General features: G+C 43.3%; 2 protein-coding genes across 2 annotated transcripts; both read left to right on the top strand.

Moving 5' to 3' along the window:
• The first annotated feature begins 19,396 nt into the window (after window positions 1–19,396).
• On the top strand, window positions 19,397–43,899 carry PSMD9 (proteasome 26S subunit, non-ATPase 9). The gene is made up of 6 exons (XM_072802409.1): window positions 19,397–19,633; window positions 23,102–23,204; window positions 27,597–27,808; window positions 30,013–30,114; window positions 41,791–41,879; window positions 42,233–43,899. Exons 1-6 carry the CDS (start codon window positions 19,496–19,498, stop codon window positions 42,258–42,260), a joined length of 672 nt encoding a protein of 223 aa, XP_072658510.1. The 5' UTR covers window positions 19,397–19,495; the 3' UTR covers window positions 42,261–43,899.
• A 632-nt stretch (window positions 43,900–44,531) lies between these two features.
• On the top strand, window positions 44,532–111,473 carry CFAP251 (cilia and flagella associated protein 251). The gene is made up of 23 exons (XM_072802410.1): window positions 44,532–44,682; window positions 45,619–45,831; window positions 46,252–46,449; window positions 47,081–47,452; window positions 52,585–52,725; window positions 55,115–55,224; window positions 61,621–61,732; window positions 62,003–62,083; window positions 67,906–67,983; window positions 69,380–69,430; window positions 71,547–71,761; window positions 73,842–74,036; window positions 74,771–75,021; window positions 75,377–75,528; window positions 76,634–76,807; window positions 78,043–78,227; window positions 83,703–83,817; window positions 84,655–84,818; window positions 89,206–89,296; window positions 89,506–89,649; window positions 108,882–109,110; window positions 110,025–110,126; window positions 111,208–111,473. The coding sequence occupies exons 2-23, from the start codon at window positions 45,637–45,639 to the stop codon at window positions 111,342–111,344; spliced, it is 3,492 nt and encodes a 1,163-aa protein (XP_072658511.1). The 5' UTR covers window positions 44,532–44,682; window positions 45,619–45,636; the 3' UTR covers window positions 111,345–111,473.
• The last annotated feature ends 1,150 nt before the right edge of the window (window positions 111,474–112,623 follow it).

Below are 112,623 nucleotides of genomic sequence, written 5' to 3'. Positions count from 1 at the left end.
GGATACACAGCTAAAAAGTGACAGAACTGAGAATTGAATCCAGGCCTGATTCTCTCCAAAGTCTATATGCTAGCTAATTCCAGCCATGTTGTCATTGCTCAGATATTTTGGGAAATGCTGTAGGAATGACCTCAGAGCCCACCAGCCTCCTGCTTTAACTCTTTAAGGCCCTGGAGAAATTCCTCTTCATTTGGCCTGTGGCTAAGTGGGAAGGTCAGACTTGGCAGGGGCCAGCATGGGCCAAGGAAGGAAGTAGGAGCCCTGCAGGCTGGCACAGGGGCTCTGTGGACAGGCTAGAGAGGAGGAAAAGCCTTTGTGCAGGCGGAGGTGGGTGCTCCATCACCGACTAGCTGAGAATCTTGGGTAAGTCCCTTCTCCTGAGCCCCAGTTTCTGTGGGGCACCCCATTTGGGTGGGTGCCAGCAGCATAGGCTGTGAAAGAACTGGCCCAAGGCAGAACAAAGGAGATAGAAGTTTACTGAATACACTGCAAGGGAACAGTGGGCAGGACAGTAGAGGAGAGACGTTCTACCATGAGTAGTGGTAAGGGGCTACAGTTCTAGGGTGGGGTGAGGACATATGGGAATACATAGGCTTGTCCCTTTTTTGGTAACTGTGCCTGGTTGTGAGTAGGCTGGTGGTTATTAAGTCCTATGGCTGGGGCACCTGGGTGGCTCAGTGGTTGAGCACCTGCCTTCGGCTCAGGGCATGATCCCGGGGTCCTGGGATGGAGTCCCACATCAAGTTCCCAGGAAGGAGCCTGCTTCTCCCTCTGCCTATATCTCTGCCTCTCTCTGTGTGTCTCTCATGAATAAATAAATAGAAGCTTTAAGGAAAAAAAAAAAAGTTGACCCAAATCCAGGAATTTAACCAGTCTGAGTATTCATGTCTTCTAGAAGAACCCTATCATATTTTGTGGTAATCTGAAGTATATGCATAACATTCTCTTTTTAGTAAAGCAGAGGATCCTCCTTGACTTGCACTCAGGATATCAAGGGCCATTTGGTTTTGGAGCACCACTTTGTTTTGTTTTGTTTTTGTTTTTGTTTTTGTTTTTAAGGATTTTGTTTATTTATTCATGAGAGACACACACAGAGAGGCAGAGACACAGGCAGAGAGAGAAGCAGGCTCCTCGCAGGGAGCCCAATGTGGGGCTCAAACCTGGACCCCAGGATCATGCCCTGAGCCAAAGGCAGACACTCAAATGCTGAGCCACCCATGTATCCCTGGAGTACCACTTTTTGAATTTGTGGGTGAGTATATGTTGGGCTGGATTAAAGGTGGTCACTGTATGATGCTTGGGTCACACTTCAACCTGCAGTTTTACCTCAACAGAGGCAGCTCCTGAGAGAAATATGGCTATGGGATAAAACCATCAAGAAGCCCTCTTTGTTTGGTGTCTAGCCTTAACAATATTCTAATTATAAAGAATTGCTGACAAGTGGGAGAAAACTTGTCTGGGGGATATGAGCATCCCCAAGTGAGTCCTCTATCTAATGCTAAGGAAAGTGGGGCCATCCATTATCTCTATAAGTCCACAGTTAACCCTATGGAGTGCAGTACGCTCTGGCTTTTTAGGAGTGACTTTGTCATCCCAGCCACACAGAATTGGTCAAGGTGATAGTTGAGTTATACAATTGTTAGGGGAGTCCATCCAGTTTTCCAAATAATCATATGCCCATGGGGTCCTGTTATTATCTCTGCAGAGTAACAAGCACAAAGATTGTCTCTACATGAGCTATTGTGGCAATTTCTCTGAAGTTCCCTTCAAGTTGTCTAACGAGGCAAACAACAAACATTCAAAGACAATCAGAACTAGAATTTGACATTCACAAAGTGGTGTTATTGGAACATAATTTTCTTTAAATTCACCCTTATTTCCAGAGATAGCCAAATCAAGACTAATTGGTTTGGAAAACAAGTCCAGTTTTTAAGATTTTTTAAAAATTCATTTGAGAGAGAGAGAGAAAAAGTGAGCAAGAGTGAGAACATAATTGAGAGCATGAGCAGGAGAGAGGGCCAGAGGGAGAAGGAGACAGGGAGAAGTAGGCTCCCTGCTGAGGAGGGAGCCAGAGATGAGGCTCCATCCCAGGACCCTAGGATCATGACCTGAGTGAAGACACTTCAGTGACTGAGCCTCCCAGGCCCCTCCAGCAAGCAGATTTAAAAATTTATTATTATTATTATTATTATTTTTATTTATGACAGTCACAGAGAGAGAAAGGGAGAGAGGCAGAGACACAGGCAGAGGGAGAGGCAGGCTCCATGCACCGGGAGCCTGACGTGGGATTCGATCCCGGGTCTCCAGGATCGCGCCCTGGGCCAAAGGCAGGCGCCAAACCGCTGCGCCACCCAGGGATCCCCAGCAAGCAGATTTTAAAGGATCTATATGATCAGAGATGCCTGGGTGACTCAGTCCGTTTAGCTCTCAGGGTCATGAGATTGAGCTGCACCTTTGGCTGTACAATTGGACATGGAGCCTGCTTGGGCTTCACTCTCTCCCTCTCTGCTCCTCTACCCTTACCCCTACTCTCTCTCTCAAAAAAATTAAAAAAAAAAAAAGATCTATATCATCAATCGCTATTCTTGCTGAGCTTAGGTAAATGATTAGGCCACATTTGTTAAAACCAGACTTGTTTTCGGGGTGCCTGGGTGGCTCATCAGGCTCTGTGCTCAGTTGAGAGTCAGTTTCTCCCTCTTCTTCTTCCCCTCTGCCTTTCCCCCTGCTTGTGCTCCCTTTCTCTCTTCTCTCAAACAAATACAATTAAAAAAAAAAAAAAAACTGCTTTGCTGGAACTTTTCATAAGGAATGTGTAGATTGCACTGTTTTTTTTATTTTTTTAGATTGAACTTTTATTTTTTTTTAAAGATTTTATTTATTTATTTATTCATGAGAGAGAGAGAGAGAGGCAGAGACACAGGCAGAGGGAGAAGCAGGCTCCATGAAGGGAGCCAGACATGGGACTCCATCCCAGGACCCCAGGATCATACCTTGGGCCGAAGGCAGTGCTAAACCACTGAGCCACCCGGGCTGCTCTAGATCGAACTTTTAATAGCCTCTTGAGGCCAAATACCTGCCATCAGACATGTCTGCAATATCTGTAGATTTGGACAAACTCCTCTAGGTCCCCAAAATGTCCTGAGGTTCCTGCACCTGCCAGGAAGTGATGTTCTTTACTCATCTGGTAAGGCTACTGGGAACTCTATAAACAAGGAATCAGACCAACATTTCCCATAGGTTCCATTGGCTCCATAAAGTCAACCTTAGTTCCTTAGAGCTATCTGATCATATCTGAGTCAATGCCTATCTGTCTCAAATATGACATTCCAGTCAAAGCCTTGGTAATATAATCAATATTTCCAATGGTGTCCTGTTACAAGAACAGATTCTTACTGAATCTGCAAATAATTATAATTGCCATGGAAAAAAGAATACTCACTGAGAGTTTCTGAATTTTAAGGGTTCAGGTAGAGAGAAAAGTGAAATGTTTCAATTTGTTCATGAAGGAGTATTTTATTTTACTATGGATATCTTAAGAGAAAGTTTCCTTAATCTGGAAGAGCAAACATTAGAGAACCAGCAATGTTTCAAACAAGAGTCATAAAAACTATAATCATCTTCTTTAATTCAGTCCTACATTATTCATTTTTGTCCTGTTTGAATGCAGCTTTCCCATTAGTTCTGGAAATTCTATTAGTCAAAAAAAAAAAAAAAAAAAGTCCTGTTCATGAATTCCTTGAAGACAAAACTCATTTTGCAAAAGCATCAGAACAATAACTATAAATGACCAAAAAACTCAGAAATGGACATGGTTAAAGATCTAATATGAGAGCTCATTATAACATAATGCAAATCCAGTTATTTCTGTGACACCTCGCATTTTATTTTATTTAAGATTTTGTTTATTCATTCATGAGAGACAGAGGCAGAGACACAGGCAGAGGGAGAAGTAGGTTCCATGCAGGAAGCCTGATTTGGGACTCAATCCCTGGTCTCCAGGATCATGCCCTGGGCCAAAGGCAGGCACTAAACCACTGAGCCACCCAGGGATCCCAACACCTCTCATTTTAATGATCAGAATGTCAAGTGATGATCTTATACCAGAACATATTAAAACCTTAGGGGTTTTATGTGATTTTTTAAAAAATATTTTATTTATTTATTTGAAAGAGGATGCATGGGGGAGAGAGACAGCACAAGGAAGGGGAGGAGGAGGGGCAGAAAGAGAAGCAGATTTCCTGAGGAGCAGGGAGGTGGATGCAGGGTTCAATCCCAGTATCCCAGGATCATGACCTGAGCTGAAGGCAGGCACTTAACCAACTGAGCCACCCAGGTGCCCCATGTAATTTCTGAAACAATTATAGCATTTTCCCAAACAATACAATTTAAGGTGTATTATTTGTTTGACAAGTAGTTTAACATACCAAATAAGCAAGCCTAATCAGTCAAAAAGACTTCATTTACAATTCAAAATCTCAGAAAATTTTGTCAGAAACCTTAGAAAGTTTTAAAGTATGTATCTAAATAAGATTACAGATCATTATAAAATTTGAGAAGTTCTAACTTTAATCAAAGACCCGATAAAGACAAAACCTAGAAACTTTTGTTTTCTGGGCAGATAAAGAAAAGAAAAAACATTTGTTTACACTTTCTTATCAAGAGCAGACCCATAATCCCAAAATTTTATCTTTTTAAGAGTAAAGTAGAACTTCAGTCTTATATCAGTATACCTTTAAAATCTTTTCATTTCAATCTTAAACTATCCTGACAGCAATAAAATTCTTTTCTAAAGCTTTTCCTTCACAAACCTTCTCCAACTTTCTTTTGCCTTCAGATTTTGTCCTAAGCCATTTCTGTCTAACCAGTCCCACTTTAGGACAAAATTATTTTATTTTTCCCTCAACAAAATGTATGCTCATTTTTTATACCTTTTTTTCCTTGTACCTTTCTTACACATCTCCTACTTTCCTACATACAGAATTGCTTCCTTATTATTTCCACAAGTCTTTTTCTCCTAATTTATTTTTAATTCTTATTTTTTATTTATTTATTTTAATTTTTTAAAATTTATTTATGATAGTCACAGAGAGAGAGAGAGAGGCAGAGACATAGGCAGAGGGAGAAGCAGGCTTCATGCACCGGGAGCCCGACGTGGGATTCGATCCCGGGTCTCCAGGATCGCGCCCTGGGCCAAAGGCAGGCGCTAAACCGCTGAGCCACCCAGGGATCCCCCAATTCTTATTTTTTAGAAGATTTTTATTTATTTGAGAGAAAGAGATAGTGAGAGCATCAGGGTGGGGAGAGGCGGCGGGGGGGGGGGGGGGGGAGAAGCGGAGCCCCCTACTGAGCAGGAGCCCAATGTGGGGCTTGACTCCAGGATCCTGAGATCATGACCTGAGCTGAAGTCAGACGCTTAATCGACTGAGCCATCTAGGCACCCCATTTCCACCCGTTTTAATTACATTCAGCAGAATTTTAACTCTTAGAAACCTTAGTCTCCAGTGAAAATGAAGTAGTAACCAATTGTGAACTATTACAGCAGGATTCTGTAGATCGGCAAATTTATGAATACAGTTCATAAGTTTTAGGAACATGCATTTTCCTAGTAAAATGTCTCAAGAAGGCACAAAGCATGTTTTCCAACAGACCCAAGTATCTTTAGTTTCTCTGCAATAAGAAGCCAAAAGCAGGACGCTCAGGTGGCTCAGCTGAGTCCCACATCAGGTTCCCTGCAGGGAGCCTGCTTCCCCCTCTGCCTATGTCTCTGCTTCTCTCCTTGTGTCTCTCATGAATAAATAAAGTAAAATCTCATGAAAGGGTTCCATGGAGGGGGCCATACCTCTTGAGTTGAGAGTTTGTACCAAGGCCAGGAAACATTACATACAACGATGGGATGTATTTCCTTAGGCCTTGAAGATCAAATTTGTCCTAGTTTTAAAAACACAGCCCCAGGGTGAATCCGAAGGAATAGAGGGGATTTGTAAAGACCAGCTGCGATTACCCAAAGGGGCATCCCATCAGGGGGAATAGAGTTTCCACAAGTGGTCCTGATTTCAGGCAGGGCGTCCCACTCAATGGAAGAAAACGAATTTTACTGTGACTCGTATTCTCCAGGAAGGATTCCTGAGGTCTACGAATCATAACACTCCTGTAACTCTGTCAAGAACTTCCTTGAATGCTTTACCACCATAGCTTTGTGTTTTTTGGTATAACTTTCCTCTCGTAACTGTAACCCCCTCCCCACCCCCGCACTTGACATAAGGTAGCAATCACCTTTCAAACACACTGGCTGCTGATACACATTTAAGGGTCTCGTGACTAATGTTTTACTAAACCATGAATGCAACCTTATCTTAACAAGAGCTACCCCTCCAAGGTCCTGGAGACCTTGCTTTTAACATGCACAAATTCCTTAGAGACTTAGGCTATCCCTAACCCTCACTAACTAAAGTCTATCATGGGTCACTCCTCACAATCCCAGTGAGGCTCTTTCTGCCCACGGGGCCTGTCCCTGGATGTTATATAATAAAAGCACCTTTTGGCAACAAAAAACATCTCAAGAATTCTTTCTTGACCATTTGTTCCTCCTGGCCCCACATCACCCCTGTCCTGAGAAAGAACCAGACATTATATAGGACAACTGGCTCTCCCGGGGTGTCCCACCAAGGAGAGGGGCCTGCCAAATGGCAATAGCAATCCTGCAGGGTCCCCGCAGGGAGCCTGATGTGGGACTTGATCCCAGGACCCTGGGATCACGACCTAAGTCAAAGGCAGACGCTCAACTACTGAGCCACTCAGGCATCCCACAGTAGACCCTTTCCTAATGCTGGCTGACCCTCAGCTGCCTTGCTTCTTTTAGCCACCCTTCCCCCTTTCCCTTTATTCTCAAGGATCCAGCCACCATCTTGATCTACTGGCAAAACACGTTCCTTTGAGTCTAGGTGGTGAGTCCCCTTCCTTCTTTTTCTGACCTGGTGTCCAGCTTTCCCTGTTGCAGGCAACTCTTGTATGAGCCATCAAATGTGGGGCATCCTGGTTGGGTGGGAGCCAGTGACTCAGGAGGTGAAAGAATTCACTCAAGGCAGAACAAAGGAGATAGAAGTTTATTGAATACACTGCAAGGGAGCAGTGGGCAGGACAGCAGAGGAGAGACACGCTGCCACGTGGCAGTGGTGAGCGGCCATAGTTCTAGGGTGGGGTGAGGATGTATGGGAATACATGGGATTGTCCCTTTTTTGGTAACTCTATCTGGTTGTGAGTAGCCCGGTGGTTATGAAGTCCGAGGACTGTTTCAAGGTGAGTTGCTTAGTGAGCTGCTTGCATTCAGCCTGGTGGTGTAGTTACTGTAGGTCCTTTTACCTTGCTCATGTTTCCATTGCTCAAGCCTGTTGCCTACACGTAAGTGGCTTCTCCAGGTCCTTTCTCTATAAAATAGGAATTATAATAGTACCTCCTTCATATTGTTGTTAGGAGGATCATCTGATCTGATGTACATAGAGTGCTTTGCTTGATACCTGGCCTGTAGTAAGACTTAGTTAATGGTTACTGATTATGCTGATGATTATTAGGAATGTGGGAGGATCTCAAATGTCAAGTTAGAGTATTTGGGTTTTATCTCTGAGGTAGTGGGGGGCTTTTGAGAGTTTTATAGTTACAACATTATCAGGACTTTAAAGGTTTCTCCTCTCTTCAAGGTCAATGTAGAGAAGAAAGCTGAGCAGAAAACTCAGCTGTTCATAGCTGCTGTGCTTGGACTAGATTGGCCCAGTGGCCTATTTATGATTCTTTATTATATTTAGAGAACATAAATAAACCAAAAGGCTTTAGTTACATTTTAAAATTGGACCTAAAAACAGCAAACAGTTCTGTGCTCTGCTTGCTAGAATCTACAGCTACAGTGCCCCTCCAAAGAAGGGAATGAGGATTCAAAGGCACATGGATGGAACTTCCCCATTCTGCACCAGGGCCTCACAGTCCTGCCAACAAAAGCAGACAGCAGTTTGGGAGCAGGTAGGGGCTGGCCAGGGGGCTTGGCTGTTATCAGGGTAGTGCAGTGGGGCAGTGTCAGCTGGGTGTGGCCAGTCTTTATCTCTAGGGGCACAGAGTCCATGTGCCTGAGTGCTTTGGGGGGACAGGCAGCTGTTTCACCAGGCATCAGCAATGGCCTGGAGGGCCAAGAGAGTTACTGGCAAGGGATACAGGATCCTTGGGCTCTGGAGACCAGGAGCTTGGGCTACTCCCAGCTCCTCTATGAGTCTCAGCGTTCCAAGCAGTGAAAGCGATGTTGGATGAGGGTTGTCTTCTGGGCTTGGCTCTGGAAGCACTGAGGAATGTCCTGGATATTTGCTGTCAGCATCCATTCCTACCCTGTCATTGCGGCATCTCACTTTTCATTTTCTTCTTTTCAAGATTTTATTTATTTATTTGGCAGAGAGAGAGAGAGAGAGAGAGAGAGAGAGAGAAAGAGAGAGCACAAGCAGGGGTAGCTGCAGGCAGAGGGAGAAACAGGTTCCGTGCTGAGCAGGGAGTCTGTATCATGACCTGAGACGAAGGCAGATGCTTAACTGACTGAGCCACCCAGGCACCCCTACAGCATCTCACTTTTCCTTTGGAGAACCATCCCTTCCCCTTCCTGTCCATGTGATTTGGGGGGCAGGTGAGCCAGGACTAGCCAGTGAGAAGCACTGTAATTGCTTGAGGGTTGGGAGCCTGACTAGAGCTGGCCAATGTGGATTTGCTCTGGGACTTTTGCTTGAGAAAGAACCTCTCTCTGAGCTCTGTATTTGTTAAGCTTATTGAACGGTGCCTTGGGGGCCACCTGCCTCCACAGAGGGAAGAAGTGCCTGTGTATAAAGTCAGCACAGGGAAAGTAGGGATGGGAAAGAAATAGGCAGACTCCTAACATCTGAGCATCTTGTTCTAGACTTGCTTCTGGGTGGGCCAGAATCTTCCCTCCTTTGCTTCAGCTAGTTTGAGTTGGGTTTCTGGTCTTTACAACCAGGAATCCTGACAAACACTGGGAGAACAGTCATAATACTGTCTAGAACACTAAGAGCATTTATCCAGCATCATGTACCAAGGTGGGGGGAGTGGGAGCTGTCCACTCCAGCAAGTGGAGTGGCGCAAGAAACAGCAAGTTTCTGGCGCAAAATGGTACAATAAAGTTGACAGGCCTTAGCAGTTTTTATTATTTTATTTTATTTTATTTATTTATTTATTTATTTATTTATTTATTTATTTATTTATTTATTTTGCGGTTTTTATTATTTTAAAAAAGTTCTCTATGGACAGTGTACCCTGCAGTAGGCAGAAAGATATGCTGTTCCATCTCCTTTTGAGGAAGTAATTGCTGCCCAGGTGCAAGGAGACTGGCTGGCCAGAAGCTCCCAAAGGACCTGCTGCAGCTGCAGAGACTTTTCCCAAAGCGGTGACTGAGCACAGGAGGGTTGGAAGGTTGGGCAATTTCAGCCCAATGGGGAAAACTGACTGGCAAACTCTCCAGGACTTCTGATGGGGCTGGCCAAGACCTTGTGGTCTTCCACCACCTTCTTCCCAATCTGTTTTTCCCCCTTCCATCACTGAAGTGGATCCCTAAGAACTTCTTGAACCCCGGCTCTGTTTTGAGTGTCTGCTTCTGGAGAACCCGTCCCATGATAACATCCTCATGACACTATGTCTTCCCCACGTGATGTACCACTGCCAAGCATTGGGCCTATTTTGTCCTCTTAACTTAATATTATGTCTTTTGGAGGCACCTGGGTGGCTCAGGGGTTGAGTGTCTACCTTTGGCTCAGGTCGTGATCCTGGGGTCCTGGGATCGAGTCTCACATCAGGCTCTCCACAGCAAGCCTGCTTCTCCCTCTGCTATGTCTCTGCCTCTCTCTGTGTGTCTCTCATGAATAAATAAATAAAATATTTTAAAAATACATAATGTCTTCTGTTTTACCAATAAAGAAACTGAGACTCAAGAGACTTGCCCAAATAATTTATCTGTTTTAGTCATAAAAATGCCAAGCCAGTGGGCACCTGGCTGGCTCTGTCGGTAGAGCATGCAACTCTCAAGCTCAGGGTCATGAGTTCAAGCCCACATTGGTCATGGAATCTACTTAAAAAAAAAAAGTAAAAAAAAAAAAAAAAAGTAAAAACAAAGGTAATAAATGCTCAGCTTTCACCACTTCCTTTTTTTTTTTTTTTTAAGATTTTATTTATTTATTCAAGACAGACACAGAGAGAGGCAGAGGCACAGGCAGAGGGAGAAGCAGGCTCCATGCAGGGAGCCCAGTGTGGGACTTGATCCTGGGTCTCCAGGATCACAACCTGGGCTGAAGGTGGTGCTAAACCACTGAGCCACCCGAGGTGCCCACCACTTCCTGATTCTTTTACATTTTTCATTTCGCCTGTGCTTTTGAGGCAAATTCTCTTACATCTGTGTGATATGTTGGCTCACTCACTGTTCTCAGCTCCAAGTTTCAGGGAGTGACCTCACATTGGTAGCCTGAAATTGGCCATAGGGAGGATTTACACCACAGAATTCAGCAAATGCTACAAAACAAGGTTTGATGTATTGTTTTATTGTCAGGGCAGAAGTGGACAATCTACAGCCCCCGGTCCAAATTTGGACCATGGTCTATTTTTTCCCTCACTGCCTATTTCTGCAATAAAGTTTTATTGGCACACAGTGATATCAATCCTTTTACAAACTGTGGCTGCTTTCATGGTACAATAGCAGAGGTAAATAGCTACAGATATTTTTTTTGTTTTTTAATAGAGTTGAAGTTGTAGGTTTATATTATTTAAATTTTTGCAGTTTTAAGATTTAATTTTTAGTATAATTTAATTTTAGGTCATGCTGGTATTAAAAAGAAAAATGGCTTACACATTTCCTGAAGAATCCATAATGGGCTTTCCTGGGCCTGTAGGAGCTGTTCCACCCTTTAGTTGCCTGAGGTTAGGGAGTGGGAGGCCCTCATGACCAGGAGTGGGCAGAGGAGAGCAGTGGCCTGGAGGCTGAACAACTGCTCTGGCAGGAGGCCCAGGGCACATCAAAGGGGTTTTCTCTTTCCTCTCAGGTGAAACCACTATCACGTCAGTAGCTCCATCATTGCATAAGCCAAGGGCGAGGCTGCTCAAGGTCAACCACTGATGCCTTCCAGGCTGAACCTGTGTCCCCATCATCCAAAGTCCCCAAGCTTTCAAACATCACCCCCACCCTTCGGTTCAGACTACTGACTTTCATTCTTCAAGGGCAATAAAGAAGTTAGCTTTGGCCTATGAGTTGCTGAGCTGCTGCCAATACACTGCTTAATCTCTTTAAACCCTCTTTTCCCATTTCTGAATATTAGGCAGAGCTTTATGAGTCTCTAATACCTGCAGATATAGGAGTGACTTTGTGTCTAATGCTATGCATTTAACATAACAGCCCTCTAAGATAGGTATTATTATTATTACACCCATTTTACAGTTCAGGAAACTGAGGCTCAGAGAAGCTAAATGGTTCATACTAGCAAGTGGTAGAGTTGAGATTCATTCCCTTTATTCTCAGTCTTATTTTCTCATTTTTCCTGGTGTGTCCCACTGTTTCTGAAGAACCTTAGTATTTTTACATATGAAAAGGTCTGAGAGGCCATTTATCTAGAGATGTTCAGAGAGTGTCATGAAAGAGAGAAATGTTGCTTGGGGTTGTGGAATTGCATACTCATGTTTTGTCCATTAGGTGATGACTACTTAGCTTTAGCAGTTGTTGCCTGTGGGGATGTGGGCCAAGTTTGGCCAGATTTTGTTCACATGAAACCAGAAATTTGAATTTGTATATGAAATCCATTGATTTAAAATTTGTATATATTTTTAAAGATTTTATTTATTTGAAAGAGAAAAGAGAGAGAGAGTGCATGCATGCATGTGCACACACAAGAATAGAGGGCAGAGGGAGAGAGAGAAGCTGGCTCCCCACCGAGCAGGGAGCCCAATGCAGGGCTCAATCCCAGGACCCTGGGATCATGACCTGAGCCGAAGGCAGGTGCTTAACCAACTAAACCACCAAGCACCCCGAAAAGTAGTATTTTTATTAAAGATTCATATACATGGAAAAGTGTAAAAAGTATACACCCTCTGAATTTTCACAAACTGAACACACCCATTTAACCAGCTCAGATATGTGTTTTGTTGTATTCTTTATCAATATTAATGCAAGTTAATTTAGGGGGAAAAAGAGAAGATCCACCTAACTTAAAGTTAAAAAAAAAAAAGGGGGGGGGGGAGAAAATACAGAAGACAAACCCCCCAAGTATACTTCATCCATAGACTATAAACAATCACCAAGACTGATTTGGGCATAACCATCGAGATATACATAGATAACATAGATGTGGATATGGGTATAGATATACTTTTCTGTAACAACTATTTAAACACATGCTTTGTAAACACTTTTCATGGTAATAAACACCTATGTTCATTGTGTATGTGTGTGTTTCACTGAAAGGCTATATCATAATTACTTTAATCAACCTCTAGAAGCAAAATCTTGTCATTAGAAACATCATCTACAGTGATCTATCTTGCTTGGAAGTGCAGTTTCTTTAATAATTATTTTCTTTATTAAATTACCCTGAATTCAAATGAATAAATATCCTATTTTTTCTTTTTTCTTTTTTTCTATTTTTTCAATTGTCTTCTCTCCTGCTCCACATTCTGCCCGGGTACTAAATATTAACAATCTTACATGTCTAATCCCCTGCCTTTCTCCCTTCTCATGCAATCAATTTTATATATATGTACTGCCAATATGAGCACAAAGATCTTTTTTTCTTTTAAGTAATCTCTACACCCCAACACAGGGCTCAAACTCATGACCCTGAGATCGAGAGTTGCGTGCTCTACCAGCTGAGCCAGCCAGGCGCCCCTCACTCTTCCATGCAGTCATATACAAGCATTTGTATATATATATATGGAGAATATGGAGAATATATATATATGGGAGAATTGACTTTGTTGTATAAAAATAGGATCATATATTCTGTGGGGCTCTGCATCTTAATTTCCCAAGTGTTTAAATATTGGCAACGCTTCTAGATATTCCTTTGTCCCTCCAAGTCTCTTCCCTCCCTGCCCTACTCTGTATCCCAAACCCCTTTGCCCTCAGCTTATCAGAGGCTCTGGCAGGAGTAGAGAGGAGGAATATGAGGGGAATTTACTCCAGATGTTTTAGCAGCAGCTGTGTTCCGCTGAACACCACACTCCTGCTGGTCCTAAAACTGTTTTCTCCCCTTGCCCCTTTAGGTCTGGCAGGTAACTGACCTCCACGGTTGCCAGTCATACAGTTTCATTATTCCTGATTTCTCCCTTAAGTTTGCCCATGACTCTGTAAACAGACCTTTCATCAAATACCCCTTAAATATCCTATTGAGTGTGTCAGCTATATCAGTAACTAATTTAAAATTCTTTAAAACTCTTAGTGAACCAGGTTGCTTGGCTGGCTCCGTCAGAAGAGCATGTGACTCTCGATCTCAGGATTGTGAGTTCAAGCCCCATGTTGGGTGTGAAGCCTACTTTATTTTTATTTTTTTAAAAAAGATTTATTTATGTATTTGAGAGAGGGAGGGAGGGGCAGAGGGAGAGAGGGAGAGAGAGAGAGAATCTCGAACACACTCCCTGCTGAGTGCACAGCCTGAGTCAGACTCCAATCCTATGAGCCCGAGATCATGCCTAAGCCAAAATCAGGAGTCAGATGCCCAACACACTGAGCGACGTAGGCGCCCCTGGAGTCTACTTTAAAAAAGAAATGAGGGATCCCTGGGTGGCGCAGAGGTTTAGCGCCTGCGTTTGGCCCAGGGCGCGATCCTGGAGACCTGGGATCGAATCCCACGTCGGGCTCCCGGTGCATGGAGCCTGCTTCTCCCTCTGCCTGTGTCTCTGCCTCTCTCTCTCTCTCTCTCTCTGTGTGTGACTATCATAAATAAATAAAAATTTAAAAAAAATAAAAAATAAAAAATAAAAAAGAAATGAACAAACAACTCTCAGTGAACCAACTCATACAAACACAATTCACACAATTCGTACCCTGAAGTCCAGTCCTATGGTTTACAGCTGCAGGACTGAAGGCAATTGACTTGCCAGCTTGTCTGACTCCCTAGAGGCAGGAAGGGAAATAAGGAAAATTTGCTGAGTCCCGAAGGCAGGCCATATGAAGGATGACCAACTATGTCTTCCTGGGGTAGCTCTAGCTTCCGGGCTCTATTTCCCAATTCCTTATCTCTTGGCTCCTTGTTCTGGAATAAAAATGAGTACAATGTGGATGTTTGGAAGAGACAAACAATTTAGATTCTCCTAGATTGTGGCAGCTTTCTAGAACAAAGGCTTTGTGGGCTGTCCGTGGCCAGTGTAGATAAGATGAACCAGAACAAGAAGGAGCAGATTGTCCTCTCAGCCTGGTCCCTTTGCATCCTCTATTAAACACTCACTCAGACATTTGAAGGTAAACAAGCTTCGGCCCACACACTCTCAGAGTCCTTAGTGCATGGGGTACACAGGTAAACACACATTTACAATACTAGCTGCGAAGTGCAGTAAGCAATGCCCCTAGCCTTGGGGTGGGCCAAAGAATGATTTCCAGGGGATGTAATGTTTGAGCTGGATCTTTGAAAGAGGAGCTGGAATCAGCCTGGCCTGAGATGGTGTTCTTTGTTTTTATTTTAGGGTGATTTATTTATCTAATTTTATTTTTTAAAAGACATTTTATTTATTTACTTACTTGAGAGAGAGATCATGCACAAGTGAGGGGATGAGAAGAGGGAGAGGGATAAGGAGACTCCATGCTGAGGGCATAGCCCAACTTGGGACTCAATCCCAGGACCCTGAGATCATGACCTGAGCCAAAGTCAAGAGTCAGGCACTTAGCCAGCTGACCCCACCAAGCGCCTCCTGAGATAGTGTTCTAGAGGAGGCATGAGCAGGTGCTAAGACCCAGTGCTGAGAGAGACTGAGCAGTTAATGTGCCAGAAACTGCTAGAAGTTCAGTGTGACTGGAAAATAAGTTGTGTATGTGGCTGGTGTGTGTGTGTGTGTGTGTGTGTGTGTGTCCAAAGGCAAGCAGGAATTAGAAGGGTCATGAAAGCCAAGAGAAGCACAATGGAAAGCCATTGAAAGCTTTTAAGCAGCGGAGTGACAATGCTACTCTTTGGGGAGGTTATTCTAGCTATTACATGGAGAATGGATGGGGTGACTTAGAAGCTAAGACCATGTCAGATGCTCCTGCAATCTGGAAAAAGATTGGGATGTTGGGATGAGAGTGGAGGAGGGGGTAATGGATGGCTTTGAGAGCTATGAAGGCAGTAGAAGGCACTGGATCTAGGTTTATAATAATGACAATATTGACAATAACATCATATAGTGACTTAAACAATAGCTCTGGTTTCAGATAAGTGGAAAACTTCCCACATATACAGCACACGAGGCATGGGTAGGAATCTTCACTCTGCACTTTTTATTTGGAAAAATTTTAAACCTCAAGAATTGCAAGATAGTTTCATAAACTTTCGTATATTCTTCACTCACTTGTTACATTTTGCCTTTCCCTCAATCTATTTCTGTCTGTCTGTCTTTCTCTCTCTCTCTCATCTTATTCTCCCCCACCTTTATATTTAGGTGTGTGTATGTACAGCTTTTTTCCTGAACCACTTGCAAGTTAGTTGCAGAAATTAGGACACTACATCTCTAAATACTTCAGCATTCATTTCTTTGAATAAGGAGATTCTCTTATATAATTACAATATCATTAACTTACTGAAGAATTTACCATAGATACAATACTATAATATAAAGTTCATATTAAACATTTCAACAATTGTCTCAATAATGTGTTTTTTTTTTAAGATTTTATTTATTTATCCATGAGATACACACAGAGAGAGGCAGAGACACAGGTAGAGGGAGAAGCAGGCTCCCTGCAGGGAGCCTGATGCAGGACTTGATCCCAGGACTCCAGGATCACAACCCGAGCAGAAGGCAGATGCTCAACTACTGAGCCACCTAGGCACTCCCTAATAATTCTTTTAAAGCTGATGTTTTTATTTTAATTTAATTTAATCTTCTTCTTCTTTCTTCTTTCTCCTCCTCTTCCTCCTCCTCCTCCTCCTCCTCCTCCTCCTCCTCCTCCTTCTTCTTTTTTGTAATCTCTGCGCCCAATGTGGGACTGGAACTCACACCCTGAGATCAGGAGTCATATGAGTCTCCAACTGAGCCAGCCAGGCATCCCTGCTGCTTTTATTTTTTATTTTTTTAGAGATTTTATTTATTAATTTGAGAGAGAGTGTGCACCAGTAGGGGATTGGAGTGGAAGAGGAGGGGGCAGACTTCCCACTGAGCAGGGAGCCTGAGGCGGGGCTCCATCCCAGGACCCTGAGATCATGACCTGAGCCAAAGGCAGACGCTTAACCAACTAAGCCACCTAGGCACCCTGCAATTATCTTTTTAAAATAAACTAACGTTTCTAACATTGACACCCCCCCCCCAAAAAAAAAAAAGAAAAGGGAGAGACATAACTAAATACTTGCACAATCCCTAATTGGATATTAGATTATTTAAAAAAACAAAAAGCAGGGGTGTGTAGGTGGCTCAGTTGGTTAAATGTCTGCTTTTGGCCCAGGTCTTGATCTCAGGGTCCTGGGATAGAGCCCCGCCTCAGGCCCCCTGCTCAGTGGGGAGTCTGCTTCTCCCTCTCCCTCTCCTCCTTCTCCTTCTCCCTCTCCTCCTCCTGCTTGTGCTCTCTCTCTCTCAAATAAATAAAATCTTAAGAAAAAAGAAAAAGGATAACTGAACAAAATATAGGAGGCTGAATGTAATTAATTATACTTTTTTTCTGTATAAGGATTACTTTTGTAACTTTTTATTTTAAAAGAATTTCAACCTCCAGAAAAGTAGCAAAGATAGTAAGAATGTTTGTATATGTTTTACTCAGAATCACTATTTACACATTATCACATTTACCTTACCATTCTCTTGTCCACAAATATATATTTGTTCTTTTTTCCTGAACCATTTGTGTTTTTTTAAAGATTTTTTAAAAAGATGTTATGTATTTATTCATGAGAGACACACACAGAGAGAGAGAGAGAGAGAGAGAGAGAGAGGGAGAGAGGCAGAGACACAGGCAGGGGGAGAAGCAGGCTCCATGCCAGGAGCCCGACGTGGGACTTGATCCCAGGTCTCCAGGATCAGGCCCTGGGCTGAAGGTGGGGCCAAACCGCTGAGCCACTGGCGCTGCCCTTTTTAAAGATTTTTAAAATTTATTTTTTCGCAAGAGACACAGAGAGAGAGAGAGAGAGAGAGTCAGAGGGAGAAGCAGGCCCCAAGCAGGGAGCCCAACTTGGACTTGATCTTGGGTCTCCAGGATTAGGCCCTGGGCTGAAGGGGGCGCTAAACCGCTAAGCCACCCGGGCTGCCCTTCCTGAACCATTTGAAAGTAAGTTGCCTCTCTTGTCCCTAGTCTTTAAGCTAGGCAATTGCCTAGCTTGTATATATGTATTTCACAACACTGACCTTTTTTGAAGAGTTCAAGGCAGTTGTTTTGAAGAGTGTTCTTTAATTTGAATTTATTTACCATGATTAGATTCAGGACAAACATTTTTGAATAATACACCAGTGTGGTGTATCCTTTTAGTGCAATATATTAGGGGGCACATGTTTAAATGTTGTTTCATTATTTGGTTAGGCTAGGTTGAAAATTTGGAAGCTTATTCTGCTGTTTGGGCAAGTTGGTTATTTATTTATTTATTTTTTATTTATTTATTATTTATTTATGATAGTCACACAGAGAGAGAGAGAGAGAGAGGCAGAGACATAGGCAGAGGGAGAAGCAGGCTCCGTGCACCGGGAGCCCGACGTGGGATTCGATCCCGGGTCTCCAGGATCGCGCCCTGGGCCAAAGGCAGGCGCTAAACCACTGCGCCACCCAGGGATCCCGGCAAGTTGGTTATTGAAAGGGTTTTCTCAGTTGTCACATGAGAACAGTACTAACCCTGATTTCACAAGGCTGTTTTTTTTTTAAATATTTTATTTATTTATCTGACAGAGAAAGAGAGCAAGCACAAGCTGGGGGAGCAGCAGAGGGAGAGGGAGAAGCAGACTCACCATTGATCAGGGAGCCTGATGTGGGGCTCCATCCCAGAATTCTGGGATCATGACCAGAGCAGAAGGGAGATACTTACTTAACCAAATGAGCCACCCAGACGCCCCCAGAGGGCTGTTGAATTGATACACATACGGCATTTAGAACAGTGTCTGGCACATTGTATGAATTTGGTAAGTTATTATCATCACTATTTTTGCCAAAATTTAAAGAGGTCTTAGTACGTAAGAGACATTGAGTAGTAACTCAGTTCTTTATCTTTCCAGCTCCTGGGACAGTGTATGACATATAGGAGACATTCAATAAATAGCTGTTAGCAAAATCACAGCCCTGAGATATCTATCAATATCCAATGATTTTATAGATGAGGAAATAGGCTCAGGGCAGTGAAGGAATTTACCAAGGTCATGTAGGTTGCATTAAGTGGCCAGAACCAGACTTGAACCTGAGCTTGTAGGGTCTGTAAAATGGGGAATAAGGGGAGCATCCGGCTGGCTCAGCCAGTGAAGCATGCAACTCTGGATCTCTGGGGTTGTGTGTTCCAGCCCCATGTTGGGTTTGGAGGTTACTTAAAAATAATAAAATCTTAGGGGGCACCTGGATGGTTCAGTGGTTGAGCGTCTGCCTTTGGCTCAGGGTGTGACCCTGGGGTCATGGGCTCTCCGCAGAGAGCCTACGTCTCCCTCTGCCTGTGTCTCTGCCTCTCTCTGTGTGTCTCTCATGAATAAATAAAACCGGGCAGCCCCGGTGGTGCAGCGGTTTAGCGCCGCCTGCAGCCCAGGGCCTGATCCTGGAGACCCTGGGTCGAGTCCCACATCGGGCTCCCTGCATGGAGCCCACTTCTCCCTCTGCCTGTGTCTCTGCCTCTCTGTGTCTCTATGAATAAATAAATAAAATCTTAAAAAAATAAATAAAATCTTTAAAAAATAAAAAAATAAAATATTTTAAAAATGGGGGATAAGGAATCTGAATGTGTTTCGTTATCTCTCAAGGGCTGGGTAGATTTGAGGAGCTGAACTGGAGCGCCTCGCACAGCGCTTTGGCACAAACATATGGTAGGCGCTCAGTACATGTCTACTGAATGAATGGAAAGCAAATGAGTCACCGAGGGAGAGATCATCCTGTTCTGGCTGGTGACAGACCTGGAACCCATTCCTCCCCAGACTGGTCTTCCCTAGTCCCCAGAACACTTGTCCCGGCGGGGTGTGGCTTCCGGGCGCCCCGCCCCCAGCAGGCCCCTCCCCCAGGTCAGGCTCGCTGACGCTCGAGGAAGTTTGGCCCGCGGGCGGAGCCGTAGCCACAGTCTCTTCCGGCGGCCGCATCCCGGAAGCCGGGGAGCCTGGTGTCCCGCATCCCGCGCCGAGGTCCAGGATGTCGGAGGGGGAAGCCAGGCAGGGCGAAGGCTCCCCGCAGGCCGGCGCGGTGACTGTCAGTGACATCCAGGAGCTCATACGGCGCAAGGAGGAGATCGAGGCGCAGATCAAAGCCAATTATGACGTACTGGAGAGTGTGAGTGGGGGCTCGGGGCTCCTGAGCGGGCGTGGGGGGCAGCCTGGGAGAATGGGGAGGCCGGGGCGGCCTGGGTTTGAGCGCTCAGCGGTGGAGCTCTCGCTCCCTGGGAGGCCCAAAGCGCGGCAACTGCGGCCTCTGTCGGCAGTAGGCGGTAAGCAACTAACGATAGCCCCTGAGAACGACTGGCCTAGTATAGCAAGCGTTCGTGGAGCTCTTACCCGGTGTTGGGCGCTTGGGGGCTGTTTTAATTGCGTTACGTGGTTAGCTCCTTTAACCCTCGCAGCAACTTTTTGAAGTGAGTTCTACTATTCCCCCCATTTTAGGGATGAGGAAACAGAGGCGTTACTTCAACCTGCCTCAGGCCACAGAGCTAATAAATTGTGATAATCACCACCATCGTTGGTGCTTGTTGAATGTGTACCAGAAGATCTGTGCTTTGCTAACTCACTTTACGTCAGAACTTCGTAAACTTTCATTATGTTTGGCAAGCACCTGGAGATCTTGTTAAAGTTCAGTTTCTGATGAGGACGGGGCGCGGAGGTGCAGATCTATTTCTAGCAAATTCCCAGCGATGCTGATGCTACTACTCTAAAGACCGAGCTTTGAGTGACAAGTAAGGGAACTGAGGCCCAGGGTGAGGCAAACCCTTGTCTAGGGTCATGTAACCAGAAGTGGCTGTGGTGGGGCTATTCCCAGGTCTGTCTAGCCCCCAAACTGGTAGTTTTTCTTATGCCAATTAGTGTAGAACCACAAATCAATTTGCAGAGGAAGAATAAATTAAATACATCCTATATAGGGTGAATGGATGCAATGCATTTTAGGTGATGAGAGTAAAATCCAAGCATCAAAAGACTAGGGTATCATGTTGCAGGGTGCTGATTATTATGCCTGAAGGGTGCTGGTTTGTGTGTATGTTATATCATGAAATCCACAACCACCTTGTGAAGTTTGTATGTTACCCAGCTCAGAAAAGAGAAGTCACTTGCTTAGAGTCACAAAATGAGATTCAGATCTCAGGCCCGTTTAATCCAGAACTTGTGTTTTCAAGCATTATGCTAACAATTTTCCAAACTTTACTTTTTACCTCAAGCGGGATGCTATATCCATAATATCTCCTGTACTACTATTCCCTTGGTATTTTTCTTTATATTGATTCACTTTTTTACTTAAATATGTTTGTCTTAAGTGAAAATTTTGTAACTTTACAGCATATGAGAAAGGGATTTTTTCCCCTCCCTTTAGCATAAGGTAAAAATGCATACCAAGGTGATATGTTTGTTCCTTTTTACTAGCTACAGTTATAGGCTGAAAGCTTTTAAGCCTGAAGCCCTCCTCTGTGATTGTTTTTTTAAAAAGGAGGGAGGAGCTAAAACCATAAATCTTATAGAATAAAGCATAGGAGTAAATTTTTGTGATCTTGGGTCAGGTAAAACCTCCTTAGATGTGATGCCAAAATCACAAGCAATGAAAGAAAAAGTAGATAAAATTTATCAGAATTTAAAACGTGTATCTCAAAAGACATATGTCATATGTCATCAGAGAAATGCCAATTAAAACAGCCATGAGGTACTACTACACATGTGTCTAAGTGGCCAGTATTCATCACAGTTCAACTCCGGATGCTGTTGAGGATGTGGGGGAACTCTTGATTCAGAGCTGCAAGTTTCTTGCAAAGCTAAACATTCTCTTACCATACCATCCAGCAGTTGTGCTCCATGGTATTTACCCAAAGGAGTTTAAAACATGTCTACGCAAAAATCCTCATGATGTTTCCAGCAGCTTATTTCGTAATTGCCAAGACTTGAAGCAACCAAGATGTCTTTAACTAGGTGGATAGGTAAATAAAATGAACCTCTAAACAGTAGACTATATTACTCACTGCTAAAAATAAATGGGCTAGTGAGCAATGAAAAGACCTGGAGGAACCCCAAATGCTTATAAGTAACTGAAAGAAGCCAGTCTGAGAAGACTGCATCTGTAGGGTTTCAACCAGAATCTGGAAGGGGCAAAACTGTGGAGACATTAAAAAGATCAGTGGTTGCAGGGATCCAAAGTGATGGAAGGGATGAATAGATGGAGCACAGAGGATTTGTAGGGCAGTGTAGGTATCCCATATAGGATTGTAATGATGGGTACATGTCATTATACATTTGTTCAAACCTGTAGAATATAAAACTAAGAGTGAAGTCTAAGGTAAACTATGGGCTTCAATAGGAAATGGTAGGTATAACCCAGTGGCTTCCAGAAAGAAAGGGAGAGAAGTGAATGGAATCCCTCATCCCAGTACATATATTCCCTGGGCAGCTTTCCTCTATGCTGACTAATAATTCAGCCATGATTTATTACTTTTACATGTATTAATTTCCTGGAGCCCCCATAACAAATTACTACAAACTGGGTGACCAGAGTGATGGAAATTCATTCTCTCACAGTTGTGAAGGCCACAAGTCTGAAATCTAAGCTGTCGGCAGGGTTGGTTTCTCCTGGGGGATCTGAGGGAGAATCTGTTCAGTGCCTCTGTCTTATTTTCTGGTGGTCACTGGCCATCCCTGGCTTTGGTGGTCTAACTCCTCTGCCCCTGGTCACATGATCTTCTCTGTGTCATGGATCTCCCTCAGGAGAGGGGAGATCTCAACCAAGGGCACCCGGATTGTACACGGCACGACTGAGATTCAAATCAAAGTCTAACTGACTGGAAACCCTCTGCCCTCCATCACAGGACGAGTTTCATTGCCATTGTGCACCATCCTCTGACTTAATGTAGGAAAAGACTTTAAAATGTTAAATGTGTCATTTTATTTTATTTTATTTTATTTTATTTTATTTTATTTTATTTTATTTATTTTAAATGTGTCATTTTAGATAGGGAATACGTGTGCATGATCAAAATTCAAAAAGACTACAAAAAAATAGAAAATGAAGTCCCTCTGCCTTCCTTGTCCCCTAGCCACCCAATTCCTTCTCCCAATGGCAGTTGATAACAGTATGCCCTTCGAGGGATGAAAACCTCTTTGAAATCCCTTTTAGATCCCTTTTTACTTTCAGGAAGAACCAAAGTCCTGCCACAGCTGGATGCTCTTTGGGGCTTTCACTCCCCTCTGGGTTTGAAGGCCACCAGCCAGGTGTCAGCTGCTTTTGGAAGGAGGGTTTGGAGGAGCCCAAGAGGCTGGCCTTGGGGATGAAGCTCAAAAGAGTCTTTAGTTTTATCTGCACTGTCTGACTTAAAAAGAGGAGCACAGATTGATGTTACTTGTGTTATTAAAAGTCAGTAAAAAGAAAAATAGTGTGTCGTCCCCCTGACCACAGAGGGTGGTTGTGGGAGCATTTGGGGAAAGTACGTGGCCTGTACTGTGTGATCAGTATGTGGCAGCTTTCATTCCTGTCGCCTTTATGATGGCTGCAAGGGAAAAAAATGTCTTGAGGACTTCATACCTGTGAAATCTTAACCATGTTTCTTCCCTCTAGCAAAAGGGCGTGGGGATGAATGAGCCACTGGTGGACTGCGAGGGCTACCCTCGGTCAGACGTGGACCTGTACCAAGTCCGAACTGCCAGGCACAACATCGTCTGTGAGTGGTGTGCGTGCAGCCAATCCCCAGCCTTCCAGCAAGGGAGGCTGAAGGCACATAAGCATGATCTTACTATTCCATATTCTCTGCTTCCTTCTCTTCTCCCCTGATGGGATTAGCTCACTGTCCGCATCCAGGGACTGAGTGAGGGAATGGGTTGGCCTCTAGGCTTCTAAAATTTATGGTTTCATTTTTCATTTTGTTCTTAAAGACTTGACTTCACTGTGGAAACTTTTTCAAAGTGATGATAGAAACCGGAGTCAAAAATTTGGAACTCCTGGGTGGCTCAGTGGTTGAGTGTCTGCCTTTGGCTCAGGGCGTGATCCTGGGATCGAGTCCCACATCGGACTCCCTGTGAGGAGCCTGCTTCTCCCTCTGCTTATGTCTCTGCCTCTCTTTCTGTGTCTCTCATGAGTATATAAATAAAATCTTTAAAAAAAATTGCTTGCAATCCTGATCAAACTAGTTATGTGTTAGGAAATGCATCTAGCTGGTAAGGATAGTGCCCTGACTGCGGTCACTCACACAGGAGCCTTCAGTGCCTCAGTATAGACATTTGGAGGGAAGCAGAGCAGGGCTGGCTGTCAGATCCCAGGCTGTGCCATCCTTTGGACATGTTTTCCAACTTTAGGGTCACCATGTCCATGCACCAAGCAGGAAGGAAGGGAAGGACGAAGGTGGGAAGGGGAGAAGGTCCTTTGCTGCCCAGGACTCTCCCTTTAAGAAACTCTCCTGTAGATCCCAGCCCCGCCTTGTTGCACTGCTTTCTGCTTTCACTTCCTAGGCCTCTCTGCCTGCAAGACATGTTGGGGTATGTACTCCATGGTGGTCATATCACTATCCTAAATAAAATCATTTATTTGTTTATAGTTGAGGAATAAGTTGTACGTAGCAGTTGGGTAGTATATTAGTTTTCTGGTCCTATTGTAACAAATACCCTAGACTAGTGGTTTCAAGTGTCACAAATTTATTGCCTTATAATAATCAGAGATCCAAATGGGTATCACTGGACTAAGATCAAAGTGTTGGCAGGGCTGTGTCCCTCTGGAGGCTCTGATAAAGAGCCCATTTCTTTATCTTTCCCTGCTTCTGGAGGTGCCTGTGTCCCATGGCTCGTAGTTCCTCCCATTTCCAAAGCCAGCAGCTGTACCTCCCAACCTCTGGTCCCACCATCTCACCTCTTTCTCTCACTGTCTCACTCCTGCTTTCACTTACAAAGACCCTTGTGATGGCATTTGGCCCCCTGCCTGGGTAATCCAGGATGATCTCCCCAATCAGTGCCCTGGACTTAACCACATCTGTAAAGCCCCCTTTGCCATGGAAAGTAACATTGACAGGTTCTGGTGGCTACCACAAGAACATGTTTGGGGGCTTTATTCACCTCTGCCATGGGTGGGCAGCTGGCAGCCTCTACCACAAAGTCTTATTAGAGGGGAATTTATCATGCACATTTTCCCCTCATTGACCTCTGTTTTATGTGTTTGAATCTTGATTCCATCTGCAGCATGTTTTGATTATAAGGCCGAGCTTCCTTCTGGAGGCATAAGTAGTTACCATAGGAGTGAGATACCTCTTGAGGTGCCAAATGTTCCGCAAAGCTGCAATATAATCATAGAACAACATCTTAGAGCATCACTTTTCCTTGAAGATTTTGGGAAAGGAAGCATACCATTTTTGTATTGAAACAAGTGGAAGATACAGAGTAGGGAAGAACCATGTCAAGACTGGAGGGAGGGGATCCCTGGGTGGCGCAGCGGTTTGGCGCCTGCCTTTGGCCCTGGGCGCGATCCTGGAGACCCAGGATCAAATCCCACGTCGGGCTCCCGGTGCATGGAGCCTGCTTCTCCCTCTGCCTGTGTCTCTGCCTCTCTCTCTCTCTTTCTGTGTGTGTGACTATCATAAATAAATAAATAAATAAAAATTAAAAAAAAAAAAAGACTGGAGGGAAATTTGGGGGCTTTTGGTTTAACCCTCAGACTCCCCAGGGATGTGGCCTGCTTTCTTTGTGATTTAGGATTCTGGGGGAAATTTGAGAAGCAGAGCCTAATGTGTGAGAGAGAGCACTGGCTTATTTTCTTCCAGATGTTTACCCTGATGTTCCAACACCATTTATTAAGTAGCCTATTTTTTCTCCATTAATTTGAAATGCTAGCAGTATTACATAGGAAATTTTCAGACATATTTAGGTCTCTTAGTTTTTTGCATTGTTCTGTTGATACATCTCCTTGCTAATCACACTTTTTTTTTTTTTTTTAAGTTTATTTAGTAATCTATACACCCAACATGGGGCTCGAACTCACAAGCCTGAGATCAAGTCTCATGCTCTTCCAACTAAGCCAGCCAGGTGCCCCAATATCACATTATCTTAATGACTTTATTATATTTAAGAACCTGGTTGATCAATTCTTATTGATCTTCTTTTTGTTTTTTTTAAGTGAACTCATGAGCCCGAGATCAAGAGTTGCACACTCTGCTGACTGAGCCAACCAGGCACCTCTCTTGTATTTTTAAAAATGGATTCTATTTTTTAGAACAGTTTTAGGTTTACAGAAAAATTGGAAAAATAATACAGAGAGGTCCCACATAGTCTGGACTCAGCTTTTCCTTATTATTAATATCTTACATTAGTAGACTGCATTTGTTACAGTTGCAAGTTCGTTTTTTGAAATAGGCTTTGGAAACATTTTGTTTAGGAAAATAAATTTTTAAAAAAAATTTTCGTTAGAATTGCAGTATATTGAAAGTAAAGTCATTCATCCTATCACTGGCAGCTGTGTGTTGGGTGCTTCCTGTGTGCCAGGCATTATGGAAGGTTCTGAGGGTTCTCATGGAGCTTACTATCCAGAGGAACTTTTCTAGTCAAAGAGTGACTATATATTACACATCGACACCATTTTAAGTGTTCCTGCCCAGTCAGATGTCTCTACCTATTCAAGTTTGGGAGTTTTGTTTGTTTGTTTGTTTAAAGTAATCTCTATATACAAAGTGGGACCTGAACTTAACAACCTCGAGATCAGGAGTCAGCGTGCTCTGCCAACCATGGGCCCAGAACCATGGGCCCAGATCTGGGTTCTTTTCTTGTATCTATCTGCTCCTGTGGGTTGAGTACCAGAGTCCCATTATATCTGAGGGCTTCACCTTTGCTCCAAGATGATAGGGGCAGAGGAACCAGGTCAGGTAGCTGTGCATGCCCACAGTCAGGGCATCTGGAAAGTCCAAAAGTCTGTGCCCCACAAACATTGGACATGGATTGGCAGGTAGTGTCAGTCGACAGCTCTGGCCTCTGAAACTCATCAAAAATGTAGCTTGTGAGTGACCTAGCTTGAATAGAGGTGTGGGATCCACAGCACTAAAGAAAATTGTTTTTAGGTTTAGAAAGTTGTCAAAATGTCAGCCACTGTGCTAGACTGGCCTGCAGCAATAACTTACTGGACTGGTGTGATTCTCGACCTTTTTTTTTTTTTTTAATTTATTTTTAGTAATCCCTACACCCATCATGGGGCTTGAACTCACAATCCCAGAGATTAAGTCTCGCATGCTCTTCCTACTGAGCCAGCCAGGGGCCCCAGTTTGCTACATTTTGAATTAGCTATCAGAACTGAAACAAAGTCAGAGAATTTTACCTCCAAATTCCTAATTACCAGCTCTTCTCCTGTTCTTCCAGACCAAACATCACCTGCCATGTGTTAGTGGACTTAGGCATCATTTTTCCTTGTGGGGCTGTTAGGAGAAAAGTGAAGTCCTTCTTACACCCAGCTCACTTCACTGATTTGCATGGCCACCACACTTGCCCCTTGTATGCATCTGAGGTGGTGGCTGTGGATTCACCACAGCAATTTCTTGCTTCCGTTTACCTTTTCCTTCCTCCCTCCCTCCCTCCCCTCCCTCCCTCCCTCCCTCCCTTCCTCCCCTCCCTCCCTCCCTTATTTCTTTCAAGATTTTATTTATTCCTGAGAGACACACAGAGAGAGGCAGAGGGAGAAGCAGGCTCCCTATGGGGAGCCTGATGCAGGACTTGATCCCAGAATCCTGGGATCACCACCCCAGCTGAAGGCAGACACTCAACCACTGAACCACCCAGGTGGCCTTCTGCTCACCTTTTCAAGTCTCAGTTGAAACAGTGTTGCCTTTGGGAAGTCTTTCCTGATCTCCTAGACTAGCAAGGTCCTGTCCTGGCTGTCTAGCCCTCGGCAACAGTAATCAGATGTTAGTAATTACTTGTTCCTGACCTCTTTCCCTAACTAGACTTTGAGCTTCGTGACGGTGGCCCCCGTCTCGGCCACAGGTTTGTCCTCAGCCTCTAGTCCAGTGCGATCGAATGTGGGAGTCCTGAATTTGGGAGTCCTGTGTCTTCAGCTGGCTTCCTTGTTCCCTAATGTGGCATTCTCCCAGGCTTACAGAATGATCACAAGGCAGTCATGAAGCAGGTGGAAGAGGCCCTACACCAGCTGCATGCTCGAGACAAGGAGAAGCAGGCTCGGGACATGGCCGAGGCCCATGAAGAGGCCATGAGCCGCAACTTGGGCCAGAGTGAGGACCGCAGGCCCCCTCAGGCCTTTGCCAAAGTGAACAGCATCAGTCCTGGCTCCCCTGCCAGTATTGCGGTAAGCCAGAACTCCACCACCTAAATCCACACCTGGAGGGTATTATGGGTCTGGTAGCCTTGGGGTGGGGTGGGTGGGGCAGGACCGTGGATAGACAGACCCAGTGTCTGTCCATGCTGCAGCTTGACTTTACCCACTTATTTAGCAAATACTGACTGAGCCCTGGGCTTCCCAGCCCTGTGCTGGGGCCAGGTTTTAGAGAGGAGTCAGCCCCTGCTGCCCACTAACCTGGTCAGGGAGAGGCCTGAGACCCAAGGGAGAAGGTGATAAATATCCGACAGGGGGAAAGGATCTCTTTTTGACTTATTTTAGCCAGGCACTGAGTACTAGACAGGAGAAGGACAACTGTAGCTGCCATTTACTGCGTCTTTGCTTTGCACTGGCTGTATTGCCAAATGAATTCTAGACCTTACCTGGCATGTTTTTAAGTTCTAAACAGCTTTATTGAGATACAGTTCACACACTATAAAATTTACCCATTTGAAGCATACAATTCCATGGTTTTTAGTGTCTTCACAGAGCTGTGCATCACTATAAGCAATTTTAGAACATTTTCATTATTCTTTTTTTTTTTTTTTTTTTAAAGATTTTATTTATTTATTCATGAGAGACCTGGAGGGGGGGGGCAGAGACACAGGAAGAGGGAAAAGGCTCCATGCAAAGAACCTGACGTGGGACTCGATCCTGGGTCTCTAGGATCACACCCTGCGCTGAAGGCGGCGCTAAACTGCTGAGCCACCTGGGCTACCCCTTTTTCTTTTTTTAAAGATTTTATTTATATATTTATTCATGAGAGACACACAAAGAGGCAGAGACACAGGCTGAGGGAGAGCAGGCTTCCTGCAAGGAGCCTGACACGGGACTCAATCCCAGATCCCAGAATCACACCCTGGGCCAAAGGCATACGCTCAACTGCTGAGCCCTCCAGGCGTCCCCATTTTCATTATTCTAAAAAGAAACTTTACTGATTAGCCATCACTCCCTCCCCAACCCATCTCCCCCAGCCCCTTGCAACCACCAGTCTGCTTTCTGCTTCATATAAATAGAATCCTATATGACCCTTATGACTGGCTTTTTCCACTTAGTATCATGTATAACAGAACATGTATCTCTATTTCTTTTTTATGGCCAAGTAATATTCCATTGTGTGGATATATCACATTGTTTTTTTATTTTTTATTTATTTTTTTATTTATTCATGAGAGACCCGAGAGAGAGAGAGAGGCAGAGACACAGGCAGAGGGAGAAGCAGGCTCCATGCAGAGAACCCAACGTGGGACTCGATCCCAGGTCTCCAGGATCATACCCTGGGCTAAAGGCAGGCACCAAACTGCTGAGCCACCCAGAGATCCCCTATCACATTGTTTTTATCCATTCATCACTTAATGAACATTTGGTTTCTGTCTTTTGGCCATTATGAATAATGCTACTCTGAACATCATGATCAAGTTTTTATTTGAATATGTAGTTGATATTTAATCCTACAGCCACCTTCTAGGGTAGGCACTAATCTTAACACCTTTTATCCACTAATAAAGCTTCTAAGACCTGAAGTAACTGGTGCCAGGACACATAGCTCCTCATCTATGGAACTGGGTCCTGAATCCAGGTCCTGCCAACTGACTTTAATGATTACAGGATGGTTCTATATGAGCTTTGTTTTACTTCTCTATCCACAGCTCTAGCACAGAGCTGTAATAGGCCCATGACAAATATTAGTTGAAGGAATGAATGAATTGTGATCTGTGTTCTTAGGATGAAAGGGTCACACTATTCCTGGGTCAGCCTGGTGTCTGTGCATGTGGGGACTTGTAGAGCAAAATTGCCTAAATTCTGACCCCTGAACAAAATAGGCCCAGATTAGCCTGTCTCTTTTCGCCCCTGACCCCAGAAGATAGCATTTGGCTTTTCCCCACATTCTTTAAGGCCTGTACAACTGCCAGCTTTTATCAGACATCAGATAGAACTGGCCCCCTTTTACTAGATCGTCCTAGAAGGAATCCCCGGGAGCAGGTGACCCAATTATCTACCACCTCCTCCTGTGTGAGGTAGCCAAATCCCTGACCTCTTTGCTTTGTGCCTACCACTCTTCCCAGTAGAAAACAAGCTGTTGGCCTGGACATTAAATTGGATATGAAAGGGTAAAGAACACCAGAAGCACATTTAACCTCTACCCTGATTTTCTGTTTTTCTTCTCTCTTTAGGGTCTGCAAGTGGATGATGAGATTGTGGAGTTTGGCTCTGTGAACACCCAAAACTTCCAGTCTCTGCATAACATTAGCAATGTGGTGCAGCACAGTGAGGGGGTGAGTTGGAGGTCACATCTGGTCAGTAACCCTAGAATTGCCAATGCCAGGATTGTCTCTGGGGTCTTTCTTTGCGGCCTTCAGAGAGCTGTTGCTCAGGCACAGGGCCTTTGCACTTGCTGTTCTCTCTGTCTGGAATGCTTTTTCTCCCTTATGTGTATCCCTCATCTTGTACAAATGACACCTGGGCTAGGCCTTTGCAGCCACCCTATATAAATACCCTTTTCCTACTTCCTATCCCTTCTTTCATTCAACAGTGTTTCTCAGGGAATCTTTTCACTTTCACATGCCTTGATCTTTTGTCCTGCTGCATGGCACTCCGTTGTAGGAATGTACTCCAGTTTGTCCGTCCCCTGCCTTATCAATGGACATTTTGGTTATTTATGGTTTTATTCTAGCATGAACAGTCATATATCCTTGTTCACAGATGACTTTTTTTTTTTTTTAATTTATGATAGTCACAGAGAGAGAGAGAGAGAGAGGCAGAGACACAGGCAGAGGGAGAAGCAGGCTCCATGCACCAGGAGCCCGACGTGGGATTCGATCCCGGGTCTCCAGGATCGCGCCCTGGGCCAAAGGCAGGCGCCAAACCGCTGCGCCACCCAGGGATCCCAACTTTTTTTTTTTTTTTTTTTTTTTAAGATTTTATTCATTTATTCATGAGAGACAGAGAGAGAGAGGCAGAGACATAGGCAGAGGGAGAAACTCATGAGAGACACAGAAAGAGAGGCAGAGACATAAGCAGAGGGAGAAGCAGGCTCCTCACAGGGAGTCCGATGTGGGACTCGATCCCAGGATCACGCCCTGAGCGAAAGGCAGACGCTCAACCACTGAGCCACCCAGATGTCTCTACGGGCAACTTCTTGATATAAATACCAGAAAGTAAAACAAACAAACAAACACCCCAGAAAGTAGAATTATAGGCTCTCAGTGTATTATGCACACTTATAATAGGTAGTTCAAAAAAGTTTTGCTAATTTGTGTCCTGACCAACATTATGAGTGTACCATATCATCAGTAGTACTCTGTATTACTGATCTTTTAACATTTTTGCTAAAATGACATCTTGCATTAATTTGTATTTTTCTGATTACCAGTGAGGTTGAGTATCTTTATTTTATATTTGGATTAATGTTCATATTTTTGTTTCTGTGGATTGTCTGTTTATATTTTTTCCATTTTTTTAATTGGGCTATTTGTCCTTTTAAAAAAATTGATTTGTTGGAATTTTTAAAAAAGGATTTTTTTTTTATTTATTTGAGAGAGAAGGGGAGAGAGAGAGCTTGAGTACAGAGGGAGAGGGAGAAGCAGACTCCCCACTGGGCAGGGAGCCGGCAGTGGGGCTCTATCACAGGACCCTGAGATCATGACCTGAGTTGAAGGCAAATGCTTAATCGACTGAGCCACCCAGGCACCCAAATTTATAGGAATTTTTTTAACATACTCCAGATACTAAACCTTGGCCTGTTTTCATGATATATATGTTTCTCCTGATTATCTCTTTGTCTTTTAACTTATTTTATGGTGACTTAGAAAGTTTGGTTTTTTTTTTTAAGTTAGTTAACCATTTTGTTACATTTGTTAATATAACAAGGTCTTCCCAGCCAAAACCATACCTGAGAATTTAAAGAAAGAAGGGACAGTGCACAGTAGCAAAGCACTATTCACACAGTAGTACCTTAGAACATGATTCATGTGCAGTTTGACAATTTCAATCCTTGGAAATATAATAAGGGTTGGGATTCAAAATTGGCTGCAATCCACCAGTTTCTGGAATAGTATGCCTTTAAATAGCATTTCTACCTGATCACCTCAGCTCATGGCTCAGGAATGTAACTTTCACAAAAGTTATCTTGGCAAAAAGATCCACACTTTGCAGGAGAAACAGGGACTCAGAGTCCATAGAAATTATCTACAAAAGTTTTTCATTCCCAAATGAAGTATTCAGTTTGACAGTAATTCTTGGTTTGTCTTGCGCCTGCTCAGCTGTTTGGCTGCGTTGCTCATCCATGTGTAACTCTTTGGAAGGCAGGCATTAGGCTGAAACATAGCTGGCTGGTACCTGTGCCCCAGCCAGTTGTCAGGCCTTCATTCTCACACTGACACCTTCACCAAGTCTGCACTTGCATGGAGGAGGTTCAGGAGTTTGATTTTGCCAGATTCATCAGTTTTTTGCTTTATGGTTTTTGCATTTTGTGTCTGCTTAAAGAACTTCTCACGCTTTTATGGATTTGTTTTTAGTTTTTCTTTAATCCATGTGGAATTGATCTATTTATTTTTATTTTTTTAGTGAAGGGAAGAGAGAGAGGCAGGGAGAAGGGCAGAAGGAGAGAGAATCTTAGGCAGGCTCCATTCCCAGCATGGAGCCCAACACAGGGCTTGATTCACAACCCTGAGATCATGACTAGAACCAAAATCAAGAGTCAGCCGCTTAACCACCTGAGACAGCCAGGTGCCCCAGTCTTTGATTATTTCTTATACAACAGTTTTGAGGTATAATTCACATACCATACAGTTTCCCCATTTGGAGTGTCTAGCTCAGGGCACTGGGCTGGCTCAGTCTGTGGAGCATGTGACTCTTGAGGAGTGAGTTTGAGCCCCATGTTGGGTGTAGAGATTACTTAGAAAAATAAAATCTTAAAGAAAACCCTGCATAGCTCCATCGTTTTTAGTATATTCATAGAGTTGTACATCTATTACCACAATTAATTTTAGAAACATTTTCATGACTTCAGAAAGCAGCTCCATGCCCATTAGTGATCACTGCCCCTTCCCCCTACCCACCAACCCCTTAAGCACTAAACTACTCTTGGTCTGTATGGATCTGCTTATTCTGGACTTTCATATAAATGGAATCACATAATACATGATATTTTGTGATTAACTTCCTTTGCTCAGCATCATGTTTTCAGGGTTTGTCTATGTTGTAGCAGGTGTCAGTACCTCATTCCTTTTTATGGCTGGGTCATATCATATTGTATGAATATACATTTTACTTATCCATTCATCAGTTGGTGGATATTTGGTTTGGTTCCACTTTTTGGCTATTGTGAATACTTTTGTGAACATTTATATACAAGATACTATGTAGACATTTGTTGTATATACAACAACTTAGTATATACCTCATCTGGAATTAATTTTGTGAATGGTATCAGGTAGGGTACCCCCCCCCAAAATGGATAGTAGTTGTCCAGATACTATTTAGTGAATAGTTAATACTTTACCCACTTATTTATATCTCCACCTCTATTATCTCTCAGATTCCTATAAGTGGAAGTCTTTATTCTGTTTCATTGGTCTGTTTTGTACTAAACCTTCCTGGGGTTCTCTGGAACAAATCCATTTGTTCTTTGTCAGCTTCTTTTTATTTTTTATTTTTATTTATTTTTATTTTTTATTTATTTATTTATGATAGTCACAGAGAGAGAGAGAGGGGCAGAGACACAGGCAGAGGGAGAAGCAGGCTCCATGCACTGGGAGCCTGATGTGGGATTCGATCCCGGGTCTCCAGGATCGCGCCCTGGGCCAAAGGCAGGCGCCAAACCGCTGCGCCACCCAGGGATCCCTGTCAGCTTCTTTTTAACCTGTTGCCATAAAGGGTGTATTAGTTATTTATTGGTAAGTAAAAAAATAAACTTACTGTAAACTTAGCAGCTTAAATTTATTATGTCTCACGGTTTCTGAGGCTTGGACATCCAGGAGTGGGTTTTAGCTGGGTGGTTCTGGCTCATGGTCTCAATGAGGGTGTAGTCAAGGTGTTGGAAGCGGCTGCCATTATCTGAGAGCCTGACTGAGGTTAGAAAATCTGTTTCCGAGATGCCTCACTCACATGGCTGTTGGTGCATCAATTCCTCATGGCTCGGGCCCCTCTGTACTGCTGCTGGAGTGCGCTTGCAGCATGGCGGCCACTTCCCCCAGAGCGAGCAGTCCAAGCGAGAGCACAGAGGAGGCAGTGGTGTCTTCTTTGACCAGGTCTCTGAAGACATGCATTATCACTTCTACTTCATTCTGTTCATTAGAGGCGACTCACCAAGTCCAGCCCACGTTCAAAAGCAAGGGAATCATTAGCCTTTACATCTTGAAGGAATATCAAAGAATTTATGGGCATTTTCTAGAACCACTAAACAGGGTGTCTATTTTCTCTACTTGCTCAGTTACCACTTGTCCACTTTCTGTTGGCTTTTTATTTTGGTGCCCTCTTTCATCTTTGCAGTCTCCTGCCATGTTATTTATTCGTCCTGTGGTGGTGGTCTTTTGTTTCCCCTTGGCTGTCCTGTCATCATGTTAGTGAGATTTGTAGAAGCAGGTTGGTTCTGTTATGTTTACCCAGAGTCTCGATTTTTCACTCCTTTTCCCTGGACTTCCTAGTGTAGTGGTTTGCTTGTGTGTCTTGTGTACTGTGGTGCACATACTTTTAAACTTGGCAGTTGTCTGGGCTCATTGTTACGGATTTGTTTTGTAAATATGTCTCTGGTTTTTTTGGGAGAGGTAATACACAGACACGTTTAAGACAGAACCAAAGAACATGTAATGAAAAGTCTCATGTCCTTCTGGGGTCAGTCTGTTCATATACCAGCATATAGAGCTATTGGCTATTAAAGTGTGATTTACCTATAGCAAAATTCACCCTTTTCAGTGTACAGTATTGTGAATTTTGACACATGTACATAGTCTGAGAACTGCCACTGTAATGAAGATATGGAGCAATTCTGTCATTCTCCCCCAAATGGCCTCATATCTTTTCATGGTTAACCCCTCCCCCAGCCTCCACCCCACCCAACCACCAATCTGTGCTCCATCCCTACAGTTTTATCTTTTCAAGAATGTCCTATAAATGGAACCGCACAATATGTATGGCCTTTTATTTTTTTAAAGATTTTATTTATTTATTTATTCATGAAAGACCCAGAGAGAGGGAGAGAGAGAGGCAGAGACACAGGCAGAGGGAGAAGCAGGCTCCACTCAGGGAGCCCGATGCAGGACCTGATCCTGGGACTCCAGGATCACGCCCTGGGCCAAAGGCAGGTGCTAAACTGCTGAGCCACTAGGGATCTCTGTATGGCCGTTTAAATCTGGCTTCTTTCACTTGGCATCTTACATCTGAGATTCTTCCACATTGTTGTGTGTATCTGTAGTTCACTCCTTTTTACTGCTCTGTAGTGATCCACTGTGTAGATAAATGTCAGATTGTTTACCCATTTACCAGTGAGGGACATTTAGGTTTTTTCCAGTTTTTGGTGATTAGTGATAACAGCTACTGGTTTTTAGTCTGTCTTGTCTTTTTTTTAAAGATTTTATTTATTTATTTGAGAGAGAGAGAGGAGGGGCAGAGGGAGAAGCAGATTCCCTATCAAGGAGGGAGCCCTATGTGGGGCTCGATCCCAGGATTCCAGGATTCCAGGATTCCAGGATCATGACCTCACAGACGCTCAACCAACTGAGCCACGCCAGTGCTGCTAGTCTGTCTTTTCCTTTTTTTAAAGATTTTATTTATTTATTCTTGACAGACAGACACACACACACACACACACACACACACACACACACACAGGCAGAGGGAGAAGCAGGCTCCATGCAGGGAGCTGGATGTGGGACTCCCATCCTGGGAGGGACTCCAGGATCATGCCCTGGGCTGAAGGTGGCACTAAACCGCTGGGACACTGGGGCTACCCCTAGTCTGTCTTTTCTAGTTAAATAGGTTATTAAGCTCTTCAGAGATCATGAATCCTTCTTTTTTTTTTTTTATTGAGGTATAATTGACATGTAACATTATATTAGTTATGGGCGTACAGCATAATGATTCATTATCTATATACGTTATAAAATTATACTCTCAGTAAGTCTAGTTAATATCCATCACCATAGTTACAGTTTTTTCTTCTTGTAATGAGAACTTTTAAGATTTACTGTTAGCAACTTTCAAATAGGCAATACAACATTATTATGAACTCTCATGTACAGCATGGTGACTGTAGTTAATAACATTATGAATCCTTCTTCACAAAAGTAGTTATTGAACGTTTAAGCAACAGCACCTTTCCTTCCAATGGAATTTCTTGGGGAATTCCAATGTATCAAACAGATAAAACTTGAGCTGCTGAGGTGGGGAGACCTTACCCCCTCAGGGCCTTGGATCCTCCCAGAAACAGAGTCCGACTTGAGAATCAAGGGTCCACTTTGTGACTTGAGAAAAATGGTAAAAAACAAAACAAAACAAAAAAATCCCCACCATGTTCTGTTGTTAGACGTTTAGGTAGTTTCCAATTTTATGGAAACCTGGAAATTAGTACTCTGGTAGATGAATCTCTTGTTTCTTTTGGTAACTTCCTAAAGCTGGGTTTCTATATCAAATGCATGTATTTTCAAAGGAAAAAAAAATCTTCAATTAAAAAAAGTCTTCTTTATTATAAACAACGTATATTTTATGGAGCTGTAGAAAGGAATGAAGTGCTGACATGCTATAGCATGGATGAACCTAGAAAGAATTTGTGCTATGTGAAAGAAGCCAGATACAAAGGACTGCGTATTTTACAATTCCATTTATGTGAAAGTGTCCAAAACAGGCAGATCCACGGAGATAGGAAGCAGGTGGGTGGTCATCAGCAGCTGAGTGAAGGAAGGAATGGGGAGCTACTACTAAGGAGTGCAAGGATCCTTTTAGGGGATGACAGATTCTTCATTCAGGTAGTGGTAATGTTTGTATGAATCTCAGAATACACTAAAACCCACTGCATTGTATATTTTATTTTATTTTTAAAGATTTTATTTATTTATGAGAGACACAGATTGGCAGAGACACAGGCAGAGGGAGAAGCAGGTACCCTGATGCGGGACTTGATCCTGGGACTCCAGGATCACACCCCGAACCAAAGGCAGATGCTCAATCACTGAGCCACCCAGGTGTCCCTATTGTATACTTTACAATTGATTTTACTGTATTTGAATTATATCTCATAAATAAAAATAATGCATTTTTAGGGTCAAACATTATACAGGGCAAAAGTTTTTGAAGAAAAGAACAGAAGTCCTAGGTCTCTTCCTCCTATGTACCTTCCCTGCTCTGTTTAAGTGCTGGGCAAGGTGCAGGCACTAGGGCGGCAATAGCACAGATAAACAGAAGGCCCTTGCCTCGCAAACACTTCAGCAAGGGAGACAAGAACTAATCAAACGTAATTATACACCCCCATGAGTATTATGAAGGAAAAGTTTGAGGAGGCTAGGAAGGCAATGACTGTGGTTAGGATAACATTCCCGAGGATGTGACCTGTGAGTGTTAGAAGTTGATCAAGGCCTGGGGTTGCCTGGCTGGCTCCATCAATGGAGCATGCAACTCTTGATCTCAGGGTTGTGAGTGAGCCCTGAGTTGGGTGTGGAGATTACTTAAAAAGATAAAATCTTAAAAAAAAAAAAAGTTGATCAAGCCTAGAGACTGGTAGCAAGATAAGGAGAGGAACCTTCCAGCAGGGTTGTGTCCCTGAGGGGAGAGGGCCAGAGAAGATGGTTGGAGCCCAGAGTAAGGAGGGAAGGGGTAGGTGGGGAGGAGGTAGATCTGGGAAGTTGGCAGGGAACACACCGTGTGAGGCCTTGTGGTACTGTCAAGATTTCATTCTTTTTTTACTGAGGAGCAGTAGAGAGCCATGCACACTTCCAAACTGAGGGTAACAGATGTAAGCAGCCTTGTGTCTTGGAAAGATTTCTCCAGATGCTAGGTAGAAAGCTGACTGGAGGGCTGACAGTTTTAGCACCCTGGTCAAGGGGTGATGGTGGCTTTGGTGAGTGGGCAGCAGGAAGTGGGTAAATTAGAGAGACCTTTAGGATATTAGTATATGGGCTTTAATATGGCACCCAGCCCATGTCAAGGATGACCTCTGGGTTTCTAGCTTGTCTAGGGGTATCATTTCTAAAACCAGAATCACATCAGTGTATCTCTCACATATTTCTTTCTTTCTTTCTTTCTTTTTTTAAGATTTTATTTATTTATTCATGAGAGAGAGAGAGGCAGAGACACAGGCAGAGGGAGAAGCAGGCTCCATGCAGGGAGCCTGATGTGGGACTCCATCCCGGGTCTCCAGGATCATGCCCTGCCCCAAAGGCAGGCACTAAACTGCTGAGCCACCCAGGGATCCCCCTCTCACATATTTCTTAAGTGTGGATGAATATGTCTGTAGTGATTGCTTTTTGAAAAAGAAGACAAACAAGACCTACTTTACATAGCATTCTGGATTCCGTCCCCCTTGAGGGGATTTCCAGGTGGGGTACCTTCTTCATTGTATTCCATTTTGCTTGGTATGCCATCTTTTATGTAACTAGCCCTCCATACCAGACATTGAGGTTTTATTTAATTAATTAATTAATTAATTTTAAACTAAGCGATTTTCTCTTTCTCTTTCTTTTCTTTTCTTTTCTTTTCTTTTCTTTCTTTCTTTCTTTCTTTCTTCTTTCTTTCTTTCTTTCTTTTCTTTCTTTCTTTCTTCTTTCTTTCTTTCTTTCTTTCTTTCTTTCTTTCTTTCTTCTTTCTTTCTTTCTTTCTTTCCTTTCTTTCCTTTCTTTCTTTTCTTTTCTTTCTTTCTTTCTTTCTTTCAGATTTTTTATTTTTTTGTTTTTTATTTTTTTCTTTTAAAGATTTTTAAATTTATTTATTCATGAGAGACACACACACACAGATCTTTCTTTCAGATTTTTTATTTTTTTGTTTATTTTTTATTTTTTTCTTTTAAAGATTTTTTTAATTTATTTATTCATGAGACACACACACACAGAGAGAGAGAGAGAGAGAGAGAGAGAGGCAGAGACACAGGCAGAGGGAGAAGCAGGCTCCATGCAGCTAGTCTGACATAGGACTCTATCCTGGGTCTCCAGGATCAGGCCCGGGGCTGAAGGCAGTGCTAAACCGCTGAGCCACCTGGGCTGCCCATTTTTTAAAAGATTTTATTTATTTATTCATGAGAGACAGAAGCAGAGGCACAGACAGAGGGAGAAGCAGCCTCCCTACAGGGAGCTCAATGTGGGACTCAATCCCTGGATCCAGAATCATACCCTGAGCAGAAGGCAGATGCTCAACTGCTGAGCCACCCAGGCATCCCAACATTGAGGTTTTACCCTATGTTTGGTCATCACCAACAATGGAGTAGTGAATATTCTTGTCTTACATGAGGGTTTCTGTCAGAGAGATTTCTGGAGGTGGAATTACTGGGTCAAATGCAATGCACATTTACAGATTTGATAGATGTTGTCAGGGTGCCCTCCAAAAAGTTTGGATTAGTTCACATTTTCTCGAGCAGTGTATACGAGGGCTTGTTTCTTGACTCCTCTTGCCCATGCTCTTGGCAGTCTTATTCTTTGACCATCTAGGTGAAAAGTGGCATCTTTTTGTTTTTTTCTTACTGCTTTACTTTGTCAGATTTAGAGATTACATTGATAGATCTGCCATAATTTTTAAAAATTGTGATAAGATATATATAACATAAAATTTAACACTTGAACCATTTCTGTATGCAGTTCTCTGGCATTAAGTACATTCATATTGTTCTGCAGCCCCCTCCTCCATCCCCCAGCAGAACTTTTTCAACTTTCCAAACTGGAACTCTATACCTATTAAACACCAACTTCCCATTCTCCTCTCCCCAAGCCTCTGGTGATCACTAATCTGCTTTCTGCCTCCTTGAATTCACTTTCAGTAAAATCAGATGATATTTCTCCATTTGTGGCTGATGGATTTCACTTAGCATAATGTCTTCATGGTCTATCCATTTTGTGTGTGTCAGAATTTCCTTCTTCCTAAGGCTGAATAATACTCCATTTTGTTTATTCGTTCATCCGTTGATGAACACTTGCTTGGCTTCCATCTTTTGGCTATTATAAATAATGAACAGAGGTGTACAAATATCTGTTTGAGTCCCCACTTTTAATTCTTGGGGTGTATACCAAGAGGTTTAATTGCAGGATTATGTGGGGACACCTGGGTGGCACAGTTGTTTAGACATCTGACTCTTGGTTTTGGCTCACATTGTGATCTTGGGGTCATGACATCAGGCCTGCTTGGGGCTCCACACTTAGTGTGGAGTCTGCTTAGGACTCCCTTTGCCCCTCCCCTGCATGCTCTCTTTCTCTCCCTCAAATAAATCTGTGAAAAAAAAATAATTGCAGGATTATGTGATATTTCTGTTAGCAGTTTTTTGAGGAATAGCTATCCTGTTTTCCACAGTGATTACACCATTTTTCATTCCCCGTAGCAGTGCACAATATTCCAGTTTCTCCATATTCTTGCCAACTCTTGTCATTTCCTGTTTTTGGATAGTAGCCTTCCTAATGGATGTGCAGTGATACCTCATTGTGGTTTCTGATTTGCATTTCTTTAATGATTAGTGATGTGGAGCATCTTTTCATGTGCTTTTGGCCATTTGTTTATCTTTTTTGGAGAAATGTCTACTCTAGAATTTTTTGCTTATTTTTTAATTGGATTGTTTGCTGTTGTGAGTTGTAGGAGTTCTTTATATATTCTGGATATTAATCCCTTATCAGACACATAATTTGCCAATATTTTCTCCCATTCTCTGAGTTTTCACTCTGTTGATAGTATCCTGTGATGGACAAAAGTTCTAAATTTTAATGCACCTTATTTTTAAGTTTCCTTGGTATATATTCTATTTTAATTTTTTACATTAAAGTAATACATACACATGGTACAAAATATATATATATAAATATAAAAATATAAAAATATAAAATATAAAGTAATACATACACATGATACAAAGAAATATAAAAATATAAAGCCTGGGTGGCTCAGTTGGTTAAGTGTCTGCCTTCAGCTCAGGTCATGATCTCAGAGTCCTGGGATGGGACCCCATGTTGGGCGCCCCGCTCAGTGGAGAAGCCTGCTTCTCGCTCTACCTCTGCCCCTGCCCCCTGTTTGTGCTCCCTTGCTCTCTCAAATAAATACATAAAGTCTTAAAAAAAAAGATATAAAAATAAATGTCATCTTTTTTTTTTCATTCCAAACTCCTGGTGCTTCTCTCTGAAAGTAACCATTGTTAACAGTTTTTTTGGATATCTTCCAGAAAGCTTTGTATACATGAAGCAACAAATATGCCCTTTTAGTAGGTATATTCAGGAGTGCCTGGCTGGCTTAGTTGGTAGCATGCAACTCTTGATCTCAGGGTGGAGAGTTCAAGCCTCACATTGGGCATGGAGCCTACTTAAAAAAAAGAGCATAAAAAAATAAATGAATAAAATTAAACAAAAAATGTATATTCAGATGGGTTCATACTTTGCTCGTTTTGTTTTTACTAAAACGGCTTCATTCACTATCCTATATTTGACTAATACCTTATCAAGGGATGTTTTGGGTGTTTTCAGTTTTTGAATTTATAAACAGTCCCAGAAGTAACACTTTGTTCATATATTATCTTGTACTTTTGTAAAATGTATCTTAGGCGCCTTTTAAAAAAAATTTTTTGGAGAGATGTGTTTGTCCATGAGGATAGTACCAATTCACAACCCCATTGGGGGGGTGTCATGTCCCCCACACTCTTGACAACTGCAGGATTACGCTTATTAATATAAGCATACTTACCACTCTGACATGCAAAAATCAGTATCTCGGCATTTTAGTTTGAATCTCTTTTGAATACTAAACAGGTTGACTATAAAATGAGCTTATTTTCCTTTCAGAAACCCCTCAATGTGACAGTGATCCGCAGAGGGGAGAAACATCAGCTTAGACTTGTCCCGACCCGCTGGGCAGGAAAAGGACTGCTGGGGTAAAGTATCATTTCTGCTCACTTACACGATGCCCTGTCAGTTTTCACTTGAGTGTTTGTCAGCCATAAAGCTCTGGGGAGGAGGTAGGGTGGCTACTGGGAAATGATGGTATTCCCCAGATTGCCTGTAGAAACTCCTGATAAGTACTTGAAGCACAAATGAGATTGCAGGTGTGGGGGTAGAAGGAGCCCTGGTCACTCATTCTTTCACTAACTGGGCATTCGATTTAAAAGACAGAGAATGCAGGTGAATCACTCAGAGGGCTCACTTTTTGGTCTTCTGATTGGAGCCACCAAACTTATGTCATTTCTTTTCTTTTCTTTTCTTTTTCTTTTTTTTTTTTTTCTTTCAGCTGCAACATTATTCCTTTGCAAAGATGATTGTTCCCAGGGAACAGTAATAGGAAACCATCTTCCCTTGCCCTGGATGTGGGTCTGGTGGGAATTTCTTCCTTCTCTTCTCTCCCGGAAGCTTAAGGATTTGGAGGAGGCTGGAAGCCTGGACTTTTGGGTGATGGAAACGCTGTGGCCTTCCAGTGTAACCTCTTGGGATTAAGGCATTGTTAACTTGATTTGTGCTTGGCATCTTTTGCGAATTAGGCGATGGCCCTAAATGGGAGTTTTCTGGATTGTGGGGAAGTGGGTGGGAGTTATTCTGGCAGGTGTTGATAGGACGTTATTCTTTAGATTTTTCCTCCTGAATAAACACAGGTTTCAGTGCTGATATGAAGATGTTATCACCCCAACCGAATTCCCTTTTAAAAATTTTTTTATGTAAATTAAATTTAGTTAACATACGGTGCCAAATGAATTTCTTGTGAACCTCCAAACCAAAGCTCTGACAGGAGTTAGAACATTCTTATAGAGAGTTGGACAGGGACACCTAACTGGCTCAGTCAGTGGAACATGTGACTTTTGATTTTGGAGTTGTAAGTTCAAGCCCCATGTTGGGTGTAGAGATTACTTAAATCAAATCTTGAAAAAAAGAAAAAGTTATACAGAACAGGGGCACCTGGCTGGCTCAGTGGGTAGAACATGCAACTCCTGATCTTGGGGTTCTGAGTTCAAGACCATCCAGGGTGTAGAGCTTACTTTAAAAAAAAATTTGGACAGAACAAACCAACAGTGGTTCTGAAGTCAGGATTTGACCAACACTTCAAGAACATCATCCGTTAGTGAATGGGGTTTGCAGCATCTGCATTTGCATTATGGCACTGCTGCTCTGGATACAGAAATTACATCCTCAGCAGCTCTACCTCCCGGGCACATCGCTCCCTTGAAGAATAGGGAAAGCCAGGAGGCTCCCCAGGTAGCCCCCCTGAGGTGTCAGCTTCCTCCTCTATAACTCACAGGAGAGCAGCAAGCTCCCTTTGCTTCTGGAATAAAAAACATTGCAAATTATCTTCTAATTTGACCTTTTTAGTTGAACCTCCTGGTCATCCCCTCAAATCAACAGTAGTTTGTAAACTGCCAAGGTGTGCTTGATTGCTGACGGGACCAGCAGTGTGTGCATACCTGACTCCTTAAACTTGCTGATTCCTTCTTCCTTCCTTTTATTTTCTCTCTTTCACAGGGCCACATGGGTTTCAGTGATTCTTAGTGACCCTGTGTTTTACTTTCTCCCTTCACCGTATCACTATTTTTTCCCACATATCTTGCACATCACTTTCTATTTCAGAGGAAGGATGGCCCATTCTGCTGAGGCATGCCAGTGTTCCTTGGGAATGGATTTGCTTAGGTTGAATACAGAAACTAGGTTGCCTTGACAGGAATCAATACTTGGGCTCTTGCTTCCAGCCATGGATTCTCATGCTTAACTGGAAAGCCTTCATGTTGAGTATCTTCCCCAAAACTCTACCCTAGCAGTGCATCCACATGCATTCCCCCCTTACAGACACAGACATGCCATGCGTACCACTCTTTGCTGTTTAAATTGTGTGTGTGCGTGTTCTGATTCCAAGTATTTTCAAGTCTCTTTTTATAAGCCCCAGATTATAATAAACACAGCTTGCATCATCCAGTTTGATCCTTTTTTTTTTTTTTTTTTAAGATGTATGCTTATTAATCTACCAGCACTGGGGCTTGGGGGTGGAGGGCAGGGAGAATCATTGACATTCTCCTAAATGAGAGCACCAGAGTTTTCTGCATCAGTGCCTTTGGCTGCTTTCCTGCAGGTTTAAAGAAGCCTCAGGATGGCGGCGTGTGCCGTCTTCTGTGAGATTGTAGCTGAGAGTCACTTTGAAATGATGCTAATAGGCTGAACCAAGCTGGTTTTGCAGAAGCATTTTGTGATGAGAACAGCAAGATAATGTAACCTAAATAGTGTGTAATCCCAGCTAGCGAAAATACTGCACACAGCATGTAGCGCCCGTTGGGAAAGCGTGGAGGGCCGATCTGTGTGCCGCGTCTGAGACCGGGAAATAAAGTGTGCTTTCGGCAAAGAGACTTTTACCAAACAGCTCATACTTCATCTCGTCAAGCCTTCGGAGAGTCAGAACTGCCAAGTATGCACCACTTGGCATACTTGGCACTTGGAGAGGGGGGGGTGGTTGAAGAAAGAGTCGCCTGGCAAGGAAGGCTAATTTCGTCCGGGGGCGGGGCAGTGGCGCGCGTCCCTCTGGGACCGCCAGGGGGCGTGAGCCTTGGGCACGTGGCACCGTCCAGCCCTTCAGCTCTACCGCGGGGAGCTTGGGGACGGAGCTTGGGTGGCAACCGTAGCTAAGCAGCGCGTGGAGGAGAAAACCGTGGCCTCTGGAGGCTGGGGAGGTGACAGAGGGGTCCAGGCGGCGGGAGGGCGCGCTCTGTGAGTCGGGGCCGGGGTCCTGCTGTGGGAGGGCCTGGTGCCCCGCGGGGGTGGGGGGCGCTCGCCCCATCTGGCGGTGGGGGGGGGGGGCAGGGGGGCGCAGCCCCAGAGCTGGAGGAGAGAGCCCGCCTGGGCCTGGGCGTTGTGCACCCCCGCCACTGATCTCCTATACCGTCCGCCCCTACCCCTGGACCCCAGTATTAAGATCTGCCGGCAAAGTTTGCAGTCAGAGCAGGCCCCGTGCTGGAGGGCGGGGGAGGGGGGGGAGAGGGGGGGGGCTTGGTGTCCTAGCAATGCTTTTTTCAGAGGGAGGAACCAAGCGTCAGAGTCTGCCTCTTTCTAGCGTTGTGACCTGAATAAGTCACTTCAACCCTCAGAGCCTCAAACTCAAGTTTGTCAGAAGGAATAAATGAGAGACCATGTTAGACGGCTGCTAAACTTTATAAATGATTGCTGCCTTTCAAGCACTCTGCAGCAGCTGCGTTGAGCATTTTACATCTGTCATCTCAACCCCAGAATTTAGGGTTCTCACTTTTATTCTGCCTGTGAGCAAATTTGGACTCTGAGAGGTACAGTGACTCGCCCAAGGTCACAGAGCTAGTGAGTGGTAGAACTGGGATTCAGTGCCAGGAGAGGCTGACTGTAAAGCTCAGGATTTTAATCACTAAGCCACTGCTTCTGCCCTTGTTTACATTATTAGGATTGTTGTTAATGCCTGGGTTATCACTTTGCTGCCTGTGGGAATATGAATATATATAAAGTGAGTTAGAGGGCTCTAAAGTTATTCCTAGAAAGATGAGAGGCCCTGACATCAATATGTTTAAAATTTGGGACAGGCTTTAGTATTGCACACTTCATCAATAGGTTAGTGCACCAGGAAATTAAAATGGGAAACAAAGGGAACTGCTGATTGTTATGGTCAAAATTTCTCTAAAGGAAAGTCCACAAAAAATAATGTCGGATGCAGGAGAACATCCACTAGAAGAAACAGAAGAAGATGGGGAAACAGAGATGGAAGAAGATTATAATTATAGAGGGATGGAAAGTATGCAACAGGAATTAAAAGATGACATATTAGTATGGAGAGAGCCTCAGCAGGAGGGGGAGCAGGAGGAGGAAGGAGAGGAGGAAGGGGAAGAGAAGGAAGGAGTGGAAGAAGAAGGGGAAGAGGGAGAGGAATGGGAAAAGGAGAGGGGGGAGGAAGAAGGGGAGGAAGAAGGGGAGGAAGGGGAAGAAGGAGAGGAAGAAGGGGAAGAGGCGGAGGAATGGGAAAAGGAGAAGGGGGAGGTAGAAGGGAAGGAGGTGGAGGAAGGGGAAAATGAGGGAGAGGTAGGGGAGGAGGGGGAGGAATGGGAAAAGAGGGGAAAGGAGGAAGTGGAGGAGGAAGGGGAAGAGGAAGAAGAGGAACAAGGGGAAGAGGGAGAGGAGGAAGAGGAGAAATGGGAAAAGGAGGGGAAAAAGGAAGGGGAAGAATGGGAAAAGGAGGGGGAGGAGGAGGAAGGGGGAAAGGAGGAGGAGGAGGGGGAAGGGCAGGAGGAAGAAGGAGAGGAGGCAGGGGAACAGGGAGAGGAGGAAGAGGGAGAGGAAAGGGAAGAAGAAGAAGAGAAGGAGGAGGAAGAAGAGGGGAAAGAATATGGGAAGGAGGAGGAGGCTGCAGGAGTACAGGAAGAAACCACGGTGAAGCTCCGAGAAATCACCAAGTCCATGGTCAATTTGGAGAGACTTACATCAACTCGCTCCCAGTCAATCATGTCTGGAACTTTCCTAGTAAGTAGTAATTTTAAGTCATTCATTCATTGTCATTAACTGAATACTTACCATCTGCCGGGCTGTGGGGAAAATACAAATAAGATACAATCCATTCTCTTAAGGAGCTCTTAAGGTGTGTAGGGAGGCCGATTGATACCTGAACACTGTAGAACAGTATGCTAAGTGCAGTGCTTGAGAGATGCAAGGACACTTAACCCAGCTAGGAGGGTGGTCAGGGAGAGCTTCCTGGAGGAAGTGTGCAGCAGAACTGATGTAAAGAGCTGGTTGGGGTTCACTGGAGTGTGTTTGTCTTAAAGCAAAGTCTGTGTTATAACAGTAATGTAGGCTTTCCACAGACTCTCCCTGACGCAGAGCTCACTGTGGTCCAAGAAGTGACTCCGTGACTCGTCCATCCTTGGAGACGATCTGTGCCTCTTAGAAGAATGGTTTTGCTGTGTGGTTCTGCTAGTAGGCCAAGAACAAACCTGGCACACCCATGATTCATGTTGTTTAAGTACAAAATGTCCCAGGCTCCTTTTATAAAACACTCCATGGCTCCAGTGTGAGGCAAACACCAAGGCTGGCTGATCAGGAGCTTAAAGGAGAGTGAAGGAGACAACAAACCACACACACTATATTTGGAATACAGAAAACCCTTAGTGAGTCAAAGCATTCAATAGGATCAAAGCATTCAGAAACAAGTGAGCTTTTAAGGGACTGGAGCTCAAAACTAAGATTTCTTGATTTGGATCAAACCAGTTCTGAGCAACAACAGATTCATTTCCCTGAAACACAGCCCTCAAGCGAGCCTACAGAGAAAATTGACCAGATGCCCCAAGACGAACTGGGACAAGAAAGGAGAGACTTGGAACCGGGAAAGGAAGAAGAAAGATTATCATCCCTAAGTGAGGAAGAAGAAAAAGAATTCCAGCCCAAAGCAGAGATCCCGGAGAGTTCACTGGTCTCCACCAGTGAGGACATTTTGTTCCAAAAGGATTACAGTGCCAATGTTTACCCTTTGGTAAGTGTAACATCCTTTTTAATTTCCTCCAGTGCTTTGAGAGCATGGTGAAATAAGATAATTTTATGCATTGGGGAAAAAATATCACCAGAAAGGTCCCTTTTGAACTAATAATAAACCTATATGTTTTTTTATTTTTATTTTTATCTTTTTAAAGATTTTATTTATTTATTCATGAGAGACAGAGAGAGAGAGAGAGAGAGAGAGAGGCAGAGACGCAGGCAGAGGGAGGAGCAGGCTCCATGCAGAGATCCCTGGCCTCTAGGACCACTCCCTGGGCTGAAGGCGGGGCTAAACTGGGCCACTGGGGCTGCCCAAACCCATATGTTTTAAAATTCAGTTCAGGGCTCTGGCTGGACATGTGTGACAGGATACAGACAAGAACACTGCATTTGAGTCCAGTAGTGTTGCTCTGCAGGCAGGAAATTCCTGGACGTGGTGTGTCTGTTGCACAGGGTGCTGTTCCTTGTGGGAATCTCAAGCTGCAACTCTCCTCCTCCTCTTCCTCCTCCTCCTTTTCCTCTTCTATTCCTTTCCCCTTTCCCTCCTCTTTTCACCTCTTCTGCCTTAATTTGCTTAATACCTTTACAAATTCCTAAAATCATTACGGGCTCCTAAAATTATCCATTCTAAGATAGGCCGGAAAGTGAAAGGTATGGAAAAAGTGAAAGCTGCTGAGAAAAGTACCAGGTGGTCCAAAGGAATCTGCTTTTGCTGCCATGACAATATTCCAGAGCACCACCATCTTTGAGAAGTATAAATATTATCACGTACCAAGAGGAGGAAGAGGAGAGTGTTTTCCCTTCTTTCTCCATCTGCTACTGAAAATGCTTTCTAGGATTCATCTCTGGTTTTTCCCCTGTAGATTCTGCTTTTGAAAGATTTGTAAATGATTGAGCATAAAACATTTAATGTAGTTCCTGACACAGAGTGAGCACTTGACGAGTGTTAACATCTAGAGATGATGATGATGGTCGTGGTGGTAAGGATGGTAATGATGGTGAGGATGATGGAAAATGCCTAGTGGGAGATGCAGACAACCAATAGCCTCCTTTCTGTAGACTGGGCTTACTCCGAGCAGTGGAGTTCAAGATCAAAACTTGTGCTTGCTCAGTCTGAAAGGAAGAATAAGTTTTAGAGCCCATGAAGACTTTTGTCTTGTTTAGCCAGCTAACAAGACATCAGGTAATGTCACTAATGAGAGCAAGTGACCTTTGTGCCAGGGTTTGGGTCCCCTGTTAGCCTTGGGCTCACTGCAGAACCTAACTATTCTAGACCACCTCCCTCTGCAAATTTGTTTAGCTCTTTGAGTACACTTCTTTTCTTTTCCTGTTCCTCCATTGTTTTTTCTTTCTGCTAAAATTAATAGATGCTCTTTAAAAAAAATTTTTTTTAAGCAGGGGCACCTGGGTGGCTCACTCGGTTAACCATCTGAGCCTTGATGTTGGCTCAGGTCATGATCTCGGGTTCATGAGATCCAGCCAGCCCTGCTGAGTGTGGAGCCTACTTGGGATTCTCTCTGCTCCTCCCCCTGTCTAAAAGTAAATAAAAATAAAAAATAAAAAAAATTCAAGCAGATTCCTCTTTTTACACAGGCCATGTCAAATCCATTTCCCTAAAGTGACTACTGTTACAGTTTAGCATGACCGTATATCTTTCCAGACCTTTTCCTGAGCATCTACAGATTTGGTATCTGTGCGCATGCACACACACCACGACACACATTAGTTTTTGTTTTCTCCACCAGTAAGATCTTTTGCCTTACTGCAAAATATTTTTCCACTTAATATGTCTTGGAGGATTTTCTGTATTGGTCCTTGTAGATCCACTTCCTTATTTTACATTCAACCATTTCCCTGTTATTGATGGCCATTTATGTTGCTTCTGATTTGTCCTCACCAGAGGGGCTTCAGCAAGTGTGCTTCTGCATCTCTCTCCTTTCTCTTTGGGGTCCCCTGCCTTATCCCAAATGTCTCCAGCCAAGAAAACAAGGTATCATGCATTTGTGAGAAGGAATATTAAGATTGTCAAGTATAGTGAAGTCTGGTTTTGACATAACGTTTTGTGTTCATGCTTTAGAAGATTGCTGAAAGAGATGGCTGCCACCATGATCATTCACCACGAATGGTAAAACTGGTGCAAAATGCAATTACTACTTCTGTGGTTTCAATTAATGTGAGTGCTGCTTGAGCAAGGATATTCTGTTAGTACTGAGTGAATTACTTACCAAAAAATCTCTAATCACTTAGCTGTCACTTTAGCCACTACCACAAGCGATTAATTCACCATAGCTAATTTTCTGAACAGACTGTTTTTTTGTTTTTAAGTAATCTCTTACACCCAGTGTGGGGCTACAACACTTGGAGATCAGGAGTCATAGGCTTTACTGACTGAGCCAGACACACACTGCTAAATGGACTTTTTTTTTTTTTTTTGAGCAGTTTAGATTTATAGCAAACTGAACAAAAGTACAGAGTTCCCATATACTCCCTTGTGCCCACCCCTAGATATCCCGTCTATTAATATCTTGCATTAGTGCGGGGCATTTGTTACAGTTGAAGGGCCAATATTGATCATTACTATTAACTAAAGTCCGTCATTTACCTTAGGGGTCACTCCTGATGGTGTAATGTTCTCTGAGCTCTAAGGTATAATGAGATGTGTCCACCATTGCAATGCCCTACAGAGTAGCATCACTGCCTTCAAATCCCTCATGCCCCACTATCCATTCTTCTCTTCACTCCCTCTCTCTCTGGCAAGAATTGTGATATGTTTGTTTGTTTGTTTGTTTTACTGTCTCCATAATTTTGTCTTTTCCAGAATGTCATGTGGTTGGAATCATACAGTGTGAAGTCTTTTCAGGTTGGCTCCTTTCACTTAGCAAAATGCATTTAAGATTTCTCCATGTCTTTTCCTGGCTTGCTAGTTCATTTTCTTTTTATTGCTGAATAATACTCCCTTGTATGAATGTACCATGGTTTGCTTATCCGTGATTTTTTTTTTAATTTTTTTAATTTATTTATGATAGTCACACACACACAGAGAGAGAGAGAGGCAGAGACATAGGCAGAGGGAGAAGCAGGCTCCATGCACCGGGAGCCCGACGTGGGATTCAATCCCGGATCTCCAGGATCATGCCCTGGGCCAAAGGCAGGCGCCAAACCGCTGCGCCACCCAGGGATCCCTGCTTATCCGTGATTTTTATAAAAAACTTGGAACCCAAAATATGCATAAGTAAACTGCTATTGGATTCAAAGCAGTAGAGAGATTTATAGTACCTCTAATTTTTCATTTCAGAAAATTTTTATTTTGGATTTATTCCTGGCAGTATGGAATCTTTAATCATACTGAGGGAATTTTGTCTCTTTATGCTTTATTCTTCCAGGGAAAATGGTGTATGAGGTCCACATATTCCTGGCTCAATAACTGCCTTTCTTATGAAGTTCCTTAGTGACTGTACTACAACTTGTCCATTCCACATATTTTCATGAAGCAAATTGAATTTCACAATATCATTGCTCACTATGTGTCAGGTACTGAGCAGCTTAGGTCCTAGGGACTAGAAGGATAGGATGTTCTTTCTGTTTACTGTTGTCTTTCTTTTATTTTTTTAAAGATTTTATTTATCTATTCATGAGAGATACAGAGATAGGCAGAGGGAGAAGCAGGCTCCCTGTGGGGAGCCTGATATGGGATTCGATCATCAGACCCCGGGATCATGACCTAAACCAAAGGTAGACCACTGAGCCACCCAGGTGTCCCTCTTTTCTCTTTTAAGCAAGGTATTATTCACATAGCATTAAATTCACCCTCCTAAAATATAAAATTGTGATAAAATACACATAAAGTAAAATTTACCATTTTTAGAAAGATTTATTTATTTATTTGAGAAAGAGTATGAGTATGCATACAGTGGCTGATGGGGAGGGGCAGAGAAAGTCTTTAAGCAGACTATGTGTGGAGCCTGCCATGGGGCTGGATTCCACAACCCTGAGAACACAACCTGAGCCAAAACCAGAGTCAGTCGCTTATCCAACTGTGCCACCCAGGTGCCCCTAAAATTTACCATCTTAACCATTTTTAGGTGTACAATGTGTAGTAGTAAGTACATTTGCATTGTGGTGCAACCAAAGCCTGAAACTCCCTACCTACTGAGTAGTTCCTCATTCCCCAGCCCAGCCCCTGGCACCCACCACTCTACTTTGTGTGTCTACGGCTCTGAGTCCTCTCGGGACCTCATATAAGTGGAGTCACATAGTATTTGTCTTGTTGTGACTGGTGAATTTCACTTGTTGTGACTGGTGGATTTCACATGTTGTCCTCAAGGCTCATCCATGTGGTTGAATGGCTGGATGTCCTTTTTGAAGACTGAATAATCCTCACATTTTGTTTATCCATTCATCTGTTGAGGGACACTTGGGTTTCTTCTACCTTTTGACTTTGTGAAATATGCTGCTACAAACATGGGTGTACGAGTGTCTCTTTGAGACCCTGATTTCAGTTCTTTTAGGTGTATACTTGGAAGTATAATTTCTGCATTATATAGTAATTCTGTTTTCAATTTTTTGAGAAATCTCCATGTCGTTTCTCACTACAGCAGCGCCATTTCATGTTCCCACCAAGAGTGCACAGGGGTTCCGATTTCTCCACATCCTTGTAAAATTTACCCTTTTAAAGTATATGATTCATTAGTTTTTAGCATGTTTGCAAGGTTGGGCAACCATTACCACTGATTCCAGAACATTTTCATCCCCTACAAAAGAAATCTATATCCCTTAGCAGTCATTTCCTACCCATCCCCCTGATCTCCCCAACCCCCCCGAGCCCCCCAACCCTCCCCCTGCAGCCACTTATCTACTTTCTGCCTTTATGGATTTGACTCTTCTGGGCACTTCATAGAGATGGAATCATGTACTGTGTAGTCCTCCATGTCTCGCCTCTTTCACTCAGCATCATGGTTTCAAGGGTCATCCACATGCTAGCATGCTGTTGAGGACCTTCTTGAAGTGATTTCTCTTCTTTGGATCGATGATGTGAATCCTCCTCCTCCAGAGACTGTGCCGGGGTGCCTGGCATCACAGCCCTGGGCTTGGCACAATTAGTATCTCACTGGATTTGTCTTTGTCTTCCAGACCATGACTTGGTCTTTCGGATGGAACAGTTCTCTTCCGGTTTACTATATTCGAGACGAAAACCAGAGAGTTCTTCTTTATGTCTGTGCTCACACTGCAGTCATCTACAATGTTTTCAAGAATACTCAGCATCATCTTCAGGTACGCAAGTTTTTGTTTTGTTTTGTTTTGTTTTGTTTTTCATAACAAAAGAGGCTGTCTTTCACTGGAATGTAGCATTTTCTTTTTTTATTCTAAGAACTGACTTCATTATGTCACTATCGTGTTTTCCTACCTCTCTTCTGGACTATAGTAAGTCTTGTCTTTAGAAACACATTTTTTAAAATTTTTATTTATTTATGATAGTCACAGAGAGAGAGAGAGAGAGAGAGGCAGAGACACAGGCAGAGGGAGAAGCAGGCTCCATGCACCGGGAGCCCGATGTGGGATTCGATCCCATGTCTCCGGGATCACGCCCTGGGCCAAAGGCAGGCGCCAAACCGCTGCGCCACCCAGGGATCCCTAGAAACACATTTTTAAAAAAGATTTACCTACATATTGTTAGAGAAACAGCGAGAGAGTAAGGGAGTGGAGCAGAGGCAGAGGAAGAGGGAGAAAAAGAGGGAGAGAAGCAGACTCCACACTGAGCACAGAGCCTGAAGTGGGGCTCAATCCCACAACCCTGAGATCGTGACCTGAGCTGAAATTAAGTCAGACACTGATCTGACTGAGCCACACAGGTGCCCCAGAAACACACTGTATTGTTCGTTGTCTCTAATTCTAATCAGAATCAATTTACAAACCACAGCAATTGATGTTTATTTTACAGCAACAGGAATTTAAAGCATTTGTAATTTTTTTTTTACATTTCCATAAAGATGTGGTCAGGATATATCATGTTGCCGCCACAGAACCATGGGGAACATAAAAGGCTTTAGCATGGATTCCAGACCTAATTAATATTTAGGGGAGGGCTTTGCAGGTGCAAAAGGGCTTTGATCCTCATAATTGTGCTGAGAGGTGGGTGGTAATACCCCCATTTTACTAGAAGAAAAAACTGAGGCTCAGAGAGGTTTAGCTGACTTACCCAAGATTGCACTGGTACATGGTGAAGCCAGGTCTTTCTTGAATGTAGGTCCCCTGACATCAAAGTGTTGAGTAGGTTGGTTGTCATCCTATGCCTTCCTCTCCCGTGTCCTCTGTGTTTGCCCTCCCTACACCACTCTGCTTCCTTTATTCCTGATCATTTACCTGACCCACTGTCCTCTTTTCTTGGTGTCTGACTTTTCACTAGTTAACCTAGTAAATAAACGTTCCAGATTACCCTTTGCAATGGGCATATATTTTAATAAGGATCTTCCTCAGTCAATGCCTACGTCAGAAACATCACAAAGGGTTTTTCAAGGAATCCACACCGTGTGGGTGCAGCTGGAGGTATTTGCTCTCTAGGAGTCCAGAAACATACACAAAAGCAGCACGCAGCCCTTCTTGGAACTTAGTTGAATGTGCAGCACTGAACACAGGGGTAACAACAGAGGGAGATGGGAGCATTTGTGTCTGCAGAGTCGGGAAAGGGTAGGAGTGGGCAGAGGGGCTGAGAAATAGGGACTATGCCAGGCAGGTGTCCAGCCTCCCTCATAGTCACATGGCTGGGAATAGCCTTGACCATTCACCATTCACCATTCATTCATTCATTCATTCATTCCTTTATTCCACAGATATTTGTCATCACTTCTTTGTTTAGAGTCTGTGTCTGTAGTGGTGAACAAAACAGGTCTGGTCCCCCCGCCCCTTTGTATAGCTTACAATCTCATAAATACATAATTACAAATGGTAACAAGCACTCCAAAGGAAACGTGGGCTGCTGTAGGAGAGAGACCAAGAGTGAGAGATGGACCTCTGACTGGTGGGCTGGCAATGCAGATGTGCCCTTTATGGGGAGATCTGATGGACTGAGGAGAATGAACCAACCAGGGGCAGTTTGGGGAGGAGCATTCTAGCCCAGAGAGTTCCGGGTTTGCAGGCCTGTGCATCGGGCCCAGTATGGCTGGCATTGAGTGAGCAACAGGAGATGAAGAAGGGAGGAAACGGTCTGTTTTCTGGCAGGGAGCAGTGCCATCTTGTTTGTGTTTCCAGGAGATTCCTGAGTTACTGGGAAAGGATTATAGGGGGATGGGAATGAAAGCAGAGACAAGTGAGGAGGCTCTTGCCCCAGAATTGCTCAGTGACCTGATGTGGACACATTTTTAGGGAGATGAAGGGGCTGGGGGCTGGGCAGAAGCCCAACATTTATTCTCAACCTGGGTTCAGAGTTGGGTACATGACTCGACCTGTAGGGAGACCCTGTCCCTGTGAGTGTGGCTTATCCTTCAGGTATGTTGAGGGAGAGAAAATCTGAAAACCACTGGCTATGGAGAAATGCCAGGGAAGGCCCATTGGAGTGGAATTTTCAGCCAGATGGACCTGGAAGGAGAGCTTTGTTCTCTCTTTGGGGCTCCAGCCTCTCCTACTGTTCTTGATGTTTCAAAGCATTTTCTCTGCATTTCTGCAGGGCCACCTTAATGTGATCTCCTGCCTTTGCATCAGTGAAGATAGGCGGTGGATTGCCACGGCTGACAAAGGGCCCAACTGTCTAATAATTATATGGGATTCCTTCACAGGGTAAGCTTTGTGCAGTCATGTTTTTTCCTACTTCATACAGTGGATCTGCTACTGTGACCAGCAACAAATGAGTAATGCTGGTGTGGACGTTACAGAAACTAGTGATGGGATACAGGATGAGGGGTGAAGTGGCCTGGGAGGCTGGCCATCTTGTTGCCTTGAGGCCTGATTGAGTGACATTACCTTGGTGAATTTCCCATTTATAATACTTGGCTCTTTAGACCCAGAGACTTGGTTTGGCAGTGTCCCCGAGTAGATGGGGCTGAGGGAGGTTAACCCACCCTGACCCAGCTTGGAGGCCCAGGGAAGTGCAGTGACTTTCCTCACCTGCAAAAAAAAAAAAAAAAAAAAAAAAAAAAAAAGGAGGGCTAATCATACCTACTGTTTTGGTTTCCTTGGGCTGCTCTAAGAAATTACCACACACCAAGGGGCTTAAAAAATAGATAGTTGGAAAAATAAAAAATAAAAAAATAAATAGATAGTTGGGCAGCCCAGGTGGCTCAGCAGTTTAGCGCCGCCTTCAGTCCAGGGCATGATCCTGGAGACACGGGATTGAGTCCCACGTCGGGCTCCCTGCATGAGCCTGCTTCTCCCTCTGCCTCTCTCTCTGTGTCTCTCATGAATAAATAAATAAAATCTTAAAAAAAACAAACAAACAAAAAGAAACAGAAAGTTATGTCACAGTTCACGAGGCTGGAAGTCTGAAATCAGGATGCCCAAAGGGGTGGTTCCTTCTGGGGCTGTGAGGGAACCTGTTCCAGGCCTCTCTCCCAGCTGCTGGTGGTGGCTGGCAGCCTTTGGCATTCCTTAGCTGGTAGACTAATCACTCTAGTCTCTGCCTCTGTCTTCAGGTGGCATTGTCCCCTGTGTGTCTCTTTTTTTTTTTTTTTTTTTTTAATTTTTATTTTATTTATGATAGTCGCACAGAGAGAGAGAGAGAAGCAGAGACATAGGCAGAGGGAGAAGCAGGCTCCATGCACCGGGAGCCTGACGTGGGATTCGATCCCGGGTCTCCAGGATCGCGCCCCGGGCCAAAGGCAGGCGCCAAACCGCTGCGCCACCCAGGGATCCCCCCCTGTGTGTCTCTTTGTGTCTTCTCTTCTGTGAGTTCAGTAGTCATTGGATTTAGGATCCATCCTAATCCAGCATGACCTCTTCTGAACTAAGTACATCTGCAAAGACCCTATTCCCGTATAACACTCACATTCTGAGGCTCTGGGTGGACATGACTTTTGAGAAGGCCCTCAATTCACTACACTTACTTCATAGGACTATCATGAAGACCAGTAAAGCACAGTACACGGCCCATGATAGATGCTCATATGTGAGTTTTCTTTCTCAATTCCTGGTCCTAGAGGCAGAGTGCAGTGCTAGGTTAATTGATAAGATTGTAAGGCCCCGGTTCAGTTGCAGGGGGGCACTGACATGGGGGGTGGATGAGTCCAGTAGGACACAATTAGGAAGAAGTTGTGTTTAATGCTCAGGTATTCTGGAAAGTTATGTTGGATATTCTAAGATACAGGTCCTCCAGGTGACTGGTGATCTCCATAGGGCCATGTTTCCTAATCTTGGTCCTTATCTTACTGGACATCTCAGTAGCATTTGACACCTTTCATTTCCTTGGCTTCTCTGATACCACATCCCCTTGGTTTTCATCTGACTTCTGAGACTCTGCTTCCTGTGGCCTGAGCTGGTGAGGACCTGGTTGGTACTATTCTCCAACCAGGAGGGAGCAGAACTGGGGTTTTAAGCCACATCTCAGTAATCACCTCGTATTTCATCTTTTCACAAACGAGGAAGCTGCTGGAGAATATTCTACCTGGATGCCCCATGTGTATCTCCTGCTAAAATGTCTCAAAGCCCTGTTGCATTTCCTCCCAGATGCCTTCTGAACCCACCCCTGGTGCCCCTGCCCATCCTCTCTCACCTGGGCCCTCACCTGACAGGGCTCCTCCTCTGCAGCTTCACTCTGCCACCCAACCCCCAGGATGTTGATTTTGTTTTATTATAGTGAAATATACATCACAAAATTGACCATCTTCACAATTTTTAAGAAGATTTATTTATTTATTTGAGAGAGCGAGTTAGAGAGCATGAGTGGGAGGATGAGCAGAGGGAGAGAGAATCCTCCAGCAGACTCCTTGCTGAGCACAGAGCCCAAGGTAGGGCTCAATCCCAGGACCCTGAAATCATGACCTGAGCTGAAACCAAGAGCCAGCCACTTTTCTGACTGAGCCACCCAGGCGCCCCATCTCCATGATCTTTTTTTATTTTATTTTATTTTAATTTTTTTATTTATGATAGTCACAGAGAGAGAGAGAGAGAGAGAGAGAGAGAGGCAGAGACACAGGCAGAGGGAGAAGCAGGCTCCATGCACCGGGAGCCCGACATGGGATTCGATCCCGGGTCTCCAGGATCGCGCCCGGGGCCAAAGGCAGGCGCCAAACTGCTGCGCCACCCAGGGATCCCCATCTCCACCATCTTTAAGCATATAATTCAGTGGCATTAATTACATTCATGATGTTGTACAACCATCGACACTATTTCCAGAACATTTTTATCACCCCCAAACAGAAACTCTGTGCCAGTAAGCTCCCTGTTCTCCCTCCCCTGGGCCCCTTCTCTAATTTCTGTCTTTGTAGATGCCTATTGTTTTTTGTGTGTGGAGTTGTATGTGACTTTTTGTGCCTGGCTCTTCTCTCAGCATGGTGTTTTCAGAGTACTCCCGTGTTGTGGCATGAAACAGTGCTCCTTTCTTTTCAAGATTCCATTGCACGGATAGACCAACTTTGTTTATCCATCTGTTGATATTTAAAAATCTTTTAACTGAAAGCTAATATCTCCTCTGGCTACCACCACCAATCTTCGTCTTCTTCCTAGTGGTAGTTCATTTGGTATGTTTCCTTCCAGAACATTTGCTGTTGTCTTAAACACAGGTACGTGGACATCATCATGTACAACCACATAGTTTTTCTCCATGGCATTTTGAGTGTGATCTTCTCCCAAACCCAAAATCTGATTATGTTGCTTCCCTGCTTAACACCCTTCAGAGGCTGCCTGTCACCAACCCAGTCTGTGTTAGAGGGAGTACACATCTTGCATCATAGCCGCGGGAACATGTCCCCCAGAAAGTGAGACACACACACATACACACATACCATACTGCCTAGCTGCAGCTGTGGCTGTCTTATGCTTTCAGCTGCAAGACTTACCCATGAGGGAAAGTTAATATATCCTGTGACAGGAAGTCTGTAAGCAGGAAGAGTGGGCCCCTCACGTGTGTTCCTTCTCTGACACTGTTGCTTATATCTCTCCTTCTCCAGGCACAGGTGGCCCCCATATAAAGTGTTTATTCTTTGCTTCTTTCTTGCTTGTGAAGCTGTCTCCCCTACCAGACTGGGGATGACACTGTCAGTGATTTTTCTTTTTTTAATTTCAAATTACAGTGCATCTGTGGTTAACAATTCAACATGTTGATATGAGTTTTATGATACAGCAAATGATGACTTTGGGATCCAGAAAAGATTATTTGGTTTTAGAATTAACATTCACTTTCAAGTTGTAAACTAACAAGGATAGTTTTTCCTTAAGCTTTTCATTCAACTTAAAAATCTTACTTCTTTTATAAATCTAGCATATTTTTGCAATTGCCTTTAAGGGGGTTTTGAATAATGTTTGGCCCCACTTACAAATTTGATTATTAATTCATTTAAAACATTTTTAAACTTCACTTAGAAATTGAATATATTTGGTTTTATCTTTAAGTTCTTGAGTAGTCTGATTAAAAAATAAACCCTTCACCCATACTTAAGTAATTCTTGTAAATCTAATAAATTAGACATAACTATGGCAAAAATTAAGTTCTCATAAGTATTTTAATATTGTTTATAAACCAATGCAATTTGAAATTAAAATTACAAGTCTAAAAAAAATTACAAGTCTAAATTAAGTACAGGCTTTAAATTAGAATCACAAATTGAATCTATCAGAGGCTCTGATATGTTAAATTCTCTTAAACATCACCCATTCCTAAACAAAATAAACAAATTCTCTTTCCACCAATACGTTTACAGTACAAGCCCAACTGACATCATCATCTTTATATTTAATTCTGAATAGCCACAGGGTTAAGATGCTTTTCCCAGGACACCTGGGTAGTTCAGCAGTTAAGCATCTGCCTTCAGCTCAGGGCATGATTCTGGAGTCCTGGGATTGAATCCCACATTGGGCTCCTTGCATGGAGCCTGCTTTTCCCTATACCTATGTCTCTGCCTCTGTCTCTCTCTGTGTTTCTCTCTGGGCCCAGCCAGGTATGGCCCAGAAGTGACATGTTTGCTATAACAAGGGCTCCATAATGAAAAACAGTGTTCCTGGATTATGTTCCTGGATTATTACTACCTGCTCTTTATCTCCAGTGTAGGTCAGGGACTCCCCCCTCCCCATGCTACTGTTCACTCACTTCCTTGCTTCTGCCATCTCCTGAATTTCTTTAGCTCTCTTAGATATTTAAATATCTAATTTAGGGGCAGCTGGGTGGCTTAGTGGTTGAGTGTCTGCCTTTGGTGCAGGTCGTGATCCTGGAGTCCTGGGATCAAGTCCTGCATCGGGCTTTCCGCAGGAGCCTGTTTCTCCCTCTGCCTGTGTCTCTGTGTCTCTCATGAATAAATTAATAAAATCTTTTAGAAAATTAATTCTGCATGTGACAAGGCTTTGCCTGCTTCTTACAGTTCGAGTCTTGCCAGTAACAAGTACAGAAGTAATGAAGAGAGGGGCTGAGTGGTTCAGTCAGTTAAGCATCTGCCTGCCTTTGGCTCAGATCATGATCCTGAGGTCCTGGGATTGAGCCCCATACTAGCTCCCCGCTCAGTGGGAGTCTACTTCTCCCTCTGCCCCTCACTTCACTCTTGCTCTCGCTCTCTCTCAAATAAATAAATAAAAATCTTAAAAAAAAAAAAAAAAGTGCATGAGGACAAAAAAGTGAAAGTCCCTTTCCACCCAAACACATCTCCACAGTCACCTTAGCTTACTTTGGAGTCCATTCCTCTAGCCTCTTCTCTGCACAGAAATGTGTGCACTTTCTTTCCTTCATCCAGGATGATGCTACATACACTCTTTTGTAATTTGCTTTTTTCACAAAATTTTGGTCACCTTCCAATATCTTCCTCATTTTTTTTGAAAGTAGCATAGTTTTTCATTATATGGTTATGTTCTAATATTTTTTAACATCTCTCACATCCATGGATATTTTGTTGTTTCCAGATTTTTTTGCCATTAAAGCAGTTCTACAAAAACATGAACTAATATTTATCTGTTTATTTTTGCTATTATTTTTCTGGGAACAAGTTGTAGAAGAGGAATTGTTGGGTCATAGGGTATATACATTTACAATTTTGATTGATGTAGCTAAGTTGCTGTCTAGAAAGCTTGTGCTTATTTACATTCCCACTTAGGTAGGAGGGTGCTCGTTTTCCTAAGAGCTTGGGTATTGTCCTAGGAGTCTTTTTTCATATTTCCGTCCTTTGTGCCTGGCACCGAATCAGCGCTCAATAATGAGTGACACTAGACTTCACGAAGACAACAAATAGCCCATTTGCATGATGCCAAGTTAATTTTGTTTTTTTAAATTGAGGTAAAATTTACATAACATACAATTCACCATTATAAAGTGTGCATTCAATGGCATTTAGCACAGTAACAGTGTTATGTGATCCCCACCTATAGCTAGTTCCAAAATACTTTTTCTTTAAAAGATTTTAAGTAATCTCTACACTCAACATCGGGCCTGAACTCACAACCCTGAGATCAGAAGTCACATACTCCACTGACTGATCCAGCTAGGCACTCCTACTTCCAAAATATTTTCAACTCCCCAAAAGGAAAATCTGAAACCATCAGCCATCATTCTCTTTCCCTCCTCCCCCATCCCCTAGCAGCCTCCAATCTGCTTTCTATCCCTGCGAATTTTCTAATTATGGACACTTCATTAAAAAAATATTTTATTTGTTTATTTGAGAGAAAGAGAGAAGGACCAGGGGTGGGGGCAGAGGGAGAAGCAGACTCCCTGCTGAGCAGGGAGCCTGATGTGGGGATCCATCCTGAGACTCCATCCTGAGCCAAAGGCAAATGCTTCACCAACTAAGCCACCCAGCCACCTCAAACTCTGGACATTTCATACCAATGGATTCATACAGCAGGCTCCTTTCACTTCATGTGGTGTTTTCAGGGTTCGCCCATGGCAGAGTAGCTTTCACTGCCTATTCCTTTCTATGGCTGAATCATAGTCCATCATATGGATGAACCACATTTGGTTCCTCCATAACTGATGCTTTTGAAGTGAGTCCCTCTGGGAAGCAAGGAGACCTCAGCAAACAGTTGTTCCCCTGGCCTGTTTTGCAGCATTCCTGTGCACACAATATTTGACAGCTGTCCAGAAGGCAATGGCATTGGGTCCATAGCCATCACCCGGGACGCCAAGTATCTGGCAACCATCTCAGATGCTGAAATCCAGGTACAGGGCCCTTGGAATTGGCCTCAGCGGGCTGGCCAGCCTGTCAGGTGTGTCCCAGTGAGCAGCTCTGCTCTGGCCACATGGCATCTGTGATGCTCTCAGGGAATGACCATATCCCTTAGCACATTGGTGGGAGTTCTCTGCCTGGAGCTTTGCTTACAGTGCTCTGCTCCATTAGCCGAAGTTACAGGGTTACCACAAGAGGTGTAGGGGACTTAGCTGCCTTCAGAAACCTTCTTCTTATCCTCCTCTGTCTGCTGGCACTCACAGAAAGTTTGCATCTGGAGGTGGACCTTAGCAGTGGAAACGCCAGCGTGTACTCTTGACCTTCCCAAAGAGTATGGCTTTCAGGTGAGCTCAATTTGAGTCTGTAAAGTGATGGTGTACAGTTATACTGAGCCCAGGTCAAAACCTACTTTTGGCTTTACTGGAGTTTTGTTATGGTGCTCTAGCACTTGTTAAAAAACATTTTCATATCCATGATTTCATTTTTATTTTTTATGATGGTTAGCAATTTTTTGAGCATTTATTATGTGCCAGATTCTGCTAAGTTCTTTATATACAGTATCTCACACAATCCATGCAAACATGTTGGGAAGGAGTTATTTAGTAACATCTATGGAATGCTATTAATTACAGATAATTTAAAAAAATTTTAAAAAAATTACAGATAATTTGTCTGAAGTCAGAGGCCAGCAGCCTTTCTTATTCTGGAAGTATGCACTTAACTGCTCCTAATATCTGGAAGTTATTAGTCCCAGTTTGCTTGAAGTTACTTGCCAAGGACACCCACAAAGTTTACTCTGCTGTTCTGCATCGTCTTATTCATTCTTGCGTCCTCATTCATCATTAGCTTGCTGAGTACCTACTCATGTGCTAAGACACTATGGAAAGTACATACCTGGATGCCGGACCTAGAACCCAGTCAGAGGGTCTGGGTGATTGGGCTCAGCCAATCATAAAGCTCTACAGCTTTATGTCCATGTCTCTTCTGGCCCCCAGCATTTCTCTAGGTCTCTGAAAAAAATTTCCTTACGGCTTTGTAAGCTGAGCTGATAGAATAGCCACCAGCCATAGTAGGTTTTTCTATTGCTGCCAAAAGCTCCTCTGGGATTTTGATAGAGATTGCATTGAATCTACGATCACTTGGGATAGCTGTCCTCTTAACAATCCATGGGCACAGGATGTCTTTCCATATACTTATGTCTTCTTGAATTTCCTTCAGCAGTGTTTTATAGTTTGCAGTGTACAACTTTCACCCAAGATTTTATTCCTAGGTATTTTTATGCTATTGTAAGTAGATTCGTGTTCTTAATTTCCTTCTCAGATTGTTTATTGCTAATATATAGAAACTCAACTGATTTTTGTGTGATTTTGCACCATGAAACTTTGCTGAATACATGTGGCTACTTAGATTTGAATAGATTGAAATAAGATAAAACTACAAATTCATTTCCTCAGCATCTCTACATTTCAGGTACTCACTAGCCACCTGTGACTGACTGCGGCCATGTTTGACAGCACAGATGAGTGAACATCTCCATCATAACAGAAAGTGCTGTTAGCACTGCATATGCCCCACATCTGGAAGGACTCTGCCATTAGTGTGCTCTGTGCTCCTGCCCACCCAACTGAGCAGGTTTCTTTGATCTGGCATGGAGTCACAAATGACAACTGAGCTTTCAGCATTGACTGGCTTTAGTGCTAGTAGGTTGTCTGTTTTGCTTCTAGAGACACTTATCTCACACCTTCTCCTCATACCTCCCCAGTCCTTCCTCTTACTCTCAGCAGATGACCTCTCATTTTGCATTGGGGGAATGGAGGCCATCAGATACACTGGCCTGTTCTCATTCCCAGGCCTACAGCTTGCTTTCAACCTCCCCACCTTCTCTTTCCCCTCTAATTATGAGAGAACCAGTGCACTAGATCCCATCCCTCTCACACACTCAAGGCCCTCTCCTGCAGTGACCAGCCTATTCCTCTAATGGATGATTATCCCCTCAGCAAGTACACATGCTTTAGCTTCACCTATCTTTAGAGATCGCCATTGATGGGCCATCGTCCAGATCTTGCCCCTGTGCCTCTTCACAGTAATATGTCTCTGAAGAGCCATCTGCATTTGCTTTCTTACTTTGTCATCTTTCTTTTACTTTTTTGTGCACAAGATATTTGATCTCTTTATGTTGTCATTGCTAAATAAGGCATACATGCAAAATGTGTACATTTTAAGGAAGGAAACAAAATGTACCTGTGTACTTACTGCTGGGTCAAGAAAGAACATCACCCTTTGTTCCCCTTCCCCAATCTCATCCTTAGCCTTGCTTCCTAAAATTAACTAGTGTCCCGGATTTTGTGTTACACATTCCCTTGCTTTCCTTTATATTTTTTTTCCAGCAATGCATGTATCCCTCAGTATTCTCCTTTTTTTTTTTTTTTAAGACTTTATTTATTTATTCATAGACACAGGGAGAGAGAGAGGCAGAGACACAGGCAGAAGGAGAAGCAGGTTCCATGCAGGGAGCCTTACGTGGGACTCAATCCTGGGTCTGCAGGATCACACCCCAGGCTGCAGGTGGCGCCAAACCGCTGCGCCACCGGGGCTGCCCTTTTTTTTTTTTTTTTTTTTTTTTTTTTAAGAAAGAGAGTATATGTGCACCAGTGGGAGAGGCCGAGGGAGAGGGAGAGAGACTCTCAAGCAGACTCCATGCTGAGTGCAAAGCCCGATATAGGGCTTGATCTCACAACCCTGATATCATGACCTGAGCCAAAATCAGGAGTTGGATGCTTAACCAACTGAGCTACCCAGGTGCCACTCCTTCAGTACTATCCTATTTTGTTTTAACTGTTTTGTTTGATACATATTTGGAATCATAACTGCTTCATCTTCTCTACCTTGTTTTTGAGATACATCCACGTTGATTATTGAGCTAGAATTCATTAATTTTCATGCTATATAGTCTCTCCTTGTTTGAGGACAATACAGCTCATTTATCTATCCTACTGATGATGAACATTTTGATTCTTTTGCTCTGCCTTCTACCCGCCCCCCCCCCCCCACCATGGCTTTACCAAATCTGTGCTTATCACAGTCACTGGTGTTTCCAAGTCAAATGAACACTATTAAATCAGTAGCACCTCTCCCAATTGGAGGTTCAAGACACCTTTTCTGCTGGCTCATTGATCTTTCCTGGGCTCCTTTTGTGAGCTCTTCCTCTTTCATTGCACACCTTTTAAATATGGGCAGTCCTCAGGGTTTAGTTATAGGAGCTCCTCTTCCTGCTATACCTTCTTCCTGGGTATTCTTATCCATTCCTGTGACTTTTAAGTGTACTCCCAAGAAGCATCCTGAAATCCTACTTCCTCTCTCTGTTTTCACTGCCACCACATCTGCCTGTGTGACATCCTCCCAGCTGATGTGTTCACTCTTGTCACAATGGACCTTCCTGCTGTAGTTAGAGCAATAATTCTCAAACAAGCAAAACAGATTATATCACTCTCTTGAAGTCTTTCAATGAATTTACATTATAATGGGAGTAAACCTAAACTCCCCCTCTGCCCATGTCCCAACATTTACCCTCCTGTTTATTGTTTATTAGTTTGCATACTCCAGAATTTTACAGAAATTGACTCCTTTTGTGGAGGGCTCTGGCTGCTTTCACTCAATTTAATTTTGAGATTCATCCATGTTGTTGCATGTATCAATTGCTTATTCCCTTATATTATTCTTTATGTTTCCTTTATAAAGTTAATGCTGAATAGTCGTACATTGAGTGGATATGTCACAATTTGTTTATTCACTATTAAAAAGACATTGGTACTGTTCCCTGTTTGTGGCTGTTGAAAACAAAGGTGCATGAACTTTCATGCACCAATCTTTGTAAAGATATATGTTCTCATTTCTCTTGGTAATTATCTTTGCTTTTGAAGGCTGTTTTCCCAAACTATAGGACTGTAGGTTGGTAGTTATCTTCTTTCGTACTTTGAACATATTCCATTGTCTTCAGACTTTACACCATTTCTGTTCAGATGTCAACTATCAATCTTACTGTTTCCTCTTTTGAAACTTATGTATTTTTTCCCTCCCACCCCATTCTGACTACTTTTAAGATTTTCTGTTGGTTTTTAGCAGTTTTTGTTGGTGTGTCTGTATGTATATGGGTATACTGTTGATTTTTAAAAAACCCAAAACTGGGTACCTGGCTGACTCAATCAGTGGAGCACATGACTCTTGATCTTGGGTCTTGCATTTGAGCCCCACATTGGGTATAGAGATTACTTACGAAAAAGGGTAAATAAGTAAAAATTAAAAGTTTTTAAAAAACCGAAACATGTATTTTGGGGTTTTTTGAACTTGGGATGTCATGTCTTTCCTCAGTTTTGGAAAATCCTCCACCACTACCTTTCAAACATTACTTCTACCATATTTATTTCTTTCCTCTCTGTACTACAATTATGCATACATTAGATCCTTCTTGTCCTAAATGTCTTATATTGTCTTTTTTTTTTAAGATTTTATTTATTCATAGACAGAGAGGGGGGGGGGGAGAAGCAGGCTCCACACAGGGAGCCTGACTGGGACTGGATCCTAGTCTCCAGGATCACACCCCAGTCTGCAGGTGGCGCCAAACCGCTGCGCCACCAGGGCTGCCCTCTTAAATTGTCTTGTCCATAGTTTCTGTTCTTTTTGTCTTTATCCTTCAGTTTGGATATTTTCTCCTATAGTTTATCTTCCTTCTCTACTGACTAATCATTTCTTCGGCTATATTAAATTTTCTGTTAAATCCTATTCTGAGGGTTTTTTAAAATCAATTTTTTCAGATCTAGAATTTCCATTTGATTCTTTTTAAAAATAGAATGATCTGCTGAGATTACTTGTCTTGCCCTCTACTTTCTTGCACATACTGACCATAGATAGTTATTGTCATGTCTGGGTGTGTCGATGTTACAACCACATCTCCCGATGTCTCTTTCTGCTAATTGCTTTCCCCCTCTGTTGTCCATCATTTGGATATGTCTCTTTCATGTGCCTGGTTATATTTTATTGAATGCCCAACATTGTGCTTTTAAAAGTATAGAAATAGGGATCCCTGGGTGGCGCAGCGGTTTGGCGCCTGCCTTTGGCCCGGGGCGCGATCCTGGAGACCCGGGATTGAATCCCACATCGGGCTCCCTGCATGGAGCCTGCTCCTCCCTCTGCCTGTGTCTCTGCCTCTCTGTCTCTCTCTGTGTGACTATCATGAATAAATAAATAAAATCTATAAAATAAAATAAAAGTATAGAAATAATTTGAGGCTCAGGATGATAACTTCCTCCAAGGAAGACTTACTATTGCTTCTTATCAAATCACGGGTTGTGGTGATTTGAGGTTGGTTTCCAGCCTTTGTGAGAGCTTGTCCACGCACTTGCTTTCATCACTTTTTCATCACCCCTCCCTGCCCCACAGGCCTTTGAGCTGCCCTGGAATTACTTCTCAAACATTGGCATTGGTCCTTTACATTCCTGGAGTAGGCAAGGACGAGGCAATGGGGTGGAAGTGGCAGGAATGGAACTTTAGACATCTTTCTGGAACCTGTCTTCCAGGGCTGCCTTCCAAAGCCCCTCCCATCCACACACCATGGCAGGGCACAGGTGAAGCCTCCCCAGGGATCTCCACTGTGTTGTTGCTGTTGTTTACCTTCTGTATTTTGTGGTTTCCTCACTTCCATAGGGTTGATTTTTGGGAAGGGAGCCAGGCAGCCCATGCTATTCACCATCTTGGAAGGAATCAGAAACTCTTTCCAGTATTTGGCATTCATTCCAAGTTCCCTTGTGGCCTTGTCAAATTTAGAAATGTTTATGCAGCAGTTTTTGTCCAAAAGGACACAGAGTAAAGGTTATTAGTGAATTTTGTGCTACTTTTGCTTGTTCCAATTTATAGATGAAAAATTGTAATAAATAAGACTAAATAAGAAAGGGAACACATTTGAAACCATTAATTTAACACTCGGTGTTTATATTCCTTTTTTTAGTGTTTATATTCCTAATGCTTATAAAATGCTATGTCTTTTCTGTTTTATATTTCTACTCAGCTATTTATTATAGTAAAAATATTATTTATTTTTAACATTTAGCTTAGCCAGAGAGAAACAGAAAATGTATTGTAATGTAATATATTTCCATACTTTATATTTCAGAACTACCTTACTTTTAATCCAACAAATAATAAAGAATTGGTGAGCAATAGTAAAACACAGGCAATTTATTATGTGTGGGTAAGTAGAAATATTTTGATTTGTCTTAAATGTAGGGACAAGTATATGTTCATTCCCTGAGTACAGATGTTTTGGCAATGTAGTAATATAGCATCTACTTAGGAAGCAATAAAAATGTATTAAAATGTTTTGATTTAATTATAGCATTTATTTTAGTCTCATTGGAAATTAGTATATTAAATCAGAAGCAGATAATTTAAATTCCATTTAATTTTTTTAAGTAACGAGGCTAATATTTATTTGAATGTATTTAATGTATTTAACAGGTCTAAAATACAGGGTTTTACAAGACCCGGCTTTATCCCCTTTTAGAAAGGGATTAGCAAACAGATCAGCAATATATATACTGACACAGGGCAGAAATCAGGAGATTAAAAAAACATCAAAAGTCAAACATAAAATTACCATATGACCCAGCAATTCGTAAATCCAAAAGAATTTAAAACAGACATTCAAATACTTACATACAAATGTTCATAGCAGCAGCATTATTTGTAATAACCAAAAGGTAGAAGCAAGCCAAATACCCATCAACTAATGAATGAATAAACAAAATGTGGTGCCTCCATGCAATGGAATATGACTCAACCATAAAAAGAATGAGGCACCGACACCTGCTACATGGATGAGCCTCATAAACATCATGGTCAATGAAAGAAGCCAGACACAATAAGCCACGTGCTCCATGATTCCATTGATATGAAACCCAGGCAGCAAAGTACAGATTGGTGATTGTCTAGGGCTAGGGGAGGGGCACGAATGATGGCTTAATGGAGAGGGTCTTCCTTTTGGGGTAATGAAAATGTCCTGGAACTAGACAGAAGTGATGGTTGCACAACATTATTAATGTATGAAATGTCACTGAATTGTACACTCTAAAATGATTAATGGTTGGGGGTACCTGGCTGACTCAGCTGGTGGAGCATGTGGCTCTTGGTCTCCGAGTGTGAGTTCAAGCCCCACCCAAGTTGGGTGTAGAGATTACTTAAAAATAAAATCTTTAAAAAGAAAATAAAATGATTAATAGTTAATTTTATGTTATGTGAATTTTACCTAAATGAAAAATGCAAAGCAAGAACAAAAACACTGATCCAATCACTAATTTTCAGGGTAGTCCTTATTTCTGGTACTGTAGCTTTTAATGCCTTATAAATGTAGCAATCAGATTTGCATTAACTACCATTTAAAGTCACAATCATTTGTGGCATTTTTTTTATGTACTTGCTTTTCTTTCGAATGTTTTCAGATGTTCCTGGAGGCAGTGGGTTCTCTTACCTATAGAAATTGCAAAGCTCTGACCCTGTTTAGATTAATTTGTTTTGATTTTGCGGTTATGTTCTACTTTTGGAAAACCAGGTCTTTTTTTAGTAGTAACTATTTTTTCTGTACTTATCAGTATGAAGAGAGAGATATACTTGCTCACAGTGCCCCACGTTTAACAGAAAAAGTGAGTATGCCTATTGCATTTTTGTGTGTCAGATTTTGTGGAGAGTAAATATGTATGTGTAAGCTTACTCACTTTGAGCTACTCTGTATATTTTGATATTAAACCATTGGGAAATCATTTGGCATTTTTACTTGGGTCCTTTACCATATTGAATTGTCAGCTGAAAATAATAGAACCATTGTTCAAAATAAAATATTATGGAAAAGGAAGTTGACTACCCTGAGAAAATATTCAAAAAGTGATGGCTTTACTAATGTATGTGTACATATAACAAAGAATGAAAATTAGTTTGGAGTGATGTAGTAAATAGTTGAACACAAGTGGATCTTTTTAGGCTACCCAATTTTCAAAGTAATAACATGATTTTGGGTATTTAGACGTTTTAGAGCTAGTTGAAAGACAGTGAGGCAGGTGTTGGAGGCAAGAGTTTATCTTGCCTGGTTGCCTGGAGCTGTCACATCTGATGTGGATCTCGGGTCCCGTCTCCTGCAGCATTTTCTGCATTTGACACTCATGTAGTCTGCCCTCAGTGGTGGTTTCTTCTGCTTCCTTCCTTCACTCTTGGTATGATTTATAGAAATTTCTTTTTAAGAGGATATGCCAAAAAAAAAAAAAAAAAAGATGAGAGAGATGAATATAAAAAGATTATTTCTATCTGCAAACTCTTTTTCATAAATCAAAGTTATCAAAAAAATAAAGTCAATTCTCATTATTTGTGGTAGTTATTTTTCATAAAATCCCCACAGACCTCAGTTAGTGAATACAAAATCATTGTTCCTAGGAGAATCCTTGTTCCTAGGATTAGGTTCCTATCAGCCTCTGGTCATAACAGTTTCACTAGGAGATAGATATATAACCTTGATTTCTGTATGTTTTTGTTTGAAGACATCATATTTAATACATAATATTGATTCATTAACATTAATGCACAGCCAACAGCTCTGGTACACATGTCTGAATGAAGTTTATCTAACTCAGGTATATTCTCTGGAAGATACATCATGGCCTTCTCATGCTTAGGAATGCTAGACAGCATTTCAGTACTGTGTTTGAGGCACCAACAAAAAGCACCTCAAAGAAGTGAACAACATGGCACTAAGACCCTGAAAAGGACAGGTGTTTACACTTTGAGAGCTGAAGTAAGAAGGTAGAGCATGTCCTTGATTGACCTCAGCTAGGAACGTGCACACAGGGAGAGCCAAATTTTTGCCACTCCGCACATCTACATGTCTGCAAACAATCATGGAAGTGCCACAAGGATTGATTTCAGGGTTATAAATAAATTTTAGTGAGTAGGTGAGTTTGCAAATACAGAATCCACAAATTAGAATTGACTGCAGTTTGAAATGATGAAAATGCCTTGCATGGAAACAGAGCAGCTCTTAAACCCTGATGCCCTTACTTGACCAATCATTGTTTTACTGACTCTCTTGTGTTCAAGGCAGAAGAGGTAAACCTTAGGGTCTTCTCTGTGTAGTTAGAGAACCGGGCAGCAAACTTGCTGTATCACAAGACAAATGGAGGAGTTTCTTTGATTTATTCATTCACTAAACATTCACTGAGGGGCTCCCGTAACCACTCTGGGTTCTTTCTACACTTTGTCTCCAAGACTGCCTAAGAAAGATGGCCCTAGTTCCTTATTGTATGTAGCAGAAATTTCATGAGGAGTCAGGGACATGTCTATGTACAGTGCTTAATTTCTACTGATGGGAAAATTGTTTATGGGAAAAGTTTATAAGACTGGGATAATTATTTTGTGATATCTTACAACTGGAGCATGCTTTTGCTTGCAACAGACATTAGTTTCTTTATCAGTTTCTGAAACCTCAGAGAAGTTGAACAGGTATCAACAAGTGATTAACCATTTTTCATTTGCTTTAAGCAAACAGTTTAATTAAGCCAGTACATAACCCTTCACTTTCTCCTAGCAAACCTGCAGAGGTTTAGAACTGCCTGCACCACGGCAATCCACGAGGGAGAGATTTCTTAGTGATTTAAAACATTTTAAAAATCTTTTTCCTACTGTATATCACTGTAATATATATGCTGCATTGATAAATGCTTTGTTTTATATTTATTACCAATGGTAACTTATAACCTGTCTTTTGAAATGCAGACATTCAACAAGCTTGTGGGAAAATTTAGCCAGACAGTCTTTCACTTGAATTTAACACAAATACTCTCAGCAACAATGGAAGGGAAGCTGGTTGTCTGGGACATACACCGCCCGTCATCATCTGCCTCCACCTCTGTGGGCTTTCCTCAAATCAAACCTTGTAAATTGGTTCATTTGCAGAAAGAGGGCATCACTGTTCTTACTACAGTTGATAGGTAATTAACTTAATTAAAAAGAAGTGGTCGATGATTACAAAAGTATATTAAAACCCTTTTGGATGTATACATGTATTTTGTAAATCCATAGAATATTTCTGGGGAAATTCATTATTAACTGGGAATGTTTGTTGCCTCTGGGAAGAGAACAGAGAATTAGGATCATGGGTGGGGGTAGATTCACCTCTTCTTATAGTCTCATTTGTACTAATTGGCTTGCTGCTGCTTTTTTTTTAATCATGGGCATGTATTACTTTTTAAAATCCCTTTGTGTTGGTGAAACAAAAAATAACTTGTTTTTTCCTTCCATACTAATTAGACTTATTTTGCATCCTGAATTTTACATACTTTAATTTAAAGAAAATAACGTGTATAGCTATATTATTTTTTCTGTTTACAAAATAACACCCATTATGAAAAGATGAAATACAGCAAAACTTTATAAAGTTCACTGACTTGAGAGGCTGTGGGGGCTCAGAGAGGATCTTTTAAAAGCCTTTGTCTCAGACAGAAAAGGATTCACATTCCGGATGCATTCCTTCCTTGCTGAGTGACTGGGGGAAAGAGACTTAACTTTTCTGACTCAATTTTTCCATCTGCAAAATGGGCATGACATCTCTCTCTCAGAGTGATTTCATGAGGATTTTGTAAGACAAGCCATGTAAAACTCACAGCACCTTTTCTGGCACAGGGGAGCTCTAGATGAAATAATCATTATTTGTATGTTAGAGAAGGTCCCAACAATGATGGAGGAAATTGCCTAATGACAAAGACCATGCCCATGTGGTTGGAGTCACTGTGCCATCTGTTTTCTAGGAACACTGCTTTCCTTTTCATTGATTTTAATCCAGGGAGCAGTGAAGTCCTGTCATGGCTTTACAAAGAGAAATGCAAATTGTCCTTACTCAGGGGTATGGAAAAGACAGTAGAGAATTGCAGTTGATGATGAATCAACAGTTGAGGGTTAGGGCCCATTGAAGACCGGGCCTGAGTTCCCCTCTCTCCATGTTAAATAAAACCCAGCCAGGACCAGGGAGCCCATGAAGGAGCTTGAAACTACTTGGCCTGTTTTGCTGCTTCTGTCCAGCAGAGGGCAGTGAAAGATGTTCCAGCCAATTACTCTGCCCACCTGCCTTCGTTTATTAATCAGAAACTACATTTAATCACTTTGCATATATAAGAGGAAATTCATCCCCCTACTTCTCCCCCCCTCCCCGCCCCGTGATTAGACTTATGTCAGAGGCTTTAAAAAAAAAAAGCCCACTTGGGATGGATCTGAAGACTGGAAAGAAAAGCCATTTTGTCACGCAGCACTGTCTTTGGCTGTGATGACTGGACAGGGTTTTACCACGGTTCTGACAGCAGTGTCTTCCAGTAAAGCGGCTTGTGTGCTATTGCCAAGCTGTGTGATTTCGGAGGGCTAGTAGATGGTCTCTGTTGTCATCTGTGGTCTCATGGCAGAGGCTGTAAATCACAGCCCACTGGCACTACACGTGGCTGCTCTGGGAAGGAAGGGATAGGAGAGCCAGTATGTACTTTGCATTAGGTACACCTGGATCCCTGCATCATGTAGCCACAGGGCCTGATAGGGTTGCCATGGATAAGTGTGTCCCCTGCGATATTTGGGACATACTTTTTTTTTTTTTAAGATTTTTTATTTATTCTTAGAGACACAGAGAGTGAGAGAGAGGCAGAGACACAGGCAGAGGGAGAAGCAGGCTCCATGCAGGGAACCTGACGTGGGACTCGATCCCGGGTCTCCAGGATCACACCCGGGCTGCAGGCAGCTCTAAACCGCTGCACCACTGGGGCTGTTGGTACATACTTCTACAAAAAGATTACTCATTGTTTTTTAAAGATTTTATTTATTTGAGAGAGAGAGGGTATGAGTGAAGTGAGGGGCAGAGGGAGAAGCAGACTCCTTGCTGAGCAGGGAGCCCAACGTGGGGCAAAATCAGCCTCGTAGGACAGTATTAGACAGTATTAGGCGACGTTTTTACAACACCTGGAGCCCAGAGCCTGAGGCATTAGATGGTACTTACTACTGTTAGTTAACAAACGGGTGTTTTCTCCATTTCAGCTACATTGTCACAGGTGATATTAGAGGTAACATTAAGTTCTATGATCACAACCTGTCCATTGTTAACTGGTACAGCCACTTCAAACTCAGCTCCATAAGGACTCTGTCCTTTTCAAAGACTCCAGCGGCTCCACCCACCGAAAAATCAAACTATCCTCCAGACTGCACTCTAAAAGGTGACTTTTTTATTGTGAGGTAAGTTGTTAATAGATCTAGTCATTTGAATGGCTGAAAAATGATTGATGTCTTCTGTTAGTGGGCATGCAGTGGGATGTTCACCTTGTTCACTTGTTCTGTCCAAGATAGAACTGAATTTCCTCATCAGTCCTTGCAGATGAATCTCCACTTGCTGATTATAATCACTAGTCAGTCATTTTTTTTAATGAAGCATATTTTCATATTAAGAATCTTTAGCGACTGGAAGCTGGAAAGGGCTTATCTCTGAGCTCTAATCTCTGCTGTGTTTGGCGTCCTTTGCCGTAGCTTGGTGTCTGTCTTTCCTTGAAGCTGAGTTTGTCCTAGCGCTGCGGTTAAAGGCATTTGATAATTAATAGCCATAACATTTCAAGACTGAATTATCTGTGAGTCTGCTTAATTACCCTTGCAGTATTTGCAGGCACATCTGTATGTGTGCACCAAACTCCATATTTGCATACACAAATGAATATTTGCATGTGCAGATTAGCTAATTGTACAACTGACTGTCCATCTGCATACTTAATGACTCAATTTACATGTAGAAATGTGGGCTTTTTCACTTGCAAATGGAGGCTGTTGGGTATTGGTAGTATATTTTTGGAGATGTTGGGTTAATAATGTCACTAAATTACAGACGACAGAGGCGTTTCATGTGCAATTAGAAGCAGAATAGCTGGCATGCCCCATTCCCTGCAAACACTGATACTGTTTGGTCTCTCCTTGGCAAACAGGAATTTTATCATTGGAACATCTGATGCAACAGTGTACCACTTAACGACAGATGGGACCAAACTTGAGAAGTTATTCGTGGAACCCAAGGATGCCATTTGTGCCATCTCCTGCCACCCATATCAACCCCTCATCGCTATTGGGAGTTTCTGTGGGATGATCAAAGTGTGGGATTATGAAAAGAAAAAATACCTTTTCAGCAGGGTCTTCGAGAAGGGGCTTGGTGTCCAGAGTCTAACCTACAATCCTGAAGGTATTTTCATTTTATCAGCCTGTCTTAGGCTCCAAATTGAAAACAGACCCAAATGACTGTGCCATTGGCTGCAACAACTCCAAGAGGTTTCCCTTGACAGCACTCCCCCCCCCAGCAGACTAGATGAGACAGCTTGTCTCTCTGGGCCTTGCAGCTCTCCATGCCTAGTAGCATCTGAGCACTCATCCCAGAGCCTCATGCTTTTCAGCTTGTTTCTCCTGCCAGGGTTCTTGTCTGTCCTGTTCATTGTTCATTGCTGTCTCCTCAGCGCCTAGAACACGGCCTGGCCTAGAGTCGATATTTTTTGAATGAATAAAGTCCTTTTCTAGCATTGTTCTCTGGATTATGATTTCAGGAGTCCTTCTTGGAGCTGGCTTCACTGAGGGGACAGTTTATATTCTTGATGCAATGTCCTTAGAAAACCAAATCCCAGAGCCTTTCAAATATTCCAGAACAAATGTGACTCACATCAGCTTCTCCCATGACTCCCAGTACATGGCAACCGCTGTAAGTGTTTCCACTGAGTGCTGTCCAGTGATCTGAGCAACCTTGTTTATGACCAAAAGGGAGAGAGGGCTGGAGAGGGGGTGGCAGGGATGGGAAGTGACTGCTAATGGATTCGGGGTTCTTTTTGGGGTTGTGAAAATGCTCTAAAATTGTGGTGGAGAGCCAGAGCTCTGTGAATATACTAAAAAAGCATGGTATTGTACACTTTCAAGGTGTGAATTGTGTGCAGTGTGAACTGTGTCCCCACAAAGCCACTATAGAGAGAGGAGGGACTCTCACTCGAAATGAGACCAGGCCTCAGGACTTGCAGACTGGGCTTCTGCCCTCCTGACAGCTCATTTCAGTGTGTTGGTTTCTGGACCCCTTTCTTGGTATCCATTCTTTCATCTTTCCCTTTGATTTTTAACAAGATGATATTCTCATTTATCTCAAAGCACAGTCTTCCCCTGGTATTTTGGATTCTGTTCCTTACCTCCGTGACTAGGGCTCTTAAGCTCAGCAAAGATTTTCTGAGACCTTTAACCTCTCCTTTCCAGCCAGCTTTCCTGGTCTGCAGTGTGCTCATCTTGCCTTGGTGTTCGGTGAGGGGGAAGATCCACTGCTTCCCCATCCCTTCTGCTCCCCCACCCCTGTCTGGTCCCTCCCCTCCTGCCCTGGTCTGTATGCTCCAAACCTCCACGCCCCTGCAACTGCTGACTCAGGTGTCGCCTTCCCTTCAGGCTGATCTTACACACTCTTCTACCCGGTTCACTCTCAGCCATGATGCTCTTTAGAACTCATACCTTTTTCATTTTGTGTCAAGGACAAAGGTCAAAGAGTCAGGGTTTCAGTTTTCCACACAGAATGAAGTAGGGACAAGAAAGAAAAGTAAGGCCACCAGTGTCAGGTAGAGGCTTTCTACCCACTCACTATTACCTTTGTGGATTATCTACTTTTAACTAATTTTCTCATCTGTAAAATTAGTGTTATTATTTGCTTGGATAGACTAAAATTTCTTTCTGGATAAAATATTCTAAAAGCAACATTAATATGAAAAACTATGGTGATGATTTTTAAGTTACAAAACTTAAAAAGAAATAACTTCTGCTCTTTTGCTCTGATTTAGGATGTGCATTTCACTGTGGCCGTTTACAAGGTGATAGTAAAAAATGGACACCGGGTCTGGGAATACCTGGCAAGGCTTCGATCTCATCGCAAAAGCATCCGCAGTCTCCTGTTTGGGGTTCAACTGGACAGCAATGAGCCGAGACTGTTAAGCCTTGGGAAAGATAGGCTCTTGGTGAGCTGTTCAGTGTCCATTTACTTTGTCACTGGGGCTGCGTGTGTTTCATTCTTGTGTCCCTGGTGTCTGGCATAGAACTGGGCCCATGGTCTGTGTGCTTGTTGACATAAACAAATGTACAATGAGGTAGCATAAACCTCCTTGCATTGACACTTGGTCTCAAGGATGTGCAAACGTAATATTCCTTTCAGTAGAAACTGTTCTTGGAATTTTGAATTTGGGTCTTGTCCCTGGCTCGTGATCTGTGGTCCCTTCCTTTCCCATGATGCTGGGCAGCAGTCACAGCTCCTTGTTAGCCACACAACCATGAGGGTCGATCACCAGTACACTGCCACCTACACCCACACGACCATTCTGTTTGTCATTTTCAGTCCAGAGTTCAATAAATTACACAGCATAGTCAGCATTTTGTTATAAAATAGGCTTCGTGGTAGATGATTTTGTCCAACTGTAGGCTCATGTCAGTATTCTGAGCATATTTAGTGTGGGCCAGTTAGGCTATAGTGTTCCATGGGTTAGGTGTATTAAATACATTTTTGACTTAATGATATTTTAAACTTAAAACGGGTTTATTGGAATGTAACCCCATCATGAAGCAAAGAAGATCTGTATCTATCCATCTTAACTTCCTTTCTTGCTCCCTCCCTTTCTTCCATCCGCTTCTCTCCTTTACAATGGCCGGCCATCCATCCATTCATTATGGTCTGGCTGCCAAACATACACATGGGTGAAATTCAGCAAGCTGCTAATTTATGACTGTCAAGTGCTGAGATTTATATATGAATTAGTTCATATCCTCAAAGAGTTCCCAAGATAATGGTAAGGGAAAGAGTATAATATAACTGAAAGTTCAGGTTTTGGACTCAGTTGGACCTTAATTTGAATTCTCACCCTACTACTTCTTAGCTCTGTGGCCTTGGGCAAGCCACTGAACCTCTCTGAACATCTGTTTTCTAATGTGTAAATTAGAAACCTCTCTGAACATCTGGTTTCTAATCTGTCATACAACAGTATGACTTGGCAGGGCAGGCATGAGTATTAAGCGGCATCATGTTTTTAGAGCACTTAGCTCATTGTCTTTGCTCAGAAGGAATGCGCCATAATGGCAGCTTATTAGGAGTGAGGGTCTAAGCAAGTCTTAGGAGGACCAATGCTGTCTCTCCCAGAATAGGACTATTGACTGACTTCATTTGGCTCAGTCCTCATGTGTGTCTATCTGGGCTCCTCTGCAGATTGAGTATAATCTTCTTAGGAGCCGCAAAGACAACCTGGAAGTCTTGGACATTCACCGAACCGACCAGGGCAACTATCCCACCTGTATGGTCTGGTACCCACCACTCACCAAGGAACTCTTCCTGCTCGTTTGCAACAGTGGCTACAAAGTGAAACTTTTTAATTCTATCACAAAAATGTGCAGGTAAGCAAGAGGAGCTTCCTGCTGATGTGATGCATAAATCACTTTCTCCACCCCTTGTTTATTTTAAGTTCCAACTTACAGACCTGCGAGCAGCTTGGCTACCTTTGCTATCACTCACTATGCAGAGGAGGAAACCAAGGCACAGAAAAGTTGAGTAATTCTCCCCCAGGGTCACATGGCTGGGAAGTTGCCAGAGGCAGGATACAAATCCAGAGCCCTTGCTTCTGAGCCCAACATTGCATGGAGATGAGGAACCCAGAGCTTAGTGCCTAAGGCTCAGTGAAGGAACCTGGAAAGTTACTGACACTTTATAAACTCTCCTGTCTTTCCCTATGGATAAAAAAATATATTTTCTTTCTTTTTTAAAAAATATTTTATTTATTCATGAGAGACATACAGAGAGAGGCAGAAACATAAACAGAGGGAGAGGGAGGCTCCCCTGTGGGGAGCCTGATGTGGGACGATCCCAGGACCCCAGATCATGACCTGAGCCAAAGGCAGACACTCACCACTGAGCAACCTAGGTGCGCCAAAAATATATTTTCACTTGAAGACTACCAATCATGCAGTTTTTTAAAAAAGGATTATTTTTTAAAGTAATCTCCATACCCATTGTGGGGCTCAAACTCAACCGCCAACCAGGTGCCCCTACTTGTGCAATTTTCCTTATTTTTGGTTCCTAAAGGAGTTTTAAGTTTACCTGATGGCATTCATGTGTTCACTCACTAAGTATTTACCCAGCCCCTACCTGAGCCAGGTTCTGTCCGAGGTGCTGAAGGTAGGGATGAAAACAGCAATGTTCCTGATGCCATGAATTTGCATCTTGGTAGAGGAGTAGAGTTCGCGGGAGAGGCTGGGCTGGAGGTCCACATTTGAGGCCAGGAGCACACGGTGTTTTAAAGCCATGAGAGAGGAGCACTTAGGTGGCTCAGTGGTTGAGCATCTGCCTGGGCTCAGGGTGTGATCCCAGGGTCCTGGGATCGAGCCCTGCATTGGGCTCCCTGTGGGGAGCCTGCTTCTCCCTCTACCTATGTCTCTGCTTCTCTCTGTGTGTCTCCTGTGTCTCTCATGAACAAATAAATAAAATCTAAAAAAAAGAATAATAAAGCTATGAGAGAAGAGAAAATTCTAGAGGGGAAAAGCGTGTAGAGGTGCACCAAAGGACCAAGCCCAGGGCACCCAAAGCTCAGCATCTCAGAGCAGCAGCTCCTCCATCCTGAAATAGGTCTGTGTCTATGGTTGGCCCTTGTGCTGCTAGGCCTGGGGCCCCCAGGGTTTGCTCCCCATGATAGATACAGATTAGGGTGCACCATTCCTGCACCAGGGCTCTGCATTCATCTTCAACAACCCCACCCCCACCCCCAAGTAGTGTCCCACTGAGGCTCAGAGAGGTGACAGAACTTGCTGCTCAGGATAAGGTGGCACTTAACCCTTGAGCCTAGTCCTGACTCTGTCCTCCACATGACACCGCTGGACCCTGGTGCAGCCCTGGCTATGGGGTCAGTCAGCCCTAGAGCGCATCCCCATTCTGCCTGTGGTTTGGCTGCCTTGAAGGTACTGAGGCTAGAGAAACAGAGGTGAGAATGCATTAGTGACCTCACCTGAGAGAAGGAAATAAGAAGCCAATGGCAGCTGGCCCCATGCTTGAGAATGATCAGCGTTTGGAAATGTCTCTCAGGAAGATAGATCCTCGGAGGCCAGGATCACCCAAGATGGTCATCATCTTCTTCTTTTTAAAAACATTTGTTCCCAGAAGGGTACAAGGAAAAATGACTATGAAATGCCATGTCATGTGTCAGGAACAGGAGAGAAATCCAGCACAATTTTTAAAAAAAATATTAAGACAGGGCAGCCCCGGTGGCTCAGCGGTTTAGCGCTGCCTGCAGCCCAGGGTGTGATCCTGGAGACCCGGGATCGAGTCCCACATCGGGCTCCTTGCATGGAACCTGCTTCTCCCTCTGCCTGTGTCTCTGCCTCTCTCTGTGTGTCTCTCATGAATAAATAAATAAAATGTTAAAAAAAAATAAAAATAAAAATAAAAAATATTAAGACACTGGGAAGGAGGCATTTGAAAGAAATGGGTAGAAAAGAAATTTTAGGAAGATCTCAGAATCTTCGTACATCATCTTTAATGGGCACAAACTTTTTGGACATGGTATATTCCATATCCAAGTCCTGAATAAATCTGAGTTCACCATATGCAAGTCCTGAGTAAATCTGAGTTCATCCTACATTGGGGATGGAGGGCCCACCCAGGCTCTAAATTCCTGCTGACAGTTACTAAGCAGGGACTTCGAGCCACACAGTTTAGAGCTTCTGCCACTGACAATTGGAAATTAGCATAAGGCATCTTTTTATTTTCATTAAAAGTTTTTTTTTCATAAAGTGTCTTTAAAAAAATAATTTATCGGGGCAGCCCGGGTGGCTCAGCGGTTTAACACCACCTTCGGCCCGGGGTGTGATCCTGGAGACCCGGGATCGAGTTCCCATATCGGGCTCCCTGCACGAAGCCTGCTTCTCCCTCTGCCTGTGTTTGTGCCCCTCTCTCTCTCTGTGTCTCTCATGAATAAATAAATAAAATCTTAAAAAATAATTTATCAAAGTGAAATTTGATAACATAAAAACTAATCATTTTAGAAGAACCTGGGTGGTTCTGTTGGTTAGGTATCTGACTCTTGATTTTGAGATTGTGGGATCGAGTCATGCAAGGGGCTCTCTGCACTCAGTAAGGAGGCTGCTTGAGATTTTCTTTCTCCCTGTCCCTCTGCCTCTCCACCCATGCACTCTCTCTCTCTCAAATAAATAACTAAAATCTTTTTAAAAAACACTAATCATTTTAAAGTCAACAGATCAGTGGCATTTAATGCATTAACAATGTTAAGCAATCAACACCTGTATCTAGTTCCAGAACATCTCCATCATTCCCAAGTAAAGCTCCTTTGCATAAAGCATCTTTTAAGTTGTAGGAATAACAAAGCCTCATAACTGTAGCTTAGCTGGGAAGGAATTGCATTTTCATGATAAATCCAAAACAATTTTAAAATGCACTTAAAATATTTAGAACTTGAAAAGATAGCTCACAGGAAAAAGCCAATAAACCTATGAGCAGATGTTCACTAGTGTATCAGAGATGCAAATGAAAACAAGACATCGTCTTTCACGAGTCAGATTAGCAAAATAAAAATGATTGACATGGCACAGTGCTGGCAAAGGTATAAGTGGGCAGGTACTCTCACTGGCTGCTAGGAGGACATGGAAACTGGGGAGTCCCTTTTGGGAGAGCAATTTGCTCCTCCCTGCTAAATTGGATCATGTCCTCTGACGTCTAGGAATGTAGCCCACAGACGTCCTCACACAGTATGCCAAGACGTAAGTAAAAGGATGTCTTGCTCGAAAATATTTTCAAAAATGGAAACAAGCCAGATGTCCATTAATAGGGGATTAGTTAAATGATGGCTTAGTACTACACTGAAACATGATGCTGCTTTTAGAAAAGAAAAAGTAAGCTCCTGTGTGTAATGTGGGAATATCTCTAGGACATAATATATTTTCATATAAAATTACATTTCTATAATTTATCTAATTTTTAAAAGATTTTGTTTATTTGAGAGAGAGAACGAGAGAGTGAGCAGGATCGGAAGAGGGGCAGAGGGAGAGAGAGAAGCAGACTCCCTGCTGAGCAGGGAATCCAATGTAGGACTGGATCCCAGGATTCCAGGATCATGACCTGAGCCAAAGAAAGGCAGACACTTAACTGACTGAGCCACCAGGTGCCCTAATTTATCTAATTTTCACCTAAAACTATAATTATCTAGGTTAGAATATACAAAAGAAATTCTCGAGTCCTAGACACCAAACTGTTACCCACAATTATCTGGGGATAAAGGGTGCAGCAATGTGGGGATCTAGGTAGGTTATCTATCTTATGCATGTCTACATGTGTGAAATTGTTCACAATGAATATGTACTACTTGTTCAATGAGAAACAAAAGATAATAGCTTTATGAAATTGTTGGATACATGTTTAACAATGCTATGTGACAGTTACATGGCTCCTACTATGTGCCAGAAGTGGTTCTGTGTGCTGTTTATTAGCCTACCTAATGTTTCCCACGGTCTCCTGAGGTAGGCAGACTATTTTGACTTTTTTTTGGGGGGGTGGGTTTTTCTGTTTTATAATGTAAATTAAGATATAATTTACATATCATAAATTTACCACATTCCCATGGCTTTTACTATATTCATCAAGTTGTGCAACCATCACCACTACCTGATTCAAGAATATTTCCATCACCTCAAACAACCCCCCCAAACCCATTGGCAGTCACTCCCCTTCCCCCCACTCCTGCCCCACTCTTGGCAACCACCCAGCTCTGTTCTATCTCTGTGGATTTGTCTATTCTGGATATTTCATGTAAGTGGAATCATAGGATATGTGACTTTTTGTGTCTGGCTTCTTTCACTCAGCAGGATGTCTTCAGAGTTAGTCCCTAGGTCTAGTGTGTGTCAGTTTTTCATTCCTTTTTTATGGCCAGGTCATAGTCCATTGTAGAGACATACCCTCTTTATCCATTCACCCGTTGTCAGACATTTCTGGCATCTCTGTTTGGGGCTGTTGTGAACATCTGTGTGTAGGTTTCTGTGCAGAGACCTCATCATGGAATAGCCACGTCACACAGTAACTCTGTTTAACCATTTGAGAAGCCGCCAGACTATTTCCCAAAGCAGTGCCACAGGCTCACGTTGCCACCAGCAGTGTGTGGCAGTTCCACATTCACTGCAGCCTTGCCCCTCTTTAAGGGTCCAAGCTGGGTTTCAAACCAGAGTCTGCCCCTAGCCATGTCTCCCTGCCTTCTGTCCTGAAGCTCCTGTTTTGCTAGCTTTAGGGAAGGTATTGCTCTGGGCTTAGGGTAATGTCCCATAACCTCACCTTGGATCAGATTAAAGAAGTCTGACTATTGCTGGGGTATGATTCACGACCATTTGCTTCCTGGACAGGACAGTGTTTTGAAAGTCTGTGTGTTGCACTTGGACCTGAATGTCAGGTGTCTGGAGCCATGGATGGCACCTCATTCCGCTCTCTTGACCTGCTGCCGGGAAAGGGGTGTTTTCCTACGTCCTGCCAATGCATGTCACTTCCTCACCACGTTTTTTTGTCCCTTGTTCCTGTACACATTCTTGAGGCATAATGTTCTCTTTACTCAGCTGTCGAGGAGGAAAGTCAAAGCCTCCACCACGAAAAGCATTCTTCACAATCAGACTTTCCCTGGAGCATTTACTGTTTGGAGCTGTTGCCCCTTATTTATGGCAGCTGTTAGCAGAGGTTGAGAGAGAGGTTCCTACCTGAGTGACAGGACAGGAAATTGGGAATGCAACATGTGCATGGTATTATGAAAGGTAGCTAGTCATGAAACCTACTTCAGATTTGTGGAATAATAATAATAAAAAAAAGTGTTTCTTTTTTTCCTCCTGCAGAAAGACACTTCTTGGGCCAGTGTTTGGTTCTCCCATTGAGCAGATACAAATCCTTCCAGTGAAAACCACTTTGGAACTGCAGAAACGCTACATGGTGTTTATTAACAGAGACAAGGTATCAGCCTTTGCTCTCTGCCTCTGTGAGATGACTCTGTGTGTTTTGAGTAGCAGTCAGCTCCAAGTAGGATAAGACTCAAGGATGCTGGGTGTCATAGCCAAGCCTAGCTACTTCTGTCCCCGTGAATAGTGATACTGAAAATTGCCATAAATAAGTGAAAATTGGGTCTTAGGAAGCATTTCGGAGTAGAGTTACTGAATTTTTTTGTACTCCCATGAAGACAGCAAAGGATTTTTTTCCTTCTGATTTATTTATATGGAAAAATCTTTTTTAAAAAATTTTATTTATTTGAAAGAGAGAGAGAGAGCATGTGAGCAGGATGAGGGGCAGAGGGAGAAGCAGATTCCCCGCTGAGCAGAGACACCCCCCCCCGCAACTCCATGTGGGGCTCAATCCCAGGACCCTGGGCCTGAGCCAAAGGCAAATGCTTAACTCACTGAGCCACCCCAGCACCCCTACATGGAAAAATCTTATAAAGACATGCAACTAGTTACACTTCATTCTACAGTTAATAATCTTTCAATAATAATATTGAAAAGCATAAAATCATAGGATTCCAAATTATTCTGGAAAACCTTGGATGTAAAGACAGGTGAAAGCTTACTTCCTGTGTCTCTACCAGAACCTGGCATCTCTCTCTTCGGGACCCACCCCACAGGGGTCAGTGTCTGTGAAGCCCAGGCCATGTGAAATGGATCTCTCACACACACAGGTAGTTCCAGATGCACAGGTGTTTCCAGGAAACAGCACTGGAACTGACATGTAAACATGCCAGGCCCTAACCTGGGGCCCAGTTTTCTGACTCTGAATTTCCAATTACATGTTCCCCTCCAGGTTGGACTTCAGATCTTACCAGTTGATGGCAATCCACATAAAACATCTGCTATCGTATGCCACCCAAGTGGGGTGGCAGGAATGGCCCTTTCCTACGACGGCTGCTATGCCTTCACGGCTGGAGGACAGGATCGGTCGGTGGTGCAGTGGGAAGTCAATGTAAGGTATGTGATGAGTGAGAAGCTCAGCCCTGCACAGAAGGTCAAGTGCAGACCCTCTTTTTTTAACCAACAACAGCAGGCCTGGCCTTCAGGTTGCTCCCTGTGACATGTCTATGTTCATGTGCGGATGAAAGGTTATTTTTTTTTAAGATTATTTATTTATTCATGAGAGACAGAGAGAGAGAGGCAGAGACATAGGCAGAGGGAGAAGCAGGCTTTCCGCCAGAAGCCTGATGCAGGACTTTATCCAGGACCCCAGGATTACGCCCTGAGCCGAAGGCAGATGCTCAACCACTGAGCCACCCAGGCGTCCCCGGACGAAAGGTTATTATTCTGCTTCAGGGACTGATGGAATTTGCAGTGAAGGCAGTGTGATTCCACCTCATTCTCGTGAGGCCCCTGAAATACTTCCTGCTCTGTCATCTGCAAATTCACACCAGCTAGAAAGAGCTTGCCCAAATCTCTGAAGCATGGGTAACAGCAAGCATAAGAGTATTATATGAAACATGGTTTCCAGTCTGCTTTTCTGACCCACCAGCCCTGAGCTGTGAGACCCTCTGCTTTGGGTGAGGCTGGAGAGGTCCAGGGTCGAGCGTTGGGAAATCCTCAGACTTTGAGGTCAAAGAGGCATGGGTTTGACTGTGGGGCCTACTTTCTGCTGACTGTGAGTCCTCAGGCATGTTTCTTAACATCTCTGATATTCAGAATCCTTGTCTGTGAAATGGGGGGAAAGGAGGATAAAAATGGGGACTCTTAGAGGATCCTTGTAAAGATTGAATAGCACAGAGCTAGGGGCTCAGTACATGAACTATTTTCTCTCTTATATTCTCTTATTAAAGAGCTTTACTAGGAAAGGGGGCAAGTGCTACAGCAATTCTCTCATCTACTGGAATTCAGTGAGCTGCCACAGGCAGAGCCAGTTGCCATCCCTGAGCCCTTCTCCCAGCCCCTGCCTTTCAGGCAGAGTCATGTTCAAGAGCTGGGCACAGACAGCTCAAAGGCACCTTCCTTCTTAAAGAATCCTTTAATTCATGTGCCAAGTGCACGTCTCTCTTACAGCAGACATGGAAGCTTCTTCTCTTAACCAGAATATGAGCAAAAACAGCCAGGTAAATCTGCTTTGGATCCACACTGGTTTCAGGCTGCAGTTACAACTCTGACCTTCACCTCTGCCTTCAGCTCAAAGAGCAGATCTTGGGAATTTGGGACTTTAGAAACTGGAGGTGAGCTCTCACATTGAAAAGCACTTCCCAATTGTGCACCCAGAATGAGCTGCTTGATTCCTTGACAGCCTGTCTATTACCTGGAACAGCAGGAACAGGCAACACCCTGGTGACAGGACAAAATCTCCTTTTGATTTTTGTCCTCTTCTCGATAATTATGGTAGAGATTAAAGGAAAAAAAAAAAGGTACCTGCTTTCCAGTGGCTTTCCTGTGCCTGGCCAGAGTCCAGGCTTCTAAGAATTTCAATTTAATCTGTTGTGGGGACAAAGGATCATTATAAACTAATTAGCACTTCATTGCTGCTTCTCGTGTTCAGTGCTTCAGTAATGGAAAGAAATGTAACAACCCTAAACAAGTAAACAAACAAAATTCCCTGCTGGTCTACCTATGGCGAGTCGCAGGGTGAAATTAAGATGCTGAATTCTTTAAAAAAAATTAAAAAAAAAAAAAGATGCTGAATTCTCTCATGTTCCCAGGATTTTCATCCATGTACTCCTGGGCCCAGGTACGCTCGCTGCAGCACATTGACTTTCTCCCTGGCATGCCCCTCCCTCCCTTGCATCTTGTCCTAGGGTTCATTCCACATACACTCAGCCTTTACCCCATCTTGGCTGGTATGCCCCTCTTCTCCTGTTTTTAAATCCCCCATTACTTTCTTTTTTAAAAGAGATTATGTATTCATTAGAGACACAGAGAGAGATGCAGAGACATAGGTAGAGGGAGAAGTGGGCTCCCTATGGGGAGCCCAATGCTGGAATTGATCCCAGGACCCTGGGATCATGATCTGAGCCAAAGGCAGACGCTCAACCACTGAGCCACCCAGGTGCCCCTCCCCCATTACTTTCTGATGCTCAATCTCACAGCCACCTGTAGTCCTGCCACCATGCTCAGACGAGAGCAGATAAGACCCAAGTTCAAATACCACATTTCCTGCCTGCCTATTGTATGACTTCAGGCTAGTCCCTTAACTTCTGAGTCTCAGTTTCTCCGTCTGTTAAGTAGGAATATCATCACTGTTTTGAGAGTAAAGATTACCACCATTGCTGTTCCTCCCCACTGCCTCCAGCCCCTAGGAAGCACTTGCTAAGCACTTACTCTGTGTTACAGTACTCAATGCTTCTCCTGATTGAGCTCATTTCCCGGAAGCACTGTATGGATATCTTGGCACACAATAGGTTTTCAATAAATATACTTCTCCTTTGTGCCCTAATGACCCCACTCTTTTTGCTGTAAGCATTAGAAACCCCGCTTAAGCACAATGGGGAATTTATGAGACAGTCATGGGCATCTCAGGTAACCACACTGCAGGAAGAGCAGGGACGGTGTACACTCCGTGCCCTTGGCATTCGCTCTCTGCCCGGCTCTGCTATTGGCTTCATTCTCTGTACAAAGGTTCGGTTCTCAGTGTGAACATGACCACTGACAGTCCTCAGATTTCACAAACTGGAGCTCTTACCACAGAGAGAGATCTCTTTCCTCAGCTCTGGTCGGACAACCCCAGAACTGTCCCTTCGGCTCTCTCAGGTTGGTTGACAGTGGCTAGGAAGCAGGAAATGTAGTACAGACCTGACCACCAGAGAGCTGTTCCCAGAGCATCCAGAGCTCTTATGAGTCTTTCCCAGGCACTCCTGGTGGTGACAGGCTCCTCTATATCACTTTTGGCCTTTACCTAGCCTTGTTCCAGAGCTGCATGGCTAAATGTAGCCTCCCACAGAGCCTGCTGGGACTGGGCCTGGGCAAGGCCTGGAGGCCACAGAGAGGGAGTCCTCTGAACTAGACACCTGCCTTATGGCTAATATCAGAGCTGAGAGCTGGGTAAAGCGTGGGCCCTCCTGGAGAGGGGCCTCAAGCCCACCTGAAGAACACACTAGCTTCCCAGACCCTAACAGAGCTGGCTTATGCAAGGCCCTGACAAGAGGGCCAAGACAATTTTGTGGCTGACTCTTTGAAGAGAGGTATAGGTGTATATTGATATGAAGTCCAACAGAAAGGTAACTGCCTAACTGCCTCATCCTGAGCCTTCTCTGGGCCAGGCTCTGTGCTGACCGCTTTCCATGCATTGTCTGATTTCATCCTCACAGCCACCCTGTGAGTCAGGGACTGCTGGTATCCCCACACAATATTCCCATATGTCTAGAAACTAGCTCCCAGGTGTTTAATGATCCTCTTAAGCACTGGAGTAAGTGGTGGGGCTGAGATTTACATCCAGGTCTGTCTGATTCAACAGCACACCTTAACACTCGCCCCAGGGGAGAACAGAGGTCTTCGTGTCAAACCCTTTATATGGCTTCACTCCATTTCCATAACAGCCCTGTGAGGCAAACCTATAATTAATTACTCCCATTCTGCAGATGAGGAAACTGGAACCCAGGGAGGTTGTTCCTTGCCGGTGATCACACTGCTTACAAGTGGCAGAGCCAAGACTCACAAGCATGTCCCTTTGACTCCAGGTTCTGGATACTTAACCACTTCCCCACTGTGGTCTATACTGACATGTGTTTTAATAACCCCACAAAGAAACTAATGGCCAGATTAGCAGAAATCCAGTTAGTGGATTATTACCGATGATTTCGTGTTATTTGTGTTTCTATGGGGCAAAGTCAGTCTCATAAAAAAGTAGGTTTTCTTACCATTTATAGTGCCTATTTTTAGGAAGCCTGACCCCATGTTAGAGAGCAGAGGGTTATTTTTATCTGACTGGCATGGGTCCCTTGTGGCCTCCCGAGTTTTTATGGAAGCAATTAGTGTTGGCAGCGTACCTGCTCTTATCCTGGTTTTTGGCTCCGGTCATATGCAGATCTCACGTTACGAGTGAAGCTGGTCCGCTGGGGAGGCCTGTGATTTCAGCGCACAGGAGCCCTCCTTCCCTCCCCCTGGAGAGCTGTGCTCCCCAAAGACTGCAGACAAATTGTGAATCTCCTGCCCTGTCATCAGTGAGTGTGTATCCCTTCATTAAGGCAGGTGCCCTATACCACCAGATTCCACATGGAAATTGAATTTTTCATTTTCAGCTTCATTTTGGAGATTTTTCTAACTGGTTTATAGAGACCCTAATTGTGTGGGTGCCATAATACCCTACAGAGGTCTGTGGTGCCAGGCAGATGCTGGCTGACCTGCACTTACGGGTGAGCGCCTTCTAACAGTGATGTTTCTATTATTGTTCTAGTGCCCTGGAGGCAGCAGTCTCTCTTGGGGGTGAAGACTTGACCCCATTCTATGGTCTGGTGGCTGGTGGCAGGGAAGGAAAATTCTACAGGGTAATTGTCCTCAGAGTAAACACTTCCTGGTAACATCTATTTAGGTTTGTAAAACAAATGTGCCTGAGGGTGAACCTTCTCACTTTTTTCTAAAGCTCTTTTCTCCACTGAGCTCAAAATGTACTTTCTAGAAAATGTCCTTAGAGTCCTAATGGATATTTTGACTTTAGCCAAAATGTGTGTTGTGTTTCCATTTTATTTCCACGTAGGAGCTGGAAGACTATTTTTACTATTCTCAGCTCCGTAGTCAAGGTATTGATACAATGGAGACCAGAAAGGTGTCGGAACACATTTGCCTGTCAGAGCTTCCTTTTGTCATGAGAGCAATTGGCTTTTACCCATCGGAAGAAAAGGTAAGTAGAAGAAAAACAAGAAGAGCAGTGGGATATGTTATTTATGAAAATGACCTCTGGGAACAATAAGTATAAGCCAAAGTAAAAATTTAACATTATTCTTACATAAAAGGATTGGAAAGAAGGTTCTGGGCATACCAGATGTGCTCCTCAGAAACAGACTTACCACAAAGATATTCCTTAAAGTCTTCTTCCTTAGCACAGCCTGACCACTGGTAAGAGTTTGGGTTTTGAAATTAGACAGACTGGTCCTTGCTTTGCTCAAGGAGGTGATGCTTGCAAAGCACAGAGTGTGGGGCTGGGCACATAGGGAAAGCTCAGTGAGTGAGCTCAGTGAATCGTTATTGAAATGATTATCAATGCTGTTGAGATGCTTGCTGTTCCTCTGGCCTGTGTGAATGGGGCGCTGCTGAAAGGTGCTCATCCTGGGCTGTAGGGCTCAGAAGAAGCCGTACTGTAGTTAGTTCTCATGACCGCACAAAACATAGCAGCTAGAAGGGGCTCCTAGGGACCAGAGCACTGCAGGGAAGATGGTTTTCCTAGGGACCATGGTTTACAATTGCAATCGACCGGGTTTTCCTTCAGACTTGAAATGTTGTTGTTTTTTTTTTTAAGATTTTATTTATTTATTCGTGAGAGACACAGAGAGAGAGGCAAAGGCATAGGCAGAGAGAGAAGCACGCACCCTGCAAGGAGAGCCCAGTGAGGGACTTGATCCCAGGACCCTAGGATCACAACCTGAGCCAAAGGCAAACACTCAACCACTGAGCCACCCAGGTGCCCTCAGACTCAAGATGTTAACACAATTTTATTGTAGAAAGTTTGGAAAAGGTACACAAGTGAGATGAAGAATATAGTTACTTATAATCCTGCTACACAGGCCTAACAGTTTTTAGTATTTTCCTTGATGTATAGATCCACATAAAATTAGGTATACAGGGGATCCCTGGGTGGCGCAGCGGTTTGGCGCCTGCCTTTGGCCCAGGGCGCGATCCTGGAGACCCGGGATCGAGTCCCACGTCAGGCTCCCGGTGCATGGAGCCTGCCTCTCCCTCTGCCTATGTCTCTGCCTCTCTCCCTTTCTCTCTCTGTGACTATCATAAATAAATAAAAAAATTTAAAAAATTAGGTATACATATGGGATCCCTGGGTGGCTCAGCGGTTTAGCACCTACCTTCAGCCCAGAGTGTGATCCTGGAGACCTGGGATCGAGTCCCACATCAGGCTCCCTGCATGGAGCCTGCTTCTCTCACTGCCTGTGTCTCTGCCTCTCATTCTCTCTCTCTCTGTGTCTCTCATGAATAAATAAATAAAATCTTTAAAGAATTTTTTGTATACATATTTTATATATATATAAAATTTAAAAAACTAATTAGTACCATGTTGAATATGTTTTTATTCTGTATTTCCATTTGATGTTACACCAGAAGCATTTTAATTTATTAATAATTATCTGAAAACACGATTTTTTAAAAGATTATTTATTAAATTTATTAATTTATTTATTTGACATAGAGAGCACAAGCAGGGGGAGCATCAAGCAGAGGGAGAGGAAGAAAAAGGCTCCCCACTGAGCAGGGAGCCCAACGTGGGCTCAGTCCCAGGACCCCAGGATCATGACCTAAGCCAAAGGCAGATACTTAACCAACTGAACCACTCAGGTGCTCCAGATTTATTTATTTACTTATTTGAGAGAGAGAGAGAGAGCAGAGCATAAGACAGAGAGCATGAGTGGGAGGGAGGAGTACAGGGAGAAGTAAACTCTGCACTGAGTAGGGCACCCGATATGGGGCTCCATCCCAGGACCCCAGGATCATGACTGAGCCAAAGGCAGATCCTAAACCAACTGAGCCACCCAGATGCCCCTGAAAACATGATTTTTAAAGGACATATCTTAATTTTATAACTTTCTCTGATTTAGAAAATAGAACTATAAAGAAAAACTAGAAATTACTTAGAGATAATCATTGTTAACATTTTGGTGGACTTCCTTCTATTGTTTTATATATGGATATAGATACGTCGATATTTTAAAATAAGGAATTGGCATTACATGGCATATATGTGTATACATCCATGTATATCAACAGTTTACAAAGTATATGTATGCATATGCATGCATAAGTGTATGGATTTGTGCATGTATATATGTATATATATGTATATATTTATATCAGCATTCTCAGTAACTATTATTTTGTGAGCACGGTGGTAATAACACAATATACTTTTTTCCCCTGGCTTTATTGAGATATAATTGACATATAACTTTATGTAGTTTAAGGGATACAGTGTAGTGATTTTATATATGTATTATTACAAAATGATTACCACAATAAAGTTAGTTGACATATCCATCCCCTCACATAGTTGCAATTTTTTTGTGTGGTGAGAACTTTTATTTATTTATTTATTCTTTTTTCAAATTTTTATTTACATTGTAATTGGTTAATATATATATATATATAAATATATTATGTAATATTATATATTATTATATATTCTACTACTAAAACCAATATTTTATATATATTGGTTTTAGTAGTAGAATTCAGTGATTCATCACTTACATACAACATCCAGTGCTCATTACATCAGGTGTTCTCCTTAATGCCCATTCTCCATCTAGTCCAACCCATACCCACCTCCCTCCATCAACCCACAGTTTGTTCTTTTTTTTTAATTATTTTTATTTTTTTATTTTTTCAGTTTGTTCTTTATTGTTAAGAGTCTTATGGTTTGTTTCCCTCTTCCTCTCTCTCTTTTTATCCTTCCCATATGTTCATCTGTTTTGTTTCTTAAATCCCACATATAAGTGAGATCATATGGTATTTGTCTTTCTCTGACTCGCTTATTTCACTTAGCATAATAGCCTGTAGCTCCATCCATGTCATTGCAAATGGCAAGATTTCATTCTTTCTGATGGCCGAGTGGTATTCCATTGTGCATATACACCACATCTTCTTTATCCATTCCTCTATTGATGGACATTTGGCTCTTCATTAGAACTTTTAAAATCTGCTTTCTAGATGAATTTATAAAGAAGCTGTGGTATATGTATACAATGGAATATTACTCAGCCATTAGAAACGACAAATACCCACCATTTGCTTCAACGTGGATGGAACTGGAGGGTATTATGCTGAGTGAAGTAAGTCAGTCGGAGAAGGACAAACATTATACGGTCTCATTCATTTGGGGAATATAAAAAATAGTGAACGAGAATAAAGGGGAAAGGAGAGAAAATGAGTGGGAAATATCAGTGAGGGTGACACAACATGAGAGACACCTAACTCTGGGAAATGAACAAGGGGTAGGAGAAAGGGAGGTGGGTGGGGGAATGGGGTGATTGGGTGACAGGCACTGATGGGGGGCACTTGACGGGATGAGCACTGGGTGTTATGCTATATGTTGGCAAATTGAACTCCAATAACAAAATATACAAAATAAATAAATAAAAATAAAAACCCCGTCTCAGTAATAAATAAATAAATAAAATAAATAAAATCGGCCTTCTAGCAACTTTCAAATATATAATGCAGTATTGTTAACTATAGTTACCACCATGCTGGATATTACATTCCCCAGGACTTTTTCTTTTTTTTTTTCCCCAGGACTTTTTCATCTTATAACTGGAAGTTTGTACCCTGGCAAACACTATCTGTTTTCTGTTCCTATGAATTTGGTTTTTTTTTTTTTTTTTTTTTTTTGAATTTGGGGTTTTTAAAGATTCCACATACATGATACATGTATGACTCTGTCTGATTTAACTTCATTCAGCATAATGCCCTCAAGTTCTCATCCATGTTGTCGCAAGTGGCAGGATTTCTTTTTTTTATGGCTGAATAATATTCTATTATATATACATAAATCACATTTTATGTATTTACTCCCATCAACAGTGCATAAGAGTCCCCTTTTCTCCACATCCTTGTCAGCATGTACCTTTTGTCTTTGATGAGAGCCATTCTAACAGGCGTGAGGTGACAGTTCATTATGCCTTGACTTGCATTTCTCTGATGAGTAATGTTGAGCACCTTTTCACATTTGAATATCTTTTTTGGAAAGATGCTTATTCAGGCCTTTGGCCCATTTTTAAATTGGGTTTTGTTTGTTTGTTTTTGGTATTGGGTTGTATGAGTTCCCTATATATTTTAGATAGTAATAGTAACCCCTTATCAAATATATGGTTTGCAAATATTTTCTCTCATTCCATAGGTCACCTGGTCATGTTGCTAATTCCCTTTTGCTGTGCAGAAGCTTTTTGGCTTGATGTAGGCAACATGATTTTTACAGGCTGTGTACTTAGTTGAACCAGTCTCCAGCTGACAGACACATAGGTTGTCTGAAGTGTTTGGCTGTCAGAGACATGGCTGTGATGAGCATCTCCTGTGTATAGTTTTTGCATGCTCCTCTGATTATTTTCCAGTCTCCAAGTCCTAGAAATAGAATTACTGGGTCAGAGAAGGGGAACTTCAAGGCTGCCAAGCAGCTTTCCAAAAACGTAGCATTACGCAGCCTGCCAGCTAAGACGTGGTGCCCTGGGTGCATTTTAGGGATGTGAGCTGTGGTCCCAGTTATTCCTCCAGGCCCACCTAGAACCACCTGTTTTTGTGTACTCCTGGTATGACTGGAAGGTGACTTTTATTCTCCAAATAGCATCTGGAAAAATGAGCTCTGAGAGCCCATAGACCCATGCAGAGACTTGAATGTGCCCCTTCATCACAGTGGGTATTCTGAGCTCCTCAAAAGGTCTTTTGACCAAGGTACATTTTGTAAAAGTACATGCCCAGAAATGGAACCGACAATGGAGAAAGTTTGTGCAACTCACATAAAAGTGTTCCTGAGAGCTGTTTCCAAAGCATGTTCCTTAGAACTGCCAGCATCCAAGCTGGCTCCCAAACTGGCAAATCACAAGCACCTGGAGCACTTACTAAATGGACAGATTCCTGGGCCCATCCTGGGTTGAGCCAATCAGAATCTCCAAGTATGGGGCCTAGGTATCCACATTTTCCCCTTGCCCTGGCCTGTAAACTCCTGCCTTGGGACACTGGCTCCATGGGTGTTTATCAGGGCCACTCATGCTCAAGGAAGGAGCACTAGACAAAGCGAAATAGGATTATTAGTCAAGACTCCCCTTTGGTTACAGGTTACAGAAACCTATTGCAAACTAGTTATATGTTCACAGTCTCGAGGGTAAAGGTAATGCTCAGTGTGACCTAATCAGGGCCCTCACACTGCTGCCAGGAAGCATCTCTGCCTCTCCCCAGGCCTCACTTTTCTCCCTGTCGCCTTCCTTCTCAGTGGGTCCCTGGATCCAGGTTCAGTGGGCACAATTTCAGAGTCCCGGTCACTACCCCTGTCCTCGGTTGGCCAGGCCTGGATGCTCCCAGGCTCCCCCAGCTGGGATCAGAGTCAGCCACCTCGACCATGAGGGCTTGGGGGCAGCACAAGTGGGATCCACATGGAATTCTGCATTGGAAAATGATCCTGAGGCCTTAGGTTACTGGACATTGGGAGTCTGGAGGCGAGGTGGATACATGCAGGACAACATTCCCCAGATAGACTGATTGTGAAACCTCTTTCTCCTTTCACTTTGGAAATACTGCCTTCAACATCTCACCTGAGTTTTGCTTCCACTGCATTTGTCGTCTTTATTTTATTTGGTTCATCCTCTCCATTTTTTTTTTTTTTTTTTTTTAGTCACACATTGATCTGAGGTTAATCCCCACCTTCTTGGGGTGACAGGCTGGCCGAAGGCCTAGTACTCCCAGGCTGAGGAGGGGGAAGGCTGTGTTGGTAGGAAGTGCAGGGACCAGACCTGGCTGGCCAAGCTGTTCCCAAGTCGTTTTAACTAGAGCCTGCATTCCTGTGACCCCTATCTGTGAGATGAGGCTGGAGGCTGGGGGTCCAAGGCATGCCCCACCCATGGAATAGGTGCTTACCAGCTTCTCTTCTCACCTGACTATTTTCTGTCAAAACAGAAAGAGCTGTTCTGTTTTAAGAGCTTGATGGGACGACCCCCCTCTTTTACTTATTTTTCATTTTTTATTTTGGAAAATTCCAAACATGGGCAAAAGCAGAGAAAATAATGTAATAAACTGTTGTATACTCAGGTCAGGGGGCTCTGGGCTGGACCTGGCCTGGAACGACTGGCCAGCCATGCGATTTGGTTGCGTTCCTGGGCCTCTTCAAGTCTCTGTTTCCTCTTCTGTGAAACGGGAGTAGTAGTAGCACTCACCTCCTGGAGGGATGAAGATTAAATGACCATCTATTTAGTACATGATGTGGCACATGTTAAATGTTTGGAAAATGTCATCCAGTATCATTGTCTTTATCATCATGTCCTCATCTGTGGACATGTAATTGTAAAAGGCCTTCAGGCGAACGTTCCTCTGACTGTGTAGTTCTTTGTTCACAATTTCCTTTCTAAAACCAGTTCATTCTTTCCTTGACTCACTGGTAAAGGCACTTTGCATAAATGACTGAAAGTCATCAAACTGATGGCAGTCTTCTCATTCACGGTTTGTTTTTTGTTTGTTTTTTTGTTTTTAAAGATTTTATTTATTCATGAGAGACGCACAGAGAGAGGCAAAGACATAGGCAGAGGGAGAAACACACTGCCTGCAGGGAACCCAATGTAGGACTCCATCCCAGGACCCCATGCCCTGAGCCAAAGACAGATGCTCATCCACTGAGCCACCTAGGTGCCCAGGGTTTCTTTTTTTTTTTTTTTTAAAGAGGTTTCGTCCCTTTCCCTTTCCCTTTCCTTTCCTTTTCTCTTTTTCTTTTCTCTATACCCAATGCAGGGCTTGAACTCACAACCCAGAGATCAGAGTCATATGCTTTACCCACAGCCAGCCAGGAGCCCCACCCTCAGGATTCTTGATTTTCAGCCCTGAGCTGATATAAACGTGTCCTCCTCTGTAGTCCTGCTTGGCTGGCAGAGGAATTCAGGGTTTTTACCCTCTGTGACCATCACTATCTGCCGTATGAAGGGCACAGAGTGATCAGTCTTTTCCCGCCTCCTTTGCAAGCATGTGCAAGCACTGGAGGCATCCCCAGTTACCCAGTCATTAGCAAAACAGTAAAACCTCACAACCTCTCTAGGTTGATGAGTAAAATGTACCCAGAAAAAAAAAAAAGTTAGTCTGCGGCAAATGTTATAAAGTGACCCTGAGCATTAGTTACAAACAATAAGAAATTAAAATGGTGATTGGAAGGTTTTCACTGCCCGACTTGTACATCTATCCTCACTGTTAAAAAGGAGAGTTTCAGTGCTCTGCTTGAAGGTCTCCATAAATCTCTTGGCCTCCAGAGTTGTTTTTGTTGTTTTTTAAAAAAGATTTTATTTATTTATTCACGAGAAACACACACAGAGAGGCAGAAACATAGGCAGAGGGAGAAGCAGGTTCCTCACAGGAGCCCAATGCAGGACTCCATACCCAATTCCCCTGGGCCTGGGACCACACCCTGAGCCAAAGGCAAATGCTCAACTCAATTGCTGAGCCACCCAGGTGTCCCCACCAACAAGGTTTGTTTTGTTTTGTTTTGTTTTTTTTCAACAGGGTTTTTAATCCACCTAAAAAAATACACACCAGGGCAGCCCAGGTGGCTCAGTGGTTTAGTGCCACCTTCAGCCCAGGGCCTGATCCTGGAGACCCGGGATTGAGTCCCTCGTCAGGCTCCTTGCATGGAGCCTTCTTCTACCTCTGCCTGTGTCTCTGCCTCTCTCTCTCTCTCTCTCTCTCTCTCTGTCTCTCATGAATAAATAAATAAAATCTTAAAAAAAAAATACACACCATCTTTGGAGATGTTTTTCTGAAGGCCCCTGATCCAGATGTGGCCACATCAGTGTGCAAACTGTGCGAGTTGATGAGTCAGTTTCTATCTGAAGCTGCGCAGGAAAAACTTTTTTGGTCTCTTGTGTTCACATAAGATTTATAGGGATTTCAATAAAAATGTTTTCAGGGCTTTGAAATTTCTAAATCCAGGCTTTGTCGTGGTTAATGAAACATTTCCTATTAAGATGCAGCTGTTCCCCAGCCCCCAAGAAATTGCATGTAGAAGTACTCAGAGCTAATAGAGTACTTCAGTACTTGGTTACAAAAAGACTCAGTTATGGAGATTCAAACCACTGCCTCCCTCAGGCTCCCACCCAGGAGAGCATTATTATTTATACATTATTTATATTTTTCTTATGTCATTTTAACTGCCTAGGGGATTTGAATCTAGTCAGTGTGGTAAATTGAAGCCAAATTATACAAAAATATAACCCTCCCTGAAGAATTCCTAACCACTCCCATCCTTTGCAGAGCTCTGTACTTAGGCATAACACAGCCAAAGTGTGGTCAGGGAGGGCTACTTTTACAAATCTTCATTTTTTTAAATGAAAGATTTGCATGGTCGGGGCGCCTGGGTGGCTCAGTCGGTTAAGCATCTGCATTCAGCTCAGGTCATGATCCCAGGGTTCTGGAATGGAGCCCCACATCAGGTTCCCTGAGCAGGGAGCTTGCTTCTCCCTCTCCATCCTGCTTGTGCTCTCTCACTCTCTCTCTCAAATAAATAAAATCTTAAAAATAAAAAGATTTGCACAGTTTATAATGTTATATAGAAAGAACCAAAACTTAGATGTCACAATTTTCTACAGCTGGGTTCACATAGCACAAAAGTTTCATCTTCTATCTTCATAATTTCCTTTTCCTCTAGGACTTTAGTATATCACGTGTTCCCTGGTTACTTGTGCCTATGTTTCTATTTAGCTTGCAGAGCATTCGTTGTTTAATCCTGAAAGGCTTTTGCAGTGAATTAATAGTAGTATAACTGCTTAGTTCTATAAATGTAAGCAGAGAGGTACATGCCTGGCAAATGCTCACATAATGGACACTCAGCAAATGTTGGTCAGATGAGTGAATGAATGAATGAATGATGGCCTTTGGTCATATCTGGTGCAAAGACAACAAGAAAAATAGAATCTCTGACATTATTATTTGATCTCAAAGTAATTAATAGTACCCCTAAAGTATTTGGTATATTCAGAAACTTTAGTGTTGTTTAAGTGTATTTAGAGAAGAATAAACAATGACTTAACTTTTTACTTATTTTTTTAAGATTTTATTTATTTATTTATATGATAGCATACATAAGCAGGGGGAGCGGCAGGCAGAGGGAGAGGGAGAAGCAGGTCCCCTGCTGAGCAGAGAGCAGGACACAGAGCTTGATACCAGGACAGGGCTCCACCCCAAGACCCTGGGATCATGACCTGAGCTGAAGGCAGATGCTTAACCGACTGAGCCACCCAGGTGCCCTATCACTTAACTTTTTTAATGTGCACATCTGTGGACCCATCAAATCTACTTTAGGAGTGTATCCTACAGAAAAACTCACACAAGTGTACAATGATGTGCATATGGAAGAGACTGTTACTGCAGCATGTTTTCCTGTTAGTGAAAAATTAAAACAACCCAGGATGCCTGGGTGGCTCAGTGATTGTCTGCCTTCAGCCTAGGGCATGATTCTGGGGTCCCGGGATCGAGTCTCACGTCGGGCTCCCTGCATGGAGACTGCTTCTTTTTTTGCCTATGTGTCTGTCTCTCTCTATGTGTGTCTCTCATGAATAAATAAGTAAATAAAATCTTTAAAAAAATTAAAACAACCCTAATGTCTGTTGATAAAAGATGGGATAAATAAAATAAGACACACTTACACTTAGTATTCATTAAAAAGTGAAATTGATCAACATTTCTTGACTCAAAAGGCTTGTTTAACACGGTTTGTTATTAAAGGGAAAAGGGCAAGTTGCAAAACAATATGTAAAGCACAAGCTCATTTCATTAATAATAGATATATTCATACATGCCTAGCAAAACTCTTGAAAGACCATTCCCCAAACGATTAACATTGATTCCTGAGGGTTGGGATTTGGGAGAACCTTTACCTCCTGCTTTCTACATATAACTCAGTGTCAGCAGGGGCCTCTGGTAGCAGCTGGAACCTGGCTCTGGTCCATGCCTGTCAGAGTTTTGGGGCTCCCCTGGGTGTTTCTGTGTGTGTGCACGCATGCGCAGACTTTGTCTACCCCATGTCATTCCGAACCTGACACTCATCTTGTTCCTCAGTTTCCATGAAAACACAAAGCCCACTTACGCCAGAACTTTCTTAAAAAGTTGGGAATTATCAGAAGACACATACCTGCATTCCACAGCAATTTACCTAAAACTGCTTTTAGCTCTTTTTCCCAGTCCTGATGGTCACCCCAGCAGGGGCTTCCTTACTGGCCTTCATCTCACACAGAACTCAGTGCTCTGCTCCCCCTCTTTCCTGGTGGAGTTCCCCAGGAACTCCACCAACTCCACATGTTAGCCATGGCCGTTTGGCTCTTAGCTTCTGTTTCCAAACTTGCAATATAACCCCATCTCGAGGATCTATAAATGAAAAACTTCCTATTTAGCGGCTTCCTTAGATGACAGCTGTGATTATATGGTGTGTGTGGGGGGAGCTCATATATACATTTCTTCAGTATTCTAATTTTTCTTAGCTACAAGCATGTGGCTTGTGTTGCTTTTGTATCTAGAACAAAACCCAGAAAGATAAACAAACAAATCCTTCCAAAGCCGTTTGTGCTAATCTTGTGGCTAAACCATGGTCCCAGCTGGGATGGAGGGACCGTGGCCAAGCAGCACAGCCTTCCCCATACAAGGAGGAGAAATCTGAGCCAGTGGTCATGGGCACAGTTTCTGCCCTGATAAAGACCCCATGGGAACTTGGAGATTTGCACATTGAAAAGAAGCCCTCAGTATGTTGGATTGCTCTGAAACAGGAATATCAGGAGTTATTTCTGTGGCCTACTGTTCTAGGGAGACCTTCCCAGTCACCTGGGAGCCCCTATACCAGTGAACAGTATGTCTCCCTGCAGAGAGATCAGGGCAAGACAAAACAATTTCTGTTCACACTTTAATGCATTTAGAGAAAGAAATCCGAAAATGCCACACAGCTGCTAAAAAAGAATGCAGGAGACAATAATACCATAATAACACCACCACCACCAGCAACAACTGGGCTCTTCTCTATGGGGCTCTCGTGGCATGCCTAGTTTTATGCTAACCCAACTGATGTGTAATCCTCACGCCAGGGAGATGTTTTTATGGTCTTCATTTTCCAGATAGGGAAGTGAGGCTTAGGGACATGTCACAGCCCCTGAGGACAGAGCCCAGACCCTGTGTTCTGTTTCTACATGTGCGCTTTAGTGCAAATAAGGAAGAAACCCTAAAAGTCGGGACATCAAATGCTAGTTGTTGCTGAGGGGTGGGGAATTACAGGGCATTTTACTTCTCTTTATATCTCTTCTCTTTACATATCTTCGCTTGAATTTTTTATAACAAGGATGTACAAATCTTTATTGGTTTTATGACTATAATGGGATAGATCATAGTGATGGTAGAAAATATATTTAAAAAAAAAACGCTAGTGTTATTTGCTTTGTTACTTGCCTGTGCCTCAACTTCACCTCATATTATTTTTCTTCTTTTTTGACAACTTTATTGAGATACATCACATACCATACAATTCATGCATTTAAAATTGCTTTTAGGGGATCCCTGGGTGGCTCAGCGGTTTGGTGCCTGCCGTTGGTCCAGGGAGTGATCCTGGAGTCCTGGGATCGAGTCCCATGTCAGGCTCCCAGCATGGAGCCTGCTTCTCCCTCCTCCTGTGTCACTGCTTCTCTCTCTCTCTCTCTCTCTCTCTCTCTCTCTATCATAAATAAATAAACAAACAAATCTTAAAAAAAAATAAAATGGCTTTTAGTTTGTTCACAGAGCTGTGCAGTCACCACCACTGTCTAATCCCAGAGCATGTTTATTGCCCTAAAAAGAAACCTCACACCCATTAGCACACTTAATACAGTGGCCTGTTAGTAGTCACTCTCCCCTGCTCCCAGCAGTCACCACTCTCCTTACTGTCCCTATGGATTTGCCTGTTCTGGACATTTCATATTAATGGAATCATGCAGTATGTGGTCTTTTGTGACTAGCTTCTCTCTCGGAGCATTATCTTTTCAAGGCTCATCCAGGTTGTAGCAGGTGTCAGTACTTCCTTCCTCTTTATAACTGAAGAATGTTCTGTTCATTCATATGGATATGCTACATTTTATTTTTTCATTTACCAAATGATGGACATTTGGGTTGTTTCCACATCTTGGCTATTATGAACAATACCACTGTGAATATTTGTATACAAGTTTTTGTGTAGAGCTATATTTTAATTTCTCTTGCCTACATACCTAGGAGTAGAATTGCTGTACCAAGAGCTCCATGTTTGAGGAACTGCCAGATTGGTTTCTATTTGCTATTTCTTGCTTTTTTTTTTTTTAAGATTTTATTTATTCATGAGTGACACATAGAGAGAGGCAGAGACATAGGCAGAGGGAGAAGCAGGCTCCCTGCAGAGAGCCTGATGTGGGACTCAATCCCAAGACCCTGGAATCATAACCTGAACCAAAGGCAGAGATGCTCAACCACTGAGCCACCCAGGTGCCCCACTATTTCTTGCCTTGAATCAGTAACTCATGTTTCTGGGTGCAGCTACAAGGAAGCAGGACTTTGAAGAGCTGTGAGCACTTAACTGACAAAGCCCCAGCCATGAGTTTGGGACAGGCTGGAGGACTTGTCATTAAGATACTAAAGCCATTTCCTGGAGTGAGTGCCTGGAAGTGTTTGACACCTGGGCTCTGATGAGGGCCTGGGTGAAGGTCATCATAAAGGCCCCCAGAATGGATGGTGTCCTCGTGTCTGGATCACCTCACCCCAGACAATAAGAGAGTAAGCACAGAGGCTGAGTACCAAGGGCTGGCCTGACCCTGGGACTGCGTCCAGTGGGTGTGGTGTGTCCCATTCTGGGAGAAAGGCAGCCATCATCCAAATATAGTTCCTGGAGGAAGCCGGTGGGGCGGGGGGGTGGGGGGGGTGGGCAGGAGTTGTGAGTCATGGAGCGGTGCATAAATAGCGGAGCTGTCTCCAGATGTGACTGTGCAGTGAGACAGCCTGGCCCTGAAATCTGCTCCTCAGCACCTTCCTTCCCTGCCCAGGGCAGTACAGAAGCGCTGGAAGGGGTTCCACGAGAAGGCACGAGGTGAAGACATGCATTGTGACAAGACTAGCTCCTCATTTGCTGAGGATGTTCTAGAAAGCATCCTGCATGGGGCAGGCAGGCATAAGTAGGAGGGAGGGTCCTCCAGAAAAGAAACTGACCCACACTGGGAGCTTGCTTATACACTGAGGAAGGCCTCAGTTCAAATGTATCATGCTCTCCCTCTGCCTCACAGGGAGATTGCAAAGCATAATTATAAAACATGATTCTAAGGCCATCAGTGGCTTTCTGCTGCTGACACCAGGCTTACACATCTAAAGGCCTATGGAAGTGAATGGCAGAGGCAGAAGTAAAGGAATCCTGGGCAAGGGGACCCCAATTCACCAGGAACAGGCCATCCTTCTGTCACAGGGCCTGCATAGCAGTGCCCACAGAGGCTCAGGGGCCGCAGGACTAGGTGTGTAGAAATTATAAACCAAGCAACAAACTGTTAATACCTCACCTTGATGGTTCTACCTTTAATTTGGGCTCCTTCAAACTCTGGGACTCCTTGAGATTCGTGCTTAGTTGGGCAGCATGAGGAGAGCCAGGCCAGTGACTATCCCTTGTTTCCCCACCCTGGCTCCCTCCTTGGCCATCTTTCAGGCCCATGGGTGGGGGGTGCATGCCACTTGTGAGGTCACTCTCAGAGGATGACATCAGGAGGAGCCCTTGAAGTCCTAGAAGTGGGGTTGGGTTATTTAGGGGAGGGAGCCCAGGGATTCAGGGTTCCCAGAGCATGGTCTATGATAGAGGGTGTGGAATCTAGGTAGGCACCTCCCATGACCCCAAGACTCCTTTGAGGAGGGGGTAGCCAAACGGGCCCCTCTTGCCTGGATGCCATGCTGTCTCTGCCAGAGAATACATCTCTCTAATGGGGATGGTTTCTTTTCCGTTCTATCTTATGCTTACCATTATCAGACTCCTCTGACTTTTCAAGAAAATTATCATGCTTACCATTATCAGACTCCTCTGACTTACCATTATCAGACTCCTCTGACTTTTCAAGAAAAGTCTGAAATCTAGATTTCTATATGAAATCTCCTAAGTTTTGAAGTACCATATGAACCAAACAAAGCATATCAGCAGATTTAGCCCTTGGACTAACAGTGTGCATCCTCTGAGCTGCCGATAGCACCAAGGTCCTCAATGCCTCAGCAGAATCCCAACCCACCAGCTCTCTCTTAGGAATTCTCAACAGAAGCAGAAGGTGTGGCAGGCAGAATAATGCCCCCAAAGGTGTCTATGTCTTAATTCCTGCACCCTGTAAATACATTACCTTACATAGCAAGAGGATTTCCACAAGTATGATTAAATCAAGGATCTTGAGATGGGGAGATTACCTGGATTATCTGGTGGACCCAGTGTAATCACAAGGATCTTTCTAAGATGGAGACAAGAGGGTCAGAGTCAGAGCAGCAGGTGTGATAAGGGAAGGAGGAGTCAGGATATGTGATGAGGCTGCTGGCTTTGGAGGTAGAAGGGCCAAGAGCCAAGGAACAATGGCATCTCTAGAAGCCAGAAGGGAAACACAGGCAGATTCTCCATTGGAACTTCCAGCAGGATCACAGACCCACCCACCCCTGGATTTTAGCCCTTTAGACCCATTTCAGACTTCTGATCTTGAGAACTGTGAGATTATCTTGTGTGCTTTAAGCCCCTCCAATTGTAGTCAGTTGTTACAATAGTGACAGGAACATGTGGAAGGGGCTTGGAAAAGTTTCTCTGGCAGCACCCCACCCCCATCCCGCCATCTCCTCACTTGTTTCCCCTTATCTTAGACTGGCTGGATTCTTGCTGGCTGTCCTCTGGGTCTACCTCTTCTATGAGGTCTTCCCAGGCCCACCTAGCTGAGGGTTTTCCAGCTCTTCATATGGAGCGCCTGCATTTGGCACTTAATCTTTTAGAGCCAAGGAATCCAAACAGATTAAGTCACTCTAGGGTGCTTTAGAAAGTACTGATGCTAGGCTCTCCCTCCTGAGCAGTTGAATCTAGGGGTGGAGCCTGGGCCAGGTAGTTATGAAAGCCCCCCAGGGGTTCTTCCTGGGCAGCCAGGGCTGAGAACCAAACCTCAGCGACAGAACCTTCCTTTTGGTTCACTCTTTCGTTGTACGTTTTCTCTTGCGCATCTCTTCACAGGACCCAGACCAGTGCTTGGCACCTAGCAGGTGTTTAATAAATATTTGCTGACTGTAAAGTCCTAGAGTACAGGGCTGTTCTAGTAATAATTAAGTGACTTGTCTTTCATTCACCTAGCACTAAACCACATGCTCAGTAGCTTCTAGTAAATTGAACTAAACTAAGGCAGTAAGTGGTTATTCTAAATAAGCCTTTTGTATATTTGAAGAAGAATTCTCCCATGACCCCACTCATGCCTGCATTGTTTGCTTTGTCTTGTTTTGTTTTCATTCTTACTTCTCTGGGCCCCTACAACACGTCAGGCTCTGAATGAAGCTGCTCAGAAAACAGACCTGAGAGCAATCGCTACAGCTTCATGGAGGAGACAGGTGTATGCCCAGAGAGAACAGAAACCACAGGGGCCAACCATCACCCCCCTCTACTGAAAATCACAAGCCCGGTGCCAATTCTTTTTGGCACGAGTATCACCTCTGCAGAAGCTCTATGGTCTAAGAGCAGTTGTTCTCAAAGATGTGGCCCCCAAAACAGCAGCATTGACATCACCTGGAGACTCCTTAAGAAAGGAAGATTCTCCGCCCCATCCCAGACTCACTGAATCAGAAACTCTGGGGGTGGGAGCAGCAGTCTGTTTTAATAAGCCCTCCTGGTCATTTTGACCCCTGACAAAGCTTGAGAACCCCTGCCTTGAAGTCATGCTTCTCAACCTTGGCCATACATTCAAATCCCCTGAGAAGTCACATTTTAAAAATGTGACTGTTTATATGCCACCCCAGACGAATTAAATTGGGATCTCTGGGAATGGGGCTCAATCTTTAAAGCTCCTCTAGTGAATCAAATGAAGCACAGCCTTCGCGGAGGAAGGGTCAGCATGAGAATGCCAATAGAAAGGCCTGGTTGAAGCCAAGCAGAGTGCTCCGGGCAGGGCAGCGGGGCCTCCACTTCCCCTCAGTCAGCTTCACACTGGGGCATAGGGAAGGCTCACAGCGTTCCATTCTGTCTCCAGGGCTCCTCTTCCAAGCGTGAACTTTGTTTAGACGTGTAGCAGAATCTGCCTTTTCAACTAACGCTTACAAAGGAGACTCATGGGGGCAGCCTGGGTGGCTCAGCGGTTTACCACTGCCTTTAGCCCAGGGCGTGATCCTGGAGACCCGGGATTGAGTCCCACATCGCCGGGCTCCCTGCATGGAGCCTGCTTCTCCCTCTGCCTGTGTCTCTGCCTCTTTCTCTCTGTGTGTCTTTCTTGGATAAATAAAATCTTAAAACAAAAAAAAAAAAAAAAAAAAAAAAGGGAGGCTTAGGAAAAATGTCAATGATGCCAAAACTACCAACACTATGCTTTCCGAGCAGTGATTCTTGATCAGTCACATGGGAGAAAGAGTAAGAGGTGAATTACCTATTTAGTGGTTTGTGCTAAGAGTGTTCACTGAGATCTTTGGAACACTCTGAGTATGAGTAACTCCCACTTTTGAGTTCCTTTTTGTTACCTTTGGGTTAGTCTTCTATTTCTGAGTTGAGTTAAATCACATATTATATTTATAACATATATATCATGTATATTATTTATGTGATTATAAAGTATGACATACATGTACTTCATAATTTATAGAACTATAAATTATAACTTATAATTATATGTATTGTAATTACCAAGGGCATAGAAATATAACAATCACAAGAATAGTTACTGCCGACTGAGAGTTTACTGTGTATTAGGCATTAATGTTTAGCACCTTAAATACATTGTCACAGTAAACTTTAAAACTCCATTACCCCTTTTCCAGATGAGGAAACTGAGAAGGCCACAGAAAGTGGGAGAGCCAAAATGGATTTGAACGTAGGTCTATCATCAAAGATCATACTTTTAGCCCTAGTCTCTACTGCCTTATAGTAAATAGTAGCACAGGTTTATAATACTACTTAAATTAATACAGTACAAAATGTAAATAATATGATACTGGATAGTGTTTTATTCATACATAAAATTATACATAATTTAACTTGCAATTGTATGTAACATAAACTCAATAAATGCTCTATGTGAAAATATTACACTTAAACATACTTATATAGTATCAATTAAAGTTCATTTGTGGGCAGCCTGGGTGGCTCAGCAACTTAGTGCTGCCTTCAGCACGGGGCGTGATCCTGGAGACCCAGGATCGAGTCCCATGTCGGGCACCATGCATGGAGCCTGCTTCTCCCTCTGCCTGTGTCTCTACCTCTCTCTCTCTCTCTCTCTCTCTCTGTGTGTCTCTCATGAATAAATAAATAAAATCCTAAAAAAAAAAGTTCATTCATATCTATAACCAATGATGTTATGTCTAAAGGCCATCCCTGGAATGTTACATTGAAAATATATGACTTCTTTGAAAATACTAGATGATAACAGTGTAAAAAAAAAAAACAAACCAACCACTATACAAAATTATATACATATATGATAAGAATTTTGTAGAACATATACATATATATTTTATACACATGGGGGAGAGATGGAAAGAAAGTGCCTTGAATCTTTCACAGAAATTATGATTGGTTCCTCTTTGCGGAAGTTTTGAAATTACTTTCAGTCTCTTTACTTGTTATAGGTCTATTCAGATTTTCTATTTCTTCTTGAGTCAGTTTTGGTCATTTGTTTCTAGGAATGTGTTCATTTTATCTAAGTTATCTTGTTGATATGCTGTTGTTTATACTTTATTTGGTACCAAAAAAAGATGGTTTTATTAAAGCATGGGGACAGGATCCATGGGCAGAAAGAGCTGGCTTCCTTTTTATTTCTGAAAAGTTCGTACTGGTGTCACCTCTTTCAGTCCCAATTTTAGTAATTTGAGTCTTATCTTTTTTTTTTTTCTTGGTTATTCTAGCTAAAGGTTTACCAATTTGATGATCTTTTTAATGAATGATGGCTTCTTAGGTGTTCATTTTTAAATTATACTCCATAAGTTACATGTGATCTTTTGTACATATAAAATATTGCACGATGAAAATGGAAAAGAGAAAAAAGAATCATGTCTTAAGAAATTTACTACAGCCTTTGGTCCTGTTTTGAGTTTCACATGGAATTATTTTCTTGTTCTTATAAACTAATTTCCAAATTTGTGAAGATTCTACCCTCTAAATGAAATTAACATTTCTTCACAAAGCAGTGAGGCAGTCGATACACTATAAGATTGGGTAGGTAAGAGGCTATAATAATGTAGCAGTGCTAGTATTGAAAAACTGGCTGCTATGTTAGAGCTGTTGTAACAAAGCATCATAAACTGGGTGGCTTAGAACAACAGAAATTTATAACCTCACAGGATAAATCCAGTTGTCAGCAGGGCCATGCTTTCTGTGAATCCTATTGAGGAGATTCCTTCCTTCTTCCTCACCTCTTCTAGCTTCTGGTGGTTACCAGCAGTCCTGGGCTTGAACTGCATCACTCCACTCTGCTTCTGTCATCACATGTCCCTTCCCTGTGTGTCTCTCTCCTCTTCTTAGAAGGACACTGTTCACAATGGATTAAAGGCCCATCCCATTCTAGTATGATCTCATCTTAACTAATTACATCTGCCATGGCCCTATTTCTAATTAAGGTCACATTCTGAGGTCCTGGGGGTTAGGATGTCAACATCTCTTTCTTGGGGGGATATAAACAACCCTTAGCAGACATGTTTTTAGCTAATTGTAAATGTTTATCTGTTACTGCCCAATTTTTAGTAGTATATCAAAGTGTCTTTTCTATTTTTAAAAAATTTTATTTGTTTTAGAGAGAGAGAGAATAGGGGAGAGACAGAGAGGGAAGGAGAGAGACAAGCAGACTCCATGCTGAGCACGGAGCCCAATGCAGGGCTCAATCCCACAACCCTGAGATCATGACCTAAGCTGAAACCAAGAATCGGATGCTCAAACAACTAAGATTGAGCCAGCCGGGTGTCCCTAAAGTGTCTTTTCTGCTCACCAAGATTTTTTTTTAATCTCTTCCCTAGATTGAAGATATGTTTAATGAAATCAGATTTAGTGAGTATGTGGATACTGGGAAGCTAATTGACAAAATCAATTTACCGGATTTCTTCAAAGTTTACCTTAATCACAGACCACCTTTTGGTAACACCATGAGCGGCATCCAGCATAGCTTTGACATTCTTGGTTTTACCAATTCGAAAGGAAAGAAGGTCATACGAAGAGAAGATTTCCTGAAACTGCTTCTAACGAAAGGTAAATCCATAAGTAGGGAGTATCTTGTCACATCATTGGGCTGTTCCCACTGGAGAGAGCTGTTTTGGGGGGAGGCAGACCCCCTAGTATCCTTAAGCGATGGAGAGGCTTCAACCATGAGGGATGCCACCTACTGATCTGCCAAGCTGGCAAAGATGGCATGCTGGGAAGGGTGTTGTCCTGGGTCCTCTGAGATTGAGTGTCCTCACTTGTAAAAGGGGAGTGGAAGGGCTAATCACCAGTCTCACAGGGCTCTTATGATGCTGGGATGCAATGGTGAAGTAAAACCACACCGATGTAAAATTTTCCATTTTAACCTACTGTTTTCCTCATTATATTATGTGAGGAAGTCAAGTAGGCTTTATCCCTGGGTGACGGTTTCCTCTTTGTCAAACTGGTGGTTCTAGTGTGGGGAAAGGTGAGATGAAGCCAAATGTAGTCTTTATCAGAAAGATGCCTTATTTCTCTGCACAAGCCCCTGACAGACTTCCCCCTTCTTTTTCTTTTCCTTTTTTTTTTTTAAGATTTTATTTATTTATTCATGAGAGACACACACACACACACAGAGAGAGAGAGAGAGAGAGAGGCAGACACAGGCAGAGGGAGAAGCAGGCTCCATTCAGGGAACCCGATGTGGGACTCGATCCCAGAGCTCCAGGATCATGCCCTGAGCCAAGGCAGAGGCTCAGCCACTGAGCCACCCAGGGATCCCGAGACTTCTTGGAGCACCATTCTTAACACCCTATGAGGAAGGATATGTGAGCGTATCATGGGACCCCATAGATTGTTTTTGTGTCTCAAGAAAAGGAAATTGTGGAATAATTCTCTTTAAGACTTCGGAATGATGATACTAAGCTCTGACTTTATGTGCAGTCCCAAGAGCTGAATGGGACACTTTCCTTTATGATACTCAGGTGAGCACATGACAGAAGAGGAGATGCGTGACTGCTTTGCTACCCTGTTTGGACTGAATCCTGAGGGGTGGAAGTCCGAGCCTGCAGCCTCCTCTGTCAAAGGTACTGTGGCTGGGCCTGCAGCTGGGCTCACTAATTTGTTGTAGACTTAAGTGCATTTATTTCTCCTGACTGGTGCAGGCCGCTCTCCTTAATACCATGCACACAACAAAGCAAGTCCGCTGGGGACCCAACATGAATAAGTTATGAAAGGACCAGCGAGCGGTGGTCATGTCTGAAAGATGAAAGCATTTGTTACCATGTGCCATCCATCCTTTGTGCCTCCTGGTCTCGTTTTTCTCTTTATTCCCCTGACCCAGTCTTCATCTTTTCGGCTTGGGTGCATGTGTACTGGCCACCTGGAGAAGAGACAGCTTGGAAGGTGTTTCAGGAGAGGCATTGTCCAGAGACTGGAATAAGGACAGGGCAGTGAATAAGCACAAGTCCAGCTTTGAGCTACCAGTGCTTGAAAGTTCTTAATGCTTGTCTTCCTCTCCTTTCCTGCCTGATGATTACCCACCTCCTTCTTTAGTCCTCTGGAGGGAGGAACATGGACCTGAAGTTAAGGTTGTGAATTTAAGTTCTGGAGAAACCAGTCTAGACAGCTGTCCTGGTCCTGCAACGGGGTGTCTCCACAGCCAAGCCCTGGATGGTGCTTGATGCCCCGTGGTGGACAGAGCCCACCATGCTTACCGAGACTGGGGTCAGGAGCAAAGATCCCCTTGCCAGGCTTCTTTCTCCCGCTGCTTTCATTGTTCATCCCCTGTCTCACATTCAACAGCGTTCCTGAACTCAGATGGTTCTGGACTCCAGTATCCAGTTTCCAGCCTTCAATCTCCCCTACCCCAATCCTTGTGGACTCAGGGACTTAGCATGTTACTCTCCCAGTTGTTACACATAAATCAACCATACCACGTGGTTTAGGCTTTCCAGTGACATTCACTGAGATTTGGTAACAGTGCTCCAAACTGTAAAGAAGGGATTTTAGCCAACTTTCACCCAGGGGTTTTGAAGGGCCCAGAGCCAAACTATAGCACAAAGCACCTCTCACTTTTGTTTAGTATTGGTTCCTTGTATTTTTGGAAAATGCTGCTGAGTTAGAAACCTAATCATTATGGAAGCATTTGTTTTCTTATTTGGCTAGGTTCAGAAATCTGCTTTGAAGAAGAACTTCCAGACGAAATCACTGCAGAAATATTCACAACTGACATTCTTGGCCTAACCATTTCACAAGATTTCAGACAAGATCCTACGGTCAGTGAAGTTGTAAAGAATGTTTGAAGCACAAAGGACTTTGTGTGTGGGTTTTTTTTTCCCCCAAGAAGCACTGCTTTCCCTGCATTTCCCTGCCCCCACTCTAATCTTTGGAACATTTAGACATTAAAAGCAAATTTCTGTTAAGCAATGGAATTCACAAAGTTGGACATTCCGCTGTTTCTGAAATAGAAAAGTGGGTGGAGGCAAGAAACACACTAGCAGCTGGATGTAAATGATGGCTAGATACCCTTGCCTGTCTTCCTGCTTAATCTAAGGCAGCACTGTCAGAGTGGGTTTGAAAAGGACCCAGAGGTAGCCTGGTCCTGGGGGTAGAGAGGGACTCCACCTGCAACAGGCCTTCCTAGGGACACACATGGCTCAAGTGCCACATGTGGCCTGATGTGGATCACCTCTGCCTGCTGTTTGACTGAGGTGGTGGTGCTCTGTGCTCTGGGGCTCCTTAGAATCCATGCTCATGGCTTCTCAGCAGCAAAATACCTAAGCAGTTGCATGGCCGTTATGAAGAGCATCACTGGCCATGCTTAACCCTGGTGGCAACTGCCAGAGAAAATGCAAAGAAGCACCCTGGGGGCCCTGTGTGTGCTGCACCTGGACCATAAACCACCTGGCCAGCCCCACAGAGGGCAAAAACCACCAGCTAGAGTCTGTGAGCCTCCCCCAACTTCCCCCTCCGCAAACCAGCCAAGGTGATTCAGGACCTCACATTCTGCTGGGCCTCAGAACATGTAGGAGGCAAGAACAGGGCCCAGTTCCCCAGCTCAGGGGATAATTTAAGGAACATAACTAAGTTTTCAGTGGTGTTTTGACCTTGAGAATAGAGTGCCATCATTGTGTAAACAGGTGAAAGTTATGTTTAGATTTTAGAGATATGTTATCACCAATGAGTCCTCATTCAGACAAATGTGCCAAATGCTCTTCTCTACACATGCTCAGTCCATCACCCCTCCACCCAAACCAGGTCCTTCTCCAGAGGCCCTGGCATGTGAGATGACATTTCTGTTCCTCTGAGGGCCCTTCCTCCTCAGGAGCAGAGTCCATGTGAGAGAAGTCAATGACAGTAGTGTCATCCCTCATGCACAGAGCCCTCCCTGCTGCATGCTCTCCACTTGGAGACTTGGCTTCTGTGAGTCTTTGGAACACTCTGGAGCACAGAACAGAACTACCCCAAACCAGCCTGTGTCACTGTGACCTTGGGATTGATGACGTGGGCCAGGGTACTACAGGCACCTGCTCATCAGACAGCATCACCAGGGCTTTGCAATCTGGTTTACATTTTGTTCTT

This window comes from Canis lupus, chromosome 27 (genome assembly GCF_048164855.1).
Source record: "Canis lupus baileyi chromosome 27, mCanLup2.hap1, whole genome shotgun sequence".
Classification (NCBI taxonomy): Eukaryota; Metazoa; Chordata; class Mammalia; order Carnivora; family Canidae; genus Canis; species Canis lupus.
The sequence above is the reverse complement of the archived record's forward strand: the minus strand, read 5'-3'. Positions and strand labels throughout refer to the sequence as shown.

What these genes read in the sequence shown, in the direction of transcription:
- PSMD9 (XM_072802409.1), top strand. Translation starts at nt 19,496, where the DNA reads ATGTCGGAGGGGGAAGCCAGGCAGGGCGAAGGCTCCCCGCAGGCCGGC. An exon ending in ATTATGACGTACTGGAGAGT is followed by an intron (nt 19,634 to 23,101) that starts GTGAGTGGGGGC and finishes TCTTCCCTCTAG; the next exon opens with CAAAAGGGCGTGGGGATGAA. An exon ending in GCAGGAAAAGGACTGCTGGG is followed by an intron (nt 41,880 to 42,232) that starts GTAAAGTATCAT and finishes TTTTTCTTTCAG; the next exon opens with CTGCAACATTATTCCTTTGC.
- CFAP251 (XM_072802410.1), top strand. Translation starts at nt 45,637, where the DNA reads ATGTCGGATGCAGGAGAACATCCACTAGAAGAAACAGAAGAAGATGGG. An exon ending in GTGCCAATGTTTACCCTTTG is followed by an intron (nt 47,453 to 52,584) that starts GTAAGTGTAACA and finishes TTTGTCTTCCAG; the next exon opens with ACCATGACTTGGTCTTTCGG. An exon ending in CCCAGTACATGGCAACCGCT is followed by an intron (nt 75,529 to 76,633) that starts GTAAGTGTTTCC and finishes GCTCTGATTTAG; the next exon opens with GATGTGCATTTCACTGTGGC.